The following is a 117701-nucleotide window of genomic DNA, read 5'->3' as shown; positions in this document are numbered from 1 at the left end:
CAAGAGATCACTGAAGAAATCAAATAGGAAATAAAAAATAGCTAGAAACAAATGAGAATGAAAACACAATGACTCAAAACCTATGGGATGCAGCAAAAGCAGTTCTAAGAGGGAAGTTTATAGCTATATAAGTCTACCTTAAGAAACAAGAAACATCTCAAATAAACAACGTAAGCTTACACCTAAAGCAATTAGAGAAATAAGAACAAAAAAGCACCAAAGTTAGCAGAAGGAAAGAAATCATAAAGATCAGATCAGAAATAAATGAAAAAGAAATGAAGGAAACAATAGCAGAGATCAATAAAACAAAAAGCTGGTTCTTTGAGAAGATAAACAAAATTGATAAAACATTAGCCAGACTCATCAAGAAGAAAAGGGAGAAGACTCAAATCTATAGAATTAGAAATGAAAAAGGAGAAGTAACAACTGACACTGCAGAAATACAAAGGATCATGAGAGATTACTACAAGCAACTCTATGCCCATAAAATGAACAGCCTGGAAGAAATGGACAAGTTCTTAGAAATGCACAACCTTCCGAGACTGAACCAGGAAGAAATAGAAAATATGAACAGACCAACCACAAGCACTGAAATTGAAACTGTGATTAAAAATCTTCCAACAAACAAAAGCCCAGGACCATATGGCTTCACAGGCGAATTCTATCAAACATTTAGAGAAGAGCTAACACCTATAGTTCTCAAACTCTTCCAAAATATAGCAGAGGGAGGAACACTCCCAAACTCATTCTACGAGGCCACCATCACCCTGATACCAAAACCAGACAAAGATGTCACAAAGAAAGAAAACTACAGGCCAATATCAGTGATAAATATAGATGCAAAAATCCTCAACAAAATACTAGCAAACAGAATCCAACAGCACATTAAAAGGATCATACATTATGCTGAAGTGGGGTCTATCCCAGTAAGGCAAGGATTCTTCAATATATGCAAATCAATCAACGTGATACACCATATTAACAAATTGAAGGAGAAAAACCATATGATCATCTCAATAGATGCAGAGAAAGCTTTCGACAAAATTCAACACCCATTTATGATAAAAACTCTCCAGAAAGTAGGCATAGAGGGAACTTTCCTCAACATAATAAAGGCCATATATGACAAACCCACAGCCAACATCGTCCTCAATGGTGAAAAACTGAAACCAGTTCCACTAAGATCAAGAACAAGACAAGGATGTCCACTCTTGCCACTATTATTCAACACAGTTTTGGAAGTCCTAGCCCTGGCATTCAGAGAAGAACAAGAAATAAAAGGAATCCAAACTGGAAAAGAAGTAAAATTGTCATTGTTTGCAGATGACATGATACTATACATAAAGAATCCTAAAGATGCTACCAGCAAACTACTGGAGCTAATCAAGGAATTTGGTAAAGTCACAAGATCCAAAATTAATGCACAGAAATCTCTTGCGTTCCTATACACTAATGATGAAAAATGTGAAAGTGAAATTAAGAAAACACTCCCATTTACCATTGCAACCAAAAGAATAAAATATCTAGGAATAAATCTACCTAAGGAGACAAAAGACCTGAATGCAGAAAATCATAAGACACCGATGAAAGAAATTAAAGATGATACAAATAGTTGGAGAGATATACAATGTTCTTGGATTGGAAGAATCAACATTGTGAAAATGACTCTACTACACAAAGCAATCTACAGACTCAATGCAATCCCTATCAAACTACCACTGGTATTTTTCACAGAACTAAAACAAAGAATTTCACAATTTGTATGGAAACACAAAAGACCCCAAATAGCCAAAGCAATCTCAAGAAAGAAAAACGGAGCTGGAGGAATCAGGCTCCCTGACTTCAGACTATACTACAAAGCTACAGTAATCAAGACAGTATGGTACTGGCACAAAAACAGAAAGATAGATCAATGGAACAGGATAGAAAGCCCAGAGATAAACCCATGCACATATGGTCAACTTATCTTTGATAAAGGAGGCAAGAATATACAGTGGAGAAAAGACAGCCTCTTCAATAAGTGGTGCTGGGAAAACTGGACAGCTACATGTACAAGAATGAAATTAGAACACTCCCTAACACCATACACAAAAATAAACTCAAAATGGATTAAAGGGCTTCCCTGGTGGTGCAGTGGTTGAGAGTCCGCCTGCCGATGCAGGGGACACCGGTTCCTGCCCTGGTCCAGGAAGATCCCACATGCCACGGAGCAGCTGGGCCTGTGAGCCATGGCCACTGAGCCTGCGCGTCCGGAGCCTGTGCTCCACAACGGAAGAGGCCACAACAGTGAGAGGCCTGCGTACCACAAAAAAAAAAAAAAAAAAAAAAAATTGGATTAAAGACCTAAATGTAAGGCCAGACACCATCAAACTCTTAGAGGAAAACATAGGCAGAACACTCTATGACATAAATCACAAAAAGATCCTTTTTGACCCACCTCCTAGGGCAATGGAAATAAAAACAAAAATAAACAAATGGGACCTAATGAAACTTAAAAGCTTTTGCACAGCAAAGGAAACCATAAACAAGATGATAAGACAACCCTCAGAATGGGAGAAAATATTTGCAAATGAAGCAACCGACAAAGGATTAATCTCCAAAGCATACAAGCAACTCATGGAGCTGAATATCAAAAAAACAAACAACCCAATCCAAAAATGGGCAGAAGACCTAAATAGACATTTCTCCAAAGAAGATATACAGATTGCCAACAAACACATGAAAGGATGCTCAACATCATTAATCATTAGAGAAATGCAAATCAAAACTACAATGAGGTATCACCTCACACCAGTCAGAATAGCCATCATCAAAAAATCTACAAACAGTAAATGCTGAAGAGGGTGTGGAGAAAAGGGAACCCTCTTGCACTGCTGGTGGGAATGTGAATTGGTACAGCCACTATGGAGAACAGTATGGAGGTTCCTTAAAAAACTACAACTAGAACTACCATACGACCCAGCAATCCCACTACTGGGCATATATCCTGAGAAAACCAAAATTCAGAAAGAGTCATGTACCAAAATGTTCATTGCAGCTCTATTTACAATGGCCAGGACATGGAAGCAACCTAAGTGTCCATCAACAGATGAATGGATAAAGAAGATGTGCCACATATGTACAATGGAATATTACTCAGCCATAAAAAGGAACGAAACTGAGTTATTTGTAGTGAGGTGGGTGGACCTAGAGATTGTCATACAGAGTGAAGTAAGTCAAAAAGAGAAAAACAAATACCGTATGCTAATACATATATATGGAATCTAAAAAAAAAGAAAAGAAAATGGTCAGAAGAACCTAGGGGAAAGACAGGAATAAAGATGCAGACCTACTAGAGAATGGACTTGAGGACACGGGGAGGGGGAAGGGTAAGCTGGGACAAAGTGAGAGAGTGGCATGGACATATATACACTACCAAACGTAAAATAGCTAGCTAGTGGGAAGCAGCCGCATAGCAAAGGGAGATCAGCTCAGTGCTTTGTGACCACCTAGAGGGGTGGGATTGGGAGGGTGGGAGGGAGAGAGATGCAAGAGGGAAGAGATATGGGGACATATGCATATATATAACTGATTCACTTTGTTATAAAGCAGAAACTGACACACCATTGTAAAGCAATTATACTCTGATAAACATGTTAAAAAGAAACAATATATGGGGCTAAAACAAATAAAGAAAAAACCTATTGGGACTTTTTGTGCACAGATTTTTTACAATCCCTTAGCCTTATTGAACTTGGTTGTCTAGTTAATCCTCAATGTTTCTGAATGAATTGCTGCTTTGGCCTCACCTTTTCTGGAGACTATTTATTGAATATTTACTGCTTACCAGTCCAAGACTAAGCATTTTACATGTATTATTTAATTTGATTCCTATAATAATCCAATGAGGCAATGTTGTCTTCCTCTCCCTTAATTCCCCATCCCAACCCCAAGTTTACAGAGAAAATGGAGGTCCAGAGAAGAGAGACGGCTGTATGGGGTCATGTAATTTGTAAGTACAGATTAGGGGTTCAGTCAGAGGTCAGTTTCACTCTAAAGGCTCTTAATCACTGCAGTAGGCCACCTTCTCTTGAATGGGTTTCGCATTGTTATTTGGGAAGCAAATTTTAGCTCAAGATACTATTCAGGGCCACTGTTTTCAAGGCTTTGAAAAATACTTCACATACCTCCCAGGTGATTTTGCTGCCTGGAATACAAATGGGATATCTTTTTATTTGAGCAGAAGGAGAGGGCATTGCAGTATGGCCACTGTCTCCCTCTAAGGCTCCACAGGTCCCTCTTCCTTGCTGCACCTGATTGAAAGGTCTTCTGGTGGAAGGAGCCACATGGAATGTTCTATTCACTTCCCACACCAGAATTCGCTTCTTTCTTGAATTCACTTTTGTACCCAAACAGACACAGATAAGTTCCTTGAAAATACACAGTTAGTGGTCTTTGAGCTGTCCAGTTCTGTACTTCAGAGTGTGACCCTATGGCCATTTTCTTAGAATACTAATAGCATATAGTATTTATACTATACTTTTATAATCCTTAGTATGTTACAAGCATGGGTCTAAGCATTCATATTAGTTTCCTGTGGCCTTTATCAAATTACCATAAACTAGGTGACTTAAAACAAAGGAAATATATTGTGTCACAGTCCTAGAGGCCAGATGTCCAAACTCAGTATCATTGGGCTGAAATTAAAATGTCACCAAGGCCATGCTCTCTCTGGAGGAGGATCTACTTCTTTCCTCTTCCAGATTCTGGTGGATACTGGCATCCCTTGGCTTGTGGTCATATCATTCCAATCTCCACCTCCATCTTCGCATCACCTTCTTCTATGTCTGTCTGTAGTCAAATCTTCCTCCCTCTTATATATACCTGTGATACATTTATATACATGTGATCACTTCTAGTGTCCACCTGGATAATCTCGGCATCTCAAGATCCTTTACTTAATCACATCTACAAAGTCACTTTTTACCATATAAAGAGACATTTACAGGTTCCAGGGATTAGGACCAGATATCTTTGGGAGCCATGATTCAGACCGCTACAGCACATTATACATATAATTCACTTAATCACACAGCCATTGAGAGAAATATAGTTATTATCTCCATTTACTGGTGAGGAAATTGAGACAGAGAGAGATTATACAACTCATCCAAGATCAAATAGTCATTAAATGGCAGTATCTGGATTTGAACCCAGGTTCCATCATTCCTATAGAAGAATTCTCCAGACTGATGTGTCAAGATAGAAATCAAATGAAAAGAAGTTTCTCCTTTAAAGGCAGTACTCCTAGGTTATGGAATTTCCCCACTTTCTCATCTTTGGCAGGACTCTTTGTTCTATTGTGTACTTTATCATCTTATATACACAAAATCACTTTAAGTGCAGGGTTTTTAGAATAATGTGAGAAAAGCATGCTATATAAACTGTATCCAGTTGAAGTATTTGCTGAATGAATGGACTTTCAACCAATCTATCAAAGGAACACCATTGTTGGCAATAAGCAGTAAATAAGCTAGATACTCCTTATCATTTAAAATTTTTAAGACAGACCCTTCTGGTAAAGCTTTCTAGACCCCTGTACTCCCAATATTTCAGCCCTAAATCTTCTTCGGTAACCCATAGAACCCAGGGAAGGGTTTTCTAGACTAAACATCCCATGGTATCAAATCTGTCACACTTCTAGTAGACAATCCTGTAACCTTTGGGCTATGGAGACCTATAGCCTTTGCCCTTTGAAGTCTTTGACCTACCTATCGCTGCTTTTCTTGCTCAGGTGAGGCTATTTTAACCAATCAGCTTTCTCTTCCAGGAAGCTCTATATTTATATCCTTTCCCAAGTCTACATTCTTTATAGCACCATTCAAACCAAATCATTTTCTATTTCTCTCCCCCATACACCCAGTTTCACCAAAGCAAATTTCATAGTTCTTCACATCACCACGCTCTTAGGGTCAGGTCACTTGGCCCAAAGGCCACATCTTCCTTCCACAGAATCTCATTCTCCTTTGACCAAACTAGCACAAGAGCTCATGTGCACTTCAGTGTATAGCCTTAAGCTGTCCCACCAGTTCTGAGACCCACAGGTATTGCTATTCTACAAAATACTGGAAAAATGTATTCAAAGAATAATACCACATCATATAAAAATATTTTTTTAAATAATATATGTTGGTAGGTGGAATAAGACAATCCTTCATATATTTCTGGTCAGCATGTAAATTAATATAATCCTTTTAAAACACAACTTAACATCATGTATCAAAAACCTTGAACAGATTAATGATCTTTGATCTAAGAATTCTATTGTGTAAATTGCTGTGGGTTAAGGTGCTGTAACTGCTTCCAAACATGTAAACTGGTTTAAACACAAAAGAGGTTTATTTCTCACTCATGTGACAGCCCTGGTAGGGTGACTTTCCTAGACATTCTGGTTTAAAGATGAGGAGACTTCTTTCTAAAGCATTGCCATCCCCTATGTCATCATCTGCACCTGGAAAACAGAAGAGACAAGAGAGCACGGGGAAGCTATATTCACTTAAAGCCTTAATCCAGAAGTGACAGATATCACTTTCCCCCACCTTCCACTGGTAAAAGTGATGCAAAGTCTATACAATACAATATGAAAACATTTAAAATATAAAAATTTAAAGGCAAGAGACATTTGTAAAGAGAATAAATTTACTTAGGTTAAAATACTCTTATCTATGGAAAAATTTTTAATGCAACAAAATTTTAACTGATATTATCTATGATTTTTCACTTTGTTTTGACTTTTTATATTTTAAATTTTTAGTGATTATTTTACTGCTTTTCCCTTGGTTTTTTTGCCTACTTATCATAAAAGTTCCTTTAAGTAATAAAATATGACAGATGTAGTTGAAATCCCTTTACAATGTCTCCTGAGAACCCTCCCCTCACCCCAGAGAAAACCTTTTCTGGAGTTGGTGTATATTTTTCCTGATCAAGTATTTTACTCTGGGTATGCAAGTACGTTTGAATAAAAATCTATGATTACTGGAATTTTTTAAATTACTTGAATGGTATCCATTTTTTATTTATTTTCCATGTAACATTATCTATTCAATATATATCCACATTTATTCTACAGCTCTAGTTCATTTATTCCAACACTTCCATAGTGTTTCATTGAATGAATATAATACAATCCCTTCATTCATTCACTATATATGGATATTTAGGGGTCTTCAATATTTTGCTATTCCAAAGAAATATTGCAGTGAACATTCTTTTATATGCTCCTTGTGAACTTGTTGTGATAGATTCCCTGTCGGTCACAGGTTAGGATCATATGGAGGTTTATTAAATATGGCCAAATTGGTTTCTTATTGAGTCCATATTCTACTAGGAAAATATGAGGTTCAATTTTCCATACCTTTTGGCCAATTCTTTGACTTTTTCTCTATTTTTGCCAGTCTTACAGCATTTAATGATATTTCTGTGGTTTTCATTTTCCTTTCATTGATTAATTATAAGGTTAAACATTCTTATATTTTTGTTAGACATTTAGATTTCATCTAATAACTGCCTATTTTCTTTGCCATTTGTGTTTATTTTTTACTAATTGATTTCCAGCATTCTATATGTGTGTGTGTGTGTATATATATATATATATATATATTCTCAAAACTCAACTCATTTTAAAATATAAGCATCCCACATGTCATTGCTGATTTTGTGGTCTGATATATTGCTTGACAACAAATTAACCTAAAAGTCAAACTGATATTTGCTAACTCTAGTGGGAAATTATAATTATTTTCAAGTTGTTTTTATTGCCATTAATACATGTAGTTCACTAAAGGGATTTCTTGGGACATAGATTCCACACAGATCAAAGAAAGACAAGCACTGAACTTCTTATAATTCACCTTCCCTGTAGCTAAACATAACAGAATCTAAACATGCTGCCAACTGTCGAGGATTTTCGTACTGCTCATCCAGGCTTAAATATCTGCTAATTGAGATAATGGCTACAGTCCATCTGTTAATAGTATTTACAACAAAAACATATGGCCAGTACTTGGAAGGCCAGACATTAGCTAATGTGAGTCATTTCCAGATGATAAAGAGATCATTTATATCGTCCCTATGAATTCCGCTTGAGTACTGTGGCATCTCCCAGGCTTGACCTTAAAAGTAGATATTGGTGGCTCCTTATGTGTTGACTATTGGGAGACTCTGAAAAAGCCTACTCGTTCATCACAGATTATGAGGTACAGACTGAAAGACACTCTAGAGTTTGAGAGAGGTAGGGGATGAGAGAAAGAAAGTATGAGAGAAAGAAGAGTCAGAAAAGATTAGAACAGAGATGGAGCAAATTAAGTCTACTTTAGCCAGAATAGGTGGTAGTTTATGCTACAACGATAACAGACAAACCCTAATATAATGACTTAACCCAATAAATAATTTTTCCTTAAGTACATTACATATTCAGCATGGGTTAGAGAAGGCTCTGACCAATGTAATTATCTGGGAGGTAAAAGCTTCTGTGATCATCAGAGCTTTCTCTCCAAATTGATATATATCGTTTCTGACCACACTTGGTTGTCCCTAGCAAATCTCATGGCCACCTATAACTTCAACGGGAACTGATAGACTTTCCATGATATGCCTGGAAAGAAATTGGAAATATTTGATAAACAGCATAGTGACTATATAAAACCATCATTCTGTTTATCAAATGTGGTTCAACTGCTTCACTCTCTGTCCCACGAGGAGAATACATCTACCCCTACTCCAAGAAAGACAGTCCAAAAATCCCACTCATGGGACTTCCTTGGCAGTCCAGTGGTTAAGACTGTGAACTTTCACTGCAGGGGGCATGGGTTTGACCCCTGGTCAGGTTCTAAAGATTCCCCATGCCACATGGCACAGCCAAAAAAAAAAAAATCCCACTCTGTCATGGCATTAAGCTCAATACCTTGGCTTTCTGCATTGCATTCATCAGTCTCTACCTCAAATTTGGATGTGGCTACTCTAGAAATGGAGACCTGCCAACTAAAACAAGTTAAATTCCACACACACACACACACACACACACACACACACACACACACACACACACACACACACACACACACACACACACACACTAGGGTATACATAGGCTAATGCTGGAAGCAATAGGAGGCCAGTTCAGGAAGTTAAGAACTGCTGAAAAATACAGGTTTAGTGATTTTTCTGTGACTTTTATCAATGAGCAGGATCAGGAAGCAGTCTGGCATTTTATTCATGCTAAACTAGGCCTAGGGTGATACCTGGAAAGGATAGACACAAGGAGCTTCCAATGCTTTGCCAATTAATATGATGAAGTTAAAACCCTATGTAGCCTGTATAAAGATAGATAAGCAGCAGGATATGACACAATTTACTTTTATCCCAGGGATGTCTGTCAGTTTCTAAGTCTGCAAAATTAAATTCCCTTGTGGGCTAACTAAATTTAAACTCCAGGACTCCTTTAGCAAATGCGTTTCTCATCTATTTCTACCTCATTTTCTTCCTGTCTGTCCTGCCTGTGCAGTCTACAGCCCCAGAGCTCATTTGGACTGAAGTCTCATATCTGTGCTTCTGGCATCTAGTTTGTTTGGTCCCAACTGAGTTTTCCCCTACAGAAGATAGATCTATAAAAAGAGAGGGAATATTTTTCACAAGGATGGGGAACTTTCACAGAGCAACTGTTTTCATTAACTGATGGCACAGTTGGCTGAAAAATAAATGATAAATGAGAAAGTATGGGGTATCTTTTAATATGTAGATTACACTTCAAGAGCAGTAACACCAGGAAGTAAGGAAATAACCTTGTAACAAGTACAGAATGCCAAACACCAAGGGGAATAAACAATTGAAAAGAAAAAAACCTGGGGAACTTTTAAACAGAAGTCAGTGAAGGAGGCTTGCCCTTGCTGTCAAAGCATGACCTTTGCACTAGCAACATGGGGATAATCTTGGGTCCTGAAACTTACAGAATCAGAATCTGCATTTTAACCTCATCATCTGGTGATTCATGTGTGGTTCAATGTTGGCACTCATCTAGATTATAATTATTAAAAGTTATTAAAATGAAAAAATATAATTGTTCATATGTTCTTGCCTTCAGAAAGCAGCATCGAACACAATGCCTGACAACTAGTTGGTTATCAGTGACTATTTATTATTAAGATCAAACTATCCCTTTTGGACTAGAAGTATTTCTTTTCCTGTGTAGAATATAATTGCTGAGATAAAGTATATGTGGATGGCTAAGCAATAACATAAAATCTGAAAAACAATTTTAAGTAGAGGAATTTCTTACCATTTGTATATTTACATATTCCTGTCCATGTACACATAAATAAATCATGTATACAAATAAGTAAAATTGTTATATAAATTTAAAAGTATATCCGGGGGCGTGGGGTGGTGGTGTGATGAATCGGACAATTGGGATTGACGTGTATACATTGATGTGTATAAAATGGGTGACTAATAAGAACCTGCTGTATAAAAAAATAAATAAAATTAAATTAAAAAAAAAATAATAAAAGTATAACCTTTGTCACTAAGTATTTTTATATAATAAAGGATACTTGGGACTTCCCTGGTGGCACAGTGATTAAGAATCCGCCTGCCAATGCAGGGGACACGGGTTCGAGCCCTGGACCAGGAAGATCTCACATGCCGCGGAGCAACTAAGCCCGTGCACCACAACTACTGAGCCTGCGCTCTAGAGCCCGCGATCCACAACTACTGAAGCCTGCGTGCCTACAGCCCGCACTCCGCAACAAGAGAAGCCACCGCAAAGAGAAGCCCACGCACCGCAAAGAACAGTAGCCCCAGCTCACCGCAACTAGAGAAAACCCGTGCGCAGCAATGAAGACCCAACGCGGCCAAATAAATAGATATTTAAAAACAATAAAGGATACTTGGACACAGAGATGGATAAGTGTATACATCACATATAAGTGGCAGAATATGGAATAGGATCTAGTTCCCCTGATCATAATCTTACATTATATCTAATAATTTTGAGGCTTAAATATTTTAATTAAGGTTAATTACAGTAGTATTCCATGATGAATTTCAAACAAGAATCAAGTTACAGCTTGAATGGTTTGGTTTTATGGTCATGTTCTTCTGGAATTTTAAACTAATAAATAAAAATTTCATCTTCAGTTTAAAAATATATTTCATTATTTATAATCATATATTTCTAATATTTGTTATTTTATGACTATGGGCTACTCTTCTGCTTTCTAAATAAAATGGGTTAAATTTAATTTGAATGTTAAGGCTTTATCTCAGGGAAATTTAAATTTTACTAAATGTTATCACAAAGTTTTAAATCTGAAAGCTTTCTTATACTTGATTTATTTTAATCTATTTAATTTTTATAACAAAAACCATAAAACATAAAGTGATAAAACTAATTTATTTAATATTTTCCATGTGTTATCCACTTATGCCATACTGTTTTTCATGAGTAAAGTTCCTTTGCTTTAAAACGTAAATATACATTAACACCAGCTTTTATTATGCATAATACCTTATTATTTACATCTATGAAGGCTTTAAAAATAGGGAATATAGAAAATTAAAACATATTTATTCTAAAGTAATCCAAAATTTTATGTATTCCATGATTACAATATAAGAATATTTGTGTACATAGAGGGTAAAATGCAAAATGCAAAAATAAGTTTATTTTAATATAGGATTATAGATTTTTGCTATTCTAGCCATTTACCTAATGTTATATTCTTTTCAGTAAAAAGTGAGTTTTCTCTGTGTGTGTACATGTTCTCTCATAATCTGTGGCTGGAATTTTCATCTTCTTAATGACAGATTTAGAAAAACATAAAGTCTTAATTTGAATTGAATTAGAGATATTAGCCTTCTTCATAGCTACTGTTTTGGTTCTGTTTAAAATTTTTCACCTCCCGAGTTCATATTCTCTCATCATCTAAAAACTTTCTTGTTTTTGCTTTCACATTGAGATTTGCAATCAATTTGTATTGATTTTTGCTTGTGGCATGATGCTGAAACAGGCTTCATTATTTTCCCACATGGATATCCAATTTTCACAGCACAATATTTTGAAATCAATGTAATTTTCCCACCACTCTCTAGTGCTACTGTTTTCATAACTCAAATGTCTATATGTACACAGGTATGTTAATGGTTTCTGTATTTTCTTTTTTCTTTTATTTTTCTGTTTGTGATGCTATGATAATATATTAAGTATTTTAACTGTATGATAGATCGTTAATTAAAGATTGAATTTACTTAATAGAATATTCAGATTTACTATCTTCTTTTGTATCACTTTAAGTAAGTTGTGTTTTTCTGAATGTCTAACATACATTTAGCTAAAGTTACAGAAAGAAAAAAGAGAGAAAGAAAGAATGGGACAGAAGGAGTATTTGAAGAGATAACAACTAAGAATTTCCTAAAACTAATGGAAGACTTCAATCGTTAGATTCAAGAAACTCAAATTCTAATCAAGATAAAATTTAAGTTAGTGACAGATAAATAGGAAGATGGTTAAAGAAGTCACAAAAGTAGAGAAAGGAAAAGAAAAGAGATAGACTATGTAGAAAGCAAGTAGCAAGATTGTAAATTTTAACTCAAATACTATTGATACTGGTTATAATTTTAAGTACTAGTTACGTTAAATGTAAATTACTAAGTGCTAGGATTGGGACTTTTCAGAATGTCTCAGATGCCTTAAAGCTGTTCTATAGTCTCTGCAAGAGCTGATTCATTCCCAGTTTATGCTAACTCCTAGAACGCAATTTTTTGATCCTTAATCTATGGCATTGGGTGTTTATAAGGGTCCCCACAATTGGTGGGCTCTGGAGGATAACTTTTGTTTCCATATCCCCTAATTTCTTCAATAGTGTTGCTCAGCTTCTCTACCACCACTTCAGGGCTGACCAAAGACCTCTGGGCCAAAGCAGTCCCAAAGGGATGCTGCATTTCTCTGCATTTGTGTCAAGATTTAATTCTCTGCATTTCTGTCTTCTCATCCACTAATTTTTTACTGTCTTGTTAGGACAGTGATCACTTCAAGTAAATGTTTTACAACAAATTTTATGCAAGTTTTCTAGCTGTTCTCAGTGAGAAGAGTGGTTTTAATTACCTAGTTTGCTACTATCAGTAAAGATAATTCCCCTTTTGTTTTTTTTACATGTCATTTCATCTCTTTCTAATCTAGTTAAAATGGTTTCTTCATTTCTTAAACTTATTAAAAATAAGAGTTTTAATAGAATAGCATAAGATCCATTGAAAGTCAGAATCTCAGAATTCAATCATTAATATTATATTTAATATTTATAAGCCAAGGGTTTAACAGATTCATGGTATGCAATGCCCCATACCCAATTCTATCAATATTAAAATGGGCATAAGTTTCATTCAAGCACATTTAACATCAATTTCCTTTACCTTAGCTAACTCTAAGGAAAAACATAGTGAACATAGATATAATATTAGGGATATGGAAAAGTAGACTCCAAATATTTATAGCTTAGAAGACACACGAGAGATAGAAATACCATGAAGCTGAAAGAAAGGATAGAAATAAAGGTAGATATGTGCAGAAGACAAATTCCACTTTCTCTCAGTTTTCCTAGGATCTACTATGGCTCTTTGAAGCTGTTCTAGAATAGCTGGCAGTTCTCCTAGTATGCAAATAATGTTGAACTGTGGACTCATATGAATCCTTCTCCCATCTCAGTTTCACAGCTTTATGCTTGGTTATTCTTGATAATGAAAACAAGGCCAGATTGCATGGCCAGTTAACAGGCTGGATGAGACAGCTACCAGAACTTAAATAAATAGAAGTTAGTCTTAAATAACTCAAAGGCTTTCAGTTGCTTTTCTTAGTGTGAATAAGCAATGTGCAGTCAGTTGGCAAGAGATAGACTCAGTTACTTTAATACTTCAAGTTTTGCTTAATGCAGATTTGTTCAGAAACTGCTTATGGAGTAGGGAAGATTTCCTGGTTAAGACAAAGTCTCTGATGACTGTTGAATAATGAGTATGAATTAGAAAGGTTGAAAAGGGCATGGGGGAAGGGCAATCGATGCGGGGAGACATTTAAGAGATATATTTTAAGATCTCATTATTTGAGAACCAAAGGAGCAATTTCTGACTCTAAAAAGACAAAAGTTTCTGACTTGAGTAATTGGGTGGGTGGATAATGGTGCCGTTTACTGTTATCAGAAATGCAGTAGGTTGAAATACTGAGATGCATCCATATTTAAGAACTGAGTTGAGAAAGAGAAGCAAAGCACTTTAAGATAACATAGAAAACCCAGAGAGGGCTTCACTGGTGGCGCAGTGGTTGACAGTCCGCCTGCCGATGCAGGGGACACGGGTTCGTGCCCCGGTCCGGGAAGATCCCACATGCCGTGGAGCGGCTGGGCCCGTGAGCCATGGCCGCTCAGCCTGCGCATCCGGAGCCTGTGCTCCGCAACAGGAGAGGCCACAACAGTTGAGAGGCCCGTGTACCGCAAAAACAAAAACAAAAACAAAAAAAAAAACAGAGAAAGTAGTGTATTAGAAGCCAAGAGATTCGAGAGTTTCAAGAAGAAATAAGCACTCAAAGATGTCAAATAAACCCTATATATCTAAAGAAAAAAATTAACAATAAATTTTGTTTACTGTTACCCAATAAATAATAAATAAATATTGGATTTAATAATAAGTTGATTAAGTACTTTTATAGAGCAATTTTGGCATCAAAAATAAGATATCACAGAGTTAAGATGCAAAGGAAGTAAGTAACTGGAAATAACAAGGTCAGAGTAGACTTTCAAGACTTTACCTTAGTTATAGTGAGACGGGATGGTAGCTATAAGGAGGTGCAAGATTGACAGAGGGTTTGTTTGGTTTTTTTCCTCCAGAAGGAATAAACTTAGAGACTGAGAAAGACCCAAGGGAGAGACAGGATAAATATAAGAGAAAAAGTTCATAACTGATGGAGAAAATATCAAGTGAGAAAGAGGAGTCTTGATCGGAGGTAATAGAAAGTGGTTGGCCGTAAAAAGGAGAGGACATTTTTAACAACTGAGGATAGGCGAAACTGCTTAATGAAGATGAAGATGTGAACATGTTTGTAGAAGATTAGTTGTGTAGATGATGCATGATCAGACGCTAAACCAAGCAAGATACATTGATTAAGCTGCACTCTGAAAACTCAGTTGATTTTAATATAAATGTTATAATTATGAGGAATGACAATTTGTAATAGTCATCCACATAGTGAAGTCTCTAAATAAGATAAATTATACGGCGAACAAATCCAATAATAGATTTTCATAAAAATCTTGCATGCAAGACTGAAGTTGAACGACCATTATGGGATATAAGGGAGTTGCTAATGTTCCACAAAGGTTACATTCTCATCAGTTAGGCTACCCTGAGACTTCAAGGACATCCAGTCCGTCAACTAAAGAAAATGCCAGTTGTCAGGATACAGCGAATATATGAGACGGCAGAAATCAAAGAAGAGGACATGCCTAAAGATAGGATACAACATAAGAGCTCAGAAAAGGCGTTTTGAAGCTTTCACTACAACTCACTGCACCTAGTAATCTTTTATTTATATTAGCCTTTGCTATTTAGATAGAGATCACACATCCTTGTTTGCCTGGTCTACAAGTGTTGTCCCAGCCTCCTTTTCTATTCAGCATTTGTCATATGGAGAGCCTAGATTTAGGCACGCCTAGCTGAATGTTAAAACTAAGAAAGGTCACGCTGGAGTTGAGTGAATATGCCAAGTTAGGAGAGCCAAGAAATTTAAATCAGATGGCCACGCCTGTTGGAGTTTGTACTAAGCCACTCCTAACCAATGCAGTTTGCTTTAATCTAATTTGACCTTGTTATGCTTGGTATTATAAATTTAGCTGCTCAGACGATAGGAAATTAGCTAAGGCTGAACTATTGACCTGATGGTAAAAATCTAATCTCAGGAAAAATGCCTAAGAGGCTCATAAACCCCTGGAAGCTTTCTCAGGGCCTCCTAGGTTAAGAGCCAGTGCCCTAGATAGAAGTAATTATTTGCCACCACAAGTGATCAGGAAAGGATTGTATTAACATTTTTTTTTTAAGGAGAGAAAAGGGGGGAAGAAAGAAAAGAAAGATCAAATTAACTTCTCCTCTTCTCCTGTTAACTTGCATTGCCTTCCTTCTTTTCCTTCCCCATCTCCCTCCCCACCCTGGAAAACTAACTTATAATTTGAATATTGTTTCTTGAATACAAAAATCAATGCAAAATATTCAATAAGCAGGTAAGGGATTTTATGCTTTAGCTCAATGATTTGCCAACGTTCACACTGTAAACACCTGGAGCGTTGTTAAAACACATTGCTGGGCCTGCCTTCAGAGTTTGATTCAATAGGTTTGGAGAAGAGCTAGATAATTGCATTTCTAAAGTTCCCAGGGGCTGCTGCTGCTGCCCCAGAACCACACCTGAGAACCACTGCCTAGTTCTAGGTAGCTGCACAAAATACCCTCTTCCTTGTGTGGTACTTGAGAAATCCCCATTCATTTTCCCCCCACCACACGGCTTCTTAGAGTCAATGAAAATTCAGGTGTGCATTGAAATCCCAGATCACTCCCGATTAGCCACGTGCTTCAGGAGACTCTTTGTGACTCTCAGGATGCTCTTGTAAGAATTAAATTAGAACATGTTAAGTTAAATGGCTACCAAGCTGCCTGATCACAAATCCAAAAGTCCATTGTTACCAACACAATGCCTGTAGGAGACAAATAGCGTAAATGAGAGCATCCTGTGTTAAGCGTGCACAGCTCGGACATCTCAGCAGGCCAGAAAGAACTTGTGGGCAGTCACTGAAGCGACAGTTATTTCACATCCTCGTAGGACTGCAATTTTAATGATAATTGGCGATTTTAAAGACTACTTAATAAAATTAAACAGTAAACCACCGTTCTAATTTAGTGCTTCTTAAATTTTTGGGGGGGTTCCAGACTTACTTTGAGAAACTGAGGAAAGCTATGGCCCCTTTTCCCAGGTCGGTGCATCCAATTCGTTGGGGAAACAGAGACCTCCTGCAGGATCTATGTTTTCCAAATTCAGAACCTCTGGCTCTCAGTGCTTCAGGTTGATCCCTTCCTGATGAACGAGCAGTCTCGCAATCCTACAGGCTACATCTGAGAAGATTTCAACATCAGAAGGCAGGCGCCTACTGACCAGACAGTCTCTGTTTTTAACTCAATCAATCCTCTTTTGTCCTAGAACTCAGCATCTATATTAGTTTCAGCTGTTGGGACAAAATACCATGAACTTTGTGGCCTAAAACAACACAGATTTATCTTATACCTCTGGAAGTCCAAAGTCCTAAAATCAGAGTGTCGGCAGGGCTTCCTTCCTTCTGGAGGTTCTCGGAGAGCCTGTTTTCTTGCCTTTTCCAGATTCTTGCTAGACACCACTAGCATTCTTTGGTCTATGGCATGGGCCTCCATCCTCAAAGACAATAGTTTAGCATCTTCAAATCTCTTTGCTTTCATCTTCCTGCCTCTGGCTTTGATTCTGATTCCTCTGTTTTCCTCTCTTCCTTTATAAGGCCTCCTGTGATTACACTGGGCCCACCCGGATAAGCTAGGCTACACCTCCCATCTCAATATCTTTAACTAAATTGTATCTGTAAAGTCCCTTTTGTACTTAAGGTAGCATATTCACAGGTTGTAGAAATTAGGACATAGAAATCTTAGGGTGTATGTGGGGGAGACATTATTCTCTCCGCCCCAGGATTCATTTCATTTACATCTTTCTAACATGCACTAGCTCTTGTTTGATTACCTTTACTTTCAAGACCAGTCAAATAAAATGAATAATAACTGTGGATTTCAGCTAATATCTTAAACTTACTTCTAACATTTGGTAGAAGTTAGAAGTTCTAACAGTACTTAGTAGAAGTTATTACTTCTAACAACAGCCTCTCCAATGAATTGTGAAAAACTTCTAAAATTATATGCTGGTAGCCACAAGTTAATAATTTTGCTTCCAATTCTCTAATGTAAAACCTGTACACTATGGAAACATGGTCTAATGATGCTATATTTTGAGATCAATTGAGAAAATATAGAAAAAGAACAAAGTAGGGGCTTCCCTGGTGGCACAGTGGTTAAGAATCTGCCTGCCAATGCAGGAGACATGGGTTCAATCCCTGGTCCAGGAAGAGACCACATGCCGCGGAGCAACTAACCCTGTGAGCCACAACTACTGAGCCTGTGCTCTAGAGCCCATGTGCCACAACTACTGAAGCCTACACACCTAGAGCCCGTGCTCCCAACAAGAGAAGCCACCACAATGAGAAGCCTGCACACCACAACGAAGAGTAGCCCCCGCTCACTGCAACCAGAGAAAAGCCCACGTGCAGCAACGAAGACCCAAGGCAGCCAAAAATAAAATAAAATAAATAAAAATTTATTTAAATAAATAAATTTATTTTTTAAAAAAGAAAAAGAACAAAGTAGTGGGCAGCTTATCTTAAAAGTACAATGTAATCAATCAAAGCTCTTGCACTTAATGCGTAAAAAACACCATGAACATGCAATGAGAAAGACATGACTTCACAGAAATATTGTCAAAAATAAACTGTTATAGTTTTTTTGGCTGACTCCATGATGAATACGAGTTTTTTTAAGATAATGCAATTTTAAGCTGCATTAATAGTGCTATATTTAGAAAAGGGGATAACATTCATTCATTCATAAAAGATCATTTTGAAAGCATCTATGTGCCAAGTACTATGCTAGACAATGGAGATACTCTCCACTTTGTTCTGCTACTCTGTCTTCATTAAAAAAAAAAGAAAAAGTTAGGTTAATATAACCTGGATAAAAAAATGACATTACTGTTATAGGAAAACACTTAAACTTTAAACTCAATAAAATCTTTGTGCAACAATTTTTCTGAATTATTACAACTGATCATAAAGATTTATTAGCAAAAATGCACTTTACAATGTTTATTATCATCTACATAATGCAACATTATGATTTTAAACCATCTGTTTTTCAAAATGTTCAAACATCATCAAGTTTGAAAATTGTTTCCTTTTTGTTTTAGTTTTGCTTATATTCCTCCCAAATATCTCTCACCATGAACTGTAATCATTTATAGAATTTTAATTCTATTATTTTATTTTATTTTTTTTGCAGTACGCGGGCCTCTCACTGTTGTGGCCTCTCCCTTTGCGGAGCACAGGCTCCAGACGCGCAGGCTCAGTGGCCGTGGCTCACGGGCCTAGCCGCTCCGCGGCATGTGGGATCTTCCCGGACCGGGGCACGAACCCGCGTCCCCTGCATCGGCAGGCGGACTCTCAACCACTGCGCCACCAGGGAAGCCCTAATTCTATTATTTTTAACTAAACTTGTAATATATTGCAGTTTTATGCTGCAATAAGAGTAGTAAAGGAGATATTTTAAAATAAAAGATAATTTTTAAGCAAATGATTATGTAGGTGACACTCTAAATTGTCTCAACTTTTTCCAGAGACTCAAATCTCTGTTTTATTATTATATTTCAGATATACACATATTCTTAAAATTCCAAATTGATACGTAAGTGAGCAGATGCTATTTGTGTTAAAAGTTTTATGACCAAGAAGTAATTAATTCCTCTCCTTCAGTAAAGTAAACACAGAAGAAGATGGGAAAACATGAGCAGTGACTGGTGAATCAGGTCACAAACTCAGGTGCACAGGAAGTGAAACTAGTTCTGGTTAACTTTTGATCACTGCACTTCACTTCACCTGCTGAGTTGTCCATCATTCCATTAGCCCATCTGATCTGCAGATCAGACCTGTGGCACATCAGTGGCAGCTGAGTTGTCCTTCTCCCCAACTTTATAGCTTTTTATTCCAATTCTTTCATTACTATCATGCCCCTCTTAAAAGCTTGGGAAAATACTTTGCTGTGCTCCCAAGCCATGCTGGCACAAGAAGAAATTCTCCCATGCTATCTCAGACCATTTTTGCCTAAACGTGCAACAGGTAATTCCTACCCACACCACACCAGTTTGGATAAAGGGGCCCTTGATGTCTTGCTGCCTCCAGGGGCTTTACTTGAACTGGGGTTCAGATGCCCCACTGTTCTAATTAGGGTTTCTATTGTTCTTCACTTCCCTGGTACTTGGCCTCAGACATCAGCCAAGGCACAGAGTCCATTCTCTGGGAATCACACCAATATCCAACCCTTTTGTAACTGCCCATCCCCTTTCCAGTCTAGCAAACTCGAATATTATCTCCAGAGACAAGAAACAGTGGCTCTGACTGACTTTGCAGCTTGCAATTCTGAAGCACAGAAGCTAAGTTCTGACTTCTTTGTTCTGTGTTCTGCTATAATTAATAGGCCCACTTTGATGGAACAGGTGCCTCTTGCCCTAGCTCTTTAAGAGGGTGGTGAGGAGGGAAGGGAGAGGGGTGAAAGGGTGGTTCTTGGATAACGAAGAGGTGGATTCATAGTGCAGTCTTAGTCTCAAACTCATATAGACTAGGAAAAGGACAACTATGAGAGTGGATGTTTGGAGAGGAAGCTCTTCAATTATGTGGAATTATTGATATTAGAAGAGTTGTGAAGTGTAAATGGCTCTACTTGAAAGGGAATGGGATTAGAGTTAAATCCAGGCTAGGAAAGAATTTTATCTGTTCAGGGAAGAGAGAGAAAAGTGCTAGTTAATTAGTTAGTTTTTAAATGTGTGTATAATTTTACTAATTGTAATTTTTCTTGAAATAAGTTAAAATTTAAGTTTTTTAAATGCTATGAGAAATGGAATTGTGCTGGGGCAGAAAATTCACTCATTTTTATAGCCTGTTGTCTTCTGGTCACATGGTGATAACAAAATTTAACTCAGGAAAAATTGAAAAATAAAATACAGAGATCTCATCCTCAACATCCTTTCCCCTTCTTATTGAATGAAGACATTCAATCCTAAATCTCAGATGCTACCAAATATTATGGGATGGAGTTCTCTTTCTCTCTTTTTCTTAAATGTATATTTTTGTATTGTTACTAAAGTAATACTTGTGTTCTTGCTAGACGATTGTATTTTTCAAATGACAATGTAAATTTTATTTTACACAGGAATGGGAAAAGAATTCAGACACCAGCCCATGAAAGCATTATAGTCTCCTGGTATAAGTACACAATCTGCTTAGTTCTATGGAGAATGTAAAGCTACAATTCCATAAAGGGAACAGTCTGAAACTGGCAACCTAGGTAATGCTTGCCTGGGCCACACAGGCCAACCCCAGCCGTTACTGGGCACTCAGAAACTAGGGTGCCAGCTACTGATACCAGGGAGCAGCAAAGCAGTATACCGATATCTTTACTCAGGTTATCTATTTTGGCATTTGAAAGTTTATTTCATCCATCTTTGAAAGTACCATTTATGCAAGGTACTATGTGGCAAAATATGTTCTTATAAGTGATTTTTGCACAATAACGGCCACTTCTAATTTCATTCCCCTTTTTTCCTTCTGGTTATGGTTTATTACTGCTGCTAATACTGTCAGACTTTCTGCTTGACTTACATGTGAACCTGACTTAGCTGCTCTCCTGAAAGTCCCTGATGTGTTTCCTAGTATTGATAGATAGTGAGCACCTCAGGATATTTTCTTTTTTTAACTTTTTATTTTATATTGGAGTATAGTTGATTAATAATGTGGTGTTAGTTTCAGGTGTACCACAAAGTGATTCAGTTATACGTATACATGTATCTATTCTTTTTCAAATTCTTTTCCCCATTAGGTTGTTATAGAATATTGAGCGGAGTTCCCTGTGCTATACAGTAGGTCCTTGTTGGTTATCCATTTTAAACATAGCAGTGTGAACAAGTCGATCCCAAACTGCCTAACTATCCCTCCCCACACCCTTCCCACCCTGGTAATCATAAGTTTGTTCTCTAAGTCTGTGAGTCTGTTTCTGTTTTGTAAATAAGTTTATTTGTATCATGTTTTTAGATTCTGCATACAAGTGATATCATACAATATTTCTGTTTCTCTGTCTGACTTACTTCACTCAGTATGACAATCTCTAGGTCCATCCATGTTGCTGCAAATGGCATTATTTCATTCTTTTTTTTGCGGTATGTGGGCCTCTCACTGTTGTGGCCTCTCCCGTTGTGGAGCACAGGCTCCGGATGCGCAGGCTCAACGGACATGGCTCACGGGCCCAGCCACTCCACGGCATGTGGGATCTTCCTGGGCCGGGGCACGAACCCGTGTCCCCTGCATCAGCAGGTGGACTCTCAACCACTGCACCACCAGGGAAGCCCCTATTTCATTCTTTTTAATGGCTGAGGAATATTCCATTGTATATCTTCTTTATCATACCATATCTTCTTTATCCATTCTTCTGCTGATGGACATTTAGGTTGCTTCCATGTCTCAGCTATTGTAAACAGCCCTCCAATGAACATTGGGGTGCATGTATCCTTTCGGACCATATTTTTCTCCAGGTACATGCCCAGGAGCGGGATTGCAGGATCATATGGTAGGTCTATTTTTATTTTCTTAAGGATCCTCCATACTGTTCTCCATAGTGGCTACACCAATTTACATTCCCACCAGCAGTATAGAAGGGTTCTCAGGATGCTTTTTTAAAAAAATTCATTTATTTTATTTATTTATTTTTGGTTGCATTGGGTCTTCATTGCTGTGTGCGGGCTTTCTCATTGCGGTGGCTTCTCTTTCCACGGAGCACAGGCTCCAGGCACATGGGCTCAGTAGTTGTGGCATGTAGGCTCTAGAACACAGGCTCAGTAGTTGTGGCGCACGGGCTTAGTTGCTTGGTGGCATGCGGGATCTTCCCAGATCAGGGCTCGAACCCGTGTCCCCTGCATTAGCAGGCAGCTTCTTAACCACTGCACCACCAGGGAAGCCCCTCTCAGGATATTTTCAATGACAGCTAACTAAAGGGACTTTATTGCCTCCCATAAATAAAAGTCCAGATGCAGAACAAATTGTAGAGTGGTCCAATTAGGGCCTTTGCTCCATTTCTCTGCAGTTGTCAACTCTGCGCTTCCGTATGTATGTGTCAGGGGTTTTTTTTGTTTGTTTTTTTGGGGTTTTTTTTTTTTTAGCTTGATTCCCCTTATGATTGTAACAGAACTGCCATCAACAATTATGGCAACCTGCGTCCTCATTCACATCTGGCTGGAAAGTCTGGCTTTCCACTGCTGTCCATTAAAAGTAAGGAAGGGGGCTTCCCTGGTGGTGCAGTGGTTGAGAAGTCCGCCTGCTGATGCAGGGGACACGGGTTCGTGCCCCGGTCTAGGAAGATCCCACATGCCGTGGAGTGGCTGGGCCCGTGAGCCATGGCCGCTGAGCCTGCGCGTCCGGAGCCTGTGCTCTGCAACGGGGGAGGCCACAACAGTGAGAGGCCCGCGTACCGCAAAAAAAAAAAAAAAAAAAAAAAAAAGTAAGGAAGAACTTTCTCAGAAAATCTGCCCTGGTGTCTCATTAATTAGAATATGAGGCTCATTTCTATTCTTAACAAGTCACTGGTAAAGGCAATAGCAAGACCAACCACTTCTAGCCCATGAAATCATTACACAAATCTTACAAATGGAAGGAGAAAATCATCATCATCATTATCATCACCATCACTATAATCAGCATTTCAGATAGGTTTAGGAAATTAAACATATTGGTCATTTATGGACTTATTTTTTCTACTAGAGACCCCCACTCCTGCATCTTTACAGTTACACTCCAGGGACCTATTCCCTAAGCATGCAGCTTCAAGCAGGCTTTTTCTAAATTTCTTATATCCAAATCTTTCCTTCTCATGCCCCTCCTGCAAACCTTCCCCATCAAGCACATTCTCTCTCCTTGGGGGTTTGCTAAATAAAAGTAAATAAATATACTATATACTATTCATTCATTTAATTGCTATTTAATTAAACTCCTTGTTTTTACTGAACTTGATAGCTTTAAAGAATACAAGACAGGTATTTTGTAGAATGTTCTTAACTGGGATTTGTCTGATTTCTTTTTCATGGTAAGACTGGGGTTGTCTATAGGTTATTGCCTACATATTGTCTTTTTTTAGTCCAGTGTCAATAAATAACATCTAAGGAAAGCATATGAGAAATCTGTATTATTGCTTTGCTCTTCTCATATAGAGAACTTTCCCACATGTCCTGTAAAAAATTGATTCATTTTACTACAAAACTCCGTTTGATCTAAACATCTTTCATGTTTTCATACAGCACAAAATTAGATCATAATAGCTTCAAATAACGTTCTCTTTTTGGATTTAAATAGTTTATGAAGGTAATTAAATAGTTAAATCAGGTGTTTTGATGCAGATCAAAGACAACTGACCATTCATAGACTTCCTCTTTAAGCTTAATAGTTTGGCTTGCTTACCAATCACCAAAATATTTGACTGACACAGGATTTACAGGCATAGGTTTGATCATTAGCTTTGATATAAACCAATTAGTTCATATTTCTCCCTTACTGGTTTTCTTGGCACCATCAAAAAAGAATCGCCTTTTTGTTTACTTACCTCAGTCTGACAGAAATTTGTTCATTATGTTATTGCCTTTTTGGCATAAGCTTTCATGTATCATCTTCAATATTTTTAGCTTGTCTTCATGAGAATATAATATCTGGTCTCAATACTGCAGCTCTTAATATATGGAGAATTGCTTTAATTTTCCATTAAGTTATTGACAAGTTATAAAGCATATATCTATAGAAAATGGTATTTTTGGGTCCCAGATGTCCAGTTAGAGATAATAGTACATTCAAGAAATAGCACAAAGAGCCACAATATAAAAGGATAGCAAATGCGTTACCTATTTCCATTCCCACATCTGGCAGCTGGGGGTCAGCACAAGTTTATCTTTGACCCACCCATTACTGATAACGCATTCCTTGTTCTCATTCATCGTGCACATTGAAGCCATAGTAATTGCTTGGCTACTCTTCCTATTCCAGATGTAATTCACAAACAACTAGAAAGAAGTAAAATAGCCGTCAATTGTGAATCATCCTAGAAGACCCCAAGAAGCACAGTCAATGAACAGTCCTCTGAGTATCTATCGGTAGAGAGGCTTCTTTGTAATTCTGTCAAGAATTAAAAGTTAGGGAATTTAAGTTCAAGCCAGAATTAATCTAATTTCCATTTGAAAAGGCAAGATTGCAGCACTTAATTTCAGGCAATTTTGGCTTCTCTTCCATCTATCATTTCTCTTGACATTGGGTCTTAAGTTTTTGAGAGTGTGCTAAGGATACTTGGGGAGGAGGGGGGCATTGGGGCTGCTTAAATAAAGTATGATATAGGCATCAAAAACTACTGTAAAAAGTGAGAAAGCTCTTTGTATACTAATTTGGAAAGATCTCCAATATACATTATTAAGTGGAAAACTTGAGGTACAGAATAGTATTTTATATGCTTGAAATGGGCACAGAAATAAGAACATGTATTTATACTTATTATATCTTCATAAAGACACACTGAAAGTTTTCCCAAGAAATGAATAAAAATGGTTCTCTACTAAGGGCAGGAGACAAGTCAGGATGGAATCAAGACTTATCAATGTATCTTTTCATCTTGTTTTATGTATTGTTTTCTTTAAAACCAGATGGTCTATTTAAAAGAAAATACAAATAAAATATTTAAATTCTCTCTTGACGCCACATACACTTCAAGCTCTTTATTTCTCTGTCCCCATTTAATGCAAAATTTCATAAAATTATCTCCACTTTCTCACCTACCATTCACTCTTCAACCTATTTGAACCCGTCTTATTGACCCCCCCACCAGTACTCTTGCTGAAGTCATTAATGATACGTATTTTGCCAAACCCATGTAACAGTTTTCTTTCTAGCCCTGTCTTTCTAGATCAATCTGTATCATTCTACACTATTGACTATTACCTTGTTTGGTCTGTGACACTGTAGCACTCACTCACCTCTTACTTCTCTGATCACTCTGGTGTTTCCACTTCCATCTGAGCTCTAACTGTTGGTTCTCCTTATACGTTGGTCCTAGGCTCTCTGGGCTTGGTCTTGGGTCATCTTTCATTCTGCTACTAGAAGGTGTCCTTGAGCTCCTTAACATTTACATTTATGTGGCAATTCCAAAATTTTATCTGTAACTCAGACCACCCACTGAGCTCTAGCCTGGTGGGGACATGCACTCTTGGATTGTTCCCAGTACCGTGTTACTACAGACAATGCCCAAGTCAATGACCTTGTAAATATTTCTTTCTGCATACAGCCAGGTGCATCTGTTTGAATAAATTCCCAGAAATGAGATCACCAGACCAAAGATACATGTTTTAAAATGTTAATAGATATTGCTAAACTGATTTCTATGGGGTTATATAACTTTACACTTGCATTGGCAATATATGAGGGCCTGCTTCCTTATTCCCTTGCCAACTGTTGTGAAACTTTTGAATTTTGCCAATGTGATAAGTGAAAAATAGAAGCAAAGTGTATTTCCAGTACATGTTTCCCTTATTATGAATAAGGTTGAACATTTTTTACACACTTATTTTCTCTGAACTGCTTATGTTCATAACCTTTGTTTTTGTTTTTTGGTTTTTTTACTGTGTTACTTATCTTTTCTAAGAGATCTTTATTTAAGAGATTATCTCGTATCTGTGATACAAGTTGCAGATATTCCCCCAGTTTTTCATTTGTCATTTGATTTTGTGGTGTTTTTTTCCCAAGCAGAAATTTCTCGTTTTCTTTTCTTTTTTTTTCTTTCTCCGCCTCCTCTTTCTCCTCCTTCTCTTCTTCTCTCTCTTTCATGTTTCCTCCCCACTCTCTCCCACCCCTTTCAGTCTCTTCTCTTTCCTGTCCTTCCTTTTATATAGTCAAATATCTTTATCTTTCCATTTTGATTTGCAAATTTTGAGTTATAGTTGGAAAGGCCTTTGCCTCTCCAGTGTTATAAAGGAATTGGTCCATATTTTCTTTCAGTGTTTCACATTTAAATATTTTAAGTGCTTAGAGGTTATCCTCATATACAGTGTGTGGTATGAATTTATCTTTTCCAGATGGCAATCTTGTTGTTTCAAGAAGATTTATTTAAAATTTCATCTTTGTCCTATTGCTGTCATACTGTGTACTAAATTCTTGTCTTTGTTTCAAACTTTTGATCATTTTCCATTGGCCTACCTGTCTATTCATGAACCAGGGACACACTGCTTTAATTGCTGAGAGTTTATAATATCTTTTATTTATTTATTTTTAAAATTAATTTATTTATTTTTGGCTGCATTGGGTCTTTGTTGCTGCGCGAGGGCTTCTCATTGTGGTGGCTTCTCTCGTTGTGGAGCATGGGCTCTAGGTGTGTGGGCTTCAGTAGTTGTGGCTCATTGGCTTCAGTAGGTGTGGCTCACTGGCTTCAGTAGTTGTGGCTCACGGGCTCTAGAGCACAGGCTCAGTAATTGTGGCACATGGGCTTAGTTGCTCCATGGCATGTGGGATCTTCCTGGACAAGGGATTGAACCCATGTCCCCTGCATTGGTAGGCAGATTCTTAACCACTGCGCCACCAGGGAAGCCCTTATAATATGTTTTAATATGAGATACGACTCATTAGCCCTCATGGCTCTTCTTTTTTCAAAATTATCTTAGATATTTTTCCACACATACTTTAAAATTACCTTGTCTAGTTCTAGAAAAGGGAAGTCTTTTTAAATATGGAAAATAACAGAATATACTTATACACTGAGGAAAATAATCAAATAGAGAGGAGAGGTTAAATTCAGAGGAGAAAGGGAGATAATCAGGAAGAATTCTTAAGTGGGGCAGAGAAGATGAGTTCCAGAACATATATAATAAGAATGGCTTTTGATAGTAAAAGGAACATTCATTTCATGGCTAGAAAAATGAAAGTAATTGGCATATAGACTTACATTTTTTGAATGCTATGAAAATGATGGTGTTCCCATATGGTGACTTATGTATTCTCAATTAAGTGTGAGGGGAGCTATCAGCTGAATGGAGTGGTGTGGATGAGGAATGGAAGATTGGGAAAGCATGAGGAAGTATTATATGGTGAAGAAAACATGAGAAACAAATTGGTTTAATGAAGATTGGGATTGACTGATGACACGAATTAGAGAGAGAAGAAGCCTGTGAGCCCTTTGATGAAGTTTTCAGAGGATGAGGTGGCTGTACCAAAACATGAGGATGTTATAGCAAGATTTCAGGGTCCTCACAGGACCAGGAATCATAATAGTCCAGAAGGGACCATGAGGTACACAGAGCATAACCTCTGGACCACAACATTTGGGGTATATGAGTATTTACAACCTCCACTTTAGTGGACCAAAGGGAAAATGGTACCCTCCAGGGAAAGCTACATTTCCAATAAGGCAAATAGTTGGATGGATGGGTTTGATAAGACACTGAGGGTTTACAGGGGATTTGGTATGCACAGATCTGGGTTCTAAGAGGGCCTAGAGGAAACTCTGGGCAGCAGGGAGAGCTAGAGAATGAGAATAAAGAAATGGAACACAATACATAGCCAGAGCTCAGAATCTTAGGGGAGTTGTTAAAATGCAAGTTCCCAGGACCTATATCCAACAGAGTTTCTGATTCAGTAGAGTTGGGTAGCACCTGAGAATCTGCATATTAAAAGATGTAAAAATGATTGTTACTCACTCTGGCCTTGAGAACCATGTCTCTTGTTGGAGGCTGGGGACTGTGGCAATAAGAGCTTCCTGCAGTAGTCTGATGAAGAGGAGGAAGCATCACTCTTCACAAGGTCAGGTTGTGTTGACTGAGAAACGCAATCATACTTTCACTCTCTCACCTCACTGTTGAAATGTGACAGAGTACACAGCTGTATGGTAATCGTACAGCTATGCCCCTGTCTCCAGAAGGATGTGAGTCAAATAGTTTACATAGACTAAATGTCAGATTAAATCAAGAGACCAAAATTCTGACTAAGGAAAAGACAATGAAAGCACTGCAAGAGGTTAGTAAACTCCACAGACAGTTTTAGTACTGCATTTTAACTTTGACTTTTAATTTGGTGAAGACATTGCTCAGAGCTTTCTGGTCTGAAAACCACAGTCTCGATAATAAATCCTTTCACTAGTAAAAATGCAGATGTAACAAACTATGAAAGATCATCAAGAATGTGGTTCAAACTTGATTTTTGTTACACATTAAAAATTTTACTTACAAATTTACTGATATGTAGACAGAATTAACAGCCAGTGTTCTTCCTCAAGAAGATAACACTCATGTATGAAGTTTATAAAAAATATCAGATGCTTTTCCTCTTCTCTTGAACTGTCTTAATTCATCTTAAATATGTCAAGAAATGGTACAATCTACAGAGAAGTGAATTTTATTGAGAGAGAAAATGACAACCTAAAAATTATTTCTACTGAGAAAGGTTGAGTATCTTAAATTCCCCCCTGTAATAACACCTAATTCAATTCTCTGCTATCTGTCTTATGCTTTCCTTAAAGATGCCAAGACACTTAACTTTAAAATTGTCGTAAAAGCATACATAAGCAGTGTATGGCAGTTTTCACTTCAAATGACACAGAGGGTAAAGAGTAAAAACCCACCCATTCCCCATCCAATTCTATACTTAATTAATTAAACTATTTGAAACTGTCCTTGTAAATATTTTACTTCTCAATGTATTTTTAACGAATGATAAATACCCTTTAAATAAATAACCTCCATTCTTACTGATATAACATGGAAATTATTCCATGTCAGCACATGCTGACTTTTCAGTCACTCTTTGTAATCATTGCAGAGCAACACAAAATATGGATTCTACCAATATTTATTTTACTTTTCTATATTTTAGGTTGTCTTCAATTCTTCAATTAATAATGTTGCCCTGAACTGAATATAATCTGACATAAATACTGGCTCACTATCAATATTTTTTTTATTCCTAGAAGTAGAATTGTTGGGTCAAAGTTACATGCATTTTATATTCTGATAGGTACTATCCTCCAGAAAGTTGAACCCACTTATAGGTCCACCAACAATGCCTATAAGACTTCTATTTTTAGTATGTTGCCAGAGCTAGACAGATCCAATCTTCTTAATTGTTCAAATCTCATTGGTAAAAAGTATCTCATCCTTATTTTAAGTTACAGTTTCCTAATTTGTAATGAATCTTAAGATTTCTTTCCCCAGTGCTTCATAGACATCTATAATTTTTCCATTGAATTTCACATTCTCTATGCTATAATTATTATTTGCATTACATCTGCACAGAGTATAAGCCTCCAAAACAGTATTACAAATTACGCTTTAAACAAAGAAATAATATTTTTTAAACAAAGAAATAACATAATCTTTTATATTTACCCACATATTAACCATTTTCAATATTCTTCATTCCTTCCTGAGGACAGGAGTTTCTACTTGCTCTTATTTTTCCTTGGTCTATAGAAGCTACCGTCGTATTTCTTCTAATACATGATTCCTGGCTATAAATTTTTTTATCTGACACTTCTTTTATTTCATTTTCATCCTTAAAGAATACATTTCCAGCATATAGAATTCTGGCTTCAGTTATTTATCATTTTAAAAATATTATTCCATTTTCTTCTGTCTTTCATAGTTTCAATGAGAAGTCAGTCATAATTCAAACTGGTGGTTTATTCTATTTTTTTTTTTTAATTTTTATTTCTTTAGTTTTGGCTGTGTTGAGTCTTCGCTGTTGCGCGTGGGCTTTCTCTAGGTGCAGAGAGAGGGGGCTACTCTTCGTTGTGGTGCACAAGCTTCTCATTGTGGTGACTGCTCATTTCAGTGACTTCTCTTGTTGTGGAGTACGGGCTCTAGGTGCGTGGGCTTTAGTAGTTGTGGCACATGGGCTCAGTAGTTGTGGCTCACAGGCTCTAGAGTGCAGTCTCAGTAGCTGTGGTGCACGGGTTTCGTTGCTCCATGGCATGTGGGATCTTCCCAGACCAGGGATCAAACCCATGTCCCCTGCATTGGCAGGAGAATTCTTAACCACTGTGCCACCAGGGAAGTCCTTTATTATTATTTTTAATGTAACATGCTGTTTTATTCTCTAACTACTGTCAAGAATTTCTCTTTATCTGTAGTTTCCAGCAGTGTGATCATAATGTGCCTAGGTATGGTTTTCTTTGTATTTTTCCAGTTTGAGGTTTGCTGAGCTTCTGGTATACTGAAAAAATTTTATGTCTATTGCCAAGATTGCTTTCAAAAATAACCCTCAAACCCTCAAACCTGTGCTGTACAGTAGGTCCCTGCTGGTTATCTATTTTAAACATAGCAGTGTGTAAAAGTCAACCCAAAATGCCCAATCTCCCCTCCCATAACCATAAATTTGTTGTCTAAATTTGTGAGTCTGTTTCTGTTTTGTAAATAAGTTCAATTTGTATCTTTTCTTTTTAGATTCCGCATATAAATGGTATCATATGATATTTGTCTTTCTCTGTCTGATATACTTAACTTAGTATGATAATCTCCAGGTTCATCCATGTTGCTGCAAATGGCACTATTTCATTCTTCTTAATGGCTAATATTCCGTTGTATATAAGTACCACATCTTCTTTATTGATTCATCTGTTGATGGACATTTAGGTTGCTTCCATGTCTTGGCTATTGTAAAAAACGCTGCAATGAACATTGGGGTGCGTGTATACTTTTGAACAATGGTTTTCTCTGGATATATACCCAGGAGTGGGATTGCTGGATCATATGGTAGCTCTATTTTAGTTTCTTAAGGAACCCCCATACTGTTCTCCATAGTGGCTGTATCACTTTACGTTCCCACCAACAGTGTAGGAGGGGTCCCTTTCTCCACACCCTCTCCAGCATTTATTGTTTGCAGACTTTTTTTTTTTTTTTTTGCGGTACGCAGGCCTCTCACTGCCGTGGCCTCTCCTGTCGCAGAGCACAGGCTCCGGACGCGCAGGCTCAGAGGCCATGGCTCACGGGCCCAGCCACTCCGCAGCATGTGGGATCCTCCCGAACTGGGGCACGAACCCATGTACCCAGCATCGGCAGGCGGACTCCCAACCACTGCGCCACCAGGGAAGCCCTGTTTGCATACTTTTTGATGATGGTCATTCTGACTGGTGTGAGGTGATATCTCATTGTCTTATTTATTTTTTTAAACATCTTTATTGGAGTATCTCATTGTCATTTTGGTTTGCATTTCTCTAACAATTAGGGATGTTGAGCATCTTTTCATGTGCCTCTTGGCCATCTGTATGTCATCTTTGGAGAAAAGTCTATTTAGATCTTCTGCAAAGTTTTTTTTGTGATATTGAGCCACATGAGTTATTTGTAAATTTTGGAGATTATTTCCTTGTTGGTCGGATTGTTTGCAAATATTTCCTCCCATTCTGTGGGTTGTATTTTCATTTTGTTTATGGTTTCCTTTGCTGTGCAAAAGATTTTGAGTTTAATTAGGTCCCATTTGTATATTTTTGTTTTTATTTCCATTACTCTAGGAGGTGGATCAAAAAAGATCTTGCTGTGATTTATGTCAGAGTGTTATTCCTATGTTTTCCTCTAAGAGTTTTAGAGTGTTCAGTCTTACATTTAGGTCTTTAATCTACTTTGTGTTTATTTTTTGTGTATGGTGTTAAAGAATGTTCTAATTTTTTAATATGTAGCTGTCCAGTTTTTCCAGCACCATTTATTGAAGAGACTGTCTTTTCTCCATTTTATAGTCTTGCCTCCTTTGTTGTAGATTAATTGACCATAGGTGCGTGGGTTTATTTTTGGGCTTTCTATCCTGTTCCATTGATCTGTATATCTGTTTTTGTGCCAGTACCATACTATTTTGATGATGGTAGCTTTGTAGTATAGTCTGAAGTCAGGGAGCCTGATTCCTCCAGCTGTTTTTCTTTCTCAAGATTGCTTTGGCTATTTGGGGTCTTTTGTGTTGCCATACAGGTTTTAAGATTTTATGTTGCTGTTGTTGTTCTAGTTCTGTGAAAAATGCCATTGGTAATTTGATAGGGATTGCATTGCATCTGTAGATTGCTTTGGGTAGTATAGTCACTTTCATAATATTGATTCTTCCAATCCAAGAACATGGTATTTCTTTCCATCTGTTTGTGTCATCTTCTATTTCTTTCATCAGCATCTTACAGTTTTCAGAGTACAGGTCTTTTGCCTCCTTAGGTAGGTTTATTCCTAGGTATTTTATTTTTTTGATGTGATAATAAATGGGATTGTTTCTTTAATTTCTCTTTCTGATCTTTTGTTGTTAGTGTATAGAAATGCAACAGATTTCTGTGTATTTATTTTGTATCCTGCAACTTTACTGTATTCATTCATGAGCTCTATTACTTTTCTGGTAGCATCTTTAGGATTTTCTATGTATAGTATCAGGTCATCTGCAAACAATGACAGTTTTACTTCTTCTTTTCTGATTTGGATTCCTTTTATTTCTTTTCCTTCTCTGATTGCCGTGGCTAGGACTTCCAAAACTATGTTGAATAAGAGTGGCGAGAGTGGACATCCTTGTCTTGTTCCTGATCTTAGTGGAAATGCTTTCAGTTTTTCACCACTGAGTATGATGTTTGCTGTGGGCTTGTCGTATGTGGCCTTTATTATGTTGAGGTAGGTTCCCTCTATGCCCACTTTCAGGAGAGTTTTTACCATAAATGGGTGTTGAATTTTGTCAAAAGCTTTTTCTGCATTTATTGAGATGATCATATGGTTTTTATTCTTCAGTTTGTTAATATGGTGTATCACATTGATTGATTTGTGTATATTAAAGAATCCTTGCATTCCTGGGATACATCCCACTTGATCATGGTGTATGATCCTTTTAATATGTTGTTGGATTCTGTTTGCTAGTATTTTGTTCAGAGTTTCTGTATCTATGTTCATCAGTGATATTGGTCTATAATTTTCATTTTTTGTGATATCTTTTTCTGGTTTTGGTATCAGGGTGATGGTGGCCTCATAGAACGAGTTTGAGAGTGCTCCTCTGCAATTTTTTGGAATAGTTTCAGAAGTCTATGTGTTGACTCTTCTCTGATTGTTTGATAGAATTTGCCTGTGAAGCCATCTGGTCCTGGACTTTTTTTTGTTGCAAGTTTTTTAATCACAGTTTCAATTTCAGTACTTGTGATTGGCCTGTTCACATTTTCTATTTCTACATGGTTCAATCTTGGAAGATTGTACCTTTCTAAGAATTTGTCCATTTCTTCTAGGTTGTCCATTTTATTGGCATATAGTTGCTTGTAGTAGTCTCTTATAATCCTCTTGATGAGTCTGGCTAAAGGATTATCAATTTTGTTTATCTTTTCAAAGAACAAGCTTTTAGTTTCATTTTTCTTTTCTATTATTTTCTTCATCTCTATTTCATTTATTTCTGCTCTGATCTTTATGATTTCTTTCCTTCTACTAGCTATGGCTTTTGTTTGTTCTTCTTTCTCTATTTGCTTTAGGTGTAAGGTTAGGTTGTTTATTTGAGATTTTTCTTGTTTCCTGAGGTAAGACTATATTGCTATAAACTTCCCTCTTAGAACTGATTTGCTGCATCTCATAGGTTTTTGATCATTGTGTCTTCATTTTCATCTGTCTCTAGGTATTTTCTGATTTCCTCTTTGATTTTTTCAGTGATCCATTGGTTGTTTAGTAGCATATTGTTTAGCCTCCACGTGTTTGTGTTTTTTACAGTTTTTTTTTTTCTTGTAGTTGATTTCTAATCTCATAGTGTTATGGTAGGAAAAGATGCTTGATATGATTTCAATTTTCTTAAATTTACTGAGGCTTGCTTTGTGGACCAGCATTTGATCAATCCTGGATAATGTTCCATATGCACTTGAGCAGAATATGTATTCTGCTTTTGGATGGAATGCTCTTTAAATATCAATTAATTCCATTTGGTCTAAAGTGTCATTTAAGGCCTGTGTTTCCTTATTGATTTTCTGCCTGGATGAGATGTCCACTGATTTAACTGGGGTGTTAATACTCCCCCACTATTATTGTGTTACTGTCACTTTGTCCTTTTATGGCTGTTAGTATCTGCCTTATGTATTGAGGCACTCTTATGTTGGGTGCCTATATATTAACAATTGTTATATCTTCTTCTTGGATTGATCCCTTGATCATTATGTAATTTCCTTCTTTGTCTCTTGTAACAGTCTTTATTTTCAAATCTATTTTGTCTGATATGAGTATTGCTATTCCAGCTTTCTTTTGGTTTCCATTTGCATGGAAGACCTTTCTCCATCCCCTCACTTTCAGTTTGTATGTGTCCCTAGATCTAAAGTGGGTCTCTTGTAGACAGTGTACAAAATAAGACAGGTCTTATATTTTGTATCCATTCAGCCAGTCTACGTCTCTTGGTTGGAGCATTTAATCCATGTATATTTAAGGTAATAATCGATATGTATGTTCTTATTGCCATTTTGTTAATTGTTTTGGATGTGTTTTTATAGGTCTTTTTTCTTCCCTTCCTCTTTTGTTCTCTTCTCTTGTGATCTGATGACTAACTTTAGTGTTGTGTTTGGATTCCCTTTTATTTTGTGTGTGTGCATCCATTACAGATTTTCGGTTTGCAGTTACCATGACATTTTGATGTGGCCATCTATATATAAACAAGATTGTTTTCAGTTGCTGGTCTTTTAATTTCAAGTGCATTTCCAATATCCTGTGTTGTGCTTTCCTCATCTCACAATTGCTTGTTTTGATACATTTGTGTGTGAATGATTTCCTACCTTTATTGTGTAGTTGGCTTTACCAGTGAGCTTTTCTATTCATAATTTTCTTGTTTCTAGTTGTGGCCTTTTCTTTTTCACATAGAGAATTTCCTTTAGTATTTGTTGCAAAACTGGTCTGGTGGTGCTGAATTCTGTTAGCTTTTGCCTGTCTGTCAAGCTTTTGATTTCTCTGTCAAATCTGAATGAGAGCCTTGCTGGGTAGAGTATTCTTGGCTGTAGATTCTACCCCTTCATCACTTTATATTGTGCTGTTCCCTTCTGGCGTGCAGAGTTTCTGCTGAGAAATTAGCCAATAACCTTATGGGAGTTCCTTGTATGTTATTTTTGCTTTTCCCTTATTGCTTTCAATACTTTTTCTTTGTCTTTATTTTTTGTCAGTTCGATTACTATGTGTTTCAGTGTGTTCCTCCTTGGGTTTATTCTGCCTGGGACTCTCTCTGGACTTGGGTGACTGTTTCCTTTCCCATGTTAGGGAAGTTTTCAGTTATTATCTCTTCAAATATTTTCTCACGTCCTTCCTCCCACTCTTCTCCTTCTGGGACCCCTATCATGCAATTGTTGGTGTGTTTATCCCAGATATCTCTTAGACTATCTCCATTTCTTTTCATTCTTTTTGCTTTATTCTGTTCCGTGGAGTGAATTCCCCCATTCTGTCTTCCAGCTCACTTATCCGTTCTTCTGCCTCAGTTACTCTGCTTTTGATTCCTTCTAGTGCAGTTTTCATTTCAGTTATTGTATTGTTCATCTGTTTGTTCTTTAGTTGTTTTAGGTCTTTGTTAAACATTTCTTGTATTTTCTCTATCTGTGCCTCTATCTTTTTCTGAGATCTTGGGTCATCTTCAGTATCATTACTTTGTATTCTTTTTCCAGTAGATTGCCTATCTCCACTTCACTTAGTTGTTCTTCTGGAGTTTTATCTTGTTCCTTCATCTGGGATATATTCCTCTGCTGTCTCATTTTGTCTGGCTTTCTGTGATTGTGGTTTCCGTTATGCAGGCTGCAAGGTTGTAGTTTGTCTTCCCCTAGTGGATGAGGCTGTCTAAGAGGCTTGTGCAGGCTTCCATTTGGGAGGGACTGGTTCCTGCCCACTGGTAGGTGGAGTTGGGTCTTATCCCTCTGGTGGGCAGGGCCAAGTCATGGAGTGTGTTTATCAGGCAGCTGTGTGCTCAGGAACACTTTAAGCAGCCTGTCTGCTGATGGGTGGGGCTGTGTTCTTGCCCTTTTGGTTGTTTGGCCTGAGGTGTCCCAACACTGGAGCCTACAGGCTATTGTGTTGGGCTAGGTCTTGTTGAGAAAATGGTGGCCTCCGAGAGGGCTCACACCAGTGAATATTCCCCAGAATTACTGCTGCCAGTGTCCTTGTCCCTGCAGCTAACCACAGCCACCCCCCCACCTCCACAGGAGACCCTCCAGTACTACCAGTTAGGTCTGGCCCTGTCTCTTATGAGTTCACTGCTTTTATCCCTAGGTTTTGGTACATATGAGACCCTGTGTGGACGCTCCAAGAGTGGAGTTTCTGTTTCCCACAGTACTGTGGAATTCCTGTGATCTAACCCTGCTGGACTTCAAAGCCAGATTCTCTGGGGGTTCCTCCTCCAATTGCCAGACCCCCAGGCTGGGGAGCCTGACATGTGGCTCAGAACTTTTACTCCTGTGGGAGAACTTCTGTGGTATAATTATTTTCCAGTTTGTGATCATCCACCTGGCATGTATGGAATTTGATTTTATCATGATTGCACCCCTCTTACAGTCTCATTGTGGTTTCTTCCTTGTCTTTGGATGTATGGTACCTTTTTTTTGGTAGGCTCCAGTGTTTTTTGTTGATGGTTTTCAGCATTTAATTTTGATTTTGGTGTTTCTGCAAGAAGAGGTGAGTTTGTGTCCTTCTACTCCACAACCTTGTCTCCCAATCTAGTCTCCAGAGATTTTAAAGAGCTATGAATTAGTAAAAAAAGTTCATTCAGATTTATAGCATTTTAATCTAAATTAAAAATATAAAGGCAAAACAGTTTTTTAATGGGAAAGGTAAAGAACAGCCAGATCATCAATATAAAAATTAAATGCCAATTTCTTCATTTACTTAATACTTTTAAATAAAGACAATTAATCCATCCTCATTTATATAGTGGTAACATGGATATCCTTAGATTTATTTAACTTTTTCTATTTCTATTCATTTAAAAAATTTCTTTCTCTTAAAATTACAGATTTTTGCAAAACTGATATTATTTCTCTTTCATTTTTTTTTCATTTGAAAGTGTGACCTTTTATTTCTATGCTACTTATGGTTAATCTTTACATTTAAAAAATGTTTTAACTTTATAACACATGTTTTCCTAACAATGACAAAAAGGAACTATCTGCAACTTCTCTTCCCACCAAAATAAACTTTTTAGCATGTGGAGGCAACATGGCAAAGTCAACTTTCCTTCTGGTTGTACAGAGAATTAGGTTTATGGGCAAAGGAGTTTGCTGCTGGGTCCTACTCTACTTCTTCCTTTTTTTTTTCATATTAACAACTTATTTTTTATTTTTGAATATCACAAACTTCAATCAGAATACTTTAAAAAATATTATTCTGCATGCGCTTAACAAATTTGACAAAGGGCAAGGATCCAGTTGACTTGTATTATGCTATGAAGTTTGAATTGAACAGCCAATTCACATATATTTAAAATTGTTAAGTACAGGTAGCCATGAACACTTCACTGCATTAATCTGATGGCATCCTACCTCTAGGCACACGTTCATGTAACACTACTAGTAATTACCCTGGAGCAGAGGCAAAATGGAGATGGAGGAATTGCCCTACAAAGCAAGTTTAAGGAATTAAACAGCGTTGTCATCATCGTCATCACTACTGAGGACAAAGCTGCTGCCTGTGGACAGAGGCCCTTCCTCCTTAACATTCCCTAAACCACCTGCAGTCCCTCTCTCATCAGAATCTTCAAACAACTTGTCACTGGAATTGTCATCAAACAACTTCTCGTTGGAATCTTCATCTTTGAACATCTTTTCATCTACGTCTTCATCTTCCTTTACATCTACATCTTCCTCATCTTCTTTTCCATCTGAATCTTCAAACACCTTTTCATCTGCATCATCTTCTTCGTTCTTTTCATTTGCATCTACCAGCCCCTTTTCTTATGTATCTTCTTTGTCCTCTTTTTCATCCGACTCATCGTCAAATACTTTTTCATATGTTTCTTCCTTCTCATCTGACTCTTTGTCAAATTCCTTCTCAGAGCCTTCTTCATCAAACACTTTCCTGGAGCTGTCATCTTTGAATTCTGATTTTTCAGAGTCATTTTCTTCTAACTCTTCTTCAGAAACGTTTTCATTAAATTCCTTTTCAGAGCCCTCTTCCTCAAAACCTTTCTCAAGGCCGTTCTCTTTTAACTCTTTTTCAGAGTCATCTTCAAATTGCTTTTCTGAGCACTCTTCAGACCCTTGTTCTGAGCTGCTGTCTTCAGCTGCCTTTTGGGGCCTGGCCTCCTCCTCAGACTCCTGCTCAAGGCCATTCTCATCAGGATCCGTTTTGGGTCTCTTCTTTTTGGACTCTCATTCAGGGCCATTCTCTTTCGACTCTTTTTTAGGACTACGCTCTTCATGCTACATCTCGGGGCTGCCTTCTCTGGACTCTCCGTTGGAGAAGTCTTCTTCATGCTCTCTTTTGGGACAGCCTTCCTCAAAGTCTCTTTCGAGGCAGCTCTCTTCAGATTCTTTTTGGGGACAGCCTTCTTCAGCCTCTTTTTCAGGGCCACTTCTTTTAGCATCTTTTTCAGAAGCAGCTTCTTCATCCTCTCCCCTATCTTCTGTTTTTTCAAACTTCTTTTCATCTATAAGTTCTTCAAATGCCATTTCAGTTGCGGCTTCTTGAACATTCATTTGAGATGTGCCAGGGTGCTCTGAAAAATGCCTAACTCTAGAAGGCCCCACCCTTCTGGAGCACAGAAGGAATTTGAAAGCTGAAGGCCTCTGTTGGCCTCAGGAGTGTTGAGGAAAGCCTCCCATCCTCTCAGCCTTTCCTCCCTTTCTCTTGTGGTCTCCTCCACCTGATAATCTGTAGTCCCATCACACACTTGGGCAGTGATTTGATGGCCACCAAACCACATTCCATTGAGGGTTTGAATATAATAACCAGCTTCCTCCGGGTCCCTATAGGACACAGAGGCCACACCATGAGGATGCCTATCAAAGAGAAGGAGCTTCCTAATTTGTCCAAACTTTGAACACGCTACTTGAAGGTCTTCTCTGATCTCGTTTGGCACCAGTGGATCATCCTCAAAATCCATACGATGAAACGTATTTTTGATGATGACAACTTGCTCGTGGTGTATTCAGGCTGGGCCAGCTCTTCTCTCAGGTCTCCAATCCAACTGCTTTTGTTGCAGACAACTTTTTCTTGTAGTCTTTGCACTTCTTCTTCTTCTTTGAGGTGTCGTATTCCCCTTTCAGTTGAAACTTTGCGACCTCCATATGTAATTTGTAGTCTCTAATTTCATCTTCATCCAAAAGTTTTAATGCGAGATCCACAGATTCTCTCTTCAAATAACAGCAAAGTCCATCTCCTTTAAGATTTCCTTGATTATCTTTGTAAAGCTTGACCTTAAATTCTTGTTTGAAGATCTCTCATAATAATGCACAACTTGGATATGAGCTGTATAAATTCATCCACTGTAATGTCTGGAGGCATATCAGACACATATACATTTGTATTTCTGTCTTCAACATGAAACCATCCTGATTCAACCTTTCTCTTTTCTCCCCTCTTTTTGGGATAACTGGGTTTGGGAGTTTTTCTTTGCAGAGGTTCTTCTGTAGTCCTAGCACTGACATCTTGGACGCTCGCAGTAGAACTAGATGCACCATCATTAGAAAATCCATAATTGGCCTGATATGTAGCAATAAAATCTTCAGTGATCTTGCGGAACCAAGTCTTCTTGTCCAGGTCCCATTCATATGGGGTGTCATTCGGCTGCTGCCTGAAAGAATTGGTTTCTCCACTGGGATCTTTCTGGGTATCACAGTCCTTGGTGTCTCCGTACAATTCTTGCATTCACAACTGCTCATCAAACTCGTCATTCGCATCCAAGTTGTTGCCGCTCATGTTGACGACTTAGCCCAGGGGCAGGGTCCAGGCGAGCGAAGAGGCCAAGCTGACACTGGTTCACCCTGCCAGGTCTTGCCGCCGCCGCTCGATCCAGAACATGGCAGGAGCGCACACACGAGCTGCCGCCACCTATCGGGTCTGAGACAACTGCGGCTCCCACGGCAACGTCCAGAAACCACTTGAAAATGGAGGCCCACTTAGGCTGATGCAGTCGCCATTGTCCCCTACTCTGCTTCTTAGTCCAACTCCACCACCCCCTCCCATGGAAGTTAGCTCACTTTGGTAAGAGAGTCTCTTATATGTTTTTGGCTTGAGGCAAACACTGGAGGCTGGTGCTTCTACATGGAGATAAGTACCATTGTGCTTATTACACTATCTTTATGATACACTTCCCAGTTAACTACTCAAAAACCTGTTCACACTCAAAGCCTTTATGCCTCTGATCTTAGTGTTAACTCATGGGTCCTAGTCTAGTCTATTCTTTCCCTGTATTATTAGTGGTTCCTACAGCTCTGTTGGATTTTAGCATCAATTTGATCCCATTTATATATCTTCCCCAAATTCCTAAATGCTTTGGGCTTACCAGTTTTTGTGCTTTTTTGTTTCATACTTTTACATTTCTTCTAGCATCTTAATGTGATTTTAGGATAAGGGAGACAGGAGTGCATACATTTAGTTAGTTACCTTCCTTTGAATGAATATTTACAATTAAAAACATCAAAACAAAACTTCAAAACTCATATTAATAAAGATGGTTTTATTGAGTTATAGGACAGGGCACATAAAAATCAAATATTTGATTAAAATTTAACCCTTTACTCAAAACTAGAAATTTTAAATATTAATAAGTAAGTTTTTAGCCGATGTCTAAATTGTTAACCACTTATTAATTATTTAAAAACTTTAAGGCAGATATTTACTTATGCACTGAATCCCAAATAGGTAAAAAGAATAATCACCCAAAGTTTGTTATCAATTAAAACAAATTAAAGTTAGTACTTAATTAAAGAAAACTTGTTGCATGTTAGGGAAATATAGCACATGCTTAATGTCAGCTCCCTCTCCCCATTTCATATTAAAGAATCACATACTCTCCCTTTCACTTCTCCTAAGCAGCATAGGAAAATCCCATATATAAAAAAGCTTAAAGTTTAATCTCCCCTAATACTATCTGATCATAAATTTCTTTGGTCAAAGGAATGTATGATTTTTTCAACTTATCCATGAAGTAAAGTGGATCAGAAATTTTCAATGGACTAAATCCTTCCTCCACCAACCGAAACTTCTGTAGTTTGAATGTTCCTGTTGTTTCCATCTTTTCCTATAAAACAGTGACCAGGATTAGTGGAGTCACTCAATATTATGTATAATATACAAATAAAATATTCAACAATATAGACTGTAATATTTAATGAAAGCATTTTTATATCCAGTGACCATCTCTATTTTCACTACTAATAATTTAATATTAGAAATTTTAAAATGCTCTTTAGAACATTTAAATCTTTACCTTGATTCTCCTGTGAGCTTCATTCAACATATAAGAATTATGAACATAGTTAATAACTGATTACAAATATGTCTAAAACATATAGGTTTATCTCTTCAATCCAATGTCAAGGCAATATTATGTACTAAGAATGCTACTAGACGGCAAGAAGATAAAAGCTATAAAAGACAGCAATCTATTCCATAAGGCAGAATACTGCAAGAACCAGAGGGGGTAAGGAATGATCTAAAACTTGGGTTCCCAAACTATGCACTGAGGTGCCTCATAGTACCTCAGTGAATTGCCAGAGTCCCCATAGGATATTTAAATTTTTCAAGGTAAACCCAGTGACATCTGTTGTCACACTACCAACTACTTGGTCAAGGTAGTTCAGTTTCAATATTAGTTTATGATACATTGTTTTCAATGATGTCATATCTTTGAGAAACAGGGTTTTTGGTGGTTGCTATGATAAAAAGCAAGTATAACCAAAAGTCAAGGTGGACTATGGAATTAGTCTGGCCCTGTTCAGCACAATCTCATTCCAACATTTGAGGAGCTGTGCAATGCCCAACTTACATCTCCTTAATACATGTGGTTATTTAAATATGAAATAAAAGCATTTTTCTTTCCATTTATATGCATTATTTTTTCAAACAGCAACTAATTTATTAGACCTAAATAGTTATTTTGCTTTGCCCTAAGTACTGAATAAATGAATGTTTAGGTATTTGTTTTGGCCCAAGAGTGCCATGAATTAATTACTAAGACACTAAAGACGTTATGAATCGAGAAAGTTTAAGAATTTTTGCTTTAAGAAATTTAAAGGAGACAAGGATATTATCTCTGTGGTAGTTTCAGGCATAGGGAAGCAACCTTGTTTTAAGTCAGATGACATGCAGGGTCCATACAAGGTTCTATGAATAGTTTGGCCATTTATATGCATCCTTCTGAACGAATGCAACTAAGTCAACCTCTCTTTGAACCTTCTTCCCTGCTCTCATCCTCTACCCAACACTGTCATCACAGAATGAGATGTAACTGTGTAAAATCACATATTCTTTTCTCTTTTTAAAAAAATTAGTTCACATTATACAATTTGACAGTCTGCCTTCTTTAAAAAAAAAAAAATAACCTGGTATGTTTCTCCAGGTTAGGTAATTTTCATCAAAATGGCACTTTTTAATGGTTTCATAGGATCTCATCTAATTATATATGTTAATTAACCTTACTCTTATTCTTGAACTTATATAGAGAATATTAAAAAATTTTACTACATAAATAATAACATTTTATATATAACATTTGTACATCTTTAATTATGTCCTAAGGGTAAATTTCTGGAAATGAAATTACTAAATCAAAATATATGCAAATTCTAAGAGCACGATCACATATTTACCAACTTATTTTCAAGAGAGATGATAACAATTTGTGTTCCCAGAAGCAAAATGAAAGGACCAGTTTAATTTCATCTCAGCCATACTGAGTAATATCACATTTAAAATTTTTTTGTAAATTTATTGCTAAAAAGAATCCTTTTTAAATTTGTGCTAAACAGATCTTTAATAAGATAGTTGTCTTATTCATTTTGTCAGAAGTAACTTATATGTTTGCATTGCTTATATCAGATCATTTATTATAATTCATTAAATAATTTTAGTGCCGGGGCTTCCCTGGTGGCGCAGTGGTTGAGAATCTGCCTGCTAATGCAGGGGACACGGGTTCGAGCCCTGGTCTGGGAGGATCCCACATGCTGTGGAGCAGCTAGGCCCATGAGCCACAACTGCTGAGCCTGCGCATCTGGAGCCTGTGGTCTACAACAAGAGAGGCCGCGATAGTGAGAGGCCCGCGCACTGCGATGAAGAGTGGCCCCCACTTGCCACAACTAGAGAAAGCCCTCGCACAGAAATGAAGACCCAACACAGCAAAAATAAATCAATTAATTAATAAACTCCTACCCCCAACATCTTCTAAAAAATAATAATAATAATACTTTTAGTGCCAACTAAGTGTCATTCATAGTGCTAACGATAGTAAATACTGTAGTAAACGTAACACTCATGGGCCAAGTTCTTTTAGGTGTTTAATGATCCTAAAATATTTTCTAAATTTGTACAAGACTGATTTAATCTTACAGAGGAGTCCTGTGACAAAATATTTCTTCTGCTTAACGACAGTGAATTTTAAGTTGCCCTTGGAGGAAAATGTTTAAAATATTATTTGATCCATCAACTTTCTACTCTACTAAGAATTAAAATCCATTCTTTCTGGGGCAAGATGGGAGGGGCAGGAGGGAGCTGGGTGTGGTTATAAAAGGGTAACGTGAGGGAGTCTTGTGGTGGTGGAATTGTCCATATCTTGACTATGGTCATTGATACATGAAGCTACACACGTAATAAAAATGTATAGAGCTTAATACACACATACACACAAATGAGTACAAGTAAAACAGAGGAAATTTTAATAAGATGGAGTGGATTGTATCAGTGTCAATATCCTGTTTGTAATCATTTACACAGGATCTCTCGGTATTATTTCTTACAAATGCATGTGAATCTACAATTATTTCAAAAATTTCAATTAAAACCATGTTACTTCTTTTCCATATTTAGCTACCTTTATTATTTCAGAGGACTGCTATGAAATAATGAGACAATATATGTAAAAGCTCTTAAAATATTATGTAAATGGAATATGTATTTATGACAGTTTAGATGATGTGTCTCATTGGCCAAGCAGTGACTTGGCCACAAGGATTACCCAGCAAATGCTTTAAAAAAGTATATTAAGTCAGCTATTGCTCTATCAGGGATGTAACAGTGATATGACAAACATATCCAGAAAAGTTCTATGTGATTGGATGTTAAGAGATGATGAGGACTGGCTTTGGGAAATTATATTTGAGCACAATATTAAATGAATAACTGGCTGGATAAATGAGCAGGCAGAGTTACCCAGGAGCTGAGAAATTTTGTTTCCTTTTTATTGGACTTTACTCCAGCAGCCTAACAAGAGAAAGCCCACCTCTCAAAACCAGTGAGTTCAGAATTCCTGCAAAATATAAGGTCCCCGAAGGAGACTGGACAGAATGAAGCTAAAAAATTAAAGGCAGGGGCTTCCCTGGTGGTGCAGTGGTTGAGAGTCCGCCTGCTGATGCAGGGGACACGGGGTTCGTGCTCCGGTCTGGGAAGATCCCACATGCCACGGAGCGGCTGGGCCCGTGAGCCATGGCTGCTGAGCCTGCATGTCCGGAGCCTGTGCTCCGCAACGGGAAAGGCCACAACAGTGAGAGGCCTGCGTACCACAAAAACAAACAAACAAAAAATTAAAGGCAAAATTGCTTAAAGCCAATTGCCCTGAGGGTCTAAACACATCCTGCAGACACTTTGATGTCAGCTTGGTGGAACCTAATTTTAGGTACACAGCACCAAATGTCTTCACAAAGCATGAAGGCATGTGTAAGATTTGGGTTTGGCTTGCCACCATCACTGGGACCCTCATCTATCTGATTGAAGAGGAGGAGAGCAACAAGTAGGACAACGACAAAGACTTCCTAGCATTTTATTGTCCTCCCTTCTATAATTAGGCTTCAAATATGGCATATTTTAGCATCCCAATGTTTTTCATTGTTCTTGAAATTTTCTAATAAAAATAAAATGCACCTATTATCTAAGCGGTAAATATTATTTTATAACTAAACCATCTCCAGATTCCTGGTCTTAAATTTTATGGGTAGGTAAAATTACCTGAATTCTTAAAAATTGTGGGCAGGCATAAGCTGGTAAAAATGTTACAACTTGTTCATAAACTTTTTCCAAGTCTAAAGACATATTTGGTTTTAAAGTTATAGAAGCCATTCCTGCTTTTCCTTCATAATCTGAAAAAAAAAGTTTGTAATAGCATCAGTTTTACAAGTGGTAGGTGAACTTTTTAAAAAATCCAGTTAATTACACACTAATTGTTACAAATATAGACATTACATCTATTGCAGCAATAACAATGCAACAGTAGCATAAATGAGTGGGTCTTTCCGGGCATATGATTTACTCCCTAGAAATGAATTAGGAGAAAGGAAGTACAGAGTCTATGTTTAATTGTTTAAACTACAGAAACAAAATAGATGGAATAGAAAACACCATAAGTGACCCATAATATGCATCCTGCCACTATTATAAAATATTAAGAGGAAACATTTTTTTAAAGGCAAATATATTTTAGAGAAATGTCCATGTTAAGCATCAATGCAAAAAATAAAGGGTATTATTCAAGTTAAGAAACTAGAGGCAGGTATTTCCACAACTAATTCCACAGATTGCTTACTGTTTATCATGCCACCTTTTTTCCAGGGCTTTGGAATCTCTTGTAGCATTTTGCCAGCACCCAGTGCCTGTCTATTAGAGTTAATATCCTCTTTCTTTGCCCCCCTATCCAAACATTCCCACACTCAGTGTCCCCTGCACCTACAAACATTAATTGGAAAATACTGTCATTTGTTTAAAAAAAAAAAAAGGTAGTAAAGGGGAATAGCTGTCCTGTGATTTCAAGTTGGTCACTTTTCTTTGCCATTTTCACCAACAGGAGACAATCCTCATAGGCATATTTATAACGATAAATGAGGCCAACCACATTTTAAAATAATTTCTGAAAAAGATTCAACTTAACTACAAGTCAGTGTTATTAAACATTTAAATTAGAACATGTTCCTATTTAGTGGTATGTATAAACTCTAGTCTTCAAGAGAAAAATAATAGACCATTGAAAAGCTGTAAATATTCTAGCAGTGAGTCACTGATCAGAGTTTTCAAGATCTGCTTAGAAATACACACATACATTAAAATGCAGTGGGTACCTTTCCCCTGGTGTGACCATGAAGTTTGCTAGCTTGGTCTAGGACATTACTTGCCAACCCAAAACTAAGATATTTATTTTAATATGTGAAAAATGAAATGCTGAGTTAATAAAATTGTTGCAAAGTGAAAGGAAAGTGGCACATTCTGAGAACCATTTCCAAACCTGAAACATATTCATACCTGGTACAGCCACACCATAGACATTTGTGTCCTGTATGAAATCCAACATTCCAACAATATCGGCAACCTCTGTGGTTGCAATATTTTCCCCTTTCCATCTAAACAAAAAAACAAGTTCCAGTTAGTTACCTATACTTGAAGAATGAGGTGCCCAGCTTTAAGTTTTAGTGTCTTGCATTTGGCTCTGTGCAAGCACCTAATAATAAAAAATAATGGCAGTTTTCAAAATGAAAAATATTTCTAAGGAAGAACTTCTTTGAGAAGTCAACAAAGTCGGTATCTATTTTTTATTTAAAATTACATCAGTATCTGTTTTTTATTTAAAATTACATTATCTGTGTCTCATTGGTACCAACTGCTACTGTAAAAGGTTTTTTTTTAATATGTCATAAAAAATAAGATAACAATAAATCCCTCTTTGTTTTGTAATATAACAACAGTGAAGTACAAAGAAAGCATTCTCTATCTCTAATGATAGAAAAAACTGAAAGGAAAGCTATAGTTGTCTTTTGGTGTACTGACCCCCTTTAATTTCTAGGAATTAACCCCTTTGGCTCTTTTAATGCATATGAATGTTTTAATTAAAATGAATTGACGGGCTTCCCTGGTGGCGCAGTGGTTGAGAGTCTGCCTGCCTATGCAGGGGACACGGGTTCATGCCCCGGTCCGGGAAGATCCCACATGCCGCGGAGCGGCTGGGCCCGTGAGCCATGGCCGCTGAGCCTGCGCGTCCAGAGCCTGTGCTCCGCAACGGGAAAGGCCACAACAGTGAAAGGCCCGCGTACCATAAAAAAAAAAAAAAAAGAAGATTTTACATAAGGTGACCTCCTAACATGACACAAAGAAGGTGAGGAAATATAATTCATTTATTCATTCAACGTTTTTGGACTGTCTACTGTCTGTCCTCTACTGTTCTATGGTCATTGATTAGTAAAGCAAAATAAATTCATAAGCCTAAAATAACCCTAAGGAATTAACAAAGCAAATAGAAGAAAGGGAAATTTTGCTGTTTCACTATTTTTGCCATTAGGTCAAGAATTAGACCATATCTGACTAAATTGGTTTTCTGTTTTTACCCTACCATTTAGACTTCACATCAGCCTGCCTGTATCATATGCTAAAAAAAAAGGAGCTCACTGATTTGGACCCAAAAGATTCGTTAAGATAATTACAAAAATGACATCAAAATGTAACTTATATTTCAATCTAGAAACAGATGGGCAGTGAATTTTTAAACTGGGAGACATTATTGAGATAAAAGCTCTCCGTTCCCTGAAGGTAGGCAGCAGGTGGTGTATAATGTTTCCACAGAGCCTCACTCAGAGCAGGGTTCACAATCATGGAGCAAGCTTTGCAACCGACGCTATTTCATACCTGAAAGTGTCTCCAATACGGTCCCAAAAATAAAGGAAATTCTCCTGGTCTTGGACCATTAAATCTCCAGTGTTAAAGTAAACATCTCCCTTCTTAAAAACATCACAAAGCAATTTCTTTTCTGTTTGCTTCCTATTTCCAGCATAGCCAAAGAAGGGATTCTTTGCATTCACTGGAGAAATGAGAAGTCCAGGTTCCCCTGGGAGAGAGGTATTTTCAGTGATTTGATTAAAACTATTATTACACACACCATGCATGTACCTAAGTTACATATGACCAACACATCCAGTGTAGCTTATATTACTTTCCTCTGAACTTATTTTTATTATATTTGACATCAATTACTCTGGGTGCCTAAATCTAACACCGTTTCACGGACTGCCAAAGCACAAATCACTTTGGAAAAACTAACAAAAAGGAACTTGAATATAAAGAAAGGAATATTAAATTTATTTTACATCCTGGGTGGATACAGCAATGGCTACTTTTTTTGATTATGTAGATTCTAACACTGATAATAATGACAATTATATAAATAACAACTACAATAATAATTTTAAATAAGATTATGATGGTAGCAATATTTATTTATTGGGCACTTACTATGGAGCAAGCCCCAAGAGAAATGCAACTGTCACCTTATTAATTTTTCAAAGAAATCCTTTGAAATTGATCATTATAATCCCTATTTCACAGGGAAGGCACTAGGGTCCAGAAGAAGGAAGTATGTTAGCAAAGTCCAACAGATAAAAAGGAATGGACCTAGAACTCAAATTCAAGTCCCTATGATTTTTCCGTACAATATTATCTCTGATTTAATACATATGTTATTAGAAGCTTAAGAATAAGTTTTATTCCTCTAGAATGTTACTCTGGAAATCCTCAATGGACAGGAGATAAGCCACGAAATTTTAGTTTTAATTACATTTAGACACATTATTTAAAATAATTTTTAATCGGACTTATTCAAGTTAATCAAGATACTGCCCAGCCATCAACAAGGTAAAAAACTACTAAGAGTAGAAGACAAAGGGGACCAGCAATCACTTCCCCAGAAGATTTCAAGGCCATTGCTGACTTGTTTTGGCCACTGTGAAGAAAACTAACATCTATGTGATGGGTTAGATGAGGCTGTATTCCCGCAAACTCTAAAGCGATTTATGTCATTTTAACACTCTCTTTTCAATTCTTATTGCTCCCACTCCTCTGGACATTATGGGTTCCAAGGGCACACATACCACTGGCCAAAACTAGCCTGCCCTGACTCAGCAGGGACCCCTCACTGTCACTGTCATCAGGGACACCATCATTAGCATCGTTAGCATAATCACTGCCATTGTTACACTTATTGAGCACTCTCTGGGTACCCGTCACTATTCTGAGCACTTTACATATGTATCCCATCTCATCCTCATCACACACCTTTAAGACAGGGCCTCATATTGTATTCATTTTACAAGTGAAATTGAGGAAGAAAAAGTAATTTGCCCAATATTACACAGCTGCCAAATGTTGAAGTTGGAATGTTTTTAACCAGGTCCATCTGACTCCAAAGGCTGTCCTGCCTCGCATATCCCATCCATCTACATCCCCTATATACATTTCAGAATTTTCTAAGCCTCTTATATTTCCCTTAAAATTTATGTTCTTTATTTTTCTTCTTCAGGACACAGGTGATAGTTTCTTCACTGACAAATTAATTATTGCAAATGCTTAAAAAGGTCAGAGTGTATACTTATCTTTCTCTCCCAGGCATACTTTATGAAAGACACAATGCTTTAATGTAAAATAAAATTGAGCAATCCATAATGAGAATTACAAAATTGTAAAGCAGGTATTTGGGGACAATCTGTTTTTGAAAAACCCTGAGGTTGCATAAGCAGTTCTGGGATTCAAGTTCCAATATCAGATATTATTGTAATTGTAATAAATAAAACACACTAGAAAAGAGTGCTTAAATAAAGTTCTTTGCAATCTCCTTAGAAGTGACTTTTTTCTTAGATGCTGTCTATAGAGTTGAATTAGAGAAAGATATTTGATAAATGCTCTTGAAATTCAGAGGATTGGGAAATTTGCTTTTTAAAAGACAAGGCTTATATTTTTGTCCAATCTTTCAGCTACCAGGAAAACAACCAAAACCCCAAAACCAAAACAAAGAAACCCGGGTCTGTGACCTTTATCTCCATATTTGAAGTCATCTCTGAAATGTAGTTTAAACATATTCTGAGGCAGTAAAAAGTAACTTGGGCCTGATTCTTTCAGACTGGATCTCAAACCAATTCTAAGGGCACATCTCTACATTTAATTTTCTAGATTGATTATACGCAGCCGCATGTTAACTGGGGCACTCGCTTTCCTTAAAATTTCTAACCCAAAACTATGAGAAAGACTAGCCTGGTGGAGGGGAAGTGGGAGCAAGAAGAGAAAGGGAGGGAGGTAACTGGCCACATGACAGGCCCTCCAGAGGGCTCTGCATACATCATCTCATTAAAGTATCAACAATCACCGCCCCAAAGAAACACTGCTACCTCTACTCTGCATATGAAGAAAATGAGACTCAGACAGGTTGACAAAGTTGGACAGTTTCTAAGTGTGAGAGCCCAGATTTGAATCAAAGTCTGTCTCACTTTCCACTATACGTAGAATCATAAATTGCCATGCATTTTTATATTATATCTTGGTGGTACAGGACATCAGACATATGCCACTGTAAGAGTGGTGGATTAAGAGAACTATAAGCCCACAGTAATCACTTTTAAATTTTCGTAATTACCATCTGAGTGACCCACGTGGGGCCTCTAACTTCTAATAATTAAACCATTCTACCTGCATTAAAATTCCAAATAAGTCACATATTAGAAATAACCACTCTTTCTCTTCTAAATTCAGTAATTAAAGAGAAATTCAAGAACTTTGCCTGAGGAGACATCTTCAAATACAAGAATCTTACCTTTTTTCACACGACTACACCAGCTGTGTTCATTTCTAATGGGTTCATCTTTCTGAAAATCATACTTTATCAAGTCAAAAGCGAAAAAAAGCTGCAAAAAACAGAATGAAACAAAAACAAGATTTAGTTATTTATTTGTGCAATGACATCTCCTGGTAGTAGATTTAAATCTCAGTCAATTGAAATACAGAATTAGAATGTGGATTTATTAAAACAAGTGAGCTTTCCTGGTAAAAAGTTAAATAAATGTTTAAAAATCAAAACTGAAGGTGTTAGTAACCAGCGCTCATGTACTGGCATTTACTTTCACTTCTTTTATGTTGCACCTTACCTTAGAAAAGCCTTACTAATTCTAATCTTTTCTTTTTAAGTTTTTTCTTTTTTTTGATGTGGACCATTTTTTAAAGTCTTTATTGAATCTGTTACAATATTGCTTCTGTTTTATGTTTTGGTTTTCTGGCCCCGAGGCATGTGGGATCTTAGCTCCCCGACCAGGGATCAAAATCTTAACCACTGGCCAGCCAGGGAACTCCCCTAATTTGAGTACCAGGAAGCAATCCCTGCACGAAATCACATACTCTGCTAACTATAGTTAAGAGGACACTTTCTTGCCTTCTCTTTTTTGCAATCTTTCAAACATCCCTTGAAATGGAAAGTTTTAATAGAACTAAAATGTCAACTATGTGAATGCAAGGATTGTGTTGTGTATTTTAACTTACCATCCCTTGTAAAGGGACTAGATGCCTCAAAAGTACTTGTTTTTGTCCCTTACTTAGACCTTTTCCCCAGGCCTTTCAATTTAATGTCCTTAAACTAACCCTCAGTACTTCTGTACACAGTTGTGGTGTAAGATGGAAATTTGTTGGAACATCCTCATCACATCAGGAAACAAGCTAATTGGACATCTCTCCTTGACCCCCAATATTTCCAGCTCCTCTGCTCTTGTAACGTTCGTATTACCATGTCATGCAGATTCACAGATCCTCAAAATCTGACCCTGGGAGAGAACTGCAGATTGGTTCAATCCAACTCCCTCATTTCATGCATAAGAAAATTGAGGTTTTCCCAATCAATTAAACAAGCAATCTTATTAAGCTGAACCAGCACGTACTAAACTAAAATGGAGGTGATAAAATGAAGTGAGAAAAAATAATTAGGAAGGACAAACAAAAGAGAGAAAGAGAGAAGGAGGAGCATGAGGAGAAGGAGAGAAACAAATAAAGAACAAATGGGAAAATATGAATAAAATTAATGAGATAAATGTAATAGTATAATTTATTATCAAACACTAAACAAACATCTCAGGAAAGTCAACATGTAACTACAATCACAATTCATTGTTTGAATTAAAATACAAATGAGAGCAACTTATATATATATATTACAAATTTATTTATTTACTTATTTATTTATTACTTTTGGCTGTATTGGGTCTTCATTGCTGCGTGTAGGCTTTCTCTAGTTGGGGCAATGGGGGCTACTCTTTGTTGCGGTGTGCGGGCTTCTCATTGAGATGGCTTCTCTTGCCGTGGAGCACAGGCTCTAGGCGCTCAGGCTTCAGTAGTTGTGGCTCGTGGGCTCTAGAGCACAGGCTCAGTAGTTGTGGCACACGGGCTTAGTTGCTCTGCAGCATGTGGGATCTTCCCGGATCAGGGATTGAACCCGTATCCCCTGCATTCACGGGCAGATTCTTAACCACTGTGCCACCAGGGAAGTCTGAGAGCAACTAATATTGATTGAGTACTTACTTTGTCTCAGTCACTGTGCTAAGAGCTTTTAATTTAATCATCAAAAACCCTATAAGGTAGAAATTAATATTATCCTATTTTAAGATGAGGGCCAATGAAAGAGACAGCAAAACAAAAAAATTGTTACTATTGACATAAAGATTCTTATTAAAATGCAAGCTTGCATCTTGTTGGTCTTTGTCTGTAATTGGGCTAATAGGATATTGGCTACTTGCCTAATGACTGGTCAAAAGAAAGATTCCAGAGGTTCCAGAACTGCATTTATCATTTCAGCCAAACTAGAACAGAGTCCTGTTTATTACTCTCTCGTGTTTTAACATGCTTTATATTTTGAAAAATTTGCCCAGCAACTGGTAATATCATCTTTAACATTATTTCTTTTACATTAATTTGGCAACCACACGTATGGATAAGATTCATTCCACACCAAATCACTGTTCAGTGCGCCTGTTATCAGATACAGGGGACTTCATGGTCAGAAATTGAGTAATTTTATAGTACAAATGAAATTTAAATATATCACAGCACCTTCTAGAAGTAGCCTGGATCAGAGCATTAAGTCTCAGCTAGAAGAATTTCTATTTTTTTTCCTGCCTTCAAGAGAACCCATGAGGTTACAAAAACGGTTATGTTATAATAACACAAATAAAGAAACAGATGCCACACTTCAATATCTCCTAAATGTATAGTATACATACACGTACAGGTATAGGTATAGGAAGAGGTATACATGGCCAGAAAACAGCTGCAGGGGTTCTCATTTGTAACAGTCTAGACAAATGGGTCCCCAGAACTGTACAGCATACATCTATGTGACTGTGCACACTGGCCCTTGGAGTTCCCACACATACCTGTATGCTTTTGCATATTCAGATTTGTAAATTTAGAAGTTAGAAAGGGAACACAAAAATTATTTCCTCTATAAATAAATGAGTAGACTTTGAATCCAGAAGAAAGTGACTTGTCAAAGTCAAAAAGTCAAGTAGTGGCAGAGCTGGAACTAGAGCCCTAGGTACAGTGATTCGAATTCAGGATTTTTTTGCCTCAGCGTTATACTACATTGCTTTGACCTATACAGTACAGGCTCATTTATCCCTCACCATAGGTAAAGGGTGGTTTCTCTGTTTCCTTAAACAGAAGACCCTTAAAATATACAAACACACACACTCATAAACTTATCATCTCTCTCTCTATCATAAATATACATTTATATACCTATAGTAACATGTAATATTATATAGACTTGGGACATTATGAATACTCATTTCTAGGATGCACTATTATGCAACAGAATAGTTTTCTGAATGGTTTGCAGACTTGTATTTAAAAAATAATCATTTTTTAAAAATCAAGTAAAACAGAAAAATAAGAAGAAAAAGTTAAATTTCCCCAAATTTTAACCAAAAGTAAACCATTCTTAACATGGTGTAATATATTCTCAATACAAAGTGATCCCTGGCCATTCTATCTAAAATTTCAAAAAACGCCTCCCAATACACATGCACATACACACAATCTCCTTTCCCTGTTTAATTTTCCTCTTTTGCACTAATGAGTATGTGCTATAGATTGTATTTTATTTATTGATCTCGTCTGTTTTCTGTCTTCCTCAATAGAGCATGACCTGCACGTGGGCAGGAATTTATGTGCGTTTTGTTCACTGTGCTCACTTGTGTCAGGCATACTGGAAACATTATAAATATATATAAAGAAAGTCATTTGATGAACAATCATTACAAATGCATTTAAATCAATAGAGGGAAAGGTATGAAACTGATTAGTAAAATAATTTATGAAAAATGAAACCACACCATTCTAGTAAATGCAATCAATTTAAATTTTCTTGAATTTAACAAAAGAAAATGGAACCAAAGTTAAACTAAAATGTGTGTTTAGCATAACAGATACCAGTCCCTATGGGGTCAAAGAATTTAACTTTAACCACAAATTTAATTAGAGGCCTGGCCTTTGCTCTCAGCTTCTGGGAGATAATTTCTCACAATGTCATGAGGGACAGGACTTTTTATTTGCCTAAGGACCTTGGGCAACCAGATAGTAACTCTATGATTGAGAGTGGGTCTCTGAGCCGTGCCAATAATGTTATGCAGGGTTGGGGCTTTGGGTCACCCAGCTTGACCTCCTGAGGGACTGGAGGTGGAGGTTGACCACAGAGGCAGCCAACTAGATTTAAAAGATTGAGCCCCCGCAAAAGACTCTGGACATCAAGCCTGGGTGAGCTTCCTGAGTTGGCAATACTCCATGTATTGTCACACATCAATTCCAGGAGAGTAATATCCTCCTGACTTCACAGGAGAGGACGACTGGAAGCCTTGTATTTGGTACCCTGGATTCTACCCTGGCCTTCCCTTGACTGATGTTCCTTCCCTTGACTGATGTTAATCTATATCCTTTAGGTGTAATAAACTGTAACTATTATATGGCTTTTGGTGAGTTTTGTGTTCCTTCCAGTGAATTATCAAACTTAAAGGTGGTCTTAGGGACTCCCAAGCTGCAACTGATGTTAGATGTGAAGGTGGTCCCACGTGAACTGTTTTCTAACTTCACAGTTGGCTAAATTTCTTAGTCTCTAAAAGATGCCTACTTTAAGACAATAAAAAAAGTTTATACAAATGTGAGCAAAAGGAACCTTTTTAATAAGTCTCATACTTTATCTTTACTTTGTATCTATGGATTTACCACCATAAAAGATGAGATAATCAATACTTATACCTTCTTCTCTCCTCCCACACAATTCTCATTTTTTTTAGTTATAAGTATTTTTATAGTCAGGATTTATACTTCCATTCGATCTATAAACATAATTCAGAGCTTTTCAATCCTCTATATTTAAGTGGATTCAAGCAAACCTTTCAACTGAAGGTGGTTCCTTCAATTTCTAAACTGCTTTATCTTCAGGTTCACTAGAATTTTTCATTCAGTGAATATAAAGAAGTAGTATATTCCTGTGAGTACATGGGAATTATATTCTCTGATTTCTTAAAAGTTTGAGAACACTACTTTGTTGCCTTTGGACTTGTAGGACAAGTTTGTTAGAACTAAAATTCTTAGGTGAAAACATTATGCTCTTTTTGGGGGGGCACCGAGTGTAATGTTTTTGTTTTGAAAGATGCCTGAGACATTTCCCATCTTCACCATATACTTTGTACATCTTTTGCTTTTTCTGCCTTAGCATTTTCTTATGGTTCTTTAATTTACGTTCAGTAATTTCGCCAGAATATATATATTTCCTGATGATCATTCTGTACCATATTTTTTCCCCCTGGAACATAATGTGCTCTTTTGCTAAAGATTCAAATCTTTATTTTCAGGAAGTTTTCTTCTATTAGGTTTCAAATAGTTTTTTTCACTTTGATTTGTTTTCTTCTACCAGAACATGAATGAAGCACATGTCAGATCATTGTCTATGCTTTCAAAATTTACCTTTCTAATTTATTTTATATTATTATTTGCTTATTCTTTACATCTGTGTGACTCCTTAATCCCATCCATCTTGCTAACAATGTTTTCAGTCCTGTTTATTTTTAAGTCCTTCAGTGTGGTGTTCAACTCTGTAATATTTTCATTTTTCCCTTTTATTCTTTTTCCTTTGGGTTGAGCATGCCTACTTTCCAACTCCATTTGTTGATCTATGATTTCCTTGCATTTTCCTTTGAGCTCTTATGTTTAAAGAGAATATTATTACAATTTTTTGAACCTATGGGAAATTGTTTTTCTAAACATTTTCTGGCCATTTGGGGGGACTTATTATTTTGATATTCATCCATATATTTTTAGCTGTTTTTTATTTAGATTCATTTTCTCCCTTTCTTTCAAGTTTTATTTCCTCTATGGATTTCATGTTTGTTCCTTCCCAATTATTATTACTGGGCATAGAAAAGGAGACGGCAGTCCCCAATTTTTACTTGGATTTGTCTCTCAAATGCACCGTCACTAAATTTTTTATATTTTTTGCTTTGGGGGCGTATATGGGACACACCTCCCTTCAGTTTCATGCATTTAAATAGTAAGCATAGCACAGAAGAAGGACATCTGGGTTAGAGGAACTCTGTTGCTGCTTCATCTTTTTCTTTCAGTTTTAACATCCTATCTCCATTTAGAGGCTGATTCCTCTCTCAGATGGTAAGTGTAAGCCTCCAATAAGTTTAAATTTTTGAGAGACGCACTTAAATCTCCTCACATAGTTATGAAACAGTTATTGGTCCGATTTTTTTCTGATTACCTGCTATGTGATGAAACAACATGCAAATGAAATGATAAAAGACTAGAATTCATATGACATTGCGTACTATTTTTTCATTTTCAAACTGAAAAAAAAAAAAAAAACCAGAAAAAAAAATCAGAAGTTGCCCAAATAAACTGGAGACAATCATAACTTCCTGCATTATGAACATTATAACAGTCTGACAGGGACTTTAAGATATTAGAAAATTATAATGAGGTCAAGCCAGTAATACAAAATATAAATCTTCATTGTATTCCTATTACATGATTACTTAGGAATGACTCAGCTTCACCAAAAAGCTTTAATTATGAATACCAAATTTTTAACGGAACCAGTGCAATCCATTGAGAAAATTAACTGTAAAGAATGTAATAATACTCGGTAATATCAGCACTTACTTTCCCCCAATTATTTTTGTTCGCAACACACATGTATTTCTGAAATGTCAACAAGACCCTCACAGTCCCATAAAACGCATTATAAAAATAGTTTGTACCTTCTCTAAGTTTCAAACATTAGGGCAATTTATACCAGCTTTGAATCTATTTCTTTACTCTTTAAAAATTATACTTTTATCACTTTTGATAATCCTCACTAAATGTTTCTTTTTACTTTTTTAAATTATGCTTTTTATTACTTCCTTCCTTTTATACTCTTTGAGTTTATTTTAGTTGTTTTTTAAAATTAACTTACAGAAATGGATATTTAGCTCACTAATTTTCAGCTATTCTTATCTGAGCTTTGAAATGTAACATTTTCATTATGATTCAGCTTAAATTATTTTCTATTTCTATTTTTCTATTATGATTTTTTTCTTTGACTCAGAAATTTAGAGATGTTTCATTTCCAAATATATAGGAGATGATCTAGCTGTTATTTTAAACATTTCTATCTTAATTAAACTGTGGTCAGAGAACATAATCCATATATACTCAAGCCTATGAAATTTGCTGGAATTCCCTATGCAGTCCTGTAATATTTGTGAATGTGTGATAAACGCTTAAAAATAATGGATATTCTGCAGTTTTTAAATGCAGTGTCCTATATATGTTCATTAGTTCAAATAGTTTAGTTATTGTATTATTCTAATACACTATGTCATTGAAAAAACTTTTTGCATGTTCTATCAAATAGTAAAGAGCTAAAATAAAATATTCTACTATGATTCTGGATTTGTTTATCTCCCCTTGAGGTTATATAAATTTTGATACTTTTTTAAAATTTTCATTTTTATTATTTAAAAATATTATTGTTGAATATAAATTCTATTTTGATAATTATTTCCTCCAAACAAGTTGAAGATATCTGTCCACTATATTTTGTCTTCCATGGTTGCTATTGAGAAATTAGCTGTCTTTTACTACTAAGAAGGTAATTTTTTGGCTAGTTTAAAAATTTTAGTGATATCTTGACATAGTTTTTAAGGAAACCATATATTAGAAGCCTACATATAATTTTTGAGTGATATAAAAATGAATGGAAAGTAGAAATAGTGGATTAAAAACAGAAAATGGAGTCAAATTAATATATATTGGGACCTATGCTTGTTTATACATTATATCATTAAATTTGAAAACTGAACAAAAGAACTAACTATCATTATTCCCATATGACAGTGGGAAAAGATGGGAGATAATTGAGGTTTTCACAGTCTAGGGCACCACAGTTCATCTAGAGGCCACTATGTTATTTATAGAAGTTCTCAAATTAAAAAAAAGGTGATAACATTTAGCATAATTTACAAGCACAAAGTCTAGAGGAGAGGTTAGCAGATCTCAATATATTTCTTTTGTAAAGAAAATATTTTACTTACTTTGTGAAGGAAATTCGCTCTCCCAATTGATCCAATTTTCCCAGTGTGATTCATGAAAAAAATGTTTCCTTCAGTAGCTCCATAAAGCTCACACATCTTAATATTTCCAAATCTGTCTAAAAATTCTCTCCATACGTCACTCCGTATGCCATTTCCAACTGCCAAACGTACCCGATGACCCTTTTCTCCTTCTCTCTGTTAGAAGAAAAGATTTTACTAGTAATTTATTATTTCCAGTTCCCAATTTTTTCTTTCATTGCTATTACTTAAATAGCAACCATCCAGAAGTAAGTTGCATGTGTGCAATAATGCAAAGGAGTAAAAAAAGTATCATGTAAGTCCATGGCAGAACTAAGTCCAATAGCTAATGAAACTAACACTGGTCCAGAGTAATAGAGCTTTATTTCCCTATATCTGGCAAAATCGCTTCCTAAATTTGAGATGCTGAAGTCTTATTTTTCCTGAAATATGCTTTCTTCCTTACCAGAATGGAGGCTCCTCAAAAAATTAAAAGTAGAACTACCATATGATCCAACAATTCCACTCCTGGGTATTTATCTGAAGAAAACAAAATCTCTAATTCAAAAAGATACTGCACCCCACGTTCATTGCAGCATTATTTACAATAGCCAAGACATGGAAGCAACCTAAATGCCCATCAATAGATGAATGAAGAAAATGTGGTATATACACAATGGAATATTATTCAGTCATAAAGAAGAATGAAATCTTACCATTTGTGACAACATGGATGGACCTTAAGGGCATTATGCTAAGTGAAATAAGTCAGACAAAGAAAGACAAATTCTGTATGATCTCACATATATGTGGCATCTAAATAAAACAAACAACAGCCAAAACAAAAACCCAAAACCCTGAGCAGAGAACAGATTGGTGGTTGCCAGGGGCAGGGTGAGGAGTGGGCAAAAATGGGTAAAGGGGGTCAAAAGGTACAAATTTCTAGTTATAAAATAAATAAGTCCTGGGGATGTACTGTACAGCGTGGTGACTATAATTAACAATACTGAATTGCATATCTGAAAGTTGCTAAGAGAGTAGAGTTGACCCTTGAACAACCAGGGATTAGGGACATGGAGATGAAGTAGAAAATCCAAATGTAATTTCTAGTTGGTTCTCAGTATCACTGGTTTCACATCCACAGATGCAACCAACTGCAGATCATGTAGTACTGTGATATTTACTACTGAAAAAAAAATCTGCATATTAAGTGGACATGCACAGCTCAAACCCATGCTATTCAAGGGTCAACTGTAAATCTTAAAGTTCTCATCACAAGAAAAAGAAAATTTGCAACTATGTATGGTGTTGAATGTTAATTAGACTTATACTGGTGATCAATTTGCAATATATACAGTATATTGAATCATTACATTTTACACCTGAAACTATATGTTTTATGTCAGTTATACCTCAATTAAAAAATTAGAGTAAGAATATAATATCAGCTTAGTCATGGTAAATCCATGATTCCTTCTGAAGTACCTCCAACCTTACAAAAGTAATACAAAATAACAAGAAATAACAATAAATAGACAACAATAATAGAGAAATCAATTGTCCCTGACACAGTTAAAAATGGTCCAATGAACACATTCTTTACCTTAGTTCCTTCTCCGTCTTAAAGGAGATTTTAATCTATTAACTCTCAAGAAAAAAGAGAATGTGAAAGAAAGGTAATTTCACAAACTGAAAGGTGAATAGATAAAAGGTATGAGATTAAGCAGAGTAGTTAATTCTGAAATCTAAGCCCACAGTTAGGAACGCAACACATGCTCCTAAGAGTGTCAAGGAAACAACAAAAAAATGAGGAAGGCAGAAGACTTGGTTGGAAATTTGTTTAAGAAGCATCTGCACCCCTAGACACCCTGATTCAGATAATACATCTGGGAGTCTGACCTCTGCACACTGGTCAAACACTGGAGACACTCTCTGGAGAAGCCCAACCAGATACCATTTCAGATGCAGGAATCTACTGAAAACAGTAAGTTCAATGCAAGCCTGAATACTAAATGGTGAGATCTCAGAGCCAAACTAATCTACAGAGGTAGAAATCAGAATATTGTTCACATTTGGTAGGACAATGACTGATTTTTTTTTATGACAACCAGGGGGAATATCTTCAAGAAGAAAATAAATAAAATTGATTAAAAATACTTGAAGTGTTGTTAAATCATATTCAGAAATTTGGGCTACGATGGAGAGATGAATTAGTAACAGGCATTTAGAAGGCAAAATTTAAAAAGTCAATTATTTTCAGTAATAAAAAGTTAAAATTGTTATTATATTTTAAATACATTATGTGTCAGCTATGAATAATATATATATAATTTTTATAATGAAAAAACTTATTATCAAAGTATTTTAAAATTATCATAATTAGATTGGTGCCATAGAGGGAGAAGAAACATATGTGTGTGAATATGTGAGTAAGAAGCCAGGTAGAGGATAGTTAAGACTGAAAAATCAAGAAACAGTAACATACATGTTTTATTAAGAAATATGGAAGTAAATAAAACCCAAAATATCTTAAAATAATTAAATATGTTTACCTCTAGAGGTCAAGTATTGATAGGAGGGGGTATTGTTTTCTTGAGAGTACTATTTGATTTTTCAGAATTGTAAAAGTACTAATTTAATAAAATAAAAATTAAATTAAAAAAATAAAATAAGAGCCGAGGTGTGGATACATCAGAATCTGACTTGTGGATTTCATTAGGCCCTTAAACCCTTAAGGGTTTAAGGTAAATATTCCATTGATAGAAAAAAACAAACAAACAAAACAAACAAACAAAAAACCTCACTCAATCAAAGTAGCTACTTCCAAGACAGAGGATTATTTTCTACCACTAAATACTACCAGGAGCAGTTCTGTCCTGGTTCCAACTCCCACGGGCATGCCCAGTATTGCTGACCTGGCATGGAACTAGCTCTTGGATTTTTCACTGCCATTTTCATATATAAAACAATAGTGTTGAAAATCTAAGGATTTATTCTGCTTTAACAGAGAACAATCTTTTATTTTTATTTATTATTTTTTTAATTAATTTTTTTTGGCTGCGTTGGGTCTTCAATGCTGCACGTGGACTTTCTCTAGCTGTGGCAAGCGGGGGCTACTCTTTGTTGCGGCTTCTCATTTCTCATTGTGGTGGCTCCTCTTGTTGCTGAGCATGGGCTCTAGGAGTGTTGGCTTCAGTAGTTGCAGCACATGGGCTCAGTAGTTGTGGCTCATTGGCTCTAGAGCACAGGCTCAGTAGTTGTGGTGCACAGGCTTAGTTGCTCCGCAGCATGTGGGATCTACCTGGACCAGGGATCAAACCCTGCATTGGCAGGAAGATTCTTAACCACTGCACCACCAGGGAAGTCCAAAGAACAATCTTTTATATGGCATGATTCTTGGATGCTTTTCAGGTTAGAGATGAGTTTTAGCAAGTATTATTTATAAACTGAATTGGCACACTCTGGAAAACCAATAAGAAGGTGGTTGACACACCAAATTCCATAGACTTTAACCTGTGTGGGATATATAGCTATACAAGCTTACTAAATAATAATATTCATCCAAAGTCATTCAACTGATATAGAAAATAAAATCATCAAAACTAGGATAAGGCTTTTGTCTAGAAATTTCAAAGTCATGTATTTAACTCTCAAGATATGTATTTATTTACAGTATTTAAATATTTATTCTATTTTCCTTTCATTTAAAAGAAAGCCCAGAATATCATGCTTTGAGGAGTATGAAGAAAGATCAACAGATTCATTACTTAGTGTTGTGGGAAAAAAGAAAATGCATATTTCTTCTGTTGTTGATATGCATGCACTCCTAAAACAGTAAAATACAAATGACAATTGATATAAGGGATATAAATTAGTTATTTTCAGTTTATTGAGATATAATCTAGTTTCAGTGACATTATTCAGATTTTTGTTTACCAGATTAAAATCATGAGCATGGAAATATATATATACATATATATATATATGAAAATAATGATTCCTTTATCTATAATAATGATATAAAAATTATATGAAGCTCTGTAGCAAGATCAAAATATACAGATATAGTTATTTTTTTTTACATTTTTAAGGAGTATAATTGCTTTACAATGGTGTGTTAGTTTCTGCTTTATAACAAAGTGAATCAGTTAAACATATACATATGTTCCCATATCTCATCCGTCTTGCATCTCCCTCCCTCCCACCCTCCCTATCCCACCGCTCTAAGTGGTCACAAAGCAACGAGCTGATCTCCCTGTGCTATGCGGCTGCTTCCCACTAGCTATCTATTTTATGTTTGGTAGTGTATATATGTCCATGCCACTCTCTCGCTTTGTCACAGCTTACTCTTCCTCCTGCCCATATCCTCAAGTCCATTCTCTAGTAGGTCTGTGTCTTTATTCCTGTCTTACCCCTAGGTTCTTCATGACATATTTTTTTTCTTAAATTCCATATATATGTGTTAGCATACAGTATTTGTCTTTCTCTTTCGGACTTACTTCACTCTGTATGACAGACTCTAGGTCCATCCACCTCATTACAAATAGCTCAATTTCGTTTCTTTTTATGGCTGAGTAATATTCCATTGTATATATGTGCCACATCTCCTTTATCCATTCATCTGATGATGGACACTTAGGTTGTTTCCATCTCCAGGCTATTGTAAATAGAGCTGCAATGAATATTTTGGTACATGACACTTTTTGAATTATGGTTTCCTCAGGGTATATGCCCAGTAGTGGGATTGCTGGGTCGTATGGTAGTTCTATGTGTAATTTTTTAAGGAACCTGCATATTGTTCTCCATAGTGGCTGTACCAATTCACATTCCCACCAGCAGTGCAAGAGTATTCCCTTTTCTCCACACCCTCTCCAGCATTTATTGTTTCTAGATTTTTTGATGATGGCCATTCTGACTGGTGTGAGATAATATCTCACTATAGTTTTGATTTGCATTTCTCTAATGATTAATAATGCTGAGCATTCTTTCATGTATTTGTTGGCAGTCTGTATATCTTTCTTGGAGAAATGTCTATTTAGGTCTTCTGCCCATTTTTGGATTGGGTTGTTTGTTTTTTTGTTATTGAGCTGCATGAGCTGCTTATAAATGTTGGAGATTAATCATTTGTCAGTTGCTTCATTTGCAAATATTTTCTCCCATTCTGAGGTTGTCTTTTGGTCTTGTTTATGGTTTCCTTTGCTGTGCAAAAGCTTTGAAGTTTCATTGGGTCCCATTTGTTTATTTTCATTTTTATTTTCATTTCTCTAGGAGGTGGGTCAAAAAGGATCCTGCTATGATTTATGTCATACAGTGTTCTGCCCATGTTTTCCTCTAAGAGACTGATAGTGTCTGGCCTTACATTTAGGTCTTTAATCCATTCTGAGCTTATTTTTGTGTATGGTGTCAGGGAGTGATCTAATCTCATACTTTTACATGTACCTGTCCAGCTTTCCCAGCACCACATATTGAAGAGGCTGTCCTTTCTCCACTGTACATCTCTGCCTCCTTTATCAAAGATAAGGTGACCATATGTGCATGGGTTTATATCTGGGCTTTCTATCCTGTTCCATTGATCTATCTTTCTGTTTTTGTGACAGTACCATACTGTCTTGATTACTGTAGCTTTGTAGTATAGTCTGAAGTGAGGGAACCTGATCCTCCAGCTCCATTTTTCTTTCTTGAGATTGCTTTGGCTATTCGGGATCTTTTGTGTTTCCATACAAATTGTGAAATTTTTTGTTCTAGTTCTGTGAAAAATGCCAGTGGTAGTTTGATAGGGATTGCATTGAATCTGTAGATTGCTATGGGTAGTACAGTCATTTTCACAATGTTGATTCTTCCAATCAAAGAACATGGTATATCTCTCCATCTATTTGTATCATTTTTAATTTCTCTCATCAGTGTCTTATAATTTCCTGCATACAGGTCTTTTGTCTCCTTATGTATGTTTATTCCTAGATATTTTATTCTTTTTGTTGCAATGGTAAATGGGAGTGTTTTCTTGATTTCACTTTCAGATTTTTCATCATTAGTGTGTAGGAATGCCAGAGATTTCTGTGCATTAATTTTGTATCCTGCTACTTTACCAAATTCACTGATTAGCTCTAGTAGTTTTCTGGTAGCATCTTTAGGGTTCTCTATGTATAGTATCATGTCATCTGCAAACAGTGACAGCTTTACTTCTTCTTTTCCGATTTGGATTCCTTTTATTTCCTTTTCTTCTCTGATTGCTGTGGCTAAAACTTCCAAACTATGTAGAACAACAGTGGTGAGAGTGGGCAACCTTGTCTTGTTCCTGACTTAGTGAAAATGCTTTCAGTTTTTCACCATTGAGGACGATGTTGGCTGTGGGTTTGTCATATATGGCCTTTATTATGTTGAGGAAAGTTCCCTCTATGCCTACTTTCTGCAGGCTTTTTATCATAAATGTGTGTTGAATTTTGTCGAAAGCTTTCCCTGCATCTATTGAGATGATCATATGGTTTTTCTTTTTCAATTTGTTAATATGTTGTATCACGTTGATTGATTTGTATATATTGAAGAATCCTTGCATTCCTGGAATAAACCCCACTTCATCATGGCGTATGATCCTTTTAATGTGCTGTTGGATTCTGTTTGCTAGTATTCTGTTGAGGATTTTTGCATCTATGTTCATCAGTGATATTGGCCTGTAGTTTTCTTTCTTTGTGACATCCTTGTCTGGTTTTGGTATCAGGGTGATGGTGGCCTCGTAGAATGAGTTTGGGAGTGTTCCTCCCTCTGCTATATTTTGGAAGAGTTTGAGAAGGAGAGATGTTAGCTCTTCTCTAAATGTTTGAAAGAATTCGCCTGTGAAGCCATCTGGTCCTGGGCTTTTGTTTTTTAGAAGATTTTTAATCACAGTTTCAATTTCAGTGCTTGTGATTGGTCTGTTCATATTTTCTATTTCTTCCTGATTCAGTCTTGGCAGATTGTGCATTTCTAAGAATTTGTCCATTTCTTCCAGGTTGTCCAACTTACTGGCATAGATTTGCTTGTAGTAATCTCTCATGATCTTTTGTATTTCTGCAGTGTCAGTTGTTACTTCTCCTTTTTCATTTCTAATTCTATTGATTTGAGTCTTCTCCCTTTTTTTCTTGTTGAGTCTGGCTAATGGTTTATCAATTTTGTTTATCTTCTCAAAGAACCAGCTTTTAGTTTTATTGATCTTTGCTATCGTTTCCTTCATTTCTTTTTCATTTATTTCTGATCTGATTTTTATGATTTCTTTCCACTGCTAACTTTGGGGTTTTTTTGTTCTTCTTTCTCTAATTGCTTTAGGTGCAAGGTTAGGTTGTTTATTCGAGATGTTTCCTGTTTCTTAAGGTAGGATTGTATTGCTATAAACTTCCCTCTTAGAACTGCTTTTGCTGCATCCAATGGGTTTTGGGTCATCGTGTCTCCATTGTTATTTCTTTCTAGGTATTTTTTGATTTCCTCTTTGCTTTCTTCAGTGATCACTTCGTTATTAAGTAGTGTATTGTTTCACCTCCATGTGTTTGTATTTTTTACAGATCTTTTCCTGTAATTGATATCTAGTCTCATGGCATTGTGGTTGGAAAAGATACTTGATACAATTTCAATTTTCTTAAATTTACCAAGGCTTGATTTGTGACCCAAGATATGATCTATCCTGGAGAATGTTCCATGAGCACTTGAGAAAAATGTGTATTCTGTTGTTTTTGGATGGTTGTCCTATAAATATCAATTAAGTCCATCTTGTTTAATGTATCATTTAAAGCTTGTGTTTCCTTATTTATTTTCATTTTGGATGATCTGTCCATTGGTAAAAGTGGGGTGTTAAAGTCCCCTACTATGAATGTGTTACTGTCGATTTCCCCTTTTATGGCTGTTAGTATTTGCCTTATGTATTGAGGTGCTCCTATGTTGGGTGCATAAATATTTACAATTGTTATATCTTCTCCTTGGATCGATCCCTTGATCATTATGTAGTGTCCTTCTTTGTTTCTTCTAATAGTCTTTATTTTAAAGTCTATTTTGTCTGACATGAGAATTGGTACTCCAGCTTTCTTTTGGTTTCCATTTGCATGGAATATCTTTTTCCATCCCTTTACTTTCAGTCTGTATGTGTCTCTAGGTCTGAAGTGGGTATCCTGTAGATAGCATATATATGGGTCTTGTTTTTGTATCCATTCAGCCAACCTGTGTCTTTTGGTGTGAGCATTTAGTCCATTTACATTTAAGGTAATTATCGATATGTATGTTCCTATTTCCATTTTCTTAATTGTTTTGGCTTCGTTATTGTAGGTCTTTCCTTCTCTTGTGTGTCTTGCCTAGAGAAGTTCCTTTAGCATTTGTTGTAAAGCTGGTTTGGTGGTGCTGAACTCTGTTAGTTTTTGCTTGTCTGTAAAGGTTTTAATTTCTCCATCAAATCTAAATGAGATCCTTGCTGGGTAGAGTAATCTTGGTTGCAGCTTTTTCTCCTTCATCACTTTAAATATGTCCTGTCAGTCCCTGCTGGCTTGCAGAGTTTCTGCTGAAAGATCAGCTGTTAACCTTATGGGGATTCCCTTGTGTGTTATTTGTTGTTTTTCCCTTGCTGCTTTTAATATGTTTTCTTTGTATTTAATTTTTGACAGTTTGATTCATATGTGTCTTGGCATGTTTCTCCTTGGTTTTATCCTGTATGGGAGTCTCTGTGCTTCCTGGACTTGATTAACTATTTCCTTTCCCATATTAGGGAAGTTTTCAACTATAATCTCTTCAAGTATTTTCTCAGTCCCTTTCTTTTTCTCTTCTTTTTCTGGAACCCCTATAATTCGAATGTTGGTGCGTTTAATGTTGTCCCAGAGGTCTCTGAGACTGTCCTCAGTTCTTTTCATTCTTTTTTCTTTATTCTGCTCTGCAGTAGTTATTTCCACTATTTTATCTTCCAGGTCACTTATCCGTTCTTCTGCCTCAGTTATTCTGCTATTGATCCCTTTTAGAGTATTTTTAATTTCATTTATTGTGTTGTTCATCATTGCTTGTTTCATCTGTAGTTCTTCTAGGTCCTTGTTAAATGTTTCTTGCATTTTGTCTATTCTATTTCCAAGATTTTGGATCATCTTTACTACCATTATTCTGAATTCTTTTTCAGGTAGACTGCCTATTTCCTCTTCATTTGTTAGGTCTGGTGGGTTTTTATCTTGCTCCTTCTTCTTCTGTTTTTCTGTCTTCTCATTTTGCTTATCGTACTGTGTTTGGGGTCTCCTTTTTATAGGCTGCAGGTTCGTAATTCCCATTGTTTTTGGTGTCTGTCCCCAGTGGCTGAGGTTGGTTCAGTGGGTTGTGTAGGCTTCCTGGTGGAGGGGACTAGTGCCTGTGTTCTGGTGGATGAGGCTGGATCTTGTCTTTCTGGTGGGCAGGTCCATGTCTGGTGGTGTGTTTTGGGGTGTCTGTGGACTTATTATGATTTTAGGCAGCCTCTCTGCTAATGGGTGGGGTTATGTTCCTGTCTTGCTAGTTGCTTGGCACAGGGTGTCCAGCACTGTAGCTTGCTGGTCATTGAGTGAACCTGGGTGCTGGTGTTGAGATGGAGATCTCTGGGAGATTTTCACCATTTGATATTACATGGAACTGGGAGGTCTCTTGTGGAGCATGTCCTGAAGTTGGCTCTCCCACCTCAGAGGCACAACACTGACTCCTGGCTGCAGTACGAAGAGCCGGTCAAGTCAAGACTTTCCATTGTGATTTCAATGGAACATCAGAACTTCCAGCTTCTGTGATGCAGCAGAATTCCAGGAAGGCAAAAGGAAAGTACACAGGGAGGAAGATGAACTGCAGCAAAGCCTTTGTCATATGATAGTGACCTCACGGGTTTGCCGGGCGTGATGGCGTATGTGTGGCTCGCCCTCAGCGGCCAGTCAGGGGTTCTCTATGGCAAAGTGGAGAGAGAGGAGCTCGCGGAGCCGCTCTGCCTCCGCTTCACTGTACACTGCTCCACATACAGTACATGCCTATAGTTATTTTTGGCACACACACAATCACATGTATATACATAATGGACAGAGAGAGAGATAAACAGAAGTTTTAAAAAAACTAGTTTGCCCAGGAATGGAAACTTTACCTAAAAGATATATAATACACAATAAGGTGTTATCATAAATGTTATCAAGGGTTAGCAGGGGCTAAATCCAGCCTACTTCGTTTTTTTTTTTTTTTTTTTTTTTGGTTGCACTGGGTCTTAGTTGTGGCAGGTGGGCTCCTTAGCTGCGGCTCACGGGCTTCTTAGTTGCAGCTCACTGGCTTCTTAGCTGTGGCATGTGAACTCTTAGTTGCAGCATGCATGTGGGATCCAGTTCCCTGACCGGGGATCGAACCCAGGCCCCCTGCATTGGGAGTGCAGAGTCTTACTCATTGCGCCACCAGGGAAGTCCCTACTTCCTGTTTTTCTAAATAAAGTTTTATTAGGACACAGTCACACCCATTTATATGGATTGTCTACCCTGCTTTTGCAATACAGAGGTAGAATTAAGTAGTTGTAACAGAGACAGCATGATCCACAAAGCCTAAAATATTTACTAATCTAGTGCTTTACAGAAAAAGCTTGCTGACCTCTGCCCTAAATTATAAAAAAAAAAAAGTAAAAAAAAAAATCAACTTAATATTTACATGCGTTAAGCACCACCAGGTAAACTGGACAACACACTGGTGCTACAAATTGGTGAAGCTTCCTCATCCAGATTCCCATTTAAGTTCATTCTATGTCTTCTTAAGAAATGCTTTATCTCATTGGAAATAAATGCGAGTTGGTTTTATTTGTAAAGCAGGTGTAGAGTTTCTTATACTCATTGAGCATATTGGTAGGAGGGCAAAATATTGTTCAGATGAGCCTTTTAAAAAATCCTACCCAGGTAGTGATGTTGTGAAGCTCTCTTGGTAACCCTGGAAGATGACTGGAAGCCAAGGGAAGGGATCAAGCAGAGCCTGAAGTAATAGCAACATTAACCCAGCATCAACTGGCACGATGGACTGGGAGGTTGGCAGGAGTCAGAGATAGCAGCTAAAGTGGTCCAGATAAAAGATGATTAGAGGAGGAACCCAGATTATGGTCAGGGAAATGGAAAAGGAGGGTCAGCAGAACGACAAATGTATGGAAGAAAAAAATCATCAAGATTGGCAAAGGGAGCCTTCAAACGTCACCCTGGAGTTTACGGAAATTAAGAGGAGGGTCTGAGGTTGCTAATTATATTTGGTCTTATATGCGTCCATTTTGAAGGTGATTTGTGAAATTAGTGGTAAATCATCTAAAATACAACCAAATCTTCCTAATGCCCATCTATAATTTAAAGAATCTCCTCTCTGTCCATAAGTCTCCTGAAGGCTTCTTTAATTTAATTTTTTTAATAAATTTATTTATTTATTTTTGGCTGTGTTGGGTCTTCGTTACTGCATGCGGGCTTTCTCTAGTTGCGGCGACCGGGGGCTATCCTTTGTTGCAGTGTGTGGGTTTCTCACTGCGGTGTCTCCTCTTGTTGTGGAGCACAGGCTCTAGGCATACAGGCTTCAGTAGTTGTGGTGCATGGGCTCAGTAGTTGTGGCGCATGGGCTTAGTTGCTCCGCGGCATGTGGGATCTTCCCGGACCAGGGCTTGAACCCATGTCCCCTGCATTGGCAGGTGGATTCTTAACCACTGTGCCACGAGGAAAGTCCCTGAAGGCTTCTTTAGAACAAATTCCTATTCCTTTCACTTCTTCCTGAGTTATGAAGTTACTACCTAACTGCCACTGGATATCTAAGCTGTGTTGGGGACAGAATGAGAAGAGCATGCATAAATACATGTACGATTAAATGAACTAATGAACACATAGCACCTTCATATGTACATACACAAGAGAAAGTCACAGGCTCTTTGTATGCCTGTGAAAAGTGAAACACAAGAGTGGCAGAGACTAAGACACAGAGAGACAGAGATGGAGAGTCTGAGAGAGTGCATGAGAGACAAAAAGACAGATAGAAAGCAGGAAAGGCAGAGAGTGAAAGTGAAAGAGAGAGAGAGAGAGAATATGAACAAAACAGAAAGGGACAGAGTGAAATAGAGATACACAGAAACATAGAAACAGAGTGACATATGCAGAGGCAGAGAGAGACCCACCGCATGTGAGAGAAACACAGAGACACTCAGAGAGCTGGACACACACACACACAGAGATGCAAAGTGAGACACATTCACACAGCACAGAGATCCACAACACACACAAAGTGAAAGACAGTGACAAAGAAGCATGCACACAGAGGGATATTCCCTGTCACTCTCTCTCTCACACACACACAAACACACACATACACAAACACACACAGCAAAAATAAATAAATAAATAAATAAACTAGACACATATACCAGAAGGCAGAGAGGCACACACATAAAGACACACAGCTGCTCACAGAGACATCAGTATTGAGACACACGGAAAGGGATACATGCAAATAAAGAGACTTACAAACAGAAATCAAGGCAAACAGAGTCCAAGAAAGGGGGAAAAGCAGAAATCCAGAGAGAGTGGGACGGGAACAAAAGACACGTCTGCAGCCGTATCAGAAGAAGCAAGGGAGTGAAATATGTCTGTACCTCCATGACCAGGTTATTATATTATCTCATTTTAATCACCATGACAACCTCATGAAATAAGAAGCATTATCCCCGTTTTGCACATGGGGATAATGAAGTTCAGGTCCAAAGTCATACACCAGATAAACAAAGATAGAATTTGAACTCATCAAAGTGTAAGTGCTCTGTAGGCAGAGAGGGTGGGAAGGAACGAGGGATGAGAGGAAAGAAGGAAAGAAGGAAAAAGGGGCGGAGGGAGAAAACCAGCTCAAAAACCCTTAACAGCCCCTGCTCTATTTTTCCAAGCCTTTCCGTGTGATTTCAGTAATAGGAAGCAATTGAAACCTGGGTTTCTAATTCAGCAGTAAGTGCTTAAATGTTTATACACTGGCACACACACACAGTAAGCCATTTTACAATACACAGAAAGGACTCATTTTATTGTCAGCCCTTTAAAATCCCATTTGAAATTTAAGAGAGAATTTGCTGAATGGGTCAGAGCTTTTAATGTAGTGACCCCAGGGTTATAGATTTCAGTAGACAGTCCCTCTGGCTTTCAGTACCACGCATCACAATGGTGTGCGGATAGCAGTGAAGGAGTCACGTTATTTTGTACCAAGGCTCTTGTTTCTTCAAAACAACCTTTGAGAGCTGTTTTCCAGGAGTGTCTGTTGAGCTGCTATATTTGAGGCAGTGGTTGAACTACAGTTACCTCCTACCCAGTCACAGATTTATTCACTAGCCAAATATGCAGGTCTCTAACAACACCTCTTAGAAACAAAACCTCTTTCTTCCAGACCATGTGCTTAATCCTACTCAGTGAATCTATAACACACCCAGGCTGAAGAGGCTCTTTGTATGCCTGTGAAAAGTGAAACTCTGGAGGTTCTGTTTCAATACAGGTAATTTTGTGTATCAACCCTGATTTCTCAGGAAACAAAGATGGCTGATAGATGGAGAGACAGAAAAGAAACATAAACTCATGGAGAGACAGAAGAGAAACATAAACTCAAAGTGGAAAAAAAGGGACAAATCATTTCTGCCTTCAGCCCTGGATAATTAGCAGCTTAATGCACAAAACAAAAGTATGGTCTAATTCCTTTACTAAAACATATTAACAACATGTGTTAGGGATTATGATTCTTCCATCATGATTCTATTTAACAGAAGACCTCTTTTCCCTAACACCCACTGATAATCATATACGCACATGTATCACAACCACACAACCCTGTAATAAGAAGAATAACTATACATTCCAACAGTTTGCTTCTTTCATGGACACTCTACTACTACACACTGGAAAAATAAAGGCAGCAAGCCCAGTGGGTATCACAGAGCAGGGACAAAGAAACCTTAAATGCAAACAGGATATGAGAGAATCCTGTTAACAAGAAAATAGGCACAAAACAGCAGTTTCTTATACTGAAGCAGGAAAGGCATGGTGGAGGGGAGAGGGCAGGGGACTCTTTTGAGAAAGGACATAAGAGGATTTAAAAGGAGAGGCCCCCAAGGCTAAGATAGCGTGGGCTCAGCTGCCCGAGTCTTGGTGTAGCTGCCTTTCCAGTCTGGTTACGGGCAGGCCACGGTTTCAGAGATAACAGTCATCAGTTCAACAAACCATTTTAAGTCACAAATAACAGCTAGAAAAGACCTCTGTGATTGCAAATGTTACAGCAGAAAGATGTACCACATAGTGGGCTTATTTCCAATTCATTTTCTAGAAATAATAAGTAATTGAGATTACCATTTGCAGACCACTCACTCTGCACAGGTGCTTTCTATCCTGGCAGCACTGGTGAGAACTGAAAATGGGAGGAAATCAATGCTTCAGACCAGAGGCATTGCACAGTTGCCTTGTAGAGAAAGACCAGCTCCAGGAGTCTGCAGGACTCACCTCTGACCCAAATGACTGTTTTCACTCACCTAGAAAAAGGCTGTGCAGATGTAAAGGGAGGATGATCTTCCCGGGAAACCCAGAAGGAGGTCACCTGAGCCACAGCTACCACAAGTCACTAATGAATGTTCTGAAAAGTTCAGGGGCCCATTAAAAGTGCAGGATAATTTCTGCTGTGAGCTGGAAGCAGCAATGGCCTGACACCCTTCCCGCAATGATGCTGACTTTGATTTTTCCAAAGTCTCTCCCTGAACTCTGTCCTCCCCAGGAACTCTGACTTTCTCATTACAATTGAGCTTTCCTTTCAGGTCTGGACTAGGCAAAGATTGTGCCCATCATGAACACATAGGTGTCCCAGCAACTCGTCTCATTACATTTGTTACTTTATTTTTTTAAATAATTCAACAAATTTTTATTGAGCACTAATATGGCAGGCACCATTCTGAGTACTGAGGATATAACTAGAGATAAAAATGATAAACTCCCTGCTTTCCTGGAACTTATATAATAGGGTGGGGAGATTAAGTGACAACAAATAAAAATTATCTATAAAATATGTAATGGGGTAATAAGTTCTACGAGGAAAATAGAGCAGGGAAAGAGGACTCAGAGACAAACACCGTAATAAAGAGCTGACTCCATTCTTGATGTTTGACTGCTGAGAGCTTTCAAACCACCCCCAATCCCCTTTCCTCTTCTGCCCTATATCTGGGCAAGCTCTTGAGAAAGCCCAGGGCTCCTTCCTTTGGCAGCAACAGGAAATTCAAAGCGCATGAGCAATCCTGCATGCACAAGGTCCCTCAGCCTAGTGCTTGCCTCTTATCACAATAAAAGCTGAACCTGTCTCTTTCCCCTGCTTTCTCAAGCCAGTTTTTGGCCTGCTTGGGCCCCTGCCCTACTCTCCCCAGAAAGCCCCATCATAGGAGTGATAAACATGTTCATATTCTCTTACTGCATGTGTGGCATCGTCATCAGTCTCCACATTTGAACTAGATTTTGGGTACGGGGTCCACTGGAGTTGGGAAGGAGACCATACCAGACGTTTATAGGGGTTGTCGCCAGAGAAATGCTCTCCAAACAGGAGGAGGAGGGGATTTCAATGGATCAGGGAGTGAGGCATGCAAATATACGGGGGAACACTCAGTGGGAGGAAACTGAGAACCCTGGCGCACTGAAGAAAAAGAGAGGAGGTCAGTGAGGCTGGGGCGGAGTAAACAAGTAGTCTGGTGGGGTGAGGGAGCGGATAGGGGAGGAGGTCCCAGCAGGGGAAGCAGATCACATAGAGCTATGTGACCCATGCCAAGGGAATCTGGACTTTTCCTCCAAGTAAACTATCAGAAGGATTTGAGTAGTGAAGTAACAAAATCTGACTTACATTTTAACAGAATCATTCCAATTGCTACGTAAGAATTGAAGTTAGGGGGGCAAAATGGAGTTAAGAAGAGGCCATTGCTGGAATTTCAGGGGAGAAGTAGTGCTGATGGAGATGACAGCAGCAGGTCAGGTGGTAAGAGGAGGTTTGAGTCTGGATATATTTAAAGGTTGAAACTGCAGGATGTGCTCATGGACTGGACAGGAGGTGTGAGAAAAAGAGAAGCTGCAAGGGACATTCTAGAGTGTTTGTGACTGCGTACCTGGAAGAATGGAGTTGTCATTAACTGAGACAGTCAAGATGGAAGCAAGGAGTACATGCTGAGGCGGGAGGTGCTGACAAAGTTCGCCACTTTTTTTTTTTTTTTTTGCGGTACGCGGGCCTCTCACTGTTGTGGCCTCTCCCGTTGCGGAGCACAGGCTCCGGACGAGCAGGCTCAGCAGCCATGGCTCACGGGCCCAGCTGCTCCGCGGCACGTGGGATCTTCCCGGACCGGGGCACGAACCTGTGTCCCCTGCATCGGCAGGCAGACTCTCAACCACTGCGCCACCAGGGAAGCCCAAAGTTCGCCACTTTTGAGACGAGATGTCAATCAGATTTCTAAGTGGAGATGCCAAGTAGGAATCTAGACACATAAAAGTTGACATCAAGGGAGAAGACAGGGCTACAGATATAAATTTGAGAGTTAAGTTGTAGATGGTATTTGCAGCTGGGAACATGTCCAGAGAGAAAAGGGAAAAGCGTGATTGAGAGTCCTGGACACACTAACAATTAGAGGTCAGGAAGATTGAGGAAGATCCAGCAATGGAGACAACTTAAAGCTATAAACTGGCATTCCTGAACCTGGTTTATATGAGTCTAATGTAAAGACAGGTACTGATAAATGCAGTTCTGAACCTGTCAGGCTGGAGGCTAGAACAATTTTGGCACATCTGCTATGATAACAAAACTGTTTTGCAAGGCCTCTTGGGAGAAGGCTGTCTCCTCTTCCAGAGAGCCCCCAGCATTACGGTCAATCTGTTTTCATTTGTACTTCAGTACTTAACTCATTCATCCTTATGTCAGCTCTGGATGTAATTGTTATTACACTCATTTTATAGATGAGAAAACTGGGGTGGAGGCTGCTCAGAAAAGCAAAAATTTGTCCAAGATCAGAGAGCTTGTAAGACAGGAAAGACAGGCTTGAACTTCAAGCTCCCCAACTCTAGGGGGCAAAGAAATTAAATGCTTTGCCTGATGTCACATGATGAATTAATGGAAAAGATGGAATTAAAACCCTCATCTTGGGCTTCCCTGGTGGCGCAGTGGTTGAGAGTCCGCCTGCCGATGCAGGGGACACTGGTTCGTGCCCCAGTCCAGGAAGATCCCACATGCTGCGGAGTGGCTGGGCCCGTGAGCCATGGCCACTGGGCCTGCACATCCGGAGCCTGTGCTCCGCAACAGGAGAGGCTGCAACAGTGAGAGGCCCGGGTACTGGAAAAAAAAACCCTCATCTTTAAATTCATTGTTACTTTTTTTTCATTGGGAATAAAATCATCTTTTGGAAAATTCTAGTTGGTAATAATTTGCTAAAGATTCTTGTATTTGCTGGTAAGCCTTACTGGAAGGGCAAAGATCAACCATTTCTGACCTATGTCCGTAGCATGAGTATCAGGAACACACAATTAAAGGAATAGGCAATGTGAAAAACAGCAAATAAACAGTAAAATAAATAATCTTGAAGGTATATTTTAAAATGTTAAATCAGTCTGCAATGTAGGAAAACCTTACTAACATACCACATTTACAGTAACAGCAGGATATACCCCAAGGGGAAACAGGTATAATGTTTTCAGGGTTTCTTATTTTATTCTTATTTCTAATGTTTTTGTGTGACAAGTATAATATAAAATTGTTAATATTTTAACATTATTAAAAAGTTTTATTTTAAAATAATCATGATCTAAATTGACTTTTACAATCAACGTTGTATGATTTTTGTTAGTCAAAGGCCAATTATTTTTTAACGCCACAAAAATTACTCTAATTTTATAATGACATTCATGGAAAACATTACCATGTTCTGCATAAAAAGAAAATCCTTCCATTTGTATTGGCTTACCAGTTTACATTTTTTCACATATATCTCATAACCAGATGGTGAGAATCAAAGGCCGAATTAGGAGAGGTAGGTATTTATATAAAGACAGGAACTATGGCTCAAAGAGAAAAGATCAGCAGAGTCATACAACAAGAGCTTGAAACTGAGCCTGTCTTTTGATTCCACAGCCAACACACTATCTGATGGCTTTCCACATAAAGCTAAATTTGTAGGGAAATTTAATAAATAAAGGATATATGTATTCTTAATGGAAATGACAGCAGGAAAGGTATAAGCAGATAGACAGAAAAAGATATGTATACTTTATATGTACCACTACCCACGAACTATGAATCATTAAGTATTAAAATTGGCACTTATAAAAAGTCTTTAATATATACGCAGTTCTAAAACTTTCCAAAACATTAATTCCCTCCTAATTCTACTGACATTTAGGTTGCTAATAGCTTTTTTTTTTTATCTTACTCCCTCATATTTCTTTTTGTTTTTTCCTTCTGTCTTTATTTATTTATTTGGCTGCGTTGGGTCTTTGTTGCTGCGCTCAGGCTTTCTCTAGCTGCAGCGAGTGGGTGCAGTGCGTGGGCTTCTCGTTGCAGTGGATTCTCTTGTGGTGGAGGAAGACGGGCTGTAGGCACACAGGCTTCAGTAGTTGCAGCACGCAGGCTCAGTAGTTGTGGCACACCGGCCCTAGAGCGCACAGGTTTCAGGAGTTGTGGTGAGGAGGCTCAGTAGTTGTGGCTCACGGGCTCTAGAGCACAGGCTCACTAGTTGTGGTACACAGGCTTAGCTGTTCCATGGCATGTGGGATCTTACTGGACCAGGGAATGAACCTGTGTCCCCTGCATTGGCAGGCTGATCCTTAACCACTGCACCACCAGGGAAGTCCCCTTCATCATTTATTAGTTGGAATTCTTCTGGTTCCTGTCCCAGTCATTTGTGTACCTGATATTCTGAATGAAGTAGAATATAAGCCATGCTGAAGAAATAATCATCAAAATAATGAAGGATATTGACATGAAGACTAGAGAGCCACAGCTGAAGTTCTTTGGCAGCGTTCGAGTTCCAACCGCTATTGTCATTTGTAGAGATGTTTTTCTCCAGGTAACTCAAAATATCCTTACCCCTCAATTCTGTAATCATGACAGCAATAATATGTCAAGTGCCTGGATGAGTCATGGTGACTGGCTCCTCTTTGGATTTATTATTGTAGATAACCACAGCAACTGCATTGTGGAAAGCAGCCTGTGATATTTTCTCTTTAAAGGTGCAATTTCCCCTCTGCAGCAAGGAAATTCACTGTTTGATGTTAGGAGGGACAAAGAACCATGTTTGAGGATCACAGCTCAGATGATCAGCAAAGTTCTGAAGGCCAGAATCTTAAGTCAAGGTTGTTGGCAGGGCCATCTTCCCTCTGAAGGTCCTAGTGGAGAATCCTTGCTTGCCTCTTCCAGCTTCTGGTAGCTCCAGGCGACCTTGGCTTGTGGCTGCATCACTCCAACCTCTGCCTCTGTCTTCACATGGCCTTCTCCTCTGTCATCCCTCATATTTCTATATTTGTAGTTTCTAAGCAGAAAAGAAAGTTCTGGTGCCTTGCTGACTTTTCTAAATGCTTTCATATTTAGTGTGAGAATAGTAAACACATCTTTGATTTATTTAAGAAAAACTGGGTTTTAAAAGAGAGTTGATTTTCTCAACCATGTAATAATATGCTTCAAATATTTGGGGAAAAGAAAAAATTTTAAAATATCTTTAAACGACTAGGTCTTGGAGGTAAAATCAATTGTTTTGAGTGTTGTCGAGAAAACAATGGTAATGAAACTAAATCAGAACATCTTAATAACAACTAAAATTCACAATAGTTTTAAAACGGCATTCCTTAGAGGTTACTATGTGTGATGAAAAAGTTTCCACAGCTTAATGCTTTGAGAAACTACATCTTTCGCAAGATGTGAAATAGGGAAAACATAATGGTAAAACACTTGAAGTTATATAGAAACTAAGCAAATGAAAACACAATAAAAAGAACAAATGCTTTAAAAATATCCATTTTCAATTAGAAAAGAAAAGAATAAATGGTAATGCCCTGAATCAGGGACAAGGTAATGCCAATGCACTTAGCCTTTACCTGTCTTCAGACCCATTCAAAATATAACTGGTAAAACAAATAAACAACAAATTCAAGAGATTTAGGTTAAGTCAGCATCATTTAGTCTCCCCTACTGGAATTTTATTCTCTGGTACTGTTGCATTGTCTTTATCCTTACATCTTATCTAAATATAACAAGGAAACCTCTTAAAGCTTGAAAGAAATGATAGACTTTCTTTGGAGAAAATAAAGTAGGTGTCCTTTCATGTTGAAGTCTGAAAAAAATCTCACGTCACCAATTTCAACATTTTCATTTTTTTACCCTCAAAAAACACTTAGGGGTTCACTGCAGGACTGTCTAAACATTACTAGTGACAAATTTAGTACAATCCATATGGAATTTAATGAATAATATTTAATGAAAAATATTTAATAAATATTCATCAAACATTCAGGTGTTTAAAAATGTCTCTTTTCATGATGGGAGTTGAGCATAATCCGTTTTGTCGAAGTTTTAATATATTTTCACTACAGTATACAGAATCATAAGTATACTTTCTGGCTCCCAATAAATATCTTAGATTTTAAGAAAATAGAATAAAGAAACAGGATATAATTAATAGAAAACATATATACAAATATATACTAAAGAATATAAGCTATGCCTTGAGTGTCAAAACGTGGGTGTTCCACACTGAGAGCTATAGACAAACTATATAGTGTAAATGATAAACTATAATGTTAACTTGAAAAACAGGCATCATACTTATGCATTATAACATAGGTCTTTGCTAATTAGGTCCCATCCCTTGCACTCTTTGGGCTCCAGATTCTTGCATCCAACTGCCTATTTTACTTCTTACCCTGGATGTCTAATTAACACACCAAACTTAACAGGTCCAAAAGAAATTTAATTTTCATTCCCCAAATCTCAGTTTTCCTTATCTCAGCAAATGGTTTGCAATTTGCCTAGACATTTGAACCAGAAACCTGGGACGCATCCTTGATTCTATCCATTTCTTCACTCTTCACTCCCTATTCTTGAACTAACAAGTCTTGTTATCTTTCCTTCAAAATAGATCCCAAATTGGTATAGTATTTTCCAGTTTGCCTTCATCTTTTTCCAAATACTCTGATGGGAACAAAATCAAATTTCTCCTCCAGGGTCTACTGAGCCCCATAAGATCTGGTCTATGGATGACCCAGCTCCTTCTCTTTAAACACTCAGGCTATGTCCTCTGTGGGCTGCTCCGTTTTCAGTTTATTCCATCCAGACTGCAGTCCCCCAGCTTTTCCACGGCTGGATCCCACCTGTCATAACGATTCCTCAGCTCACAGGTCACCATGTCAATGAAGTCTTCCCTGACCATTCAATCTATTATAATTAGCAATGCCCCACTCTCGCCACTCATTGGTCTCCATCACCTCAGCTGGTTTTGTTTCTTCATAATATTTATCATTATCTGTAATCACTTTTCTTCATGTGTTTGCTGGCTTATTTTCTCTCTCCTCAAACCAGAGTGTAAGTTACATGAGAAAAGCGGTCTTGATTGTCTTCTGTGCCCCTTTCAACTCAAACCTACATTACTTGCATGAATGAATGAGTGACATGATCCTATTCCTAGGTAAATCCCTAGGTACGGCAGAGCTATTTAAATAAGATAAACTGTGCAGCAAGAGTCCCCCAGAGGATCACTGATGTCTAGAGTTCCACCACATTCCTCACCTATTGATATTAAATGCAGCATTAATATTAAGAAAATATAGAGCTAGACCCAATCATAAAATGTAGGATGGTCTTCAGTAATGTAGAAAATATAGAAGATTGGAAAGTGGGGAAAGAGCTGCCTTCCTAGTCTCAGGGGAAGAGGATAATTACCCCAACACTCCATGACTAAGAGAAGCCAGTACCTCAGCTTTTTTTTTTTTAAGGACAGTGTGGCTGCCAGCAGTTTGAGGCACATCCAGTGTTTATGTGAAAGGAAATTTTGTAACTGGAGTTTTTAAAAAGAGAAAAAAGATGGGGTTGGGTGGGGGTGCTAAGTGCTTCCAGCCAGGGAAAACCAACCCTAGGATGTTTTTATACAGCTATATACAAACACTCAACTCAGACTGTGGCTTCTTCCTGCAGGTAAATGTCCTTTGGAATATATTACTTACCTGAGATTGACAACAACTCTGGATATACTTAGGGAATATGTGGTTTCGCTTTCTTTTAAAGATTTATATTAAATATCTATGGGGCTTCAAACCACGACTCATGAGACACGCAATTTAATTTCTCTGAGGATGTGGACCATGTCACTTGTTCACTCTGTGGCCCTACTTGAACCCCCTGCTATGTTGGCTGCACAGCAGACACTGACACTTCCTTTCAGGGGAAGTTCACTGAAAGGAATGAACACTGGACAGCAAGAAAGCAAGATCTCCTTGAAGGGATAAGATGTCATAACAAAATGACTTTCTCCCTTTCCCAATCTTTAATGCCAAGAACTGTTTGTACTCTTTCTGTGAGAAATCAACAAGGAGGATTAGGTAATACAACGCATCTCTGCTAAAAAAAATCATTCAGTTTTCCTTTGGCAAATCTATATTTATTTCTCTCTCTCCTCCTCAACTTGTCTTCAGGTAAGTGGTTAGAGATTATTACACAAACACTAGTCTTTCCTCAAAGAACTTTAATTAAGGGTTAGAATACTTAATAACTAAAAGCAACCAGGAGTTCTGCTTTCAATTCTCAGTTCTCTCAAATTCTCTGCAGCTATAGTATTTCCCCCAAATCAGTGCATTACAAATTCAGAGAGGTGAAAAGACTATTTCATTTCATTTAAAAATGTCAAAGGAAAACACCTTGAAAAAAGACTTGTAGCAAATATGACAAACTGTTAATTCCTTTATTATATGAAATGAGAGCTCAAATGAATAAGATAAAACATTATGTGCCAAAGAGATAAATGAGTAAAAGACTCAGAAGAGGTATTTTAAAAGGGAAATACAGCTAGAAAACTATCCCACCTTGCCAGTAATCTTAACAAAGAAATTAAAAATGTTTGTTTCTAGTCTATAAAATTATAAATAACAAAGAAATTAAAAATGTTTGTTTCTAGTCTATAAAATTATAAATAAAATTAGAACTCTTTTCCTCGTTTTTTTTTTTTTTTAAATAGGACATTCTTTGTTCAAACAGAATATCACTACGAAGCCCAAGCAAGTTGGGTTTCATCAACCGTATTTGACAGGGTGGGCCATGGAAACTGGCCTATTCTCCCTGTTCTCCATCCTACAGGGACTTTTGAGGAAGCTTAAAAAGCATAACGTGTTTTAGGTGTTACCCACGTAAGTAAAATGTAAGCGTTATTGACTGACAACAACAACAACAAAAACAACTAGTGTCGGGCTTCCCTGGTGGCACAGTGGTTGAGAGTCCGCCTGCCGATGCAGGGGACACGGGTTCGTGCCCTGGTCCGGGAAGATCCCACATGCCGCGGAGCGTCTGGGCCCGTGAGCCATGGCCGCTGAGCCTGCGCGTCCGGAGCCTGTGCTCCGCAACGGGAGATGCCACAACAGTGAAAGGCCCGCGTACGGCAAAACAAACAAACAAACAAACAAAAACAACTAGTGTCTAGTTTTCCATGAAGGACACTGGAAGACCACTATTTTTAATACCACTCAGTATCGATAAGAGACTGTGCAGTGGGCATACTCCCACATTGTTGATGAGATTCTAAATCACATCCACCACTCTGAACAGCAGTCTGGAAATATGCCATAAAAAAATCACCAAAATACCCATGCCCTTTGACTACCTTCACTTCTGAGGCCCTACATGAAGCTACTAAGTACAGCATCGTTTAAGGTGGTAAAACTTCAGAAAAAAATTAATGCATGAATCCAACCATTCAATAGATACTTACAGAGCAAATGATCTTGCAAAAGTTAATGTTGCTAATAAAGGATGAGAGGAAATAAGAATGGCTGGGGGCATGGTCTAGAAAAGCCATGAAGAAGTTCATTAGGTAGTGCTTACTATGTCCTATACTGAAGGAGGCTTTCATTTTACTGGAGGGCATTAATTCCTTAAATTACATAGTCCAGATATCACATCATCAAAGAATACAATGAAAACTATAAGAGAAAATATGTAGCTTGTGGTATTATAATTATTCTACTGGGAATCCTCAGGTAAGACCACAACTCTGATATTGGCAAAATCTCCTGGAGGAAAATAAAGGTCAAAAAGCTAAAACACTTTTCTGGGACTCCTTGTCTTAGCTAAGGATGTGGGGAATCTTTAGCTATTTGAAGTACTCCTGACCAAAGAAAGAGGAAGGATGGCTTCTCCCACAAGGAGGCAGGTCAGGAGTTAGATGGAAGGTCTCTCCATGGCAAACTCCAAGCTTAAATTTACAGGCATTTTGTAAATAAGATTATCCAGTTTCAGATTCTTCTCTGTGTTATCTCTCCTGTGTAATTCCATATCTTTAATAAAGTCTTATTTAAATGCCTCCAGCCTTGTCTCAGTTGTGCTGTGGGTAAAGAAAGGCAACCTCTGTCACCATCCTTCAAGGGCGGCTGGTTTTGATTTGATTACAGGCTGAGAAACTTCCTTGTAGCCTCAAGAATGCTTAGACAATCAGACAGTGAAAAAATAAGCATCTCAAAATACAAATGAGACCAGGAAAAGGACAACAACTTCTGAGGGCAAAAAAGCAAACGAACTAATAAAGACAAGCTTTAGGCTAATGCAACTGTCTCTGCGGGTCTATTTTCAGAAGGGGGCAATTTATCAAAAGTTCATGGAAATGATTGCTTGAGGTGGCGGGGAGACAAGTGCAAATCAAAGCAAAGTTTCTTTTTAAGTTTACAGCAAAACCAAACAAAAAGATATTCTGATGTAATCACTTATTCAAAAGAAAACAAATAGAAAAACAAGTATAATCATTGTTATTAGTTTTTGTGTGTTATTTAAAGACCAACATTTTAAAAGATGATCTAATTCAACCCTTGGAATAACTGCTTTCTGTAAACACAAAAAAATTTCATAATCAGATGCATGCTATGTTTACAGAAATTTTAATCTGTCTAAACATGAAGTGGACTGGATTGTGAGTCTGTCTTCTCCTGCCTCAATATAAAACACATTAGTACATTCCTGATATCCTCCTTTTATTTTCTCTGACTTGTTTTATACTCATTTTATCTTGGGGTTTTGCATACATCTTTGTAAGTCACTTAAACTATGTTCTGGAACAAAATGGAGTACAAGTAAACAAAAACTATTTTCTCTCAATTATTTTCTTTTTCTTTCTGAAGTTACATTTTCTCTCTGACAACGATTACTCTTACCTTAGGTTGTTTGCAAAGGTAGCGACAAAGTTCTCCAATGTACTGAAACACAGTCACATTATACTTTTTGCAGTCGTTCCAAAATTGGCTTGCTGAAAATTTCTTCTTTAACACACAAGTAGCACCTACAAGAAAAGGTATAAAAAGGCAAAAGGGAAAAAAATTCAAGGGCAGAATTAACGTAAAACACAAATGATGTTGCTCTGTCTAGAACACTTTTGCTCACTTTCAAGGCTTTTATAATCCATCAGTGGCCATTTATATCAAGCTCATTTGAAAACATTAATCTTACAGTCCAATAAGTCTTTAAAAAATATTCATCTTGTAATTTTATATTCTGACTGTAGATACACTTTTTGCAATATATGGGATGAAAGAAGCAGTCAAAATATGTAGGAGAATTACAAGTATTAGAGCATGAATATAGATAAGGTCATCCTTCTTCACAGAAACCAAGAATATTCACTTGCTTTCAACGTTGAATATATACATAGTATTCATTTTTAAAAACTTTTAAGCAGTCTCAATATAGTTTGAGATTGAGAGCTGGTAAGGCAGAGTTAGTATGAAAGCACCAACAAAAAAGGTTCATTGATGACTGCTAATTGTAACATCCTAATTTTAATAACAATGTAAGTCATATGAATATGTTCCAAGGAAAATACTAATGTCTTGACCCTCATCTTTATTTATTGTGGACATTGATCATATTTGAAATATACTATTCTATAAGATTACTTTATAGTATTTTAGACAAACATAAATAATGGTGAATTATCTCTGTATATTATTTCTGGGCTAACTAGTAACAGACACATAATCTCAGCATGGTTATGAATGGAATCTACTGAGTCACCAGCTCTACCAACTGACTTCTTGGGTATCTGGGGTACACTGTTTGCAAAGATAGCCTCAACAATTTCTCCTACGCCCTTACCTTTGCAGTGTGAATTTGCCACCCTTCCCTTCAAGAAGTGGGGTCTCTTTCCCAATTCTTCAAATCTTGAATTTAAACTGGCTTTTGACTTGCTTTGATCAACAAAGTGCAGGTGAAATGATCCTTGTTACTTCCGAGGAGGCCAAGACTTAAGAGCTACACAGCTTCTGAGTTCACCCTCTGGGAAGGCTCCTACCACCATTTAAGGGCAGGGGCGGCAACCACTCAAGGGTGAGCAACCACATGGAGAGGGAAGCCCTGTCTACAGCCAGATCCAACCACAAGGCCAAATTACTGCTCTTGCCACTTCAGGCATATGCTGAAGTATGTGATGAAATTGTGTCCTTTTAATAAATATTTTTTTATAATTGTATAACATGCACACGATCACTCTGAATTCTACTGATAGAGTTTTGCACTTTAATGAAGGCAAGTTCCAATCATTAGGCATTTTGAGAACTTATGAAACAGAAAATAAAAGCTTACCTAACTCAATACATCCACCAATTCCCAGGAGAGATCCTGCGCTATGATACAGAGGAAGGGATATATAAATGATGTCATTGGAAGTACAACCAAAAGCCCATAATCCAGCAGAACTCTTCATAGCCTGCAGCTGACAAATCACAGCTGCTTTTGGGAGACCTAGAAGAAAAGAAAGAAAGAAAGAAAGAATAGGATAGATACTATGCTGGTATCAACTACAACAGCAGTTGAGACAAAAATACATCAAAATGGTCTATATCCTTGGTAAAAGGGGCCATACAAATGTCAGCTACAACTGTAATTAATCTCTAGAATCTTAGATCTACCCAGAAGGATTAAAACTATAAAATTACATAGAGTCTGAGATCCTGTAAGGTTCAAAGAGCCATATCTGCTATAAAGATGCCAAAAATATATCATTCTTTCTCTGGTTCAACATATTTACCGAATAAAGCCCAAGTTGTCATGGGTTTTTGGTGACAGCACATGTAGCTATGAACCCCAGTCTACGGTGACTTCCAGACACTCACCAGGGTGAGCCTCAAGTCCGCCTTGCTGCTGCACCTGCTTTGATATTTTCTGACAGGCTTTGTGCTCCATTTCCATTAACTGGAAGATCTCATACACAAAATTGGCATGATCTTGCCTACCATCCTAACCAAAATTCATTTATTACATTTTTTCAAAAGAAGTTTCTGTGGCTTTTCCTGATAGGTTGGCATCTCATACCCTAAAAGAGTTTATTGTCATCCACATGTACTGGGAATCCCTCCAAAATTTCTTCTCAAAGCCATGTATAAAGATTTTGAGTGAGACTAGCATCCTTGATTCTTGATAATGCAATGCCTTTCTCTTCTTCATTGAGAGAATCAAATATTTATGCATTTTCTGCTTCCGAGAAGTTCCCACCTACTGTTCTTCAGTCACCATATTCCCTACTTTCCATATTGTTCCTGACCTCATGGCAACCCAGCCTTAAAAATAACTTTTCAGTTGGAGGTATGTCGAAAAAAGAAGGATGCTTTATCTAGTTATTTTCCACCTGTGTGCTTATGTCACTCCTGTAAAGCACTTTAGTGAGCGAATTAGTCATGTTTTCGTTCCTAATTTGGTTAGCTTTAAGTGAATAATGATCTCATTAATTTATTATTAAACCATTCAAGGTACTCAGACTTTTTGATAAATGAGACAACAGATAGGAGCTTATCCAACAAATGAAAGTGATCAAAGGTTCATGGAGTTTAAAGTTTTAAAGACGGAAAGAAGAACCAACAGAATAAATGAAGTGTGTTAAAACTGCAAGTTAGAGTCCCTTCTTGGAAGAGTTAGAAAGCATATTAACATATTAAAGCTTTCGACAAGGCCAACAGTACAGAAATGTTACTATTTTTTCAATGATGTTTCTCAAGCTCATGTGGTCATAAAGCCCCTTTACAACTTTTATTTCCCTTCTTTGTAGACATGAAGGGACATGCTGTGCCACATGCTTGGAGAAATGCTACCTTAGATGGTCTCTGAAGTCCTTTGTTCTTCTAACCTTCTAAGAATCCCTAGCATTGAAACTCCCCACATGTCCGCAGATGTGAGGAGACCACTGGGATAAGGTCCAGGCATAAAGGTGGGAGTGAGGCTGTGTCCAGTGAATTGGGGATTAGCAGGAAGAAGGAGGAACAGATGATATCGAGAAAACCAATTTAGGGGCAGGGATGAAAAAATCTGGGGAATTCGGGGATAATTTTGGAAAAAGGAAAGAGTCCATAGGATTAAGGAGAAGGAGGGACAAAAGTAAATAGAGACATAGATGGTGATAGCAACTGGCCCCAGGCGCAGCGTGGAAGGCAGTTCTGTCTTTTTCCCCCTCCCACTACTTACCGGAGTGGCTGAAGGCAAGGCTGCTCTGACCAGGCTTAAATAGCCTTTCCTAGAGATCTTCAGGCACCTAACCAATTTCAGTGAGCAACAACAGAACCAGAAGCTGGCAGACTGAACACATACATAGGCCAAAAGAATGGAATTGGAGATGACAGCAACACAATTTTAGAAAGGTAGATGGGGACTTCCCTGGTGGTCCCGTGGGTAAGACTCTGCACTCCCAATGCAGGGGGTCCAGGTTCGTCGGGGAACTAGATCCCACATGCATACCACAACTAAGAATTCACATGCCACAACGAAGACCCGGCGCAGGGAGGGAGGGAGGGAGGGAAGGAAGAAAGGAAGGAAGGAAGGAAGGAAGGAAGGAAGGAAGGAAGGAAGGAAGGAAAAAAAGAAAGGCAGATGGACAACTGGTGACTGACACAGCAGACCCAAGAAGATGAAACCGAAGCTGAAGCCTTGAAGAAAGTTGGTTTGCTCCCACAGAACCCCAGCGAGGCTCAGAAACTTGATGACCAGGTACCCCCCCAGGTGGAATATCAATATGGAACTATAAAGAGGGAGCTAAGTGGGAGTTATGTTTAAGAAGCAATTCCATCAGAGTCATAGATAAGGGAATCACCCCTTGTTCATCAAGATCTCACAGAATCTCCCAGGTCAAAGACATGTGAATGGTATAAAAACTGACCTCAATCCTTTCCTTACTCAGAGACATTCTAAGTCTGTTCCTGGGTCCATGGATATAATATTTTGGTGAGCTTGGGCAAACAGAACTTCATAGTAGTAAAATGATTAGGAAAGATTCAATATAATCCAAAATGCTCCCTTATAACCTGCCTGAAAGGGCCTATGAGCAAACTCTACTGCCGTCATCTAACTTTTCCAAGTCTCATTTCTTTACATCACTTCGTAACTTGCACCAACACCTTCATCGTTATCAACATTATAAGATTTTTATGTGAGAATCAAGTGATTTTTATGATAATAGGTGACATACTAATATTAATTCTCATGTTCATTACAATTATCATCACTTAATTCAGCTCTGGGTTTTGAGTTGCAAAACATCAGCTTATATTAGAGAGAGAGAACAAGAGAGATGCTTTTAATAAAAAATGTCAATGAAGCCTCTAACAAGGCTCAACGTGAGACAGGCTGGGAGCTGGCGCCTGGGATCCTTTATTGGAGTTGCTTCACCTTGAGCAACAGAATACAAAGAAACTATAAGGGACTAAAAATAACTGCACGCATGCACAGTTGAGGCAATTATGAACAATAAAATACAAAAAGGCCACAGCTCAACTGCTATTTCCGAGGTGCCCAGAGCAAAAGCAGGGCTCTGCACGTTATCCCTGCACAAAGTACCACCCAGGGGGTGGGCAGAACACCTAAGCCACCCTCCAGCCCAACCCACCAATCCACCCCCACCCTCACCCCATTTAAGGAACCAGTCCCTCCTCAGGGAGTAAGGGCACCTGTTACTTGTTTTCACTTCCTCATGTGCAGCACAAGTCCCGATAAAGCCTAGCATGAATCCCTCATCTGACCTCTTATCAATTTCTATTGAGCAGAACTTAATCAATTTCTATTGATTAAAGAGTCCAAGGGCCCTAGTCAGTAAAAAATATGATTTTGTTACATTCTTTGATAGCTTTGTATTTCTAAAGCATGACATCTACTATATGCCTAATTCTGTATGTTGCTCTGCTCTGATCTCTACAAGACCCCATGTTGCTCAGAACTTCAAGCTAACAGGAGATGCTATCTGTATAACTTTCCCTGTATAAGATCATTCACAATCCAAATTTGGAAGAATGTCAATAAATGCTTTTGATATTTTAAAATGCAAAAAATAAAATAAAATTACAGCCTCAGACTGCTTCCTCCACACTGCTATAAGATCTGATGTGTATTCTCTGGAAAAAGATGAGCCTCTGGAAACACCAGGAAGAAGAGAGGTTGAACAAGTAGGGAGAATAAAAGAAAGTCTGCATCCTTCTCCAGCTCCCTTTTCACACTTGACTAGTTTTCCCTTCAAGATTTTTATCTGAGGAATCTAAGGCACCCAGAAGTAAAAACTGACAGTCACGAATCTCCCAACAAAATGTCGTGAGCAATGAAACTAACCAGCCCACAATCCCACTCAATCACACAGAGCTTCTAGTTAGGATTTGGTTTGTTTTTGTGGGTGTGTGTTTTGGTGGCTGCATTTTAAATATGCACAGCCAAAGGTCACCAGATATTTGAGAAAATCCTCTAGGGTAAAGGACAGAGAGCAACATAAAACAAAAGATAAAAGGATGACAGAGAAAATAGAGACAAGGTAGAGAGGAGAAATTTTCAAAAAATATTAATATTCTGAGAGATATGAGACAATGAAGTATCAATAATACAAAAATAACATGCTACAAAATGAGAAATAGTAAGAGAACACAAGGGTTAAAAGATAAATCTCTCAAAAAGTAAATCAAGGGGTCCCATCAGTGAAAAACAGATTTTTTTTTGGCTGACTGCTAAAAGCTAAATTATAGAAAGTCATCTCTTGTTGAAAGGTTTACACCTTCCCATCTTGACTTTAAAAGCATGTCAAACAATCCACATCAGATGCCATAAACGTGAACAGCAAGAGGAAATGGTACAATCTTAGTAAATGGGAATTGGAATCAAAAGGGTTTGCTGTCCTTCCTAGAATGCTCTAAAATGTCAAGGCAGTTGCTTGTGTTCAACTGTGAACAAATAAAAATTTATTGTTTTGCACTTAAAAAAAAGTCAATCAAAAGGTAAGAGAAGGAAAATAGGATATAAAAGATTAGAAAATTAATAACTAAGTGCAAGGAGGCCAATCTTTAAAAAGTTAGAGTTCCAAAGATAAAAGAACAAACAAGCAAACAAATATAATAGAAGGAGGGAATGGGCAGAAAGAATAGAAATAAAGAAGGAAAAAGAAGAATATGTAGACACCTTTAAAAAAAAATTTTCAAGTACCTAGACTTGCAAGACATGAGTCTCTAGATTTAAAAGGCTTACAAATTTACCAGCAAAATGGATAAGTAAGACTGGTTCCAGTACAAATAATCATGATATCATAGACTACTGAAGGCTAATAAAAGATTCTAAAAATCCCCAAAAAGAAAGAAAGAAAAACAATACCAGGTTGCAAGTAAAGGATTAGAAATCAGAAAGCAAAAGACTTCTCAATATGTGTACTGGAAGACAGAAGATAAAAAAGCAATGCCTTCAAGCCCCTGCATCAACATCATTTCTAATCTAGAATTCTATACAAACCAGTGTAAGGGTAGAAAAAGACACTTTCAGGCATATAGGGACTTAAAACATACCTGCTAAATACTCTTTATCAAGCAGCTAATGAAAGCAGTGCAGTGATAAAATGAAAAGCAAACTAAGGAAATGAATTTAGAATCTAAGAATCAGGGGATCAGAAAAAAAGAAAAGAGTTGAAGGGAATTCTCAGGGTGATGGTGAGGAATGAACCCAGGACAGTAAGAGAGCAACATGTCAAGACTGGAATCATAGGGAGGAAAGCTCTGGGAAGGGTGCAGCCAAGACGTGGGCTTGACAGAATACAGACTAGCTTTGCAACATCTAAAGGTGAGTTACTTTTTAATAAAGGGATGGGTACGAACCATTTATAGGTGTATAGAAAACTAAGCAAGCAAACAAACAAAACCAAATGATTAATCCAAGGTTGGGGAGAGTTTTACATGAAAGGAAATAAATATAATTTTGTTATACTATAGAGCTCAGCAAGAAATAGTACTTACTAAGTTATGATACTGATACCAATCAAACAAAAATTTATGATGAAACAATATTAGGGTGATATTGGGGAGAGAAAGTATCTGCACCAGAGAGAAAGAAATGAGTGGAGGGAGAGAGTGGTAAAGAAAGAAGATAAAATCCTCATCTTCCATTGTGGAAGAGCAGTACATACTTTTTAGTAGGTACCTATTAAGTATCCAGTAAAATACTATTCATAAATCTATTTAGATAAATGGAGGTGATTACAGAAGGAAAGATCTAAAAAATACTGAATGTAATTGGTTTCAGGATGGAGAAATAGAGGGGTAAGCAGGATACTTTTCTCTAAAATTTTTAAAACTATTAGAATTTTTCATCTCTGTGCTGTATAACTTTAATACAAATAAATATCAAACAGAAAAAATTAATAGCACTTTTGCTTTCAGCCTGTTGTGCAAATGTATCAAACACTCTGGTTTTAATCTTCAAGAACAAAAGATGTTAATAGTCTGCTCCACACTATTCTCTTTTGGGGTGGGGAGGGGGGTCGGAGGGAGCAGGGAGAGGTAAAGATTGTTTTGAAGACCAGAGTCACTTTCTATTTTTACAAGAAAACACAATAAAAACAAATTTGTCAAGTACCTTCCGTTGGAAGTTTTCAAAGCATATAATTTCCAAAATTTTATTGTCTCTTTCAAAGTCCAAAGTCAGTCTGAATTTATGCTGGCGACTTGATACATATTAGCATTTCCTAGTTCATTTATCAAAGCTGCTGCAAACAAAGTCAAAAAGAAAACCATAGTCTACTCTCCAGTATAGAGGAGATCATTGTTAGCCTCCAAATAGGAAAAAGGAAAAGAAAAAAGTAAGAAAATTTTACTAATGCAACAGTAGTTTTGCTTACAATACTACCTGTGCATAAGAAATTAGTACCAATATTTTTAATATGCCTCTAATTCAAACTCCCAGTCATCTTCAAATTAATTACAAAAGCTTACTTAGACTACCAAAGATATCATTCAATTTTTCTTAAGAATCAATTAAGTTTAACATTTCTTTCGAATTCTCAGGTAGTTTCACATTCTTTGTGTGTGTGTGTTGTTGTTTACCTAAAAAAGGGAAAGTTTAGTGACTTGATTCTATTTTGTATCCTTCCTCAAACCTGCAACGCCTTCAAGATTTCCTGTTTCTCACATGTTCCAATCAACTTATGCAAAACGAGGAGAGCCAGCTACAGGTGCTTAAATTGCAGCTACGCTTGGACTGTGCTTAGGATTTAACATTTTATACAAGAATTAAGAAAATGGTTTTAAAGTAGACTAATGGATTTTTTAATGCAGCAGGATAATTAGAAACTATTTAAACTAATCTTTTCATTTTATATATTAGGCAACTAAGGGAAGCTAGCAAAGATCCTGCCAAAGAAGCTGGCCAAATTCCACACTCTGAGCAACCGGGTTGGGTCAAGTCTTCACACATTCCTGTGCCATTTGTACTACCAAACTTGAAGAAAATCTTTCCACATGAGACAATGGCCAAGTGAACATGGTGACTTGTCAAGTTAAAGTTAAAACAATTACCTTTCTCATCCAAGTTTGGGAGTTCAAAGATCCAAGAACCCCAGGCCTTCTTGGATGCATGCTTGCTGAGATGTCTGGTGACTATGAAACCGAGCCCCCCTAAAACCAAGTTCTCTTACCAACTTTATGATTAATCTCTCTACATCCAAAGCTTCGTTCCCCTTCTTGTCCCCTCTGACCTCAATTCTGGGCTAACTGAACAATAATCAACCAGAGTCAGATGACTAAAATTGCTCTTGCGGATAACATTGTTAATGTACTAAAGGAGCTATTATAGATATCATTAATGTGTTGTTTCTCCAGGGTGAGATGAGCTCACAGACCCTCAAGCCATGAACCACCTGGTCAGAGAGTTGTAAACCAGAGACAGACTGACTCCCCGGAAACTGTCACAGAAATGTCACAAGCTGATGATTAACCCTAGCTTCTTTGTTCTTCCCCTTTAAGAAACCCCTAACTCAAAGATCAAGTTGGAGTGGATCTGAGGCTGGGCACCCTGCAATAAATCCTTACTGGGCTGCAGACTCCCACTGTCAGAGTTTGGCTTTCTGTGTCAAGGGCACATGAATTCTTTGCTCAGCTACAACTACAAATGGCAGAGATTTGCCTGAAACTGCTGCTTTGCAAATACGCTGCATTCTTCTTAAGTTTCAAGAACAGATGGATCTTACCTGTTGTTCCAGAAGTGAAAATATAAAGATAAGGAGTCTTGAGGTTTGAGGCAGCATGGTGGCTATGTGGCACCTGACTGTCAGATGCTGTGCTCAGTTTTTCTTTGAGTGAAATTATGCCTTGTGGAACAGACTCTTTCATTGCCCAAACACTGATATCTGCTGGGAGGCTCGGAAGGATCTCTTCTATAGTTTCAAGCAAATCTGAAAGCCAAAGGGTTAGGAGTAAGTAAATAAGACATAAATCTCAAAGCACTCACCTTGTGTGTTCTTTTGCATGTTGGAACAGGGATGATATGTAAATACAACGCTTACTTCCTTTTCATGTTGGATAAGTAACATCCCAGCCATTTCATGAGTATGTTTCAACATGACCAGCAGAAAGGAAAATCTAGTTATTACCTGATTTAATCAATGCAAATAGCCCAATTCAAATTGAACTTTGGAGATTCCATTATCCGGATTGTGTTTTTTCCCCAATTTTTAAATAAAACTCTATTTTCGTACTTTGCTTTACATTTAAATTCAGGACACTGCACTAAACATTCTCCTTGAAATACAACTCAGTAGCTCATTATTCCAAAAAGCCATCTGTCTGTCACTGTTTAGTTCTACTATAATGTAATGATCCAGGAGAAACACCTGACTGGATTCACAAGATTATGGCTTAGAGACCATTTCAGAGTGAAAAGTTAAATGAGGAGATTCAGAGATGCTCTTTCCTCTGGATTAGAATAATTAAAGGTAAAAGGTCTTTGAAAGCAAAAGGAGAAAAAGAACACCTTCCAGAAAAGGCAGTAGGATCCACGGTGCACAGCAGGCTATGACAATGGCAGGTGAGAGCGGGCTGCTGAAAGCAGAGCCTGTGTCAGCAGCAGTGGGATCCGAGGCCTGGCTAGAACACACGTCAAGCAAAAAAGAAGGCAGAGGAGTAGAAAAGCCAGAAACACGGGTGTCTTCAGGCCTGAAGAGCTTAGGGGTCCTCACAAGGTCAAGGGTCTGGGTTGAAATTCAGACTGGAGAAAGGAAAAGGGATACTTCTCTCGGGAAGCATCTACTGTACACATTAACAAACGAGCAACTGTGGAAGGGAGACTGTGTTGAGTCACTCTGGGAGATTGAATTAGACCTTCTTAATTTGATCTTTAATATAGGAGAAACTGTCGTCTGTCCAGGAGGAGGGTAGTGGTAGAGAAGGAGGGAGATGGAGAGTGGGTGCAGGTCCTGGAGAAGGAAATATTCAGCGTGAAGGTATCTAGCACTCTAATGGGGTACAAAAGAAGCAGAGCATCGGCATTCCTTGGATGAGGTGGAAGCGAGCGAGGCATCACTTTTTTTTCCAGAGTAGAGAGACAAACAGGTATTTATATTCTTTAAATTCTTTTAAAATGTGACACTCCTTTCCTTCAACATGGATCTTTAACAGTGAAGATCCACTTTCATGTTCTACATGGGTGCTCCAGTTTTATTTTCGTATTATAATACATCACACTTTTCTAAGATAAAAGCGATTTCTGAGTGCTATATTATTTATCTTAAAATCTACATTAACATCCACGGGGATATTAAGCAGTGGCCTTTTAGAGTTAATGTAAGGAATGCCAAAGATTACCAGCAACCACCAGAAGCTAGGAAGAGGTGAGGAAAGATACTTTCTTAGACCCTTCAGAGGGAGCATGGCCCTGCAGATACTTTGATTTTGTACTTTTAGCCCCCAAATCTGTGAGGGGATGAATTTCTGTCATTTTAAGCTACCCAGTTTGTGTTATTTTATTACACCAGCCCTAGGAAACTAATTCAACCAAGGTCACAAGTTGGTGGACAGAACTGTTAGTCTAACCTAACTCTAAAATCTATATATTACCTCATTAAAGAAATCAATGATAAAAAATATTATTAAATGTAAAATATACCCTGGTCAGAATGATAAGGTCCATGTAAATAAAACCTGTCCATCTAAATAATTACATTTTTAAATAATTTTTAAACAAAAAATAAAAAATAATCGCCAGATATATTCTATTTTGAAGCTGAATTCAGGGTGATGCATTAAACATCTTCCCCGAAATGTAAATCACTGTCTCGTTATTTCAAAAAGCCATCTGTCAGCCCTTAGTTCTACTATAATACAAAACATTTGAAAAAAACTCATGATTTACCACCTCAAAATCTATAACCCAAATTGTTCACAAAGAAGCAGCAAGAGAAATACATCAAATAGGACTAGGAAATTCACAATAAAACCTGCAAGAAAACTGCGAAAACACAGAAAAATGATAAGGAGTTGAAATATCAGGGTTGGGGAGGCAAACTGGGGTTTGAAATTTTCTGAGTTAATTTTTATTTCTTTAACAAATCCAAATAAAATAACCTGTAAGATTCCAGAGAAAAATCTACTTGTACTGAGCATACACAGCATGCTGCTGTATACAGATTGCTTTGGTGAGAAGGAGAAGTGAAAAATTACAAGGAATGCCAGGGGAAGGACGAGTCATAAATAAATGAAAAAGCAGGACAAGCACATCATCTGCATTTTGTATCTTCTTTTAATTTTTAGCACTAGATTTTGTTTAAATGATTCTCCTGGGCATTCTGAACATATAAGGTTAAGTCTCTGACTTGACCCATTTCATTACCTTAATTTCAAATTTCTCACCTGAAATTGTAAATTCACAGCACAAACTTTGTGTGTTCTTAATAATATGTGTGTCTAAATTGGCAAAATAAGTACAAAGAAAGTTACAATATGATTAACTGTGGTCCTAAATCTTTGTTAGAATTGTAGAGTCCAAAAAATCAGAGTACTTACAGAGTGATGACTTTTACAAGAAAAAGGAAGTGAGTGGATTTCCTAGGAATCAGAGGAGATACAATTTAATCTCCTTCATACATTACAATTAAATTGACTTAGCTGAGACATTTAGAATTATCAAATAGAATTTTATCTAACCAAATTATTTCTTCAATAGTGGTAGGAAGTGTGGATGAGGATAGTGAAAATTGAAATAAAAATTTGAAAAGTCTTGTACGGGATAAAGAATCATTATTTACTTATCACTGTCAATCTTTCTTAATCGAATGGAAAGTTTTAGTGTCATTTTGCAAGTAAATTTTAAATATTAAGTCCCACCACAACATAGCATGTGTTTAAATACTTCATGGAAACTTGTTTGTGTTTCATGAAGATTTACTCTTTAGTGAAGTGTCCTACCATTGAAACCCATAGAACTGTAAGCACCTCAAAATGATGCCTGTCCTACTCCATCCTTTCACTGACTGTGCCTGGCACACACACCATAGGTGCTGGATATGGAATGGAGCTCTGTCCATGGGATCCACTGTAGGTGCAGGTCTTATCAGTAAATTACCATAAGAAAATGAGACAGACGACAATTCTACGAGATTTAACAAAGTCTGCACTACAGGAGAAGACTGAATCTCTCTTTTCAAAGCAACAGATTCTTCCAGGAAATATGCATATGCAAGGTACTGTGTTAGGAGGAGTTGCAAGCATAAAAAGAGGTAAATTATGATCTCTGCTTACAATCCTTTAGTACTGTTTGTACAAATTAATTTCTTGTTTCTACATCATTATTATGCCTCTTATTCACATTTCTAAGACTATGAAATCAATGAGTAAAAATGTAATATATTCCTCTAATATGCCATTAGTGTGAATTATGTTATTCATTCTGCATTAAAAACTCTTTTTTTTGGGCTTCCCTGGTGGCACAGTGGTTGAGAGTCCACCTGCCGATGCAGGGGACACGGGTTCGTGCCCCGGTCCGGGAGGATCCCACATGCCGCGGAGTGGCTAGGCCCATGAGCCATGGCCACTGAGCCTGCACGTCCGGAGCCTGTGCTCCATAACGGGAGAGGCCACAACAGTGAGAGGCCCGCGTACCGCAAAAAAACAAAAAAACAAAAAAAAAAAAAACACCAACTTTTTAAAAAAATTGAGGTATAGTTGATTTACAATGTTGTGTTAGTTTCTGGTGTACAGAGAACTGATTCAGTTATACATACCTATATATCCTTTCTCATTATAGGTTATTATAAGACATTGAATGTAGTTTCCTGTGACCTTGTTGTTTAGCTATTTTATATATAGTAGTGTGTATCTGCTAATCCAAAACTCCTAATATATCCCTCCCCCCTTTCCCCTTTGGTAACCATAAGTTTGTTTTCTATGTCTGTGAGTCTGTTTCTGTTTTGTAAATAAGTCCATCTGTATTATTTTGTTAGATTCCACATATAAGTAATATCATATGATGTTTGTGTTTCTGACTTACAAAAATTATTTTTAAATTATCTTATTCTACATAAAACAAACTAATAGGCATCTCAAATGTATTGCTTGTAGCTCTTAAAACACTGGCAAACATTTAACTTTAAACTTTTATGTGTTAATACAACTAATAGGAAATTCATCTGCACAGGGTTAACTTGAGCTTTCCATAATGCAAAGCAATATTCACACAGAAACCAAAGTGAAGTTGTAGGTCTCATCACATGCTCATAATTACCATCCTACTGCTTAACAGCAGCTCAACAGGTTTCTCAAAGAACACATGGGTAAGCTATGGTGTCTAAGAAAACTGATGCTTAAGTAAGCAATGTCCTAAAGCAACGTATATCATGATGTAGATAACAATACTTCTTATCAGGCCAGAGACTAATTTCATCATCAACAATGTGCCAGCTATTTTTACAAATATTAGTTTACTGATAATCATAACCCTAGGAAGTACACTGGGGCATAAGCCTTTCAACTGTGATAACATATTCTTCCCTGAAGCACCTTTATTAACTGCCCTGAATACGAGCACACAAGTTTGTAAATGGGTTTATGGGTTTTCACTTTCAGCTGTCCCCACATCTTTTGGGGAGTAGACAGTGTATTTATTATTGGCAAAATTGTGCAAGAAAATAAAAAGTAGAATACTTCATTTGACATTATTTCCAACACATCTCCTATTGCCAGTAAATAATTATTACTCAGATGTGTGTTTCTCCCATTCAGCCTTGCCACTTCTCTGAGGAGGCACAATCCCTCTTTAAATTGTTTTTGCTCCTGTCAGTATTCAAGCACCATTCCCTTACAGCAAACACATGTTCAACATATACTGTACATAAGAATCCCAGGGTTGGTATCCTCATGATCACTGAAGAAAATAACACATGCTTAGAACACTACCGTTTCCAACTAGTAAACCAGGAAGCCACTTAAACTTCCAATCAAAATCAGTTATTTTCTTTTGGAATGGAGGTAATCCTTGACAGAGCTGAGTCTAAAACGGGAAAAAAAATTGCAAAACAGCCATTCATTCTACTACACATAAAAATTAAAATAGATATGTGAGGCTATCATAGTACATGGATACAATACTACAGGTTCACACGAGCCATGTCTTATCTATCTGAATATGTATTACTTTCTATAGAACTTTCTACAGAATTTAAAGGGTCTTATTTTTCCTCTACCTCTTCCTTTTGGTCTTTGAAAAGAAGATGCCTTTATGGTTGAAAGTCATTTGGAGAATTACAATGGCTTGATTGTTAACTGGAATATTTGCCCTGCACAGTCTGAATGCAACAGATCATAAAAACGAACAGGGCAATGCTGCATGCATTACTGTAAGTTTAGAGAGCTGACATAGGATTGTACTTCTTGTGAACAAAAACACAAAACCCTTCTGAGAATGTGGAGACACAAACTACTACTGAATATAAAGTAAAAAGGTTCTGGATAATATCAATATATATTTTTTAGTTATCCACTTATAATGATTTAATATGTGATATATTGAGAAAGGAGAGAGTGCAAAATACACACGTGCAAGTAAATCTGAGATTCTGTGGATGTTTAGTCTAAACACTAAAGACTACAAAGTCTAAAATGCTTTGACTTTTGGGGAGTCATGATTCTAACATTTAGCGACATTGATATAAAATAACACAACCAGAAATTCCATTGATATATCTACTGCCAAAATCAGCTATCAAAAGAACAGCAGAGGGACAATTCATGGGCAAAAATAGGCAAGTAAGTAAACAGTTAGTGAATGCCCAGATGTACCTTACAGTTTTTCATTAGGTCATTCAATCACCTATTCATTCATCCAGGCAGTAAATATTTATTGAGCATCTCCTTTACACTAAGTTCTGAGAATTTAGCAGCAAACAAAACAAACTTCCTTCTCTAAGAGCTTACATCTGAGTTCTTGGCCTATTCCTCAGAGCCACACAAATATCTATACGTGAATTGGCAAACAGATCTTTACCATTCCATTGAGTCACTGGGATAGCCACAGCATACAGTGACTGAGGCAAGAGGATTGGTGGGAAAGTGATGAAACAAAGTAGACGAATGGATGGAAGATGACAGAGAGAGAAGGAAAAGGAGCAGGGCAGAGGGAGGGGTGGAACGTGAAGGGAAGAGGAAAGGAAAAGATGGAGATGAGGGAATGGGCAGGAGCAGAAATGAGGACAAAGACAAAGGTATACCCAACAGGTTTTGAGATTTAGCATCAGAAAATCCAGGCTCCAGTTCCCATACTGCCTCTCCTAGAAGTAGGAGCTTAACAAGATTACTTGCCTACTCCCAACCATGCTTCCCTCATCTTTAAAACCAGGCTATGGCTGTGGTGAGGATGACATAAGATAATGTGTCTAAAAACAGCTTGCTATTTACACAGTACTTTAAAAATGGAAGAGATTATTATTTATTATTATCATTATTCTTATTATTGCTAAATATGTCAAAGGATATAATTACAAACACTTTTAAAAGCCATACACAAACATCTCAACATTTTTCTGTTTGTTCCAAGTAAAGAGAAGAGCATATCTAGGTGGATGATAATCTTGGCAGCAGGCACTATTTGCAATATCAGTGTTGAAATATTGGGGGTAAAGAACTAGGTTTAATACAAGACTATTTAATTTTCAGTAAGTGCTGAAATTTTCCAGGGAATGTTGGGATGCCACCTGATACATCTTCTAAATGAAACTATACAGATATAAAGCTTTTTTGCAACTATTTTTGAATCTTCAGAATGAGAAATAGGAATAATAGTTTTATAAACATTTAAATTTTTTCTAGTTATCTGTGCATGAAAAACCTGATGTCTTAATATTGGCAACTTTAATTTTACTATTTTTATATAACTGGAATGCAATTTTTTTCATGGTTATATCAAAAGGGGATTAACAGAGCCAGAAACCATTGGGCTATAGTGTATAATACAGCAGAGTCTTAACATCAGATACCAGGTTTTGAGTCTGCTCTGTACCTACTAAGCTGTGTCATCCTAGACACCCTAGATGAATTTCTTTCCCTTTCAGTTTCCAAAATATAGCTCTGTGCCTGCCTCTCAGAATCACTGGGAGTACCTTTTACACAGTCAGCCTTGAGTAAATGGCAACATTCGTATTTCTGTTAATGACAATTAGAGCAAGAATAACATCTATTTCCCTGGTGGCTTAGTTGATACAGACAGAACTATCAGACACCTGCCATGATTAAAACATCACCTATCACCATGGACCACCTTGGACAATATCTGGCCTGCCTATAAAACCTGTTTGACACTGTTTTTATATAATTTATGAAAAACAACATTTTGCTAAAACACAGCAAAGTGAAACGTTAAAGGTCCTATCCCAAACAGATAGTCCGACTTACTAGTCTTTCTTACAGCTAACACCAAATTAGAATGTAGCAGCAAAATCCAAATGAGATCCCTTAGTAAAAGCCCCCATGAATCTATAATGATAACAGCAATTATGTTAATTCACCAAGGATTTACTTTGTACATACTAGGCACTCAGCTAGTCACTTTACAAAAGTTGTCATTTAATCCTCAGAATTACACTGTGAAGGAGATGGTATTATCACCATTTTACAGCTGAGTAAAGCGAGACTCAGGGCAGCTGATAAACTTATCTTCAATCACACAGCTAAGAAGTGGCAGATCATAAGTGAAACCTGGGACTGTCTGGCTTATCTTGATCTAAACCACTTGACTGGTCTTTCCACCTGATACACTCTCCCTGGGGATATAATGATTTCATAATACATCTCCATTAGAAACATCCAATGAGAATTTAAGACCTCTGAAATGGAAAGTTCTAAAAGCTATATATATAAATTGTTCATGGATGAGACGCAAGATGCCAAGAATACAGTTTTCAGGGTAAGAGCTTCAAATACAAAAAAGTGACCGTGATCTAAGCCGTGCTGTTTTACAAAACAAAACAAAACTAGTAATTAATAAAAATAGAACTGTCCTACCTTTGAAAAACATAAGCAGTTTATGTATTTTGGAGGCATGCTAAAAAGAACTGTTACTAGGATTTAAGGTTGATTTCTCCAGGTACCTACTTACTGAGCAGAGCAATTAAATGTTTTTGGCTTAAAATTCCAACAAAACCTGACTGGTAGTGGTAAAAACAAGGAAACTATGCAATTAGTTATTGGCAAGCAAAGCAAAAACTGGTGCAAGTAAAACTGCAAAATTAATTGGTCCTAATTAGGCAAAAACATGGTCAAGAGAAAAGTTTGAAAACTCTGTTTTGAGAGGTAACCAGCCCTATGCACTTCAAGCCGAGTCCCTCAGGAGACAGGATATGGGACGCTTCTCAGGTTGGCCTCAACATCACGGCCACAGAAATCTTTTCAAAGATATCGTGGCCCTTCTAGTTTGCTCTTCTAAAGGGACTTTATGGCTTTACTAATTTTTTGCACAATTTAAAGTTTAGATTTGCTCCAGAAACTGCAATCTAAATTAGAATGAGCAACTAAAATGTCAGAATATATCCAGAGATGCACTGTGATAGTTTTCCCTGCTGCATTCATATTATCACTGCCCCTGCACTAGAGGTAAATATTGCTTCACCATGTTATCAAAATTCTGCGTGACTCCTTTATCCTACTTATTGCTACAGTTCAGAGAAATTTTATCATACTAGTTAACTTCCTTCCAAGGTGAAGAGGAGCTGAATATCAATCTTGGAGGATATTACTGTTGAATGGAAAAAAGAAAAAGAACAAAAATACACAATAGAGGCCTTCTGGCTTCTCCACTCCTATAACATAAGATAAAATCAGTGCTTAAGAGTAATAAGGGATAGATTGGGAGTTTGGGATTGACATGTACACACTGCTATATTTAAAATAAAATGCCTTTCTATGAAAAAAAATATCATCATAAAATAAAAAGAGTAAGCATTTTAGCTATTTCATCATGTCACAAACTGAGCTGGAAGGACAACTGGAACAAGCAAAAGCGAAAGCCTTGAATAACTAACCTTTCTACTATATACTGCCTAATTCATTTTCATGTGATGTGCAATTATTATATAATAAAGGTTACACGGAAGGTACTGTACTTTAGACACCACTGGTGTAGAAATGTAGATTTTTCCCCCCATACTTCTCTGTGAATCTAAAACTTCTATATGAGGTGTCAGTATATATCTATTAACCTAAAATACTTAAAATATTTTCACTGAGGTCCTTGCCATGATCCTCCTCATGCTCCACCTTCCTACCCCCATGCAAGAAGCATAAGCATAAACCACTTAGATTATACCAAAGCATCAGTTTTCATACTGCACTTCCACTTTGTTATGCAACCCATCTTACTAGGTCCTTCATTAGTTAGGCACTCAACCAAAGACTTTTCTTTGTAGTTCACTGTCAGTATATTTATGCAAAGCCTAAATCGAAGGGGAGCGGGAAGAAGGTTAGCACTTACTGAAATAAAGAAAATGATGCACAGGTTGGGGTGGGAGAAGGGAGAGAGAGAAGCTGAGAGTCTGCCAAGAGCCCGCCACTGGCTGTGAGGTGGGAGCCCAACCTTGCCAGGCAAATCCTAGCTTGCAGGCAGTGCAGAATAAGAGCAGACATGAAGACTGGCATTCATGCACTTGCGATGAAACATGTTTTTTCTGCAAAGGCAGTCAACCCGGATAATGTTACTATTCGAGGCAGTAGGTGTTCCACAATGAAATCAGGATCACTTTCCTCCTCGTCAAATAATCTTGTCAGATCTGACAAAATTTAGAACTTACCAAACTCTATATCTCTGCGTTCTTGCACTCACTGAAGGTATCAAGAAAGGTAAAATGCGCGCCCCTACCCCTCCCCCCTGCCGCCCCCCCCCCGCCTTCGCTAAAATAATAAGCAGCAGAGATTTCAGAAGTCTTCAAACGCTGTGCTAATAATTAGTAATTTACAACAGAGTAAGTGATTGAAGTGGGAGAGGGGGAATTAAACCATTCGCATAGAATTATGAAACTATTTTTGTACCCTTAACATGCACACTTCATCACACACCCAGAATATTAGTTGTGAATTGGTTCTAACAAAAAAATGAGGGGGTAGGGGTAGGAGGCAGGGTTGCCATTCTGCACAAGCCGACCACACCCCATACTCTACCTGCACCCACCACGAGGGCCCTGGGCTCACAGCTGCGGATGCAATGCAGGAGGGAGACGTAGCGAACGTTGGAGTTGAGGAAGGCCACCACGCAGCCCAGCTTGGCCAGGCCGAACCACACGTGAATGAAATCGGGCTCATTGCTCATCAGCAGAGCCACGGTATCGCCCCTTTTCAGCGTGGAATGGTTCAGGAAGACATGGGCCACTCTACTACTCCTCTTGTCCACATCCTGATAGGTGTAGATGTCTCCCTCATAGATGATGAAAGGTTTCTGAGGCTGCTTCCTGACATGCATCAGGAATTTATCCAGGACAGTGACCAGCTCCCCTTTCAGTCTGTACATCTCCAACCGAAGTCCACAGTGTACCACCTTCAGCAGGTACCAGAAGTCGTCCCAGAAGTAAGGGTACAGGAGTTTCTGCATGAAGCTCAGGAAGACCATTCCAGCCCCTAGTCCTGTTAGCCATGACAAGAGCATGGGGGCCATAGGGCTAGAAGGCAGCTCTGATCCCGGCCCTGCCATTGTCCTCTTCTAGGTGCACCTCTCCTCGGAGACACCTGGTCCGCAACGTGCAAGGCTAGCACCTGCAGCTCGTCCCAACCTTTCCGGGAAGAAGGGAATCTTGCGAAACAGAATCAGAAGTTTGCACAGAAGTCGCCCCAAGGAGTGCCGGGGATCAGGCGTGGGACACCTGGTGGATGAGCAGACAGCCCATGAGATAAGCTCAGGGCCTCGGGATCTATGAATCAAGCACAGCCCCCTCGCCTCCGAACCCCGACGGCCGCCCACGCCCTGCGGCTTTCTCAGGCGCCTGCCAGCCCTCCCCGGGCTGGTTGGGTCAGTCCCCGGTGCCTTCTAAGCCCCTGAGCAAACCCCACCACAGTCAGGGGCAGATGCCCTCCTCGTCGAGGTAGTCTTTCCGGTGCCTGCAACTTGGAGGCTGAATTCGAGCTGAGAGAAGCTGGGGTGGCGACTGCTTAGAAACGCACCGGCTTCCCGGCTTGATCAACCACAAACCGCGCAGGGTGACGCGGCCACACCGCCGTCCCGGGTGTCCCAGGTCTCGTGGGATCCGGGCCCCGCAGCGCCGCCCCGCGCCGCAGCCGCAGCCCAGCGCCCGGGAGCTCCCCTCGGGCACGTTTGGTCCCCGCGGGGCTCCCAGGTGACCGCCGCGCCCGCTGGAAGAGTTGCCTTCTACGCCGGCCGCGGCTCCGCTCCGAGAGTTCTGAAGCCGGTGTAGCTCTCCTCCGAGCCACGGCGGAGCTGTTGCCCGCCTCCCGCCCGCCTCCAGGCTCCCAGCCAACCCCTGCTCAGACCGCGGCCGCTTGAGCGACTCTGGCCCCCTCGCCGGCTCCTCCCTTGGCGCACGTCATGTCCAGCCCCCCGGCGAGTGTGCTGCGATCGGACTCCCAGGAGGGAAAGTCGCATGGCATGGGGTCGAGGGGAACCAGGCTGCTGGAACAGGGTCGGGGAGTTCATTCATTCAATAAATAGTCAATAAAGGAAACTAGGCTAGAGAGGCGAGGGGAAGAATTAAAGAAAAAACCCCAAAACTGCCGTAGGGGTCAGGGGGGAGGCAGGGAACAGGGAGACAGGCAACAACAAAAAAAGATATTTATGAATTGGACAGATCAAGGAATATTTGAACTCTTTGTTCATGAAACATCACAAAGTTGGTTTGCCGTTCTACAAAAAGTATTTGTGAAAACTTGTATCAGTAGGTTGGTATTGACATTTATACTAGAATTCTATCCTTAGAGTGCCTTCATAGTGCTTTTTTTTTTTCCCGGTACGAGGGCCTCTCACTGCTGTGGCCTCTCCCGTTGCGGAGCACAGGCTCTGGACGCGCAGGCTCAGCGGCCATGGCTCACGGGCCCAGCCGCTCCGCGGCTTGTGGGATCTTCCCGGACCGGGGCACGAACCCGTGTCCCCTGCATCAGCAGGCGGACTCGCAACCACTGCGCCACCAGGGAAGCCCTGATACTGCTTTTTATAAAATTTTCCAGTACTGATTGATGTGGGAGCTTAAGTCCATACCCACAACCATATATTTTTTAAAAGCATAAAATAATTTTTTTCCATTGAAATAATTTAAAAAATGAACAGAACTTCAAACTAAGGATTCCAAAAGGGGGGAGGGCAAAGAGGAGCCGAAACAGGTAATTGCAAATAACAATAAATTTTAGACAATGGTGAAATTTTACTGAAGATAAACTGAGGGGTGTTTAATTACACATTTTTTTCTTTCACATACCACCATCCCAGCTCTCTGCTTTTAAGAAGTGTATAAATGGTTAATTGCACATATTGAAATGATTAAGCATTGCCTCACTTTGTCAGCTTTTCCTCCTTCAGTCTTATGTTCTGCAACTGGGTTCTAGCTAACCTCAGATTTCCTCATAAAGAAAAAACTGATAACTCCAAGGCAGACTGGTTTAATAATCTGAAAATGATTACTTTGAAGTCACAGTGAAGAGCCCAAAAGAAAGACAAGCCCTTAAAACCCTTTTGTGTAGATCAAGAAAATGCTTTCTAAATTTATTTGGAAACTCTGGGCTTTTCAATTCAGAAACACCTTTCCATTTAAAGAAAAGTATTAGTACCCAGTAGTTTACAACTGAGAAGTTAGTTTACAGCTTGAAAAGCATCTTTGACATTCTATGCTTTTCTCTCCTAGATCTAGTCTGAATCAGTAACCTCCAAGAAAACAATATTTGAAGCAGAGAATATAATATGGAGCAGTTGGTCTCAGACTTTTGAATTCCAATACAAGTAAAATCTGTCCACCTCTACTGGAAAATGAGTAACAAAACATAGGTTTGCCATCTTTTTAATGTGTAAAATTAAAAACATTAAGCACATTAAAACAATTACCATCTACTGTCACCACTATTTCATAAAGGGAAGAATTTATTTCAGCATTAAAGAAGGAAGGGAATACCATTAAAATAAAAGACAGTCTTTGAGAATAAATAAAATTAACTTCATGAAAAACTCATGTGTTACACTGATTTTTCATATCACGGACCTCCTAACATCATCCCAGGTCATGGAACAAAATTTTTAGCAACTATTGACATAAGTGAGCTGAGAAAATATTTGGCACCATAAATGTGAGACAGTTTGATTTATTAGGAGAACTAAAAACATATGTTGCCAAAATTTATATTGGCTAAGGCCAATTCCATGCCTGAAATCTCACCACAAAGAAGGAATCAATGATCATCTTGGGACAGCTAGAAGTATTGTGTGTATTCCTACATTAGCCCCATGTAAAAGAAAAATCTTGCTTTATTTTCAGTCCAAATATGCTCTACTCTACCCCTTTCCCATTTCCGATTTGACTTTCCTCTCTAACCCACTCCCACCCCACTCTTTACCCTCAGTTACGTTGGGGATGAATTGTTTAGTGAGTAGATCAAAGTAAAACTGAAACAAAGCATCATATGATGAGCCATGACTTATGCCCATAGGATTTTAGCACTGTAAGTTGAAAATTTTTACTTTGTGAAGATCAGTTACTTGTGTCCATATGTTTTCTGATGAAATCCTACCGCAGTCACATTTTGGATTATGGGAGGTTTGGGGAAGAAGGTAGAGGTTTAGAAAGGCCCCAGATGATGCTACATTGGCACCAAAATACCATAACAGGTGTTTGCACTGGGCCAAGAAGCACTGAGTTCCTACACTGCAGCTGGCACTTGGGGAAAGGGTTGGGGTGGAGTGGAGTATATGAGGAAGAGAGATGGTGAAATGAGAGTGAGAAATGCTGACTGTAAGTAAGACTCACCCACTTTAAAATTCTGTCCAAGAACAGGGTTTTGTTCAGGTTTTAATTACTGTTTTACTCTCTGATCTGAGTTCGGTTTTTAATGGGAAGCTTACTCATCCTACAATCTGTTTGTTTGTATTAATGAACAATTATTGCCCACGATAGTATTCCTCACAAGGACTCATGAAGCGAACTCAACATTAAAGATGAGGCTTCCTGTTAGAGAGTTGGGTGGTATTAACATTACCACATGTCTTAGATACACCAAACACTTCCTGAAATAGAAAATTTTTATAGCACCAAATAAGTGATTCAGTAATAATGGTCTGGGGAACAATTCCCAAACAAATTAAATATATAATTATCATTTTTGCCACAGAATACAAACTATGCCTAGAAAGTCATGCCAATCAGAATTCTGCCAAGACATTTTACACTCATATTTTATTCATGGCTTTTAAAAACAGTTTGCATACATCTGGATACTTCTGTTTATGATAACTTCCCCTTCCTCAGTGCTGGTGACATGTACTATTTGGAAAAGATGTTTATATAAAGTTTTATCACTGACTCTGAGTCCTCATTTCTATTTTATAAGCCACCTATGTGGAGGCAGGTCATCTGATCATTAATGAGATAAATCGAAGAAAGTCTTTGGCAGCTTTTATTAGGAATTAACAATGTACTGAATATTGCAGTGAGTTGTTCCATGGGCCCCTATTTTTGCATATCTGATAAGGTCTAAGATTTAGTCTAGAAGGTATGGGCAGGGAGAGTGGGACTTCTGAGATTCAGAGTGTATATCTTATTTCTTGACACATCCTGCAAATTTATAACACTTAAAATTAAAAATTTCCACCAAAGCCTTAATTATAATAATCATTTCTCCCTGGGCAGGTAGGTGGTCCAGAGTTGGCATGACTCTGCAGACTTCAACCTGTGCCTTCCACTTAGAAAAGCAAGGCAGCTGCTGCAGCTCTTGCCTGTACCCAGTCATCGACCAAGAGAGGATGGGACCAGGCAACACCTCAGTTGGTGTTTCTTTGTTTAGGTTTCATTTTTTAGCTTTTTATTAAGTGAAAAGTTTCAAACATACATAAAGATAGAAATAATACAAATATTGCTTCCAAACCAAACTCGGGTCCACTTGCCCAAATGCAGCAAAGCCAATCTACTGACACCTGGTTGAGGTGAGAGAAATTTCAGTATTTATTGCAGGACGCCAAGCAAGGAGAACATGCTCAAAAGACCCAAACTCCCTGATGACTTTCAGGGAAGGGTTTTTAATGTCGACCTTAGGGGTAAGGGTTGTAGGGTACCTGATCAGCTCATGGACTTTCTTTGATGGGCTGGTGGTGAGGTAACAGGGTGATGTTTTGCAAATCTCAATTATCAGCCTTCTGATTCCGATCAGTCTGGCGTCTACTGCCCGTGGTGAGTGTGTAGTCCCCATCCTCTACCTGGGTGAGGGTCTTAGGTTCTACAGAACAACTCAAAGATATGTATCAGATTATTATACATATCCCTTCAGGAGGAACTAGGACTCTTTCATTGCTGAACTATTTTTCAAGCTATCATACTTTTCTTGCTTAACTGCTTTTCCTGTGTTTCTGCATTCCCCCACTTCTCTAATTAGTAACTGCTTGAGTCTGCTCTTTGGAACTTGGGGAAGGCCTAGAAGACCAAAGCCTTTTTCTACAAATATAGAGGGGACATGGAGGGGCTTTTTTACCCAGGAAGGCCCTGCAGGGTTCTACTTAGTTTCAATCCTCCCTTTTCTTTGCTACTCCTCAATCCTGAGAGGAACAAGGGCAGGGCAAGAAAGAAAATAAAGTTTTGTTTTGTTTTGTTTGTGGTACGCGGGCCTCTCACTGTTGTGGCCTCTCCCGTTGCGGAGCACAGGCTCCGGACGCGCAGGCTCAGCGGCCATGGCTCACCGGCCCAGCCGCTCCGCGGCTTGTGGGATCTTCCCGGACCGGGGCACGAACCCGTGTCCCCTGCATCAGCAGGCGGACTCTCAACCACTGCATCACCAGGGGAGCCCGAAAATAAAGTTTTTGATTGAAAGGTTCATCACAGACTTGGCAAGGCAACTTGGTTTTAGGGGACTTGGTTTCACAATATCCTCCCCAATATACTCATCATCTAGGTTTCATGATTGTTAACATTCTGCCCAATTTTTTCAACTATTTTTTTCCTGAAGTATTTAAATTACAGACAACATAGAGTATTTCTACCCTAAATACCTCTGGGTACCTCTGAAAAAAGGATGTTTCCCTACCTACTCGCCATACAATAATTACATCAGATAAAATTAACAATAATTCTTTAGTACTATCTAATACTTAGTCCATAGTTGATTCCTTCCAAAATGTTTTTTAGAGTTGGTTGGTCTAAACCAGAATCAACTCAAGCTCTTTCTCTTTTAATCTGAATAGACCTTATCACAACCACTGTATCTTTTCCCAAGACATTTTCTAGTTAAAGGCCAGTGGTCTTGCAGAGTGTCCCAACTTCTGCACTGGTCTGATGCTTCCCCATGTCTCCTTTAACATGTTCCTTTGTCCCCTGTATTCCAAATAAACTGGGAATTAGACCTAAGGGCTTGATGAGGCTCAGGTTAAACATTCTGGGGGAGACTATAGGTGATTCTATGTACTTTAGGTTGTAGTACATCAAGATAAACATAATACCTAGTTGTCCTGAAATAGCACATCACTATTGATGATGAAATGTAGCTTACCATATACACTGATCGGCACCTTGCTTCCTCCACCTAATGTGTCCCTGTGATTACAGTCTGTCATTATGCAGAAATCCTCATTTTTTGTGTGTGTGGTTGCATATACTCCATTGTGTGCTATTATCACAACCTACTCAACTCACTCTCTGCTGATGGGTTTGTTTTCAGTCTTTTGCCATTACAAATATTGTTACAGTTAATGAGCATGTGCACATAGTATATACTTTTGCCAGTGTAACTTTGGGATAGCTTCCTAGAAATGAGATTGCTGAGTGAAAGAGTAAACATATCTGTGATTTTTCTAGATATTGCCAATTTACCCTCCATATCAGCTGTATCATTGGCATGTTCACCATCAGTGTATGAAATTATCTGGGAAGTACAAGCAGTTACTAATGGCTTTCATTAAATTGGAAATATCAGGGAATACATATCATATTTACACAAATACGTACAAGTTAGTTCATGTTATATATTGTAAAGGTTTTTGTTCTGTCTTGTAACGCTATTATGGAAGTGTTTCACGCCTATCAAATGTAAACTTTTCTTTTACTTTACATGATACTATTTAATTCAAAATTCATATGTTTTATGATTTTGATGATACTGAATTTCCAGCCTATATCATACAGTAAATTAGAAAAACATATTTAAAACAAAAGCTAAATTAAATTAACAGACCTTTTCAGAGTTGAGAAATATGGCAGCAATGTGGCCTCTAAATCCAGGCCACACTCCAAAGAGATACTGTTCTCCAAATTATTATAAGAATGTGTGTTCTTATTTGCTACAGGAGGTACATACAAATTTTGCCTTGTTTAATAGTTGATATCCATGAACTGCATAATATAATACCAAATGAAAACCTAAAGATTACAGACAAGGAATTTCTGATGCATGCCAACAGGAAAAACCTGTCGACTTTTTAAATCAGCTTTTGAACCCTTAGAAAGATTACAAAAGGCCTAATATGGACCTTTCTCAATGTGGAAATTTCATGAATAGAATACAGATTTGATTATGTATTTTACTGTTAATGAAAGATACCCAATAACAGATGTAGAAAGCCTGCTACTCCATCACAGCTGTGAGTTTCCAACAGACAGTCAATGCCAGTTTCTGTGGCTCAGGTTCAACAAAATGAGAACCAGAATAAACACAGTGACTGACACCCTTGTTTAAAGATCAGAATACAAGAGACACGAGTTCTGGCAATGACACGCTGACAGAACCTCTGGCTAGAGGATTTACCCAGGGGAGGGCAGAAGCACGGTTAGCTCTCGCTGCTGCCATCTGACCACATAATTTGTCAAAGCTTAGGCACAGGAGTGCCTCATGCAACTCAGGACCATCTTTGACAAGGCTCTACAGGGAATGTTAATTAAGTCATTTCTCACCAGGGAAGCTTATGAATGGCGCTCTCCCTGCGCCCTGGCATAATACTGGTAGATCACCAGTGAAATTAAGCATACAATCTGGGCTTCAGGGTCACCTGGTGATACCCACCTGACCTTGTCATCTAGACCAGGTGAACTAAATAGTTTTCTTACCTGCTCTTCAACGCCAAGTACACTGGAATTTGGTCTCAGCAGTCTTACATGTAAGTCTTTACACTCATATTAGCGAAGGTTGCCCAATTCAGCCCCCTGATATGAAAAATCCTCAGATTGTCACACTCAGGTCTTTATGTCCTCTGGCTTCCAAGATCACATGATAAGACTAAAGAATTCTAATTCATATTCTTCTCTTGGTGGGCCCTTTTCAAAAATTCCATGTACTTATACAGCTCTAAATTGTACCCCCTCCTATGCCAATAACAAATGCAGAGAAAATTGTAAACTGAGGGGTACCTCAGTGCTGTATCACCTAGTGGGACAAAGTTAGCATAGTCTAATTCTCTCCAGGCACTTACTAAGTACATATTCTTCATCGTAACATTTTTTTATCCTTTTCAATGTCATTGAGGCTATTCTAATAGCAGGCCAAGATTTAGAGAAGCTGCATGGCAAATAAAAGGGCTCAAAGTAGGTAAATCAGAAATAGATAACCATAGCCAATAAGGCATACATTCTCCAGGTCCATACACATCAAGGAGTCTTGGTAGGCATAAGCAATAGCTCTCACATCTCCATAACCATCCTACCTGGACCTTCCATTAAATAAAGAAGAGTTTCCTTGGGTGATGTTTAGAGACCAAGCTAATACCCCAGGAAAACTTCTGCCTTCTTTTCCTTTCTCCCAAGACTGAACCCTGGCCTGCACCATTCCCTCCCATCACTACCCCACAGAGTCCTAACTGGTTGCACCTCTCCTTCACCAGCCTCAATATTAAGACTAAAGGATTAGGATATATGATGTGATAATCCTGTATTCACATAACCACAATGGTCAATTGTAGTATCAGGTGGAATGGGAGGGATGTAGGCCCACCTCAAGCATATAAGAAACTTGAGTAGTTCCTTGGCTTCATTTAATCAGCAGAACACCAAGGGGACCAGCCTGCCCTCCTTTAACAGAGAGCACCTACTGGAAGACTGATGAGTGATTCTGCCTCATATCTGAGGGGCCCTCAGCCCACATGTGACAGAAATGTCACTGCTGGCACTCACTGCTGGGCCTCTCCCCTAGAAGTCCTCAGGCTCTAATATCAGCAGGTTGGTAGGTGGGTCTTTCAACTCCTGCAACTGGCCATCCCCCACTGACTCTTACATTTGATGGATCCTTAAACTACCACTGTGCTAAAGGTCAATTTGATGAGTGACACATTCACCAATATTTAATTTACTAAAAGATGATTTGCTGAGCTATTGAGAAGTTCTTTAATGTTTCAGCTTTTTGTTTTTGTTTTGTTTTGTTTTGCCTTTTGCGTCTCCCTGTATTGCTACCAATACCTCAAGCTTGCCCTTGTACCTTCCAGAGGCTGTCAGACAAATACTAGAATGTGTGTAAGACAATTAATCCAGCAGTATTGCTGCCAGAGGCAGGGAAGGGGCAGACCCAATTGTGGGAGCAGGGCAACATTAAGCTGCAAATAGAATTTAAAGGTCAATCTATCCTTTTAATATAAAACAGGAGCATTAGCACAGGGTCAAGTGGAGCAGGGGAAGGTGCAGGACGAGGCAGGGACCTCATTTAGCAAAATGGAAACTTTTCAAAGAGTCCAACATTTTTCTTCCCAGGCTCAACGCTTGGTATATTTCCTCACACTAGATTAGGAGAAGGGTGGAGTAAATATAGGGATTACTGGAGCTTCATTATGGAGCCAGAATGAGGAAGGGATTAGGAAATATGAATGAGGATTTTTTTCTTAAAGCAACTTAATTATTTAAAAATGCATTTGAGGGTTAAAAGACTGGTTCAACAGATTTTAGAAGATAGAATAAAAGGACTAGAAAATACAAATTATTTTCTTGCTAGGGTTTATTTAAACCACCGGTCGAAGGCTAACCCACCCATTTACTATCCTACTTGCTTCAGCAGCTCCTCTTTTGCTTTAAGCAAAGCCAGTAGATTGTTTTCTGATGTGCTTTAATGAACTGTTTGACACCTGCTCAGACTTGGTTGCAAAAGATTTTGGAAAAATAAGTAAAAGCATGCTTATTCACTAGACTAAAAATAGAGGTTCATCAACATGCATATACAGAAGTATCTACAACTGAGGCATTCACAAGTAATATATGGGTTCTTTTTGTTTCTTCTAACTTCATGACAAGGTAAATAATTCAGAATTAGCTTATGTGTGTATACATATATATGTGTGTGCATGTATGTATATTCTTTCACTGTCTAATATCAATAATAAATATTATTATTATTCAAATTTAAATGCTCTTTAGGTGACTCAGAGAGTTTCTTGAGAATATCTTATTTTTCAAACAACTTTACTGAAGTATAATATATAATAATTAGAAACAGTACAAACTCAAAGTGTAAAATTTAATGTCTTGACATATGTATATGCCTAAGAAATCATCACCACAGTCAAGATAATGAACACATCATCAACCCTCAAAGTGTCCTCCTTTGAATCCCTCCTTCCTGCCACTCCCCACCACACCTGCCCTACCCCTGTCCCCAAGCAAATCCTGACAGTTCCTTCTATCATTATATATTAATTTGCATTTTCTAGAATTCCATGTAAATGAATCATATAATGTGCACTTTTGTTTGGTCTGTTTTCTTTCACTCAGCATAATTATTTTTAGATTAACTTATTTTGCTACAAGTAGAAATGGCTTGGGATTGACATATATACACTAATATGTATAAAATAGATAACTAATGAGAACCTGGTGTATAGCACAGGGAACTCCACTTCGCTGTACAGTAGAAACTAACACAACATTGTAAAAGAACTATACCCCAATTAAAAACAAAAAGAAGTGGTTTATTTCTTTATATTGATAAGTAGTACTACATTGAATGGATATACTACAACTTGTTTATCCATACACCTTTTAATGAAATTTTAGTGTTTTCCCAGTGTTTGGTCATTATAAGTAAAGCTGCTATGAACATTATTGTACAAATATTTGCCTGGACATATTCTTTCAATTTTCTTGAATAAATAGCTGGGGGTAGAATAGCTGAGTCATAGGGTAAGGATCTATCTAACTTTCAAAGAAACTCCCAAAACGTTTTCCAAAGTGCTAGGACAACTTTTTATTCTCATTAACAGTGAATGAGAGTTTCAGTTGCTCTACAGCCTGATCAACACTTAGTAAGCTAAAACATTTTCATTTTAGACATTCTAATATCTGTGTAGAAATATCTCACTGTGGTTTTGACTTTATATCCCTAATGAGTAATAATGAGCTACTTTTCAAGTGCTAATTTGCCTTCATACAGCTTAAATGTCTATCCAAATCATTTGCCTATTTTGCATGGATTTTTTTTGTTTTCTTATAGAGTTTTGAGAGCTCTTTTTATATATATTCTGGACAAAAGGTCCTTATCAATATGTGCTTTGCAAATATTTTCTCCTGGGCTTCAGTTTGTCTGCTTTTCCCCCTCAGATTTCTTAAGAATGTCTTTCAAAGTACTTTATTCTGTTTAAGTCTTATTTACCATTTTTTTCTTTTATGGTTCATGCCTTTTACACCCCATTTAAAAGTCTTTTGCCTGAGGTTTCACAAAAAAAGTTTCCTCCTATACTTTCTACTTGACAAATACGAGTTTTAGGTTTTATATTTATGATCCATTTGAGTTAATAATTTATACAGTGCAGGGTATGGATTTAACTTCATTTTTTGGGTATACTGATATCTATTCCAGCACCATTTGTTAAAAAGACTTCTTTCTACACTGAATTTCTTTTGCAACTTTGTTGAAAATCAGTTGTCTATATATGAATGGTTCTATTTTTGTAATCTCTATTATGTTCCATTGATCTATTTGTGTACCGGTACAGAATTTTTTCAGTATCTTCATTACTCTAGCTATAATCTTAAAATACATCATTAATCCTCAAACATTAATTTTCGTTTTCAAAGTTGCTTTGGCTTTTCTATATCATTTGCATTTCCATTTGAAATTTAGAATAAGTCTGTCAGTTTCTACAAATAAAGACTGTGAGATTTTTATTCAAATGCACTGGATCTATAGAATAATTTGGAGAGAATAGACATCTTACCAATACTGATCTTTGAATCCAGTAACACAATATATCTCTCCATTTATTCAGTCTTCTTTAACATCTGTCAACATTATGTTGGTAGTTTTTGTTGCACAGTTACAGCTCAGCTTTTGTCAGATTTATATAAGCATTTGATAATCTTGATATTACTATATACAGTATTTATAAAATTTTTCAATATCTGACTTTTCTTTGCTGATATAAAGAAATACCATCAATTTGCATATGTTAATCTAATACCCTGGAACTGTTGCTAAACTCATTTATTAGTTACAATAACTTTTTTGCACATTCCACTGGGTTTTCCGTACAGATAATCATGTCATCAATGAATAAACATAGATTTACTTCTTCTTTTCCAGTTTGGATGCCTTTATTATTTCTTTGGTTTTACTTTGCTGTGCTACCAAGAATTTGAAGTACAATATTTGATAGAAGTGGTGAGAGGACAACTCTGTCTCATTTCTGATATTAGGAAGATAACATTTAAGTCTTTCACCATTAAGTGTGATGTTAACTGTAGATTTTTGATTGCTACCTTTCACCAAGTTGAGGAAATTCTCATCTACATCTAGTTCAGCGCAAGCTTTTATCCGGAGGGATGTTAGATTTTGTCAAGTGGGAGGAGAACCAAGATGGTGGAGTAGAAGGACGTGCTCTCACTCCCTCTTGCAAGAACACCAGAATCACAACTAACTGCTGAACAATCATCAACAGGAAGACACTGGAACTCACCAAAAAAGATACCCAACGTCCAAAGACAAGGGAGAAGTCACAATGAGGTGGTAGGAGGGGTGCAATCACAATAAAATCAAATCTCATACAGCGGGGTGGGTGACTCACAAACTGGAGAACACTTACACCACAGAAGTCCACCCACTGGAGTAAAGATTCTGAGCCCCACGTCAGGCTTCCCAACTTGGGGGCATGGCAATGGGAGGAGGAAC

The 117701-nt window shown here is 37.8% G+C and overlaps 1 protein-coding gene and 1 pseudogene across 2 annotated transcripts; both read right to left on the bottom strand.

Annotated features, from left to right (window-relative positions):
- Positions 1-38529: 38529 nt before the first annotated feature.
- Positions 38530-40810, bottom strand: LOC309819860 (17S U2 SnRNP complex component HTATSF1-like; annotated as a pseudogene). Its single transcript has one exon. The product of its transcript is annotated as a 17S U2 SnRNP complex component HTATSF1-like (transcript).
- Positions 40811-41679: 869 nt separating this feature from the next.
- SLC27A6 (solute carrier family 27 member 6) lies at positions 41680-105126 on the bottom strand (the record flags this gene model as incomplete). Its single annotated transcript, XM_082651377.1, has 10 exons — positions 41680-42134; positions 46052-46182; positions 47336-47433; positions 48710-48908; positions 51660-51750; positions 59464-59658; positions 84852-84976; positions 86275-86433; positions 94157-94360; positions 104601-105126. 10 exons carry the CDS (start codon positions 105124-105126, stop codon positions 41958-41960), a joined length of 1905 nt encoding a protein of 634 aa, XP_082507503.1. The 3' UTR covers positions 41680-41957.
- Between the last annotated feature and the right edge of the window lie 12575 nt (positions 105127-117701).

This window comes from Grampus griseus (assembly GCF_964374135.1).
Source record: "Grampus griseus genome assembly, chromosome: 3".
Taxonomy (NCBI): Eukaryota; Metazoa; Chordata; class Mammalia; order Artiodactyla; family Delphinidae; genus Grampus; species Grampus griseus.
The sequence above is the reverse complement of the archived record's forward strand: the minus strand, read 5'-3'. Positions and strand labels throughout refer to the sequence as shown.